Below are 144,179 nucleotides of genomic sequence, written 5' to 3' on the forward strand. Positions count from 1 at the left end.
CAGCAGTAGTAAAAAAGGTGTCAGGACAACAGAAAGCATTTTGTGTTCTATGTTCTGCACGGAGCAGGTCAGTAGTAACTGTTCAGTGTGACTTTCACACTAGGTATGGTGTTTATTGTCCTACAGCACAAAGCATTAGACGATGGCACGAACAATTCCAGGAAACAGGTTGTTGTACAAAGACAAATTGCCGAGCCATCCCCAAGTGTCTGACAGACGTTGAACCCACCCACCACAGTTTCACAAGGAGCCCACAGATATCCATTCGCCATGCAGCTCAACATACCCCCAATGTCTGTCTGACATGTTTTGCATTCACATTTACAGACGAAACCACACAAAATTCAGCTACTGCAAGCTCTTCATGAAGGTAACAAACAACAACATGGGGAGTTCTGTAATTTCGTTCTTGCTAAGATGGAGGATGACAGTTTTCTTCCACGCTTAATGTTTAGTGATGAGGCAACATTCCATTTAAATGGAGAGGTGAACCGTCAATGTGAGAATATGCGGTATGGAACAACCACTTGAAGTTGTACAACATGAGAGGGACTTTAAAAATTTAATGTGTTTTATGCAGTTTCACGAGAAAAGATGTATGGTCCATTTTTCTTTTTCGAGAACATTGTTACAGGAAGCACATATCCCGATATGCTTGAGAACTTTCTTTTTTCACAGTTGGAGACTGATTCGAATGACTTCATTTACCAACACTATGGGGCACCACTACACTGGCATCTGGAAATTTTTAAATCGAAGGGTTACTGAATGATGGATCTGTCACACTGAACCAAATGATTCAGTCTTACATTACTTGTGATTATTTATTGTGGGGGTGTATAAAAGACTCTGTTTATGAGCCTCCGTTACCAACAACAATGAATGAACTGAGATATCGCATAACAGCAGCTGTGAAAGCTGTAAATCAAGATATGCTCACTGAAGTGTAGGAACAATTTGTATACTGCATTGACATATGCCATCCATCTCAAGGGACATATTGAACACCTATGAAAAGGTATGAAAAAAACTTTTTGAGTTTCCTGTTCATCAAAAACCAACATTCATTGTATATGTTTAGCAGTTCAGAAATATAGACATGCCAAATCAAATTGGTCCTTTTGATACAGCCTGTATATTTACAACAAAGGATCTCACAATTATTTATCCATGAATGTGATTACATATTTTATATGCATTTGTTTTCATAAAATGTATACACCTATTTATTCACAATTATCTTCACTGCATTTCTCTTTATCTTGCATTTTTATATTTAATAGCAATTCTGTACTTTTGTTTATTGTGCATTCCTAGTTCAGATCATGGTCTTGAAACATGTAACTACTTCTCATATTTTATCCATCCTCAGCAACTGTATATATCGAAATTTAATTTCTTTGCCAGTGATTCCACCATATTAAAATGTAACCAGCTTGTTGGGCACTGGTAATTGGCACAGAGCCTTTGTTCTTGATGCTGAAGATTTGGGGTGTTTGCTCACTGCAGCTTTTCTTCACCTATAATAAAGTCTAGGATTTGCTGTGTTGTCAATCAGTCTCTGTCCTAGTTAATCAGCTTCTGCATGATGTAGCCAAAATGTATGAATCTGTTTTGTAACACTTTTATTGCATCACAAGATTGGCTCATGCACATTTCTTTGAAACCTGCCAGAAAACGGCACATCACAAAATCATAGTTACAGCTGCCCCTGACCAAATCTTTAACAAAATGGTGTGTTTTTGCCTGTTTGTGCCAGGGTTTCTAACAGTCTGAACATAGCTGTTGATATTTTTTGATGTAATTATTTTGTTGATTTCAATTAGAAATTGAACAGTTACTCAGAATAAATTACAGAATTTAGATGCATAAATCATTGCTAATATTCCAGAATAATAAACAAGTTGCCAAAATACAGAAAATATACTTTTAGAATAATACATACCTTACGTAACTCTTACATTACATAATGGATTTTATTACTGACATGTCTTTTTATTACACTGAACAGTAATAAGAAATAGGTTTTACTGCATGAATTTTATAAATTTGTGTTTCAATATTTATTATGTTCATTGAGCATACTTTTTGATAAAAACTAAACCTCATAACATTTTAATTACAAATAATGATAATTACATTCAAAGTATGCAAACAAACTTGAATTGACCTCACAGCACCATTACAGTATGTACTCATTACATTTATCAACTTTGCGTGTTAGTATCAGAAACTATAGACCACTCAAGTATCACACATTTCATTTGGAGATGACCTATACAGTTACATTACAGACTTACGACATCAAATTTTACTTTATGATACTGTGTTAATTTCCCACTTATATACATACTTGTATACAGTTCTATACTTTATAGCCTTTCCTTTAATCAGCTGGGTAATGTGCTGGAAGGAAGGTCATCTCATATTAATACCAACACATACAGTGTCATGGAGAAGGTGAGTAGAAATAGTGTCTAACTTGTATGCTGCTGAGCTGCCTCCCTCTGATAGCCCAGAGACGTTGAGGTGCCACCAGAAAGGAGATGGAAAGACTGCCGAAATGATAAGCAATGGGACAAGCTGTTCAGCTTAACCCTTCAACAAGGATTTTGGCACTTTTTTGGAAACTCTCCCCTCTGCTTAAGCAGCAGCCACCAGGTTCTCCATCTACATCTACATTTATACTCCGCAAGCCACCCAACGGTGTGTGGCGGAGGGCACTTTACGTGCCACTATCATTAGCTCCCTTTCCTGTTCCAGTCGCGTATGGTTCGTGGGGAGAACGACTGCCGGAAAGCCTCTGTGTGCACTCGAATCTCTCTAATTTTACATTCGTGATCTCCTCGGGAGGTATAAGTAGGGGAAAGCAATATATTCGATACCTCATCCAGAAACGCACCCTCTCGAAACCTGGACAGCAAGCTACACCGTGACGCAGAGCGCCTCTCTTGCAGGGTCTGCCAATTAAGTTTGCTAAACATCTCCGTAATGCTATCACGCTTACCAAATAATCGTGTGACGAAACGTGCTGCTCTTCTTTCGATCTTCTCTATCTCCTCTGTCAACCCGACCTGGTATGGATCCCACGCTGATGAGCAATACTCAAGTATAGGTCGAACGAGTGTTTTGTAAGCCACCTCCTTTGTTGATGGACTACATTTTCTAAGGACTCTCCCATGAATCTCAACCTGGCACCCATCTTACCAACAATTAATTTTATATGATCATTCAACTTCAAATCGTTCCGTACGCATACTCCCAGATATTTTACAGAAGTAAATGCTACCAGTGTTTGTTCCGCTATCATATAATCATACAATAAAGGATCCTTCTTTCCATGTATTCGCAATACAGTTTAGTAATGAACTTTAATTTTTCCCTTTCTTAGTGACACCCAACCACGTAAGTCACAAAGCCTGTTTCCAACCGACATGAACGTCAACTATTCGCATGTAGGAAATGGACTGCATAAAAATAAATCAAGCTTACTTAAAAAAAAAAAAGGCAAACATGCACATTGCTCTTCTTTTAGAAGCCATATGTGATTATGTTTGATTGTCTATGAGGGTGTATACTTAAGCTAGGGAATTGGCAGTAGCTCAAAAGCAACTATTGACAATCTCCTTGTAATGGATCATGGGGGCTGGGCCAGTCTAAACTGTAAAAATCGAAGGCGCTCGAACAGCACGAACCATTTTCCTTCACTACCAACTTTAACTCACTGCATTAGCAGACACCACCGAGTTTAGTATACCGTCTGCTTTTGCAAATGAAAGAGGGCATGACACAGGGGGTTAATGACACATGAAACAAAACTCAATTCAGCAAAGACTGGTGATAACTGTGTCAGTGTACACATGACTACATGCTGGGCTGAGGTTGGCAGCGACCCAAAACGAGTGAATTTCAAAAGTCTCAAGACAGTGTATGAGTTTCAACTCCACTGCTTAATGCCTCTTCTGTGTGGTGAGTAGCAACCTCTTCTGTGTGGTGAGTAGCAATCTATCATAGGTCATATTGTTATTACATCCTGACTTTCCCATTGTTTGATAATATTCTTCTCGGGCGTGCAGCCAGATCATAATGTCATCTTGACACAATGTTTCCACGGTCCAACTGGCCGCCATCTTCAGGTGACAGTGCTGGTACACACTGACTTCTCAGTGCAAGCAGCGGCCCCTATATAGGCTGCAGAAGGGCCACAACGCGTGCGCAAGAAGGTACCGTAACTGCGCTCTAACATAAGTAAACATAACGCTGCCAGTGGTGAAAACAGGAGAAATCAAGATATCGCTATCAAAAATTAAAAATTATTCCGAAGATCGAAACACAGACCATTGGTTTTTAATGTCTGATAACACCGGGTTCCAAGTCTTAATTAAAAGGTAACCCTTGACTCTATTAATAAGATTATCAGATAAACAAATCTCTATGGATTCTTTTAAAACACAGTCCAAATAGCAAGATGCAGGGGCAACCATTTGTGTCTTGTCATACAGCATTCTGTGTCCTTCGGTGAGACAGTGCTCCGCCACTGCAGATTTCTCAGGCTGAAGCAGCCGTGTGTGTCGCTGGTGCTCAACACATTAGTCCTGAATGGTCCGGATTGTCTGACCAATATAAGACTTCCCACAGTGGCAAGGGATCTTTTACACACCGGGCTTCCTCAAACCCAAGTCATCCTTAACAGAGCCAAGAAGTGCTCTAATCTTGGCTGACGGATGAAAAATACTTTTGATATGATATCTTTTTAGAATTCTTCCTATCTTTGAGAAAATGCTCCCAGCAAAAGGTAGAAAAGCCACTGATTTGCAGGTATCTTCTGGTGGTTCAGGCGAAGGTCCAAACTGGAAAGCACGACGGATCTTTTTTATGTGTATAGCCATTCTGCTTGAACACAACTTTAAGATGGTCCAATTCTTGTGTCAAGCTTTCTCCATGGGGGCTGGGCCAGTCTAAACTGTAAAAATCGAAATGGCATAAGCTCTTCTCATCAACGTCCACAGGACCCCCGTACAGCTAGAAGCATGCAGGTAACGGTCCATGTGCGTAGGCTTTCGATAAACACTGTGTCCCAGTGTCCCATCATCCTTTCTGTACACCAGAACATCCAGAAACGGAAGCTTTCCATCACTTTCCACCTCCATGGTAAACTTGATGCTAGGATGCAGGGAATTAAAATGATCTAGGTGGCGGTCAAGAGCTTTCTCCCATGAGGCCACACCATAAACATATCATCGACGTACCTCCAGAAACAGGTTGGTTTTAAAGACACCATCTTCAGCGACATTTCCTCAAAATCTTCCATAAAAAGATTGGCGACTATTGGGGACAATGGGCTACCTATAGCCACTCCGTCAGTGTGTTCAAAATATTTGTCATTGAATAAAAAGTATGTCGACGTCAGCACATGGCGACGAAGTTTGGTTGTTTCCTCATCCAGTGTCTCACCGATTAATTGCAAGGATTCTTCCAGAGGAACCCAGGTAAAAAGCGACACGACATCAAAACTCATAAGCAAATCCCAGAGACTAAGAGACAAGGACTTCAGTCTCTGAATAAACACCATAGAATTGGGAATGTGATGTTCACATTTACCGACGTGAGGGCCGAGAACAGATGCTAAATATTGGCTAGATTGTAGGTAGGAGCACCCAAATTACTCACATCAGCGTACTTCAGAATTTGCAAATGTGATGAACTGTGATCATTCCACCATCATGTTACAGTTACAAGCAATGGGGAAGGTTCAAGAATGAGGTATATAGATATTACATGATCTAAGGCAAAAATCACAAAAATCAGCGGGGGGCCATATGTGAATATCTGCTTGCTCATCATCAGCTGGCTGATGAACAACACCAAACATTTCTATCCTGTATCATTACTGGCCGTGAGAAATGGTGTCTTTATGCTAACATAAGGAAAAGAAAGGAATTGTTGAGCACAGACAAAGCAGTAACTCCCCATACAAAAACCTGTGCACATCCACAAAACATAATGTTAGGCATCTAGTGGAACAGTGACAGTGTGGTGTACTACGAATTGCTTCCCCGAGGTGTGTCCATCACTGTTGACATTTACTGTCAGCAATTGAGAGGTCTTCCAGACACAATTTGAGAACACTGACCAGAAGACAGTGTGAAATGATGCTACTCCATGGTAATGCTCATCTGCATTATGCTAGACTGACAAAAAACACTATACAGAAGTTAGGTTGGGAAATCATTCTGCACTCATCTTATTCACTTGATCTTGTGCCCTCAGGTTTACACCTTTTCCACACACTATCGAACAACCTTCAAGGAACTTCCTTTTCCCATGAAAATGCACTGAAAAATGGCTTGACAAGTTCTTCGCCTCAAAACCATGTGATTTCTATAGTAGCAGAATTGGAATGTTACTCCAATGTTGACAGACTTTAAGGAGGATATATTATTGCCGTGTATAACCTCTGTTGCGTGTATTTATTATGTTTATCAAATTTATGGAAAAATACTATGAACTTACGCTCCAAACTAGTGTAGCATTCCATTTAACTGTCCTTCCATTTTCCAAATGAATGGTCGTGACCACATCCAGCTCAACCTCAGAAACAAGTGATAATTTTCTTGGAAGTGTTTCATGAATGTAGAACTTTTGGTGGTTTCTGTTCACCTTGGGTTATGCAAACAATTGATTGCTGCTTGGTTTCCGGCACTAACAAATAAATCAGTTTCACCTCCTGTTACAATGTATACGCATTTTGTGTTTCCATGGTCAATTTTTTGAGCATTTATTTGAAATGTTAACATTTCAAGTACATACATACTAACTAGGACAATTTTTCATACTGAAGTCAGTGGCGGCTCTTAACGACACACTCGCAATTTAATCGCATATGGCTCCTTCGAGGACCGATGTTCACTAAAATTCTTTTGTTTCTAGAAACATATGCTTTCACCTACGTCAGTTTTCACTACTATGATACATCCTGTAGATAAATCATAAATCCAGCAGCTGCTGCAGAAATTTGTTCATAACATTGCATTCATAGTATTTTCTCCAACATCTGGGTATGGTACTACTGTAGTAAATTAAAACATTAACGTTAATTCTCAAAGTGAACCCTTCTATGGTAACATGAAAGCACTTTATTTACATCTATGTAAATGATACATCAGTCAGAGTCAATCTGTCCAATACAAGCGATACCAGCTTCAACATTAATTACTCACCACAAAACTGTCACAAACCTGTAATTACTGCTGTTCTGGTACCACAAAGACAACTCATATACAGTGTCAATATTTCAAAACACAATTACATTTTAAAACAACTCAGGTACATTGCAGTCACTAATATCATTAACCACTCTGTCTGCAGTACTAAGATTTACATCTCTGAAAAGGCATCCCAGGTATGTTGTCCAACTTGTAAGTTTCTTCAGTAATTCTTAGTTCTGGAAGGAAAACAAATTATGAGTTCATTTTCCATTTCTCAATTAAACAACAAGGGGTAGTCATAAAGTTTTAATTATCAACTTAAAAAATAAAGTTAAATAATTCATATTTTGTTTGTTTTTAGGTAGCCCTACACATCTCTAGTTGTGGCACACAATGAAAACATCTCACCACATTACCGTTTGAGTCAACACAAAATAATGAAATCCACTGATAAAAGAGAGTATTGTGTGGTAGGAGAACAACACTGCAACAAACTGTGCTGAATTCGTGGAAGTGTACAGCAACAATGCACCATGACAGGATACTTTGGAAAAAGGCAAAAATTTATCACAGATCAGTTTCCAACATCTCATCAGTGATTTGAACGTGATACAGTTTGCGATTCTCTTCATCCTACATTTGCTCACACTCGTTCAAAAAAGCTAACCGAAATAAAGTCGACAACAGATACGTTGGACCCAAGTCAGCCAACACAGATGATTTCTGAAGTATCTGTTGACTGAAGATACTCTCGCAAAAGGAGGCCAGGTAGCTTTTAACGGATGCTGAAAATTTGTTCACAGATTGCAAAGTTTCAGAACAAATAATAATGTTAACAAAAGTTTGCGCTTCTCATGTTTTTATATGAAGTACCAAGAAAACATGAAACCCATCCTTAATGACTGAAACTACATAAGACATTATTCTTGTATTCTCAAGACTGGAGGACCAAATTAAAATTTTAAAAAAATATTTGAAAAAATTACAATACTGTCACAATGCACTTGACTAATGTTGTTGAATAACCATGTCTAATGTGAAAACAGTCGCCTAGCAAAGTCAACGTCCTGGAGTGAGGGGTGTGACAATCTTCTTGTATGGATGATGGGATGCTGAGAGCAAGTCTCCAATTGAAGACTTAATAATGCATTCAGTGCCTAGCCCAGTCCATTCGCTCTGACAGCAGTATGTGGGCGAGCTTTATCTTGTTGGAAAACACCTGCTGGAATGCCGTTCATGCTTGGCAGCACAAGTTGAATCTCCAGATGTACAAATTTGCAGTCAATGGGCCTGCTATCATACAAAATTGCAGCCGAGACCATAACTCAAGATAGAGGTATAGTGTGTTTAGCACGCAGCAGACAGATTGGTTGGAGGCCCTCAACTGGCATCATCCTAACCAACACACAGCAATTACTGGCACTGAGACGGAACCGGCTTTCATCAGAAAACACAACAGACCTCCACCCTGCCCTCCAATGAGATTTTGATTGATCATTTATCCTCAAAAGTGGAGTGGTTTGAGGTCAACAGAATGCACACTACAGAGCATTTCATTTGCAGCTACCCTTAAAGTAATCAATTTGTAGCAGTTCTTTGACTCACTGTGGTGCCAACTGCAGCTCAAATTGTTCCTGCTGGTGCAATACAATGTGCCAGAGCCATACACTGAATACGACAGTCTTCCCTCTCGGTACTGCCACGCGGTCACCTGGAGCCCCGTCTCCTTGCGACTGCACACTCTCGTGACCACCGCTGTCAGTAATCGTGGACAGAGGCTACATTGCTGCCTAGTCTTTCTGCATTGTCACAGAAGGAACATCCGACTTCTAGTGGTCCTACTACACAACCTTATTCAGTGATGTGTTGATACTGGTATCTTTTTCACCTTAAAGGCATTTTTATCTAACATCAACTCACCACATCCAATCTCAAAGGTAATTAATGCTCATAAGTGTTAGAGCATGTATTTAAAGCAAACCTGATTCACATCCTCATAGTAGTGCTACTAGTGCCACTCTTATACAACTGTTATGTGGTACAACTCCTCATCACTGTTGTGATTTTTTTTCCCCCACCAGAGTATTTGCGGAACGTAATATGGTGGAAGGAAATGGTTCTGTGGGGCCAGTGGTGCTGCCCGCTGGCCTGTGCAGGTACCGTGACCATGGCCTGGCGGTGAATGCGATCTTCCACAGGACTTCACTTTCAAAATTCTGCTAGCAGAAGAAGAGCCATGCTGGCAGCAGTTGCGCTGGTAAGTGATTGTGCTGGCGTTCCTTAGCACCACTGCAACTTCTGTATCTGCCTGATCGCATTGGACAAGTAACAGATGTACCACCATGACCCCGACAAAAGTGAGCAGCGGGAGGATCTGGATTCGTCACCACCAAAAACGTGGATGACCTGACCATCGTCGACCAAAGTGATGCTGAATCTTTTTGGGACTGCCATATTGTGGTGTGGACAGCAAGTACACTCATAAGGGCTAAACTATCCCAGGAGAATACTACCGAAATCTCCTGACAAAGTTACAGATGGCTTCGAGATGGAGCACTGAGGGAAGCTGTCCGAGGGGATGTTTTTACCCGATGACAATGCCCCCAACCCATTCTGTACATGACACAAAACTGCACGCTGCTTCTCTGGGTCATCAAATTTTGCCTTCCTTCAATATTCTCCTGATATAGCATCCAGTGACTACATCCTCGATTCAAATGAAGAAACTACCACATGGCAGGCATTTCCAAAATGACAATAAGATGATTTTCGAATTGGAACAAAACTTGAACAGCCAAAATGCAAACTCCTCCAATCAATGTCTCCAGCAAGTCATCTATTGTTAGGAAATACTGGGTTGGTGCATAAGTTCACAGCATTTTCCCACAAGTTTAGTAAACATAACAGATATACAGGAAATAACAGAGACTTAATTCATCAGTAATATATTCTCCTTCACTACTTATAATAGTCTGCCAATGCTGGGTTAACTTTCTGATTCCACAGCTGTAGACATTACATGGTTCTGTGGTGAAGAATTCATAAAGCCAAGTTCAGAGCACATTTTCAGGTGGAAAAGAAGTTCCTCGAAGGTCGCTCGATAGAGGGCGGAAAGGGTGTAAATTTGAGGACACTCCTGTATAGAGCATTTTGTCAGTCTACCAGAATGCAGATGAGCATTATTGTGGAGTCGCATCAATTTAAGCAGTCTTCCTAATCACTGATGTCAGACTGTGTCTGCAAGACCTCTCAATTGCTGACAATAAGTGTCAACAGTGACGGATACACCTCAGGGAAGCAATTTGTAGAACCACACACCAACGCTGTTCCACTAGATGCATAGCATTATCTTTTGTGGATGTGCACAGGTTTTTGTACAGGGAGTCGCTGCTTTGTCTGCACTCAACCATTCTTTTCTTCTCCTTACGTTAGCACATACAAGGGGAGGCCGCCAATTGTGAAATTCAGATTCGATTCATACTGCGCATAATAAAAGCTCATGGCCAGAGGTATAATGTGGCAAAGCACCAAGATGCACTTCTCAGCCGTTGTCAAGAAAATCGACAGTTAAAAGAAACCATTGCGGTGAAATACTCTCTACGATTAACAGTTTTCCACAGCGTCGTGGCGCAGCGGTAAGCGCTCGGGTTTGTAATCCGAAGGTCGCCGGATCGAATCTCGCAGCATGCAACTTTTTTTTGTATTTATTTTTTGTAATTCAAATGTGTGTGTGTGTGTGTGTGTGTGTGTATATATATATATATATATATATATATATATATATATAGTTATAATAGAGGGAAACATTCCACGTAGTAAAAATTATTCTAAAAACAAAGATGACGTGACTTACCAAATGAAAGTGCTGGCAGGTCGACAGACACACAAACATACACACAAAATTCTAGCTTTCGCAACCAACGGTTGCCTCGTCAGGAAAGAGGGAAGGAGAGATGTCTGCTTGTGTCTGTATATGTGTGGATGGATATATGTGTGTGTGTGTGTGTGTGTGTGTGTGTGTGTATACCCGTCCTTTTTTCCCCCTAAGGTAAGTCTTTCCGCTCCCGGGATTGGAATGACTCCTTACCCTCTCCCTTAAAACCCAAACCCTTTCGTCTTTCCCTCTCCTTCCCTCTTTCCTGACGAGGCAACCGTTGGTTGCGAAAGCTAGAATTTTGTGTGTATGTTTCTGTTTGTTTGTGTGTCTGTCGACCTGCCAGCACTTTCATTTGGTAAGTCACATCATCTTTGTTTTTATATATATATATATATATATATGTGTGTGTGTGTGTGAATTACAAAAAACTAATAATAAAAAAAATTGCATGGTGCGAGATTCGATACGGCGACCTTCGGATTACGAACCCGAGCGCTTACCGCTGCGCCACGACGCTGTAGGAAACTACTAATCGTAGAGAGTATTTCACCGCAACGGTTTCTTTTAACTGTCGATTTTCTCGACAACGGCTGAGAAGTGCATCTTGGTGCTTTGCCACATTACACCTCTGGCCATGAGCTTTAATTATGCGCAGTATGAATCGAATCTGAATTTCGCAATTGGCGGCCTCCCCTTGATAGACACCATTTTTCAAGAGCAGTAATGATACAGGATAGGAATGGTTGGTGTTGTTCATGAGCCAGTTGATGATGAGCAAGCAAAGATGCACATATGGTCACCCGTGGGTTTTTGTCATTTTGGCTTAGAGCAAGTGGTAACCACACACCCAATTTTTGAGCCTTCTCCACTGTGTGCAATCGTCGACGATGGTGCTACGATCACCGTTCATCATATATGGCAGTTCTAGAGTACACTGATGTGGATCATTGAGGATTAATGTGTTTAAACGATTTTTGTCAAACCATAAAGGCCTTCCTGTATGTGGAGAGTCAACAATCTTATTTAAAACTAGAAAACCATTTTCTTGCCATGCTCTGTCTGATGACATTATCCCCTTACACACTGCAAATGATTCTGGCTGTCTCCACTGCTGTCACCCCTCTATTGAATTCAGACAGAAGAATATGTCAGAAATGCTTCAATTTCTCCACTTCGCAAGGCATTTTCTAGCACCTACAGCTCTACTAAATATCTTCAAATGACAAAGAAAACAATGTGTACACAAAAATAGCAACAGTGAACTACAAATAAAAAATGACCATCGAAAAATAAACCCGTAGCAAACAGTATACCAACTGGCAAAACAAAAATGCTATGAACTTATGCACAAACCTAATATGCAGAGAAGGACTAGCATTTGAGATGGTAATTAAAACTTTGTGACTACCCTTCATACTATAAATTTACAAAAATGGCTGTGTTTTGTACCAAACATGTCGTCCTTGATTTTACGGGCTTGAACGACTGATGCTCTCAGCTCCTTGGCCACGTCATGTGCAAGTTTGACTAACTGTAACAAATAAAAACACACACAGAAGGGCGTGAATTGGAAAAGTACAGCCTTTGATTACAAAACTAGTGTTGTATTGCAATAATTATGATTTTTTTAAACAATAGAATGACAGAATGTCAGTACAAATTGATGATAAAATTAGGAAAGTGATTAATGAACATAATACAGTGACAGCAGTTTTATAGTGAGTACTCATCCCAACAAAATATGAGGGTAATCCCAAAAGTAAGGTCTCCTATATTTTTTTTATAAGTACAAAGACCTGTTTATTTCTACAATGGTTTACATCAGTTTGCAGCTTGAACATTTAGCTATTTTTTGACATAATCACCATTTCTGTCGATGCATTTTTGTACACGCTGTGGCCGTTTTTGTATGCCCAAGTGTTGTGTACATAGTTCCGCGTAGTCAGCGTGTACACACCTTTCCCAATAGAGCGCGCCTCGCTAAGCGCAACAGCACAGGCGCAGCGCTCGTCCATCTCCGCACTACGAGATGGCGCTGTCTTAGACACGGACCAAATTCTGCTTCCGCCGATCCGCATATTAATACGTAACGCAGCCAATGAGATTGCTGCTAACGTAGAACCTTTTCTCCTTGCGGATCACACTCGCGCAGTGATACCTGAACACGCGAGGTATTATAACGAGTGTACAGGCCTCCGATTAGTCAGTCTGCATCAGTCTGTATTAGTCTGCATTTGTCTGTACCTCTATAGTCAAGTTTCAGTCTGCGCCTAATAAGTTTATCATATTCCTGTACATAGCCGTGAAGAGAAATGTATAGACACTTTGTCAAGTATCAGAGATATGTGAGAATAAGATTAACGTACCAAGACCAAGAATGGAGAGCTGCATCAAACCAGTCTCAGGACAACAACAACAACAACCAAGACCAAAGGACCCTCAGATTGTCAATTGTAAACAGCATCCAGAATCGAGTTACGTAATATCTATGATTTTTATTATTTTAATAAATGTGTGTGAAAATTAATCAAGTTCTGTTTAAAGTTGGTCACCGTCAATCTGCTACTCTAAGCGTGCAAGTGGCATTTCTATCGTCTGACCTAACGGCAGAAGATAAACATGCCACAATAAGACCACGAGACATATTGTTGACACTCACCTACTTCGTTAGAGTGACAATTCAAATAATCTGATGGTGTGTGTACCGAAGGTCTTACAGTACGCACACCACACCATGTCATACCAGCTCGCCGCCATGCTGTTCAGAAATTTATGAACCTCTTCTTTCACCTCATCGTTGGAGCTGAATCGCTTTCTGGCCAAATGTTCTTTTAACCTAGGGAACAGGTGATAGTCACTGGGTGCCAAGTCAGGACTATAGGGTGGGTGGGTGATTATGTTCCACTGAAACTGTTGCAGGAGAGCAACAGTTTGCTGAGCGATGTGTGGGTGAGCATTGTCATGGAGAACGTGTATGCCCTTGCTCAACATTCCTCTTCTCTGGTCCTGAATTGCCCGTTTGAGTATTTTCAGAGTTTCAGAGTACCTGTCAGCGTTACTTGTGGTCCCAGCAATTCAGCTTCAATGACGAGGTGAAAAAAGAGGTTCATAACTTTCTGAACAGCATGGTGGCGAGCTGGTATGACATGGCATACAAAAACTGTCACAGCGCCTACAAAAATGCATCGACAGAAATGGTGATTATGTTGAAAAATAGCTAAATATTCAAGTTGTAAACTGGTGTAAACCATTGTAGAAATAAACAGGTCTAAGTACTTATTAAAAACTAGGAGACCTTACTTTTGGGATTACCCTTGTAACTACTTTTGGTGACATATGTTCTAAATTGTATATAATTAGAAAAGGCAAATGACAGTCTTGTTCATGCTCAAATTGTCAGTAGAACTAAATCTCCAAAACTCAAACTGACATACTTTCAGATCTATTTTGTAGCATAATGTTAGTCAATTTCAGTGAGTATTGTAGAAACAATGCATGTGTTGTTGATCACATTGTGGGAAACAATGAAACTGTGTAAAATATACAAATTGTCAGGCACATTTTCACTTGTGTTTTGGTAGACATTTGCTATTTTGCTTTGGTAGAATTCAGATGGATTCAGCTGAACCACTCACCCTCTGCTTCACGCAAAGCCTAGCATCGATGCACATCAGCTTGTTTCCTATTAGAAGCACAATGGTTTTCACAGTGGAATTTTATGTCCTCATTTGACACAATGGTCCACAATTATTCTAGCATGACATTTGGTTTAATGACATGTATTAATGGGAACAGGAAACATGGAGAATAGCCAGTGCTCCATCAGTGACTGAGCAGTGCTGCTTTTATGGCAGAACATATAGCAGGCAGACAGACAGACATGTGGCTCACATGATGAGAAGTAAAGGGCAACCCAGGCAAGGAAGACTAGCAAACAAATATTTACAGATCTGACAGGTACTAGAACACACAGCAGCTGGCAGTTTCTTGTAATACCACAGCACAGTAAAATAATTTGTCATATTAAACTTTATGCCGATCTGTTGAAATGTCTCAGAAGTGGTACTGAACCAGGGAGTATTACACTTCTGGCCATTAAAATTGCTACACCAAGAAGAAATGCAGATGATAAACGGGCATTCATTGGCCAAATATATTATACTAGAACTGACATGTGATTACATTTTCACGCAATTTGGGTGAATAGATCCTGAGAAATCAGCACCCAGAACAACCAACTCTGGCCGTAATAACGGCCTTGATATGCTTGGACACTGAATCAAACAGAGCTTGGATGGTGTGTACAGGTACAGCTGCCCATGCAGCTTCAACACGATACCACAGTTCATCAAGAGTAGTGACTGGCGTATTCTGACGAGCCAGTTGCTCGGCCACCATTGTCCAGACGTTTTCAATTGGTGAGAGATCTGGAGAATGTGCTGGCCAGGGCAGCAGTCGAACATTTTCTGTATCCAGAAAGGTCTGTAGAGGACCTGCAACATGCGGTCGTGCACTATCCTGCTGAAATGTAGGGTTTCGCAGGGATTGAATGAAGGGTAGAGCCACGGGTCGTAACACATCTGAAATGTAATATCCACTGTTCAAATGCCGTCAGTGCGAACAAGAGGTGACAGAGACGTGTAACCAATGGCACCCCATACCATCACGCCGGGTGATATGCCAGTATGGCAATGGCGAATACACGCTTCCAATGTGCATTCACCGCAATGTCGCCAAACACAGATGTGACCATCATGATGCTGTAAACAGAACCTGGATTCATCCGAAAATATGACATTCTGCCATTTGTGCACCCAGGTTCGTCGTTGAGTACACCATCGCAGGCACTCCTGTCTGTGATGCAGCGCCAAGGGTAACTGCAGCCGCGGTCTCCGAGTTGATAGTCCATGCTGCTGTAAACGTCATTGAATTGTTCATGCAGATGGTGGTTTTCTTGCAAACGTCCCCATCTGTTGAATCTGGGATCGTGACGTGGCTGCTCGATCCGTTACAGTCATGCGGATAAGATGCCTGTCATCTCGACTGCTAGTGATACGAGGCCGTTGGGATCCAGCACGGCGTTACGTATTACCCTCCTGAACCCACCGATTCCATATTCTGCCAACAGTCATTGGATATCAACCAACACGAGCAGCAATGTCGTGATACGATAAACCGCAATCACGACAGGCTACAATCCAACCTTTATCAATGTCGGTAACGTGATGGTATGCATTTCTCTTCCTCACACAAAGCATCACAACAACATTTCACCATGCAACGCCGGTCAACTGCTGTTTGTGTATGAGAAATCGGTTGGAAACTTTCCTCATGTCAGCATGTTGTAGGTGTCACCACCGGTGCCAACCTTGTGTGAATGCTCTGAAAAGCTAATCATTTGCATATCACAGCATCTTCTTGCTGTCTGTAGCATGTCATCTTAGTGGTGTAGCAATTTTAATGGCCAGTAGTTTAGTATTTTGGCTCTACAAATGGTCATCAATCAGTCTTTACTGTTACTGACTGCACAGGATACCAACAGATCAGGTAACACATATTTAGCACATTTTCCTTGCCTGATGTGTCCCTTCTCACAGGCCACCCGTCACCACACCGTATGTCTGCTATCAATGCCCAAAAGTGCTGCCAATTTGCTGATGGGATACTGACCCTACCTCTGCCTTTCCAACAAGTGATACTTGCAAATGATACAACTATATAATAAATTTGTATACAGGGAGGGATGACACATGTCTTCAAGATGGGACAGCAATCACAGTAACTGGCCTGATATTAACATTCTGCGTATTGTTGGCCACGCTGGAGAAACATGTCACCTAGGAGTAGACATTGAACTACAACAATGATTGTACAGACTTTGAAAGACAAACAAACATTGTATTATAATTATTATTTGCATCTGGTAGTCACATTCACATTCTGAATTGTGAAGTTGTTGCTAATGTACTCAAAGAATTAAGCATTTGCTGTGGAAAGATCATTGTTCTCAATCTTAAGAATGTGTGACACACATATATGAGGGTTGGAACTTTAATAGTGGCAACTATTTATTTACAGCTTGTACGAAATAGATACGTGTTTCAAAGTTTGACTGACCTTCAACGTAGTCACCAGCATTGTGTATAACCCGTTGCCAGCGATGTAGAAGCCAAAGGATACTCTTAGCAGTGCCAACTGTGTTGACAGTTCGAGCGGAGCACTCTATTGCCCGACAAATTTGTAGCAGTTCTTAAGCAAATGCCGTGAAGTGTTTCTTTCAGTTAGAAATCAAGTTGAACTTACAAGGCCTTAAGTCAGGGCAGTGCAGTAGGTGGTATAGCACTTAGCAGCCCTATCAGTTAAACAAATCAGTAACAGCTTGCACTGTACATGCTTCAGCATTGTCCTGCAAAATGATGGTCAGGTCCTGCAGAAAGTGTCATCACTTCTGTCTCTATGCTGTTTATTTTTGGAACGCGGCCTACGAATAGCTTAGAGACAGAACTGATGACACTTTCTGCAGGACCTGACCATCATTTTGCAGGACAGTGCTCAAGCACGTACACTGCAAACTACGGTTTTATTAATTTTATATTTGTACTATGATTTTATTAATTTTGGTTCTTGACAATTTTATTACACTTTCTTATTACTTTTATTCCTTGAGAATTGCATTTTACATTGCCTGTCTTGCTTTTATTTTTTGCCCTGTACCAGACCTATCTTAATTACTGCTATGCATAAGCTGATGGTATTAGTGCTATTAGTAGCTGGTGGTATTTGGGATGAAACTTAGTTGGGCGACTATGTTGTTAGCTATTATTTCTTCGGTGGTCCCTCCTGCCCTCGCTATTAGATCCAGACGCGGCCACACAGGGGTCTCATAGTGGTTCGCGCAGCAGTCTTTTGAACGGTCTTGCTGGGCTTCCACAACACGTGCCGGACTGGGCACTTGTTTGACAGGCTACTTTTGGGGTTCACAAATAAGCATTCTATGGCTTATAGGTCTTTATTTTAATTCCTTAAGCATATACCACATGTCTAGTCATTCAAAGTGTGTGCATAGGTTACATTAGGCTGGTAATGTGTGCTTATTTGCTGTTACATTCAAGTTTCTTCGGTTAGGCTCCATTTACATGATGTGGTACTGATTTACTCAGAGAACCTTTTCATGCCTCACCCACACGGGATCTCGCATGCTATTTGATAAATGTGATGGATTTTTTACAGGACTAGTACAACTTTCTTGTATGCAATCAAGGAATAACCTGATGTTCACATTTTATTGGCACTTTTAATGTTAATTAATTTTATGAAGAATCCCTCTTATCTTTCTTGCTTTTTATTGCATCTGAAGATGGGATTTACATCTTGACACCTGGGTTGTTTGTATGATTTTATCCAAATAAAGGATTAGTCATGTACAACTGGAGTGGATTTATTCATCATGAAAAATTTTAACCACAGTTGTGGATGTCCTGCAAAGGGTGTATTAAATGAAGTTATTCTTTACTGTCAACAGTATTTCCACTGGGCCCTTGCCCCCATCACAACCACCTTTACACTATTCAATGGCTGTGGATCTCTGAGCCTGTCACCAAGCCATATTGTGACAGCAGAAGGAGCAACAATGCCTACAGTATCTCCATTGTGTGATGAATGCAATATTTTTGTTTTGTTTTGGTTGGCTACAAGGGTCATGGCAAGTCAGTGGGTTTAGCCAGGGGTTGAATTGCTCTTGTAAGTTCAGTAGGAGACAGGTGAACTCAAATCATATTTTGAGGGAGCTTAAATACAAGTGTTATTTTTCACTTGGTTAATGCGAGCAATACGGGTGTCAAGAGAAAGAGATGTGGCTCATTGCTGAATAGTATATATGCTGTTAATCAAAAGTAGTGATACAGCAGATTTTTGTTGTTTCAGTGTGTAGCAGTAATTATGAGAAGCCATTCAGATGTGATTAATTGAGTGATAGTTAGAAGTAATATGGTAGTGTTACAGTTGTGTTCTTATCTTTTTCATTGGTAAGGGTTGACGACCATCCACTGTTGGCAGTAACTACAGCAAAACCTCACTAATTCATCCTCTATGGGACTGGGACTGTCAGAGGAACTCTTATTGACCCATAACATCACAATACAGTACAGCGCAACTTTAATTTTCAACTGGAAATACTGTCTGAAATATTGTTCCATGTTAAAATAGTAACAAAACAAATATAAAATGCTGAGACACTAAAAAATCTTACACAAAAGTGTAAAGTAGAATAGTTCCTGTACTACAAAATATGTCTGTATCATACAGTAAGATATTGTTACTGTGGGTGAAAGTTTAACAACTGTGCATACCTTATTCCAGTACTGCATTGACACACAAATAATTTGCACTTGACTATTTAAAATATAAGAAATCACACTGTAAGAAATATTCTGCTCTTAAGCAGGATGAAAGAAGTCTGTAATCTTCTTTTGCTTACCAGATGACAACACTGATTTTGCTGCAATGTTCTATCATTTCCTAATCTGCAAAATGTCTACTGGGTTAAACGTAGAACTTTATTTGATGTACCGAAGGGCTATATCAAATGCATTTTAGCACCTGTATGCGATACTCGAGCTGCAGTTTCATTGAGTCCGTTGTCATCATCTTTCTCGTTCTCATCAGTTGCTACAGTTACAGCATCAACAGTCTGGTCATCAGTTATTTTGCTTCCACTGTGCAGTCAACGTTGGCTGTACTGGGCCATTCACTCACATCACTGGCCTCAATGTCCAATTGTACAAACAACATGGTATGTTTACATTTATTTGGTGCCATAATTTGGTTTTAGATACTTTAATATGAAAGAAGAACACTGTCATTAATTGATAAAACAAATGCTTAGACAATAACATTTATTGAGTTAAAAACAAGCTACTTCATACTAAAACTGATCGAACTATTGCACCCAGCAATGGCCAACATCGCAGACGATGAATCATCGACAAGTGCAGACTTGACTGCAGCAGCGGCCGGTCGACATAAACAGACACCAAACATGGAATGGTCAGACTAAGCAGGGAATTAGATTATACGAGGCCAGATTAGTGAGGTTCTACCGTATTGTATTTCGAGATAAATTTCTGCAGATGTCCAAACTGAGTTTCTTTCTCTTTTGGACATAGTTTTTATTCAGAATAAAGACTGGGAAGAGTGCTGAATGTGATGCAAAATTAATGACCTGTCTTGGAAGACAACTGCAATCTAGCTTTCCCTAGCCAATGAGGTCATGCACAGAAACAGCTGAAAAAATTACAGTAAACACATGTACACCCGTGAAGCTAATTTTGTTTACCTCTTGCACAGCTGACACATCTGTCACGTGTTTGTTTTTTCGGTACTCCTCATTGATTTTTGCGCGGGCAGCTGCAACCAAATAAAATGTAATTAATAAACTTTTCAGAAAAGATTAGTCAATATCAAAATTTAATATTTTAGTATAACTACTTTATATTGTGAAAACACAAAATGATGCAAAATTATGATAAAATGGAGACAACTGAGGCCCATTTGCCATATTAAGTTTGTGAGGGTGGGGTAATGGCAGGAGGGAACATTCATGTCGCACATCTGACACACAGTTTGGAAATAACGAAAAGAGTGATGCACATTTACAAACATTAATTTAGTGTTTCATTTTCTTATCTAACTCCCTCAGGTAATGCTGAGGGAAATTACATTAGGAAATGAGATGCTAAAAGTAGCAGATGAGTTTTGCTGTTTGGACAGCAAAATAAATGCTGATGGCGGAAGGAGAGAGATGCAGACTAGCAATGGCAAAAAAAAACTTTTCTGAAGTAGAGAAATTTGTTAACATCAACTATAAATTTTAGTGTTAGGAGGTATTTTCTGGAAGCATTTGTCTGGAATGTAGCCTTGGATAGTAAGAAGTTTTGAAATGTGGTGCGCTACAGAAGAATGCTGAAGATTATATGGGTAGAATGTGTAATTAATGATGTGGTACTGAACAGAATTGGGCAGAAAAGAAATTAGTGGCATATCTTGACTATAAGAAGGGATTGGTTGACAGGACATATTCCGAGACATCAAGTGATCACCAATTTTGTAGGGAGGGGGAGAGAGGTGAAAATTATAGAGGTAGACCACAAGATGAATACAGGAAGCAGGTTAAAAGGGATGTGTGTTGCAGTAATTATTCAGAGATGACGAGGCTTGCACAGGGTAGGGTAGCATGGAGAGCTATATCAAACAAGTCTTCAGAATGAAGGCACAACAACCACCACAATCACAACTGTTTTAGAGCAATAACAAAAAGAAAAAAAAAACAATTTTAATAAAATTAATAAACAATGAAATATTGTGCATGTCTTGACCGCACAGTGTTGTGGTGTGTCATAGGTGGTGTTTACCACAAAGGATTGTCATATATTCAATGATTCTTCCAAACCTTTTAGACCTTTTTTTTTTTCTCCTCCATTCTGTTTTATGTATTCTGGTGCAGTAATCGCAATAAAGAATAAAGTGAAATGTAAAGAAAACTGCTGTTCCTTCTTTATCATGCTCAAGATACTAACTAGACATAAATCTGTACAGTACTACTTTATGTCAAATGCAAATAAGAGTGTTTTTGACACCAAAGTAAACACTAAAGGCCAGCTGGATGGATATATACTCACAAGGGAACCTCCCCATCGCAACCCCCTCAGATTTAGTTATGAGTTGGCACAGTGGATAGGCCTTGAAAAACTGAACACAGATCAATCGAGAAAACAGGAAGAAGTTGTGTGGAACTATGAAAAAAATTAGTAAAATATACAAACTGAGTAGTCCATGTGCAAGATAAGCAACATCAAGGATAATGAGAGGTTAGGATCACCGTGGTCCCGTGGTTAGCGTGAGTAGCTGCGGAACGAGAGGTCCTTGGTTCAAGTCTTCCCTGGAGTGGAAAGTTTAATTTTTTATTTTCAGTTTATGTGACAAACTCTTATGTTTTCATTACTTTTTTGGGAGTGATTATCACATCCACAAGAAAACCTAAAACGGGCAAGGTAGAAGAATCTTTTTACCCATTTGCTAAGTATACAAGTTAGGTGGGTCGACAACATATTCCTGTCATGTGACGCACATGCCGTCACCAGTGTCGTATAGAATATATCAGACGTGTTTTCCCGTGGAGGAATCGGTTGACCTATGACCTTGCGATCAAATGTTTTCGGTTCCCAATGGAGAGGCACGTCCTTTCGTCTAGTAATCGCACGGTTTTGCGGTGCGGTCGCAAAACACAGACACTAAACTTATTATAGTGAACAGAGACGTCAATGAACGAATGGACAGATCATAACTTTGCGAAAATAAAGAAAGTAAAATTCTCAGTCAAGGGAAGACTTGAACGAACGACCTCTCATTCCGTAGCTACTCACGCTAACCATGGGACCACGGCGATCCTAACCTCTCATTCTCCTTGATGTTGCCTATCTTGCACATGGACTACTACGTTTGTATATTTTACTAATTTTTTTCACAGTTCCACACAACTTCTTCCTGTTTTCTCCATTGATCTGTGTTCAGTTCTTCAAGGCCTATCCACTGTGCCAACTTATAACTAAATCTGAGGGGGGTGCGATGGGGAGGTTCCCTTGTCAGACACAGAGTGGCAAAGACTGCAGACTCTCACAAAACAACAATTTCCAAAATCTTGCTCTTTAATAATTTTCAAGTTAAGAGCAGCAACTGATTTTTGAAACACCCATGCTACAAAATTTCTTGAAAACAGTGTCAATATTTTAGCAGTGATAGCAACAGCAACTCAGATATGTTACAAGTCACTAGTAGAAGAGTAGCCCCCTCCCCTCCCCAAAAAACGGTGACAATGGCATGTCACATTGCCAGTGTCACTAACCCATAAACAAGCCACACACTGGACAACCGCAGCACTTGGTCTGTGCTCTATGAAGTTCCAAGTCTATCATCAAACCACTATGTACACAACGACACTGCTTTGTTTTCAGATTGTTTGGTTTTCACTATTTGTATATTTCCTGCCTGCTTCTGATATGAACATGTAATCTGTAAACAAAGCCAATTTTGTCAAGAGCAGAACATTTAATGAAACCAATAATGAGAACAAGAAACTCCATCACAGGGTCAAAATCTGATAAACAGTACAGTGTGACTGATAGTAGCTCATGCAGTGGACTGTACCAGACTGAATCATGGCTCTGATGCTGTGAGCAGCTCAGTCTACATGACATGTAACACATGCTCCTGGTGATGACAATCAATATCAGTCACTGGCAGGGATATTAAAGTATACCTTCAGTGTGCAGTCAATGATGACTCGTGCTCTTTTGTATTGGGACTGGACAGAAAACATTAGTTTTTTAGGATACTGACTAGAAGTAAAATGTGCATTTAATGACTAAACCTACTCCACTGTAAGTGATCAATAGTGTCAAGAGTACAGGCAGATTCCATATTCCTAGATTTGCAGAGAGCACTTGACATGTTTCTCCAATGCAGATTGTTGACAAAGGTCCGAGCATAGGGTTTAGGTTCCCAGATACGTGCGTGGCTCAAAGACTTTTTAAGCAACAGAACTCGATATGTGATCCTCGATGGTGAGTGATTATCAGAGACAAAGGTATCATCAGGAGTGCCACCAGAAAAAAGTGTCATAGGATCACTTTTATTCTCTATATACATAAAGGACCTGTCGGGCAGGGTGAGCAGCAATTTATGGCTGTCTGCTGATGACACTGTGGTGTATGGGAAAGTGTCATTGTTGAGTGACTGAAAGAATACAGAAAACGACTTAGACACAATTTCCAGTTGGTGTGATGAATAGCAGCTTGTTCTAATTGTAAAAAATGTAAGTTAATGCAGATGAGTAGGAAAAATAGGCCAGTAACATTTGAATACAACTTCAGTAAGACGCAGCCTGATAAGGCCACCTTGATTGCATATCTAGACATAACATTGCAGAGTAATACGAACTGGGATGAGCATGTCAGGTTGGTAGTACTGTTTCATTTGGAGAATTTTGGGAAAGTGTAACCCATTCATAAAGGAGATGGCATATAGAATGCTAGTGTGACGCAGTCTTGAGTACTCTTCATGTGTTTGGGATCCCCACTAGGTCAGATTAAAGGATGACATTGAAGCAGTTCAGAGGTGGTCTGCCATGCACAAATTTAGAGAACCGGCATTTGAGATCAATTGCAGAATGATTCTACTGCCACCAATGTACTTTTCAATTAAGAACCATGCAGATAAGATGTAAGAAATTTGGGCTTCTACAGAGGCTTTTAGAAAGTATTTTCCCCTCACTCCATTTGCAAACAGAATAGGAAGAAAAATGACTAGTAGTGGTATAGGGTACCCTCTATCATGCACCATATGGTAGTTTGCAGAGTATTTATGTAGATGTGGATGTACTACAGAATTATAAATTTTGAACAAATAAGGTAGAGAGCACAAAATAACTGCCTCCCTTTTTTCTGATGTCATAATCTTCTTACAAATAAAGTCATAGTGTGAATACTTCTGACTTAATGTACTGAAACCATTATAATCTATATTCGTGGTGGCAGCGATGTACATGTTGAGACTGTCTACACAGACTGACTGATCAGAAAATTGATAACAATTAGTTTTACAATACTGACCACATAGAATTCAGTTTATATTCATCTGTATACTTCTACAGCCATATTCTGCACATGAAGAGTGACGGCTGAAACATATCTGTGTGTTCTGTAAGTAGTCATATTTTGCTTTTGTGGCCCCTACAGGAGTGAGTCACATGGGGTTGTAGTATATTCCTAGATTCCTCACTTAATACTGGCATTAGATATTTGTTAACAGGCTTTCACGAGGTAGTTCAGTTATTTCAACATCTTCCTGATACTCTTCTGTGTATGAAGGAAACCTGTGATCAATCTGTGCTGCCTTCCTTCGTATACGTTGAGTAACCCCTGTTAGTCATACATGGTACACATTCCACACATCCGAGCAATATTCTAGGATGCGCCACATGAATGTTTCGTAAGTAATCTCCTTCAGAGACTGCATTTCCTCAGTATTCTATGAATGTACCAAAGTCTGTCGCTGCCCCCCCCCCCCCCTATGAAACATGGACCTTGCCGCAGGTGGGGAGAGTCTTGCGTGCCTCATCAAAACAGACAGCCGTGCTGTAGGTGCCTATTGACAGACCAGACAAATGTGTGGTTCCTGAAGAGGGGCAGCAGTCTTTTTCAGTAATTGTAGGGGCAACAGCCTGGATGATTGACTGACCTGGCCTTGTAATATTAACCAAAATGGACTTCCTGTGCTGGTACTGCAAACGGCTGAAAGCAAGGGGAAGCTACAGCTGTATTTTTTTCCCAGGGACATGCAGCTTTACTGTATGGTTAAATGATGATGGTGTCCTCTTGGGTAAAATTTCCGGAGGTAAAATAGTCCCCTATTAGGATCTCAGGGCGGTGACTACTCGGGAGGACGTCATTATCAGGAGAAAGAAAACTGGCTTTCAACAGCTTGGAGTGTGGAATGTCAGATCCCTTAATCTAGCAGGTAGGTTAGAAAATTTAAAAAGGGAAATGGATAGGCTAAAGTTAGATATAGTGGGAATTAGTGAAGTTCAGTGGCAGGAGGAACAACAAGGGTAATAAGTACAAAATCAAAAAGGGGTAATGCACGAGTAGGTTTAATAACGAATAAAAAAACAGGAGTGCAGGTAAGTTACTGCAAACAGCATAGCGTATTATTGTAGCTAAGATAGATACAAAGTCCAGGCCTACCACAGTAGCACAAGTTTATATGCCAACCAGCTCCACAGATGACGAAGAGATTGAACAAATGTATGATGTGATACAAGAAACTATTCAGATGGTTAAGGGAGATGAAAATTTAATAGTCATAGGTTACTGGAATTCGATAGTAGGGAAAGGAAGAGAAGGAAAAGTAGTAGGTGAATAAGGACTGGAGGTAAGCAATGAAAGAGGAAGTCGCCTGCTAGACTTTTGAGCAAGGCGTAACTTATCATAGCTAACACTTGGTTTAAGAATCATGACAGAAAGTTGTATATGTGAAAGAGGCCTGGAAACACTGGAAGGTTTCAGATAGATTATATAATGGTAAGACAGAGATTTAGGAACCAGCTTTTAAATTGTAAGACATTTTCAGGGGCAGATGTGGACTCTGATGACAATTTGTTGCTTGTTGTTGTTGTTGTTGTTGTGGTCTTCAGTCCTGAGACTGGTTTGATGCAGCTCTCCATGCTACTCTATCCTGTGCAAGCTTCTTCATCTCCTAGTACCTACTGCAACCTACATCCTTCTGAATCTGCTTAGTGTATTCATCTCTTGGTCTCCCTCTACGATTTTTACCCTCCACGCTACCCTCCAATACTAAATTGGTGATCCCTTGATGCCTCAAAACATGTCCTACCAACCGATCCCTTCTTCTAGTCAAGTTGTGCCACAAACTTCTCTTCTCCCCAATCCTATTCAATACCTCCTCATTAGTTACGTGATCTACCCACCTTATCTTCAGCATTCTTCTGTAGCACCACATTTCGAAATTTTCTATTCTCTTCTTGTCCAAACTGGTTATCGTCCATGTTTCACTTCCATACATGGCTACACTGTATATTAAAACTGAAGAAACTGCAAAAATATACGAATTTAGGGAGACGGGACCTGGATAAACTGAAAGAACCAGAGGTTGCAGAGAGTTTCAGAGAGAGAGTAAGGGAACAATTGACAGGAATGGGGGAAAGAAATACAGTAGAAGGAGAATGGGTAGCTCTGAGAGATGAAATAATGAAGGCAACAGAGGATCAAGTAGGTACAAGGGCTAGTAGAAATCCTCAGGTAACAGAAGAGATATTGAATTTAATTGCTGAAAAGATAAAATATAAAATTGCAGTAAATGAAGCAGGCAACAAGGAATACGAATGTCTCAAAAATGAGATTGACAGGAACAGCAAAATGGCTAAGCAAGGATGACTAGAGAACAAATGCAAGGATGTAGAGGTGTACGTCACTAGAGGTATGATAGATACTGCCTACAGGAAAATTAAAGACTTTTTGGGGGGAAAAAAACCAAATTTATGAATACTAAGAGCTCAGATGGAAAACCAGTCTTCAGCAAAGAAGGGAAAGCAGAAAGGTGGAAGGAGTATATAGAGGGTCTATACAAGGGTGATGAACTTGAGGGCAATATTATGGAAATGGAAGAGGATGTAGATGACGATGAAATGGGAGATATGATACTGCATGAAGAATTTGACAGAGCACTGAAATACCTAAGTAAAAAAAAGGCCCAATGAGTACACAACATCCCATTAGAAATACTGATAGCCTTGGGGGAGAGAGCCATGACAAAACTCTACCATCTGGTGAGCAAGATGTACGAGACAGGTGAAATAACTTCAGATTTCATGAAGAATATAATAATTCCAATACCAAAGAAATCAGGTGTTGACAGGTGTGGAAATTACCGAACTATCAGTTTAATAAGTCATGGATGCAAAATACTAACTTGAATTCTTAACACAGGTGAATGGAAAAACTGATAGAAGGCAATCTCAGGGAAGATCAATTTGGATTTTGTAGAAATGTTGGAACACGCAAGGCAGTACTGACCCTATGACTTATCTTAGAAGATAGGCTGACAATGTTGTCTGGAATACTCTCTTTCAAATTATGAAGGTGGTGGGGGTAAAATACAGGGAGCGAAAGGCTATTTACAATTTGTACAGAAACCAAACTGTAGTTATAAGAGTCAAGGGGCATGAAAAGGAAGCAGTGGTTGAGAACGGAGTGAGATAGGATTGTAGCCTATCCCCGATGTTATTCAATCTCTATATTGAGCAAGCAGTAAAGGAAACAAAAGAAAAATTTGGAGTAGGAATTAAAATCCATGGAGAAGAAATAAAAACTTTGAGGTTTGCTGAAGACACTGTAATTCTGTCAGAGAAAGCAAAGGACTTGGAAGAGTTGCTGAATGGAATGGACAGTGTCTTGAAAGGAGGATATAAGATGAACATCAACAAAAGGAAAACAAGAATAATGGAATGTAGTCGAATTAAATAGGGTGATGCTGAGGGAATTAGATTAGGAAATGAGACGCTTAAAGTAGTAAAGGAGTTTTGCTATTTGGGGAGCAAAATAACAGATGATGGTTGAAGTAGAAAGGATATAAAATGTAGACTGGCTGTGGAAAGAAAGGTATTTCTGAAGAAGAGAAATTTGTTAACATCGGGTATATATTTAAGTGTCAGTAAGTCTTTTCTGAAAGCATTTGTATGGGGTGTAGCCACATATGGGAGAGAAACATGGAGAATAAATAGTTGAGACAATAAGAGAATAGAAGCTTTCGAAATGTGGTGCTACAGAAGAATGCTGAACACTAGATGGGTAGATCATGTAACTCATGAGGAGGTACTGAACAGAATTGGGGAGAAGAGGGATTTGTGGCACAACCTGGCTAAAAGAAGGGTTTGGTTGGTAGGACATGTTCTGAGGCATCAAGGGTCACCAATTTAGTATTAGAGGGATGAGTGGAGGGTAAAAATCATAGAGGGAGACCAAGAGATGAATACACTAAGTAGATCCATTAGGATGGAGGTCGCAGTAGTTACTTGGACATGAAGAAGCTTTCACAGGATAGAGTAGCATGGAGAGCTGCACCAAACCAGTCTCTGAACTGAAGACAACAACAACAACAACAACAACAACAGCAACCAAAGTCTGTCACTAAGTGATCATTTCTGTTCATATCCTCACAAACTGTTACGCCAAGGCATTTGTATAAGTTGACACACTGACATTATAAATAGAGGATAGCAAGATTTTGCTTTTTGAGGATAGCACAATTTCTATATTTCTCTCACAATTGTTTAAGCTATGAAAACTGTCTACTGAAACAATGAAATAGAAGAACTAAACCAAACAATGTAAACTCCAGGTAGGAATATCAACAATGTAGGAAAAGTTAGATTGCAACTTACCACAGAGCTAAAATGCTATGTTGTTGTAGACAGATGGAAGACTCTAACCTCTGACGGGAGGAGCCGCGTGTACTTTGACAAGGTGCCTTAGACCACGTGACTACCCCGCTTGGCTCAGCTGACACAAAGAACAAGACATGACAATAACGAATTACTTCTGATAATGCTGTTGGTTGGTTGTGTGGTTTGTCCATTGAGATTTCCCATCCACATACATTATGATCTTTCAAAATTGTTAGCTGTTTGTAATATAAGAATCTGAACTGGAAGTATCTTTTTTTTTTTCCTTTTAAGAAATTTCTGCCATTTGATTATTTATTGTTTATTTTTTCACACATTCATGATTTTGCCTTTATAGCCATTCTCAAGTGCATGTTGCACTACTTTGTTAATTTTGCTGTTTTTATGTCATCTTGGTTTTTCACATGGATGTAATTATGAATCACTGTGCTAGTCCGAAACTTGTTTAATCTACCATACTCTACTGATTTGATGACCTTTATCTTCTTCCCCACGTGAACATTTCTATAGGTATGGCTTAGCAAGCAGTTACGTAGTAAAATTTGATTAATGGAGTGTATTAGATATAATAAAAATTGTAGGGCTAACGAAGTGATTCATAATTACATTCACATGAAGACCAAGATAACTTCAAAAGTTGTAAGATGAGAAAAGGAGTTCAAAATGAGAATGGCTATAAAACTGAAATCGTGTCTGTGTGAAATAAATGAACAGTAATTTACACTCAAATGGGAGAAATGTCTTTCAAAACTTTCTACACGGCTGTGGTCCTCTGCAAAGGAAATTCTCATGTTACAGGTCCCTTAAAATGTTTAACCTCAGCAATTTTTGCAAAATGTTTAATATCAGACTTTGGGGATGAAAATGTCAGAAGTTTTCTGGTAACAAATGAATAAGCGGAATTTGGACGACTTCAGGCCAGTAAGGAATATTTCTGTCTATTTCCTATCTTAACAACTGGATAACACAACACACCATAGCATTTACTAGACACTGTGAATGTATTGTCAATTCCAGTGAAATGTCTGCCCTACGATAAAAAGGTGGAGCTTGTTTCTCCTAAACCTCTCACCCTCAACACAGCACCATATAACCTACCAGCTTCCAGCATCCTCAGCAAAAGATCACGTTATACTATCTCATCCATCTACGTACATCCCAAGCCACTGTATGGTGTATGGCAGACTGTAAGTTGTATCACTGCTGGTCATTTCCTTTCCTGCTGCACTTGCGAAGCCTTCTTCCTTCCAGGGACTCCCATTTGAGTCCACAGAGCATTTACATAACACCTGCTTGTTCATCAAACCTACTGGTAACAAATGTAGCAGGACACCTCTGAATTACTAGGAATGTCTTCATTTAATCTGACTTGGTGGGGATCCCAAACACTTGAGCAATATTGGAGAATGGGGTGTCCAGGTGTTCTAAATAGGACCTCCTTTATAGATGAGCTATGCTTTCCTAGGATTCTCCCAATAAACTGAAGTCAACCATTTACCTTCCCTACAATTTAATATTGGGTGCATTGTAATAAGGATGGGGGATTATCAGAGACTGGAATACAACCCATCTGCTTTGACCAGTGATGTTATCACCATGCTGAAAACCCCATTTCAAGCGTATCCAACATGGTATTAAAACATCTCTCTAATACCCACAAAAATATAAATACCACATGAACCAATGCCTGACAGAACCTAATAAAACAAGTGGGACAATTGCACGAAAAAGGATGTTTTGAGCATGGACAAACTAAAAATTCAATAATAAAAACACCACCACCATTCAGGATGCAACATTGGAGGGGAAAAAAAAAAGCAAAACACACACCAGGATATCATACCCCCCCGCCCCAGGCTACAAAAGCCCGTATCACAATCTCCAGTTCACCTATATAGCACACCTCTAGATCAGGATACCAACAAACCCTTCCCACAACTAGAAAAGCCGGTATCCTAATGTCAAGTTCACCAACATAGTTCAAGTCTACACCATGTTACAAATAAACCCTCTCCACAACTAAAAAAGCTAGTATCACACTATCCAAGTCATCTATATAGCTCAACTGTAGCACATTAAATGACTCAATAATGCACCTCCCAAACACAGTGCCACCACACAAGACACCGCACGCCGCCTCTTCATACAACGTGCCTTCCACAACCACACTACATTTCCATTCCAAAACAAGCACACCACAGAAATGATGTCACACAAAACACCGTGCCACAGCGCAACTACGTCACAGGTCAAAGGCAATAGGTGGTGCCCTACAGCCAAATATACCCAAGGACAGTATGTGGTGTCCACTCTAGAACTTCTTTAAGCAGATGAACATGCTGATAACAGTCTCAACAGTACATTTACTACTGTATGGAGTTCATTGTTAACAACTAATCACAGTTCAAAAACAATAGTAACAATTATAAATATAATACTAGAAGGGGAAATAACTTACAATATCAATTAATCGCCCTTGGTGTACCACAGAAAGAAGAGAGGTGTTCATTTATACAAATCTAGAACATGCAATTAATTAACTTTGTGCTATTATGAAACTGAGTCAAGCTTTTATGTAGATATTTGGTGATAGTGAAGCACTGACTGATATGGAAAATTTGATACAGCATTGGAATCCACCTGTTAAATGGCACTTATAATGTTGAGGGTGCATTTGAAGTTTATTGTAATGTGTGTATTCTTCAACATGATGATACGTGACACTGATTCATACGTTACAATTTTATGTCATTATCTTTAGTATTTCTCGACACTGAAAATATGTTACACAGGTTTCAAACAATTGAAAATCCAGGATGGAATGTAACAATACCAGAGAAGGAAAGTTGCTACTTACCATATAGCGGAGATGCTGAGTCGCTATAAGCACAACAAAAGGATTCACACAATTAAAGCTTTTGGCCATAAACGCCTTTGTCAGCAGTACACACACACACACACACACACACAAATGCAACTTGCACACATGTCTGCAGTCTCAGGGTGTGGTTTCAGCTCTCTGAGACTGCAGACGTGTGTGCAAGTTGCATTTGTGTGTGTGTGTGTGTGTGTGTGTGTGTGTGTGTGTGTGTGAGAGAGAGAGAGAGAGAGAGAGAGAGAGAGAGAGAGAATGCGTGTACGTGTGCCTACTGCTGACAAAGGCCTTAATGGTCAAAAGCTTTAATTGTGTGAATCTTTTTGTTGTGCCTATCACGACTCAGCAGACTCAGCATCTCCGCTGTATGGTGAGTAGCAACTTCTCTGGTATTATTGTCATCTACATTGACATCTATACTCTACAAACCACTGTGGAGTGCATAGTTGAGGGTATGTTCCGTTGTATAAGTTATTAGGAATTATTCCTGTTCCATTCACATACAGAGCACAGGAAGAATGAGTGTCTGAATGCCTCTGGGCATGCTGTAATTATACTCTCTCACCCTCACGATCCCTGCGTGAATGAGACACAGGGGATATCAGTATATTCCTTGAGTCATCATCTAAAGTTGTTTCTTGAAAATTTGTTAATATATTTTCTTGGGATAGTTTACATCTGTCTTCAAGAGTTCTCCAGTTCAATTCCTTCAGCATCTCTGTGATTCTCTCCCACAGGTCAAACAAACCTGTGACCACTCGAGCTGCCCTTCTCTGCATACATTCAACACCCTCTGTTATTCCTAGTTGTTATGGGTACCACACACTTGAGCAATATTTTTGAGCTGTCACCCAAGTGATTTCTAAGCAATCTCCTTTGCAGACTGATAGCGCTTCCCCCGTATTCTACCAATAAATTGAAGACTATCCATGACTGAGCCTATGTGATCACTCCATTTCAAATCCCTACAAAGTATTACACCCAGGTACTTGTACGAGTTGGCCAATTCGAACAATGACTCACTGATATTATGGTCATAGAATACATTTTTTTCATTTTGTAAATTGCACAATTTCACATTTCTGTACATTTAAAGCGAGTTGCCAGTCTTTACGTCACTCTCAAATCTTATTAAAATCTAACTGAATATTTACGCTGCTTCTTTCAGATGGTACTTCATTATAGGGCATAATCCATATCGCTTCAGGCAGCGGGCTTACCTTCATAGTCTCGGATGTTATTGAATTTAGCATATCTTAAAATTCAGGAGTAAGAAACATGTATTTTTTTTTGTTTTCCACAAAAAGATTCCTGCCCAGAGATACAGGCCTCCACAGATGACCTTTGAACAACATTCTGAAGATGCAGATTTTGGAAAAAAATTTAAAATGCTGTAACTCTGTAACAATTCTAGATATTTTGTTAGAGGGTTTTTTATTTTTTTTTTTTTGAAGAAAGATAATTTCTTTGTTGCAGTTATTTCTTTTGACTTTCATTGTTGCAGATATTTTTTACACTTTGTTGTAGTTTCTTGTCAGTTTCTTTGTCGTGGTTGTTCATTGCAGGTTTCTGTATTGTAGTTGTTCAGTGCTGATTTGTTTACTGAAGAGGCTTCTAAGAAATCTGAGACCATCCAGTGAGTTCTGTGTTCACATGAGGGATTTGCCACTTGTGAAGAGGACTGTTTGAAACGTCTTCTGACTGGGGCCACGGGACAGTGAAGTGTGCTGACTATCTGCATATCCATTAAAGAGTGATATAGAAGACAAACAAAGAAACAGACTTTGTTCAGGTTATGAATAAGTGTTCTCATTTGAAGACTCTGCTTCAAAGTGAAAATGTTTCCAGTGATGACTTTTTGTGCTCAATGTTTTGACAGAATAACAACAATGATAGTATCTGAACAAGGTGAACCCTCACATGGTGCAGATGATGCAGATTTTGCATCAATAGAGGAAGAATTAAATACCCTGAATCAGTCAACTACAGGTGTTAGTCCTGTTAAGAAACCAAGGTCAGTGGAGTCGAGTCATAAGCTCTATGCATCAAGAAAGCACAGAGAAATTACTAAAGCTATGGATGAGTACACTACAGCAAAACTGACCACACTCTTCAAAGAAGAAATTCCATCTTCACAATTAGGAATACAATACAGTATTTGGAGTGACCTGGATAAAATAGGAGCAGAAACTTGGCACACAAATGTGGGGTTTGTGGAGGTCTTCCAGTGCCATGATCAGCCCTGGGTAAACACTGCTGTAAGGCATGTTAACACTGAGCTGAACAGGATGCTCCAGACACTGGCAAAATCTCACACAAGTGTTGTTCCAGTTAATCCTATTGGTGGGTGGGGATACACTACACATGGCCTGCAACTGAATAGGAAGGGGAAAAATAAGTTAGCTTCTCTATTAGCAGAAACTTTAAGGGGGGGGGGGGGCACAGTCACACAAGGGGTGATCCCTGTGGTTAATGGGTCCAGGCAGACAGGTTTTTTTAAGTTAAAGCCAAAGTCCAGACAGACAGCAATCAATATAAATAGAATAAATGAAACTTCATGTACAGCAAATAGGGGCAACGTTAAGGGCAGTATCAACTTACTTCATCAAAATATCAGGCGAATAAAAAATAAAGTAGATGAGCTATTCGTGTGTTTAGATGATATCAAAAATAAGAATGAGATTGATATACTCTGTCTGAACACCACTAACTGTGGGGATCGACGGTGTCAGTATAAATGGGTATAATTTAGCATCTTACACTTGTAGGTCTAGGATGGATAAAAGAGGAGTTGCCATTTTCATAAAATTAATCTGTGGTGATTTCAATGTAAACTTTCTAAGTAGTTCTGATAGGAAAACTGAACTAGAAGTGTTAATACAACACAGAACTTAGAATCAGTGATCAAATTCCCTACACATATAGCTCAAGACAGTAGCACTCTAATAGACAATGTATTTGTACAGAAAGAGGATGTAAAAAATAAATAAATAAACAAAAAATTTAAAAAAATCACATGCTTCCTCTGTGGTAAACGGATTGTCAGACCATGATGCACAACTGATTAACTTACAAAACCTAACAGGGTGTACAGTTCAGAAACCATTAAGTAAAAGTGTGAGGTTGCTCAACCTGGTATCTATAGAGCACTTCAGAGAAAGTTTAAGTAATGTTAATTGGGTGATGTATATAATGAGCCAAATGCTAATGATAAAAGCAACATATTTCTTGATAAATTTATATCTCTTTTTGAACATAGTTTCCCAAAGAAAATTACTTTTCAAAAAAACCTTTGATTACTACAGGTATTAAAGTGTCTTCAGAAAGAACAAGAAAATTGTATGAGACACCAAGATCTAGTAAAGATCCAGAAGTAGTTTTACACTATAAAAATTATTGTAACACACTGAGAAAGTTGTAAGGAAATCAAGAAATATGTATGTTAGGGAAGAAATTAACAATTCTGGAAACGAAATCAAATCAATATGGATTGTTGGTAGAAGGGAAAGAGGAAAAGTAACCACTGGGGTAGGTAGTATTACTATTAAAGAGAATGAGACCATCCTAACCAACAGTACACAAGTAGCTAATGTATTTTACAACCATTTCTTAAGTGTAGGAGAAAAAAATTCGTGAGAATAGTTCAAAACAAAAAGCCAGGCAGTACACAGAAGAGTCAGTTTTGCAAAATTTTAGTCAGTTTAAGTTTCACCTAAAAACATCATGTAAAATAAGTAAAGTTATTAAATCTTTGAAAAATAAATGTTCTGGTGGAGTAGATGACATCTCTAATAAGATATTAAAACAATGTGGAGCAATACAGATGATGTTCTGAGTCACATAGGTAATGCATCAATAACTCAAGGTATTTTCCCAGACAGGTTAAAATATGCAATTTTCAGGCCTCTCCACAAAAAGGGGGACACCACAGATGTCAATGATTATCAGCCAGTATCCTCGCTTACAACATTTTCAAAAACTTTCAGAACGTAATGTACTCAAGAGTGGTTAGCCATCTCAACAGTAATGGGATACTTAGTAAATCACAGTTTGGATTTAAAAAATGCTGGTCCACTGAGACAGCAATTAACAATTTCACTGCCCACATAATAGAGTCTTTGAATAGTAAAATTTCACCAACAGGAATTTTCTGTGACTTGTCCAAGGCATTTGATTGTGTGAACCATGACATTATGTTACAAGTTACTACTCTGTGGTATAAATGGAATAAAAGTCATAACTATGGATCAGGAAACAAAAAGTTTCTTTATATGGGTCAAGTGATTTAAATAAGTTTTTCATCTGACTGGGGTGAAATTACATTAGGTGTTCCACAGGATTCAATCATGGGTCCCCCTTTGTTCTTGATATATGTGAACAACCTCCCCCTTCTTATCAGAAACAAGAAGCTGATACTGTTTGCTGATGATACAAGCATCATAATTAATCCAGTAAAAGAAACTAGAAATTGAAAATGATACAAGTAAGGTCTCTGGAAAAGTCTTTAATTGGTTTTCTGCAAATGGGCTTGCTTTAAACTTTGAAGAAATACAGTATGTCTAGTTTTCTGCTGCAAAAAGTACAGATCCTTCAATAAATATAACACTTCAACAGAAGTCAGTAGACAGGGTAGAGCGTACTAAGTTTTGGGGTGAATATATGGCTGAGAATCTTAATTGGAAAATTCATATTTTAGATCTTCTAAAGTGACTAGGTTCAGCAACTTTTGCAATCAGAATAATTGCCAATTTTGAGGATGTAGAAATTAGTAAGCTAACATACTTTGGGAAATACGGAACGTCCGATCCCGCCCGTCTGTTTTGACCCATGACGTCACACATATGGCGGAAACAAAAACAAACACACACACTTTCCACAAGAAGCCTAATGACACAACGGGACAAGCGCGGGAAATGGAGTGTTTTGGGTGGGGGGGGCAAACTAAATGTAAACAAATTTAGACGCCTTGCGTAGCTACAACGTGTAAGTGAAGACAGCCATGCATGAATACCCACCCACCTCCCCAGGGGTCGTAACCCCTGCAGCCCATAGAAGATAAAGATGCTTCAGTAGCTGATTAGTGTTTTTTGTCTTTAAAAAAAAAAAAAAAAAAAAAAAAATCTCACGGGGTAGAACGAACAGATCAGAAAGATAAATATAATAAACTAAAACAGAAATTGGAGGAAACAGATAATTAAAATAAGTAATAAGTGTTTTTAAATTAAAAAAAAAAAAATCTCACGAGATAGAACGAACAGATCAGAAAAGTAAATAAAATAAGATAAAACAGAACTGGAGACAGCCACACTCAAACCAAACTCCGCGCCGTCATGACGTCACACACGACAACACCCTTACGTCACGGGTCAAAGCCCACGCGTGGGATCGGACGCCTCTGTGGACCCCATACTTTGCATACTTTCACTCTCTGATGTTATACGGAACAATATTTTGGGGTAACTCGACACTTGGACAAAAAGTATTCACTGCTCAAAAGAAAGTGGTTAGAATAATGGTTGGAGTTCACAGTTGCATATCTTGTAGTCATCTTTACAACAGCCTCAAGTACATTTACTCACTAATACAATTTGTTCTCAACAACATGGGCCAGTTTAAAAACAACAGTGACATTCATGATTATAATACCAGAAAAAGAAAGAGTTACACTACCCTTTACTCAAACTATCTTTGCCACAGAAAGGGGTAAAATTTGTTGCTATACAAATTTTTGAAAAATTGCCAGATGAAATAAAATGTCTGACAGACAGAAGTAATAGCTTCAAAAATAAATTGAAATCGTATCTCCTTGACAACTCCTCCTATACCATAGGTGAAGTCTTCAATAGGAATAAATAAATCTATAAACATAGTATATGCATGTTGTGCAATTTAAGGGAATGAGGTAAATGATAGAAATATTAATCTTTAACACTGTACTGTAATATAAAAAATCTTGTTTCATGTGTGCATTTCTTGTGCACTTGACACATTCCACATCATAATGGCTACTGTATTGTGTGATTGATCAGTGGAACATGCAACCAACTAACTAACAAGAAAATGAACCAAAGCACTCTTGCCAGGAATTTTTCACAAATATCAATTCAGCTGTTGAATATTGTGTATCCGGCAGTGAAAAGGTGCAAGTTTTAACTATTATTCCATAGACATTATCAAAGAAAACAATTATGAACCACATACTTGAGGCTGTTGTAAGGATTTCCAATCTTTTAAAAAGATGACTACAAGATGAGCAACTATGAACTCCAACCATTATCAAAGTGCATGGTAGACAAATCAAGAAATGTGAGGTCTGTAAAAGGAGTCTTTGGAAGATCAGATCCCTATTATGGTCATCCTGTAGAAGTAGCTGAAGTTGAAATAGTGTAGTCATTTTATCTGGAAGATAAGTAGGACTGTTCTCGCCAAAGTGTCAACAAAAAAAGGCACTAAAACTGTAACAGTTGAAGGCGAAAAAGTTCTGAAAGTGAAGAGGTACATGTTGTTGTTGTTGTTGTGGTCTTCAGTCCTGAGACTGGTTTGATGCAGCTCTCCATACTACTCTATCCTGTGCAAGCTTCTTCATCTCCCAGTACCTACTGCAACCTACATCCTTCTGAATCTGCTTAGTGTATTCTTCTCTTGGTCTCCCTCTACGATTTTTACCCTCCACGCTGCCCTCCAACACTAAACTGGTGATCCCTTGATGCCTCAAAACATGTCCTACCAACCGATCCCTTCTTCTGGTCAAGTTGTGCCACAAACTTCTCTTCTCCCCAATCCTATTCAATACTTCCTCATTAGTTATGTTATCTACCCATCATGACTCGCAGTATTAAAGAAACTTTTGCAATTTATAAGAACAACTATACAACTTCTCATATTGGAAGATCAAAATTTTATGCACTACAACCTAAGTGGGTAGTTCCATACCCACCTAGAGATGTCTGTTTACGTGTGTACTGTGCAAATTTTGAACTTTGTGTGGTAACTTGGAAGAACGTACTGGAGCACATGACATATGACACCTTGGTTGGGCATGTGAAGTCATTAGTAGTCTGTGACATAAAGTGAGAGACTTGTTTGTTTCAAGAATGTGGAGACTGCCCTGGTAAGGGAGGACTGTCTTTACAGACACTTGGCCTGGAAGCTGTAGCAGATAACTCTGCAGAAATTACATATGCGACATGGGAGGAAAATAAACTAATTAAGAAAACTGTTGCCTTTGACAGTTTCATTAATGAACTTGGTAAATGATCAGTGAAAGCAGTAACACATCAGCATCTGAAGAAATTGCAACACCACATTGCAGAAGTGAAATGATGTGTACAGGCTGAAGAACTATGTTTAATGCTTCACTGTGATTTTGCTGAGAAATGGTCTGTAATACTCCCACAAGAAGTTCAAGGGTATCATTGGAGTAATGACCACAAGTGTTGGAGTTATAAGTGATGACACAGGACATGACTCAGCACATGCTTTGCTCACAATGTGCAAAATTCTTCAACTGCAAACAGGGGCAGAGAAGATCATCATTATTTGTGATGGTGCTCCTAGTCATTTTAAAAATTGTTACCAGAGAAGTTTATTGTAATATTTGTATTTTTCAACAGAATGATACACGACACTGATTTAGGTCTATATATATTTTATGTTCCATCCTGGATTTTCCATTGTTGTATATATATATATATGTTACAATTTTATATCATTATCTTCAGTATTTCTTAACAATGAAAATGTATTACACTGATTTGTAATAGTTTACCTGTAGTATGGTTGTCTTCTGTAAATTGGGCTTATAATGGTCTACAGGCAACAATATTGACTAACATTTGGTTGAAAGTTATATTGAACACCAATCTCTGCACAAGTAGCTATGTTCTGCAGTTTACAGATTCACAGAACAGTGTAACATACATGCAGTACTGAGTCTCCTACAAAACTATTATTTATTGCACACTGGCACAATTTTACCAGTAATTATAATATTCAAATTATCTTACCATTAAGGGCAACCTCATCACCTTGGAAAACACGTTTTCTGGCCTGGTGAAGTGTTTTGAAAGATTTTAAAACCTAAAAGTGAAGGAAAGCACATTATCTAACTATATTCCTGCTACATAAATGATTAAACACTGATCTACAACAAAAATGAAAGGAACTAGTCACTATAATATGAACTATCTACCCTGACAAGGTGGAAACAAATAACACAGAAGCCTTGAATACAGTTACATTGGAGGCATACAAAGACAGCAGAATTAAGTGGCCCAATTTTAAAAGTCAGTAATTTGAAGTGATTTTATTCCCATCTCATTGGCACTTTAGATCTCTATACATCACAGGTATTATTCCCGTAAATCCATTCACTTAATTCTTTTACATGAAACCATACTTAAAGAATTGAGTGGGTGGTTAATTTTACATGTTGGACTCAATCTGGCTGCTATTTTAGTCAGTTCACCATTGATATGGAGATTTGAAGTAACTGTTAACATGTGCTTGGCAGCTCTTTGCACTTCTATGACCTGGACCTCGTGTTAGTGAGTTTTAGAATTTGGCAAAACAATCAGTAACTAACTGCTGATGAAAGATATGGATCACAAGATCAGGAATAGGAGTGGTACGGATACTGTTTAAATTTCTCAAGAATGTCAATGACAAATTTGTATCTTGATTGCTGTCACAGTGCTTGACATAATTATATTCGTGTAATTTCCTTGTAGGGGGCTAAGTTCATATCACTCAATTAAAACGATGTTACATCGTGTTGTCACGGTTGTATTTTCTAGTTTTTCGTAAATAACAACACCGGTTTTAGTTTGTTATGTTGCATGCGGTTCTTAAAAACCTCAACATGACAACAGATTATTCACATTCTTTTGATTTAAATGTGTAATGTAACAGTGCTACTCTGAGCATAACAACGAATGAAGAGCTGTGTGAGACGCATTAGCTGACTTACTACACGCTAGCGTTCAAGCTTACTCCAAACTACTAGAAACTTCTAAATGATTTTATATGCAAATTACTCTACTTTTCCTGATCTATTTACCTCAGTCCTCAGATTTGGCATTTTTAGTTAATGTCTAAAACAATCATTACGAAACCTCGTTTAAATCAACATCGTCTGCTAGAGGCTCGCCCCACCATGAACGACCTGACGTACTGACAATAAAGCAGAGATAACATAAAATAATCCGCCGAAGTCGTGTGTGCTGTGTAGTCTTCTAATGAGTAAATACAAGAACTTTCTTTAATTGAGTGATACACAAGGTTATTTGTGCCTGATTTCGAAAGGAAATCACATTTTGTTTTCAAGAAGCGAAATTCCTGTTTTTAGAAATGAGCCAACAGGTTATAGTAGAAGGAGCGGTTGACGTAGGCAACAGGTAGGAAATAATTTATTTACGAAAGTTTATGGTGTACTGTCTACAAGATTTATGTCCACGCGAGCTGAGTTTCGAAAATTACTAACTTTCGAAAGATACGTACAATTTGAGCGGCGGCTTTCCATGTATATTACCATATGCAGAAATCGCATAATGTTGTAAATTTCTGTTACACTTTAAAGTGCACTATATTTTCTGTTACACAGAATGGATTACGACTACCTGATAAAATTCCTCGCCCTTGGTGATTCTGGTGTGGGGAAAACTAGTTTCCTGTATCAATATACCGACGGGGTTTTCAATTCAAAGTTCATCTCAACGGTCGGTATTGACTTTAGGGAGAAACGACTGGTGAGTTTAATGTGAATGCTTTGCATCTGTGGTATAGTATCTGTTCTGCAAGACAGAAAACTATATTTTTGTTTCATTGAGCTGTTCCTAGAGTGCATATGACTGTGTGCAATACCTGTGACATTTTGAGAAATCTTTGCAAAACAAGTTACTTCGTCCTCTGGTACTATTCTTTATTTATTTCCTCACAATACCTTCCTTTAACTGCCAGGGTCAGCTGGATTACATATTGGAGGAAAGGAAATGTATACGCCTGCCAGTAGAAAATTTCGCACACAGATGTTGTTGTTCTATTCATTTATAGGTACTACCGTGAAGAAGTATCTTGAGGGATGTGGACTGAGATTATTAATACATTAACAAAGATAATCATCTGTTAGAAAGTACAGTAATAATTAAACTACTACACAGTAAACAATATGTGCTTAGGCCTGCTAAAGCTAACATTAGTATAAAATACTGACAGAAAGAACAACCTCCACTTTGAAAACTACTTTTGTAGTTATATTAAAAATGGTACTTGACTGTCTTACTTTTAACTTGATGTTTCCCATGACTATGTTGATATTTAGGCCTAGCATAGAACCTTCAGAATAGAGGAATGTTTGCAATGAACATTTCTACTTGTCAGGAATGTAATAGGAATCGTCTGTCCCAATTGCATGCTTATGTCAGTTGCAGCTGATTCTTAAAACTTCATCATAGGCTTTCATCTGATAATTTGCATCTCATCTTCAGTTTTCTGCCAATTCAGTTTCTCCATCATCATGACACTTTCCCATGGGTCAGCCAAACCTGTAAATACTGATACTTCCATTCTTTTTGTACGTTTAATATCTCTTGAGCAATGTTCAAGGCTGGGTCACATGAGCTTTTTGTAAGCAGCCTACTTTACTAATGGCATTTTCGCATGACATCCTACTTATGAACCAAGGTCTAGGATATTCTTATTTACAACAGAGTCTATGTGACCATTTAGTTTCATATTCCAACGAATTGTTATAGCCAGGTAATTGTATGAGTTGACCGATTCTGGCTGTGATTCGAATATAATGTAGTCATAGTGTGTTTTTTTTTTCTTTTTTCTTCAAGTGCACACTTTTATGTTTCTGAATATTTAAAGCAAGTAGCCAGTCTTAGCACCACTATGAAATTTTTTCAGGATCTGACTGAATATTTGTGCAGCTTTTTTCCACCAGTACTTTACCAAGACAAGTGTACATTATCTTTGAAAACCCTGAGGTTACTCTTAATATTCTCTGTCAGATGGTTAATACACACAATGTACAGCAAGGGTACCAACGCATTTCTGTGGAGTGCACATAAATTTACTTAATTACTCACCGTCCAAGATAACATGCTACGTCCTCCTTAGCATGGAATTCTCAGTCCAGTCACAAATTTTATTTGATGTCCCATATAATTGAAATTTTGTTAATAATTGTTATTGTGGTACAAAGTCAAATGTTTTTCTTTTTTTCCCAAATACTTTGGTGTGTATCGAAAGCATAGGCTAAAAGGAAATGAAGGTGGTGTAGTTGTTGCAGTAGACAAGAAACTGAAATCCAATAAGACAGAAATTGAAGCTGCATGCGTGATTGTTTGGACAAGCCTCAGTATCAGGGGTGGGCATAAAAAGACATTTGGATCCTTGTGTTGCCCTCATACTCACTTCCAAATGTAATTGAAAATTTCAGAGAAAATCTCATTTTCCTCGTGTGCATGTTTCCTAATCATAGTGTGAACATTGATGGAGACTTGTAACTAACCAACATTCAAGTTTTGTTAGTGGTGGATGCGATAAGACATCCTGTGGAACATTACTAAATGCCTTCTCTGAAAACTACCTAGAACAGATAGTTAAGAACCCCACTTGTGATGGAAATATATTGGATCTAATGGCAATAAATAAACCTCTATGACGATGTGATTCTTCAATTTCTCCAGGTGTATTGCACGATGAAATAAATCTCGGGTGAACAGCCTGGCGTGAGTGTACAAAGGACACAATATTTTGGCAATCGACCTTGTTGCTGTCATTAGGTGTGCTGATGTACTGCCAAGGGACGGCAGGCATGAGGTATATATCAGATTCCCCCTCTCCCCTCCCTCGGGTGCTCCCTCCACCGTCCGTGCCGCGGGCATGTTCTTGGCCGTCCACTAAGGTAAAGCACCACATTGACTCAGCAGCAATCCGAAAAATCAAGAAACGTGCCAGCTTAGCTTTGGTACGAGAGAGAGTTCGCTATACTCGGTGGTATCTGGACACCAACAATAAAGAACTCTTCCAGCTACATCTACAACTTGCCAACTGCTTCAATTCCTGCACCTAGGATTGGGCTGACACTGTCACATGGGCCACAGTGGACTGTGCCCAAAAGAAGTTCACCCAGCGACAGACATCCAAGTTTAACTGTATATCGGAGAAACGGCCCTCTGAAGATAAGGGGAAGACCATTATCAATCTCACGAACATAGAACTGGATAATGACGCGATCTCGGTTCTCAAGAAAGGATTGAACTTTGCTCCGACACCTAAAGATGTACCCATCATCAGTGCAGTTGAACAGACAGTGGCTCGACTCTCACCTGAGGCAGCAGAAGAGGTGCGTCATGAAACCTGCAGGGCAATGATTAGAACTAGACCTATGAAACAGAATATTTCCAAAAAAGAGAGGGCAGCCATCCGGAAGCTAAGAGAAGATCCAGACATAGTGGTCTTAATGGCAGACAAGGGTAATGCTGCAGTAATCTTGTCCCACCAGGATTACACCATAAAGATGCAGGACCTGCTAGGTGACACCGCGTACCACGAGATTGACACCAATCCTACCAAGAGGGTTGAAAGGAAAACTTTGACTCTTCTCAAAGATTCCAGCCACAAGGAAGTTATGACCCAGGCCCCCTGTTCCTCTGAGGCTGTACGGCTTACCGAAAGTCCACAAGGAACACATCCCATGATGTCCTATTGTCAGATATATTGGTGCCCTGATGTATCCTCTCGCCAAGTACCTCAAGGAGCTGCTCAGCCCTCACATGGGGACATGCCCACACGACATCCATAGCTCTTCGGATTTCTTGGGAAACATCAACCACCCCACGATTAAGGAATCTGACATACTTGTGAGCTTCGACGTGGTTTCCTTGTTTACTAGGGTTCTGTTACCTGAATCCCTGGAACTCATCGGCTAGAAATTTGATGAGAAAATCACTGATCTGTTCAGACGTGTTCCAACGTCAACATATTTTCTATTTGATGGTGACTACAACGAGCAGACCAAAGGTGTTGCTGTGGGGAGTCCTCTCTCCCGTCGTCGCTAACCTGTACATGGAACATTTCAAGGAAGAAGCCATGGAGTCAGCGCATCTAAAATGTACCTGTTTCTTCAGATATGTGGATGACATGTTTGTTATTTGGACACATGGAAGAGACAAGCTGATGGAATTTCTCACGTATCTCAACTCAAGACATGAGAATATCAAGTTCACCATGGAGGTAGAATCAGATGGGATGCTTCCTTTCTTGGATGTTCTCGTCAAAAGTCGAGATGACGGCAGGTTGGGGCACAGCATGTGTACAAAGAAAACTCACACCGACTTATACCTACGTGCGGATAGCTGCCACCATCCTGCTCAGAAGAATGGCGTGCTGAAAACTCTTGTACACAGAGCTCACACCCTCTCTGAGGAGGACAGTCTCCAACAAGAATTGGCCCATCTGAAGTCCATGTCTCTGAGGAACGGTCATAAGGAAAGGCAAATTCGGAATGCTCTACGCCTGACATTCGCAACACAACCGGCGGAAACAAATGAAGAACCTGAGGAAAACACGGCCATGGCATTCATTCCGTTTTCTGGGGCCTTATCGGGAGAAGTTGGGTGCATTTTACGAAAAACCGTCTTCAGCACACCTGATGATGGCAACAAGGTCGATTGCTGAAATATTGTGTCCTTTGTACACTCACACCAGGCTGTTCACCCAGATTTATTTCATCTCTTTGAGGATGTCCACATTGAAACTGGTATTAGTGACCATGACATGGTTATGACAGCAATGATTATCAAAGTACAAAGGGAAACTAGAACAAGTAGAAAATTTATATGATCAGTAAAGTAAATAAAAAGGCACAGCATCATATCTGAATGAGAAACTTGAAACTTTCAGCACACGGCAGTTGCATGTAGAGGAACTGTATATGCCTCAAGTTTCAAATAACAGTTGACCTTGCACTACATAGATATTTACCTTTAGAACAGTTCCTAATGGGAGGGAGCCTCCACAGCATACAGATACTGTAAAGAAACATCTAAAGAAACAGACTACAGCATAATAGGTGTAAAACAAAGCTTAGGACTGTAAATAGAGAGATGCTGAATGAAACGTGTTTGGATCTCAAGAGGACAATGCTTGAGGCCTTCAGTGACTACCACAGCAGAATACTCGTATTGTCAATTGATCTTTCACAAAATCCAAAGAAATTCTGGCTGTAAGTAAAGGCTGTCAGTGGCACCAAAATTAGTGTCCAGTCACTCACGAATGAGACAGGAAATGAAATTGAGGATAGCAAAGCAAAAGCTGAAATGACTAACTGCCTGTTGGTTTTAGTCTCGGGTTCTTCGGCCAATGTTCGTCTCATGATTTTTCTGATGCTTCGCCAGTATGAGTGACTGGCATTGTCAAAGCTTCACCTTCCATTGCTGGTGGTAGACTAGAGCTCATGGCTGCAGACCTTACGTACCTGGTATGCCAATGTCCAAGGGCTTCTCTGCGGTCATTTCCAGTGTGGTTCTCCTCTTGCTACCTGCGATAGTCGTTCGCTGCAGCACGGGAAGCCAGGATCTGTTTACCTTGAGGCTTTCTTCTTTCTTGTTGAAGCTATTCTTGTGTTTGTGTATTTCTATAGCTTCTCTGTGTCTGTGATAGCTCTTCTCTACATCCAGGACTTCCATGTCAGTAAGTTTTACTATGTGGTCGGTCTCGCACAGCATGTACTCTGCCACAGCTGATTTCTCCACCTGCCCCAACCTACAATGTCTCTTATGTTCTGTGATCCTGGTATTGATTGATCATCCTGTCATTCCAACGCAAACTTTTCTGCATGTGCAAGGTATGTGGTATATGCCTGACACTGCAGGTGGGGTCCCTCTTCTCTTTTGCTGATCTGAGACACTCTTTTATCTCTGTTGTCAGATTGTAAACAGTCTGTACACTGTGTTTGCGCAATATACAGCCGATTCTGTCTGTCACACTGGAAATGTATGGCAGAAAGGCCATACCCAACATTCCTTTTTCTAATGTGCCACTTTGCCGAATGTTTGACTCTGTTATCCTTCTAATATAACTTCTGTAGTATCCATTGCTCCTTAGAACATTTTCCAGGTGATTCATTTTGCATGTGAGGTGTTACAGCTCTCATTTTCGTCTTGCTTGCATTATGAATATATTAATCGTGCCTCTTTTCTGGATCTGGGCAACGTCCTTGCCGCAGTGGATACAACGGTTCCCGTCAGATCACCGGAGTTAAGTGCTGTCGGGCACGGTCGGCACTTGGATGGGTTACCATCTGGGCCGCCATGCACTGTTGCCATTTTTCGGGGTTCACTCAGCCTCGTGATGCCAATTGAGGAGCTACTCGACCGAATAGTAGCGGCTTCGGTCAAAGAAAACCATCGTAACAACCAGGAGAACAGGATGCTGACCATAGGCCCCTCCTATCCGCATCCTCAGCTGAGGATGAGACAGTGGTTGGATGGTCCCGATGGGCCACTTGTGGCCTGAAGACAGAGTGCTTTTCTGGATCGGTTGGTGATTTGACATCTTGGCTGTATGGATTACCAAAGATCCGTAAGAATCATGCTCCTGCCTCATTGTTGTATAAACTGGCAAAATACTTGACCTCTCTGCCCCAGCCGCACGTGGGCAGTAGTGACACGTGCTGAAGAAACTAAAACTTGCACCAAACAACACCTGGTCAGCTTTGATGTTGTTTCTTTGTTTACAAAAGTACCACTCAGTGATGCTCAGAAACACACCGGTTCCATTTTCCTGCAATACATCACCCACATCTTTCATGCACGTCTCATCACTACATATTTCTCGTGGGATGGCAACTTCTACGAATAGCTGGAAGTCATCACCATGGGTAGTCCTCTTAGTCCAGCGATAGCCAACTTCTTCTTGGAACATATCGAACCTTCATTGTGTGTAGCCATGGTGAGGAACAGCTCGGTGACTCCCTAAGACACATGAACAACCTCCATGCCAACGTAAAATTTGCCAGGGAAGTAGAAAAGAACAAAAACTACCATTTCTAGATGTGCGGTCACAGGGGATGATGAAAACCTGGGACACAGCATCTATCAAAAACCAACACACGTTGGCTGATATCTGCAAAAACTTTGAAATGACCACCTGAGCCAGAAAAGAGGAATGATTGATATATCCGTGATGCGAGCAAGACAAATATGTGGGCCACAGCACCTCAGACATGAATTGCAACACCAGGAAAGTGTTGTGAGAAGCAATGCATACTCCACAAGTTATATTAGAAGAATAACAGAGTCGAACACTCGGCAAAGTGATACATCAGAAAAAGGAATGTCAGGTACGGCCGAACTGCCATTCATTCCCAGTGTGATGAACAGACTCAACCATATAATGCGCAAACACAGTGTGAAGACTATTTACAATGAAGATCAAAGAGTGTCTCAGATTGGCAAAGGAGAAAAGGGACCCACTTGCAATGTTGGTAATATACCACATAACATGCACACGCAGAAAAGTTTATGTTGGAATGACTGGGATCATAGTTGCAGGTTGGGGCAGGTGGAGAAATTGGCTGTGGCAGAGCATGCACTGTACAAGACTGACCACATAGTAAAATTTGCTAACACGGAAGTTCTGGCTGTAGAGAAGAGCTATCACAGTCACTTGTTCAGAGAAACTATAGAAATACATAAACACGAGAATAGGTTCAACAAGAAAGAAGAAAGCCTCAAGGTAAACAGATCCTGGCTTCTCATGCTGGAACGAACGACTATTGCAGGTAGCAAGAGGAGAACCACACTGGAAATGACTGCGGAGAAGCCCTTGGACGTTGGCGCAGCAGGTACATGTAGCCTGTGGCTACGAGCTCCAGTCCATCACCAACAATAGCAGCAAAGCTTTGACAATGCCAGCAACTTACACTGGTGAAACATCAGAAAAATCATCAGACAAATGTCACCTGAAGAACCCGAGACAGAAGCCAACAGGCAGTTTGTCAACAAGTGGCCACAAACGCCGTAACAATTTTGTAAAAACTGAAATGCCTAACTCCGTTTTCAGATGTTTCTTTATGAAGGAAAATTGCCACACTGTAATTCTCGTACCACTTTAAAGGTGTTTGAAATAAGTGTTAGTGTCAGTGGTGTTGAGAAATGTTCCAGGGCCCAGTGGAATCGCCATTGGATTCTGTACTGAAGTTGCAGCTGAGTTAGTCACTCTTCTAACTATAATTTGTCGTGGGTTTCTCAAACAGAAAACCATGCGCAGTAGCTGGAAGAAAGTGCAAGTCACCCATTTACAAGAAGTGATCCATAAAATTTCCATGCAGTATCCTTGAGACTGATTTGTTGTAAAATCTTAGAATGTATTCTGAGCTCAAACATATGCCAACCCACATGAATTCTGAAAACTTTGATGATGTAAAAAGCAACTCGCACTTTTCTCACACGACATAATGAATGCTTTGGATCAAGGCAAGCAGGTAGGTGCAGTATTTTTTGATTTTTGAAAAGCATTTTACTCATTGCCACACGTATGCTTGTTGTCAAAAGTGTGTACATATGGGTTATCAGGTGAAATGTATGACTGGATTAATGACTTTTTGGGGGTCGACAGAAGCGTGCGATCCCACGCGTCGGCTTTAACCCGTGACGTAAGGGTGTTGTCGTGTGTGACGTCAACGGCGCGGAGTTTGGTTTGAGTGTGGCTGTCTCCAGTTCTGTTTTATCTTATTTTATTTACTTTTCTGATCTGTTCGTTCTATCTTGTGAGATTTTTTTTTTTTTTAATTTAAAAACACTTATTACTTATTTTAATTATCTGTTTCCTCCAATTTCTGTTTTAGTTTATTATATTTATCTTTCTGATCTGTTCGTTCTATCCCGTGAGATTTTTTTAAAAAAAGACAAAAAACACTAATCAGCTACTGAAGCATCTTTATCTTCTATGGGTTGCAGGGGTTACGACCCCTGGGGAGGTGGGTAGGTATTCATGCATGGCTGTCTTCACTTACACGTTGTAGCTACGCAAGGCGTCTAAATTTGTTTATATTTAGTTTGCCCCCCACCCAAAACACCCCATTTCCCGCGCTTGTCCCATTAGTGTCATTAGGCTTCTTGTGGAAAGTGTGTGTGTTTGTTTTTGTTTCCGCCATATTTGTGACGTCATGGGTCAAAGCAGACGGGCGGGATCTGACGCTTCCGTATTTCGCTTTTTGGTAGAGGTGATCAGCATGTTGTCTTGGAGAGTCATCATCAGATGTAGAAGTAACTTCGGATGTGTCCCAGGGAAGTGTATTGGGATTCTTACTGGTCATGTTGTAAATTAATGACCTTCCAGATGATATTAATAGTAACGTCAGACTTTTGTAGATGATGCAGTTACCTATAATGAAGTTCCGTCAAAAAGAAGCTGCGTGAACATTCAGTCAGATATTGATAAGACTTCAACATGGTGCAAAGATTGGCAGCTTGCATTAAATGTTCAGGAATGTAAAATTGTATTCACAAACTGAAAAAACCTAGTATCTTATGATCATAATATCAATTAGTCATGTTTCGAATTGACCGTCTCATACAAATACTTGGGTGTAATACTTTATGGAGATGTGAAATGGAATGATCATACAGGCTCAGTTGTAGGTAAAGTGAGTAGTAGACTTCGGTTTATTGGTAGAATACTGCGGAAATGCAGTCAGCCTTGCAGATTGCTTACAGATCACTAGTGTGACCCTGTCTAGGATATTGCTCAATTTTATGGGATTGCTACCAAATAGGACAGGAGATACTGAACGTATACAGAGAGGGGCAGCACCAATAGTCACAGGTTTGTTTGAACTGCGGGAGAGTGCAACAGAGGTGCTGAAGAAACTGAACTGGCAGACTCAAACTATCATGATCGAGTCTAGCAACAAAATTTGAAGAACCGGCTTTGAATGCTGAGTAGGAAAATGCTGCAGCCTCTATGTATCATTCTTATTATGATCACGAGGACAAGATTAGGTCAATTCAAGCGCACACTGGGACATTTAAACAATCATTCCTTCCATGAATGGAACAGGAAGAAACGCTAATAACTTGTACAATGGGACATACCCTCTGCCATGCACTTCATAGTGATTTGCAGAGTAAAGGTGTAGTTGTAGAAGTCAAGAAATACTGTAGCCATCTGCATACTTTCATGATTTCATGTAAGAAAATCGCAAGTTGTTTTTTGTAGCACCAACATTTTTTTGGAATCCATGTAATTGGCATGAAGTTGGTCATAGTGTTCAAGATACCTCATTAGACTCTACAGCAGGTGTGTGAACAAGGATAATAGATGGTAGTTTTGTGGATTGCTTCTGGTACCCTTCTTGTAGATGGATGCGATGTGTGCTTTCTTCCAACTACTGGACAGTTCAAGCAATCTGCAGTATATTATCATTTAAAAAAGGACTAACTCGACCACAAATTCTGCATAGAATCTAATATGGATTCCACCAGACCATGGAACTTTGCTGCTAAGTGTTTGTAATTTCAACTGATTCTCAGTGCCACTGATAATAATATCTATTTTACTCATCTTCCCAAAGATGTGTGAATTAAACTGGGGCCAAATCTCTGGCTCTTTCTTTGTAAAGGAACATTTAAAATGCAATTCAGCATCTCTGTTTTTGCTTTGCTACCCTCAGTTACAGTTCTTGTGTCGTCCACTGAGCAATGAGATATTAACTTTGATGCCATGGACAGTCTTTGCGAATGATCAGTTTCTTTGGGTGTTGTGTGAGAGTTTTCAATAAGATTCTGCTAAAATATTCATTGAAGGCTTCATGCATTGCCTTCTTGATATTCAAACGTGTTTCATTCAGAATCTCTGTAGCTATAGCCATATTATGCTTTGCTCTACACCTGTTATGCAGTAGCTTCTGTTTCTTTAAAAGCTTTTTTTGCAGTGACTACCAGAAGAATGCCCCACCTCCTCCCGTAACGACCTGTTTTCCTATGTACATATCTGAACAGTGTACGAAAGACTACTCTTTTAAACTTAAACCAGATTTCCTCTACATGCTCCAGTCTGCAGCTCAGTGTTTCAAGTTTGTCATTGAGAAATGACACTGCTGCCTCTGTGTAGTTTGCTGATCATATAAATCTCTCTACCTGTTTTAGTTGGCCCCTGTAGTGTGGGAATCATTGTTGCCACAGCTGCCTCATTGTCACTGATAGGCTACGACATGGACATCCTCAAAAATGTCTGGTCTATTCGTCATCATTACACCTAATATATTTCCATCGTGATTGGACTTTCTGACACTTGTGCCAAATAGTTTTCAGGGAAAACATGTATTATTTCATGCCCACCATTTACACAAGTGTAATTTTCTCAATTGATTGTTGGATGATTAAAGTCTCCTCTGATAATCACCAGGTCATTGAGGAAGTTGCGTACTAGATTTTCTCTGTTTTCAGTTATATTTGGAAGTGAGTTCGGTGGTGGATAGAAGGATCCGGTTATAAGTTTATGCCTGCCCTTGATACTCAGGTTTGCCCAGTCAGTTTCACATCCAGTTTCAGTTTTTATCTTAATGGATTTGAATTCCTTGCCTACTGTGACAAATACACCAGCTCCATTTACCATTAAATTACGTTTTCATTACACACGTAGATTTAAATCAAAAATCACACTGCTTTCGGTTTCAGATTTTAACACACCTTCTGTACCAAGTATTTTGTGAGCTTCAGTACTTTTGAGGATCACATCAATCTCTGGCACTTTGCTGTGATTGCTTCAGCAGTTAAGCAGTAGGATTTTAGTAGTGATCTCTGTGGGGGACATTTCTTTGGATCTTATACTCACACTTCTGGATTTCCTATAGCTATTGTTTTCGTTAGTGGATGAAGAGCCGCCTAATATAAAAAGCCTTTATGTACACCTGTTACACAATCTACTACCTGGGTAGCAGTCTCTGATGTGTACACATGACCTATTCAGGACTACTTTAAAATTTTCAACCTTATGGTGCAAGCCTAGGAAGTCACAGCCTACCTTGTCGCAGAACCTTTGCAGACTCAGTTTTTAGCTCTCTGCTTGGCTCAGAACCAGAAGACCCTGTCAGTCGGAAGACGGTGCTGCAGATTGTGAGCTATGTTGCAACTCTGTGAGCAAGACTGGTCTTTTGGACCTTCTCTGCCATTCACTGGAATGATACAGCTAAGACCTCGGAACCCAGGTGACAGATATCATTTGTCCCATTGTGTGCCACGATCTGGAGTTGGTTATACCTTGTTTCCTCTGTGGCTACTAGGTCGCCATCTTCGACATATTTGAGGCCTCATGTATACACTCTGTGTGCACCCATCTTTGGTGTGCAATTCCCTAAGGCAATGGTTCCCAACCTGGGGGTAATCCCCACCTGAGGAGTAAAATGAAATTTTCTGAGTGGTAAAATGAAATTTTCTGAGTGGTAAAATGAAATTTTCTGAGTGGTAAAATGAAATTTTCTGAGTGGTAAAAACAAAAGGATTCAATTGTGTTTTGGCCACAAAACCAAATTATTTTTAATGGATAATTAATTTTGCCCCTTCTTCTTGAGACTCTGATGAGGATAGTGATAGTAATAATAAGCTATAAAAGGCAGTGTACCAACTGACTGATTCACTGGCTCATGATCGCCCAGCCCAAACCAAAAAAGGATGGGAACTTGAAATTTGCAGAAGGCGTTGATCTTCTACTGTAGGTGTTGTTTAAAAGGGATTTTTTGCTATTTCATCCCTATGGGGGTGAAGTACAGGATGAAGTTTTTTTTCAAAATTACACTATTGAGGCAATCTTGAAGCTACACCTATGAAAATTGGCATTTGGTTTCTCAGTTAGAGATAAATAAACATGTGTTTCAGTAATTTTTGAAAATTTAACCCCTATGGGGATTAAGTAAAGAGTGAAATTTCTTTTTGAAAATATGTCATTGTTAAAGAACTACTGAAGTATTTTTAAATCTACAACTATGAATGCTGTTTTGTGACTTATCAGTTACAAAAAAAAAAAAAAAAAAGAAAGAAAAAAAAATGTGGTTTCACTATTTTTGGAAATTCAGTCCCAGTGGGGGTGAAAATTTTTGTGAATATATTTAATTATTCATATGAATGTAATAGAGGGAAACATTCCACGTGGGAAAAATATATCTAAAAACAAAGATGATGTGACTTACCAAACGAAAGTGCTGGCAGGTCGATAGACACACAAACAAACACACAAAATTCAAGCTTTCGCAACCAACGGTTGCTTCGTCAGGAAAGAGGGAAAGAGAGGGAAAGATGAAAGGATGTGGGTTTTAAAAGGACAGTTATCACTCACACACACACACACACACACACACACACACACACACACACCCATCCGCACATACACAGACACAAGCAGACATTTGTAAAGGCAATGAGTTGGGGCAGATATGTCTTTGACTGACATATCTGCCCGAACTCTTTGCCTTTACAAATGTCTGCTTGTGTCTGTGTATGTGCGGATGGATGTGTGTGTGTGTGTGTGTGTGTGTGTGTGTGTGCGCGAGTGATACCTGTCCTTTTTTCCCCCAAGGTAAGTCTTTCCGCTCCCGGGACTGGAATGACTCCTTACCCTCTCCCTTAAAACCCACATCCTTTCATCTTTCCCTCTCCTTCCCTCTTTCCTGACGAAGCAACCATTGGTTGCGAAAGCTTGAATTTTGTGTGTATGTTTGTGTTTGTTTGTGTGTCTATCGACCTGCTAGCACTTTCGTTTGGTAAGTCACATCATCTTTGTTTTTAGATATATTTAATTATGCAAGTATTTTTGAAGGTAAAACTATGAAAATTTGTATTTGGCTTCTCTGTTAGAAATAAAAAGGTATGTATGTCACTGTTTTTGTAAATTCAGCCGCTAAGGGTTGAACTGTCTTATGAAAATATTTCATTTGAAAACATTTTTAAACTGAAGTCTTTGAAAATTGGTATTTGGCTTCTCGGTTAGAAGTGGAAAAATCCATGAAAAATTTGTGTTTGTCTGTTCTTGGAAATTCATCCCCTAAAGTAGTGAAATAGGGCCAGACTGATTCAGTGATCCATCATCACCCAACCCATACTGTTAAGGATAGAAACTTAAAATTTGGAGACAGTGTGGAGCTTACATGGTGGGCATTGTTTATGAAGGGAATGTTTGAAATTACACTCCTAAGGGGTTGAAATGGAGATGAAAGGCTTTTTGAAAGTATAAGGCTAATAAGTCAATTTTGAAGCTAAAACTAAAATTTGGTTTCTCGGTCGACTTGTATTCTGTACTAAATTGTCTGTCCAGTAATTTTGGGCACAGATCTGGCTCATTTCATATCTTTCCACAGACTTAACTAAACTGGGTTCCAGCAGCCTCTCTTTTATTAAATTGCAGCAATTAAAACTATATTTAATTATTGTTGTTTGCTGGGGCTTTACAGGTTACAGTTAAAACTTTACATTCGTGATTAACTGAATAGTGAAGAAAGATTCTTCTGGTGTGACCTTTCAGATACAACAGTAATTGCTGTTGAAGTATGCTGTCTAGCTTGCCAAAATATGGGATTCTACTTTAGTAACAATGTTGACAGTGATTACAAAGTTTACGTAAACTAGTCAAACCAACAGATTCTACTTTAAATGCGAACATTTTTAGGTTAGGCTTTACCGTGACTGTTACTGACATTAAATGAAACAATAAGTTCACTGTTACCAGTCACCGTTTTATTTATTTCCACGACGCGTTTCGAAGGTTTAAACCTCCATCATCGGGTGGATTTACATTAGTAAGTATTACATTTGTGTGTGTGTTGTGTTACGATTTTTGGAGGAACTTGTGGCACTGCCTTCAGTGATCACAGGTTCCTTTTGCTGTCGTAACACATCACATGTATACTGCCACATTTGTAAACAAATATATATTTGTTTACAAATGTGGCAGTATACATGTGATGTGTTACGACAGCAAAAGGAACCTGTGATCACTGAAGGCAGTGCCACAAGTTCCTCCAAAAATCGTAACACAACACACACACAAATGTAATACTTACTAATGTAAATCCACCCGATGATGGAGGTTTAAACCTTCGAAACGCGTCGTGGAAATAAATAAAACGGTGACTGGTAACAGTGAACTTATTGTTTCATTTAACAACAGATTCTAATTAACTAAAATATCTGGGGAAAGAGTGCTGGTCAAGATCTTACATCATACTGAAGCCCTGCCCCCCCCCTCCCCCCCTTATTTTCTAACATATTTTCATCATCAACCATATAGATACTTCACTTATTTATATGCATATTTTTGATCTACTTTATCAGAAAGTTAGTAATGGGACATGTGTTAACATATTGAGCAGTGGTTACAAAGTTTGAAATTACTGTTATTTGCAGTTAGCACACGCGCGTGTGCGCGCACACACACACACGCACACACACACACACACACACACATATTCTAATTAACCAAATGAATGTAACAGATAATAAAGTTAAGTCAGCTAAGCCCTGAGTTAGTATTCGAGATCTCTTTAGACTATTGTTCACAAATGAAAACTCGTAATTCTGGTTAAAAGAATCAACAATGTGTGTTCCTACCAATGGATGTACATGACATTAGTTAGTACTGTGACATCAAGTTGTAAATTCGCTAATAACAGTTATACAAGTTTTTGATAATTATCATCCAGTGGTTACAATTAAATTGTGATACAAAGACGATTACATATCTCTTGTTTTCATGGGAAAATAAGTGAATTTATACAAGTAAACAATGCTGATTACATTTTTGTTAATTACTCTGAAACTTCATTATCCCAAGCTTTCCTACCTTGTTTCCTGTTTCAAGTATGAGTACATTATTTTTTGGTATTTACAGTATCTCATTGCAGAATACAGCAGCCCAAATAAACACTTTGTTTACATTGTTAATCTGGTTTGGTTTTATGAAATACAGTAACTGTGATGTAATTAGTTGGTGTTGTGATAGCCAACAGCATAGCAGGCTGACAGTACGATAAACAGAGTTGTTACAGGTTTCAAACATTATGATTACAGTATTTGATACCTGTTTTGTTATTCTATTGTTTGCAAACGAAAAGACCTAATTTTGATTAAATTAATTGACAGTATGTGTTCCTGTCAGTGGATGGATGGATGTAATGTTAGTGAGTACTTTGACATGAAGTTGTTGAAAATTATGTTACAGAGCTCAAAAGGTAATGTAACAGTTAATCATGCAATTTAAGTTAGCCTTGAAATTGTATGAAAAATGAGCTGCCACGGTTCAGACTGCATTTTTATATTCAGAATAAATGCCCCCCCCCCCTCTCTCTCTCTCTCTCTCTCTCTCTCTCTCTCTCTCTGTGTGTGTGTGTGTGTGTGTGTGTGTGTGTGTGTGTGTCCAACCATCCTTGGTAGCAGTAAGTACAGAATGCATTGCATTAGCTGTTACTTAGAAATTAATAATTTGTATGTGAATTGTGTTCTGCATTTCATCTTATCCTCTGTCCACAGGTCTACAGATCGCAAGGAAGAAGCCAGAGGATACACCTGCAGCTGTGGGACACAGCAGGACAAGAGAGGTTGCTGTTGCTTACAATAGTCATTGTTCTGCCGACAGAGGCACTTAGTGTCTAAATAATGGAAACTTTGAACAGGGCAAAATAGATGTCAGTCTTGTACATCAACAAAGCTGGTGTAGCAGTGTAAAATGTATCAGGAGAGGCAACTGAGTTCCCTCACACAAAATAACACAGAAAATGGCATTAAAAACAACTCGCTGCCCCAGTCTGCAACAACTCTTTCCTGAGTCCCTCTGGTACATAAAAGTGAAAGAGCGCGGCCCCTGCGGGCTTTTGTGGCCAGTATGTACATTGTACATTATCAGCGATTTTGTTCTATGGGCATTACACTGTGGTCCGAGGTATATTTCTATACCTAATGCCTCATCTTATAATACTGGGGACATCATCATAAGAGTCTATAAAGATCTGGGTAGCAGTTTCAAACTGAAACAAGTTCACCAGGCCTAGCTCTTTACACGTATCCATCCAACAGTTGGTTCATGATGTCTCTGGACCACTTCCTAAGCTCTCCGGATTGTGCTGACATGTGTTCACATTATTTAGTGCTGAGGCCCACAGCTTGTCAAATATCAGTCCTCCTCCTTCTTGCTTAAACTACTATTCTATTTTTGAATTGCTATGGCCTCTGTATATCCTAACATAGTAATGATTAGAACTTGATAAAACTGTAGTATTGATGAATGACAATTGTTCATGTTTTCCATGAGCCAAGAGTTGATGCTTCTATTTGTAGTTCCAGTATACATTTGACCTCATGTACAAAAGATTTTATACACATTGATTCATATTAACATTTAAAAACCCCCGAAGTGATGTTGCTGAGACAAGTAATTTGATATAAGATACGTGAGGTCGCAAATGTCGGGAAATACACCAAAATTGGATGACAGATATTAAACATTTGATGTCACCAGATGAGAGGCCAATTGGTCTGTCGTACCTGATCATCTCATCTCAGACTTTAGCACGTCAGGCTCAGAGCTCGAGTCTTGTGCCTGGAACAATAGTTTTCGCACTACATCACACAGTTCTGTGTTTTCATAGAGGTAAGATTTATTATTTTATTTCCTGGCCTCGTAGTCTCCACCAGTTAATTGCAAAGCAGAGTGCAATAAAAACTACTGTATTGCATCACAAGTAAATATGTGTAAGCTTCCAAATTGCATTGCTACCAGTAAACGAGCTGTGTTTTCTTTACTAAATAAAGTCTGTAAACAAAAAAAGGAGGGACAGAAGGAAAGAAATACAAAATAAGGACACTTTTTTGCATCGGCCGGGGTGGCTGAGCGGTTCTAGGCACTACAGTCTGGAACCGCGCGACAGCTACGGTCGCCGGTTCGAATCCTGCTGCAGGCATGGATGTGTGTGATGTCCTTAGGTTTAAATAGTTCTAAGTTCTAGGGGACTGATGACCTCAGAAGTTAAGTCCCATGGTGCTAAGAGCCATTTGAACCATTTTTGAAGGACACTTTTGATTGGCTACAGCGAGGACAATATTTTGTAACCGGTACATTTACAACATATTGCATTTACAAAATATGTTCAAAAACAGTGTAGCCTAACAGTGTGATGTGTAAAATTGCCCCCTACTGGCGAGGATAGAATTGACAAGCCCTTTGCACATGAGGTGAGGTATGTCACCTGGTGAAATCACATATTCAACATTTGTCATCCGATTTTGGAATTATTTATCTCAGCATCATCTTCATTGCTTCAGGAATTTTTAAACATCAATAAGAATCATCATGTATACTCCTACTTCTTAATTGTTTAACCATTGCATCAGTACTGTCTCGTCTTAGTACTCTGTTGATTTGATCTGTGACTTCTTGCAAGTGGGAGAAGAACTTCCCCTTTAGGGGGTTCTTTTTTTTTTTTTTTTTTTTTTACTAGAAGCTGAGCTCTTTAATAACATAGTACCATATTTATCTCTTTGTCATAGCAGCCATTTCTTCCAAAAGTAATTCTTAGGTATTTGTGGGTCTTAGTGCCGAATAAAGCAAACATTGCCATCTATGCCACACTATGAGCTCCACAACCCAATTCTGTGAGACTTCTTAGTCTCAGGAAATGCTCTGTTCTTTTCACAATGTGGCCATTGAGTCTGTCTAAAATTCACACTGCTGTCTGAATGTTTATAGCCTCTGATGATGTCTTCATTATTAGTGGAAAAGAGTTAGGCACAGAAAAGTGCATTGGACTACAGCCGAGTGCCCATACCGTGAAAATTGCCAAAGAGCACTGCCATTGCCAAAAAAACAATATTCTTGCTGCTGAAAATGTTGCAGTTCTTGTCTCGAGCATTAAACTGCTTGACGTTCGTAGCTACAGCAAAGAAGGCCAAATTGGTGTGAATTCAGCTGAATCACGAAGCTTAATGTGAGTCCAAGCACTATTAAGTGTAACAATGACGTAGACGGGTTCCACTTTCAGCTGGGAACAGACAAAATGGAGTCTACTCAATGACCCTTTTTCGTGGCAGAAGACTAAATTTTTAGTCACATGTTGCATACAGTTTCCACCCGAGTAGCCACTGCTGCCCAGTGATGCATGTGTTTGTGGATACTCTGTCAGTAAACTGTCCATTAAATTTCTCAGTATTCTGAAATACACACTTAATCTTGAAGCAGTCCCATAGCACCACATTTAAATCAATTTCTCATGGAAATAAACTTGGTCCTGACTACACTGTTGTTGGTGCTGCTGTTGTGTTCTGCAGTCCAAAGACTGGTTTGATGCAGCTCTCCGTTCTACTCCGTTCTCTGCAAGCCTCTTTGTCTCTGAATACCGCATCAATTTGAACCTGCTTAATGTGTCTTTCTACAATTTTTAGTGCCCACACTTCCCTCCAATACAAAATTGATGATTTCTTAATGTCTCAGGATGTGTCCTGCCAGCTAATGCCTTCTTATAGTTAAGTTGTGCCATACATTTATTTTTTCTCCAGTTCTATTCAGTTTCCTAGTTTGTTGTTTGGTCCACCCCTCCAGTCTTCAGCATTTTTCTGTAGCACCACATTCAAAATATTTTATTCTCACCTGCGCTGCCTATCATCGGTGTTTCACCCCAGACTAATACTTCCAAAGAAGACTTCCTCACATTTAAATTGATATTTGATGTTAAAAAAAATTTCTCTTTTTCAGAAACACTTTTTATTCTACTGCCAGTCTGCATTTTTCTGTATATCCTCCCTACTTGTGTTGCCCAAGTAGCAAACATTATATATCAGTTTTATAGTCTCATTTCCTAATGTTCTAAGTTCAGCTGCTCTTGGGCAAGTGGATTTAATTGGAGACTGCACAATCAATCATGTGACAGCAGCCACATGTTCCATCTGGCATCTTCTTATGTACGGTTTGTGTCCTGTCTTTGACACTGCCTGAAAGAAATTACGCAGGGTCCCTTCACACTTATTATCTCTGTCACAGTTGCCCTGCCTGTGGACATTTCCCTCCCCTCCCCCCCCCTCTTCATCCCCACCACACACACACACACACACACACACACAGAGAGAGAGAGAGAGAGAGAGAGAGAGAGAGAGAGAGAGATGTATGCCCTGAGTCTCTACTGAACCACCTTCAGTATTGGAAGTGAGTTTCCATTATTTAGGCTGCCCATAATGCCTTTATGCATTATTGCATGTAGCTTTTGTACAAGCTTACTGCATCTTGCATTTAGTCATCTCTAAACTTTGTTACTGTTGCTGCTGCTGTTCCTACTACTGCTACTACTACTACTACTACTACTACTAATAGTAATAATAATAATAATAATAATAATAATAATTGATGATGATGATGATGATGTGTACTTGACGATTGAGTGGGTAAGTGTTGAGCTACAAATTCAGAGATCTGGGGTTCAATCTGCTGTGTAGCAGCAGTATGTATGAAACCACGAAGTTTTTGAGCAGCTTATCAGCTGAGGTCAGTTCAGAAGAAATAAATATAATAGTGATAATGAAATTACATTCCATAAAACTCTGATGTCTGCAAAGTTTATAACTAAGAAACTTGACTGACTCACAAGATAATACAATTAGCACAAAATGTAGAAATTTTACTTGCTTCTGACCCCCCACACCTCTTCCCATTATAAAGTGGCCTCCACTTGAAAACAGACATAAGTGGGGCAATATAAAAGTAATGGAAATTTTTCTTTTTCTTTAAAGAATCTTTACTTATTCACCAAAATCAAATCTGTCCCATACAGAGCAATGCCCCTCAGATATAATACACATGTGCCAGTGCTTTTTCCAACCTTGGAAACACTTCTGGAATTCACTTTCCATTATGGTGTTCAGCTATTTCAGCAATTCTGTTTTTATCTCATCATTGGTGGCAAAATGACGTCCTTTCGTGGTTGTTTTCAGCCTCGGGAATAGAAAGAAGTCGCTGGGGGCCATATCTGGTGAATATGGCGGCTGAGGCAACATAAAACTTTTATTTTTGCCAAAAAATCCACGTTGAAATGTCAGCAGGAGCATTATCCTGATGCAATTTCCCTGAGTGTTTTTGCCACAATTCTGGTCATTTTCTTCAGATTGCTTCACACAAACAGCACAAAACTTTCAGGTAGTATTCCATATTGACAGTACAACCATAAGGTAGGAACTAATAATGCACTGTTCCATTGCAGTGGAAGAAAACAGTGTAAACAGCCTCCACATGTAATCAAACTTGCAAATTTTTTCTATCTTGGCTCTTCAAGCAGTTTCCTTTGGCCTTGGTTTCAGTGTCTTACTCATATGTTCATGTTTTGTCACCTGTTATTACCTTCTTTAGAAGTTCTGGATTGTTGTCAGCTTCATTTAACAATTCCTGAGTGATGCCTGTGTGGATAATTTTTGCTCAACATTAACAGTTTTGGAACAAACTTTGCTGGTACACGTTTCATGTCCAAAACATCAGAAAAAATTCTTTGCATGAGCCAAAGAAACTGCCGACATTATCAGCAACTTCTTTGATGATGATGTAATGGTTTTCCAGAACCATTTTCTTTACTTCTTCCACATTGTCATCAGTAATTGATGTGCTAGGGCATCCAGGGCAGTCGTCATCTTAAGCATCTTTGCAACCCTCTTTGAAACATTTATAAATTTGCTCACAGTATATGTGCCAAAAGCCACACTTAACATTTCAAATGCAGCAAAATTTAATGCATTTTCTTTGATCCAGCTTTTATGAAAGTAAAAATTCATGAACACTCGAAAACATGTTTAATCTTTTTGACTGTCAACAATAAACTAAATATTCAAAACAGCTGAAAATGCAAATGTACATCAGGAACATGTGTACCGACAAGATTAAAAAAGTTTGAAAATTGGATGTTTTAAAACCTGTGAAATTAAAAAATTCCTAATGTGTCCTCCTCTTTGGAATAAAGTATCAGTAGCATGTTAGGTCAGACCAGGAATAGCTTAGTTTGCAGGCAGCTCACCTCTGTTAAGTTTTTCCCCCCTGCAACAGAACTCGTGCAGTACTGTTACGGCCTCACCACAGCCACACCAGCCAATGTCAGGGGATAACTGTCAGTCATCATGGGGCCCTACCTACTCCTTACGTGTAAACATCATGTGATGTAAACTATTAAAACTTTGATTCTCATTTCGTTATATGTGTCAGACCTTTAGTTGCATTAGTGAGATTTTTTTAAGTACCTGGAGCAAATTTGTTTAACTCGGTCTTTACCACTTCTGCAATATCAATTTCAGGTTGCATTTTTGGAAGCAAAGCTGATGTTCTGACAACTCACTGATCGTTGCACTACACTGAGAAGATTTAATGTACTTTCACATATGTATCTTGATCCAAAATATGATTTTATTTCATGAATGAAGTTGGTGAGTTTGGGGACCAATCTTGTAGCATGAATTCAAAAATTGCACTACTTTTTCCAGTCAGGGTAGTAAGAACAGATAATTCTTTACATTGCACACATATTCTTCAAGCTCGCTTCTGACACTTCCGAGACTAATTTTCAACACACTATTAAAGAAAAAGAAAGGGGGGGCATCATGCAGTTCTAGGGATTTCAAATCTTTGAAATTACAGTGAAACTCTCAGAGATTACATCATAACAAAAGTTAGTATTGAAAATTTTATTTCATATTAGCTCAGAAAATGTCAAACGTTTTCCTTGTTTCATTGCAGTGTAAGCAACACAAGTTTAGACTTTAATCCATTAACATCTACAAACATATCAGAAATTTTTTGTTCCTTTCTTTGCAAACGAAAATTCAAATTATTTAAATTATTTGTGAAATCTATTAGAAATGCTGATTCTGATTTAAAAAAAAAAATGAATCATTCAGTTCATTTTTAAATTTCACTGTATCTGAATTTACATCTTTATCCAAAAACTCCACCCCCATGAACCATGGACCTTGCCGTTGGTGGGGAGGCTTGCGTGCCTCATCGATACAGATAGCCGTACCGTAGGTACAACCACAACGGAGGGGTATCTGTTGAGAGGCCAGACAAACGTGTGGTTCCTGAAGAGGGGCAGCAGCCTTTTCAGTAGTTGCAAGGGCAACAGTCTGGATGATTGACTGATCTGGCCTTGTAACAATAACCAAAACGGCCTTGCTGTGCTGGTACTGCGAACGGCTGAAAGCAAGGGGAAACTACGGCCGTAATTTTTCCCGAGGGCATGCAGCTTTACTGTATGATTAAATGATGATGGCGTCCTCTTGGGTAAAATATTCCGGAGGTAAAATAGTCCCCCATTCGGATCTCCGGGCGGGGACTACTCAAGAGGATGTCGTTATCAGGAGAAAGAAAATTGGCGTTCTACGGATCGGAGCGTGGAATGTCAGGTCCCTTAATCGGGCAGGTAGGTTAGAAAATTTGAAAAGGGAAATGGATAGGTTAAAGTTAGATATAGTGGGAATTAGTGAAGTTCGGTGGCAGGAGGAACAAGACTTCTGGTCAGGTGACTACAGGGTTATAAACACAAAGTCAAATAGGGGTAACGCAGGAGTAGGGTTAATAATGAATAGGAAAATAGGAATGCGGGTAAGCTACTACAAACAGCATAGTGAACGCATTATTGTGGCCAAGATAGATACGAAGCCCACAGCTACTACAGTAGTACAAGTTTATATGCCAACTAGCTCTGCAGATGACGAAGAAATTGAAGAAATGTATGATGAAATAAAAGAAATTATTCAGATTGTGAAGGGAGACGAAAATTTAATAGTTATGGGTGACTGGAATTCGAGTGTAGGAAAAGGGAGAGAAGGAAATGTAGTAGGTGAATATGGATTGGGGCTAAGAAATGAAAGAGGAAGCCGCCTTGTAGAATTTTGCACAGAGCACAATTTAATCATAGCTAACACTTGGTTTAAGAATCATGATAGAAGGTTGTATACATGGAAGAACCCTGGAGATACTAAAAGGTATCAGATTGATTATATAATGGTAAGACAGAGATTTAGGAACCAGGTTTTAAATTGTAAGACATTTCCAGGGGCAGATGTGGACTCTGACCACAATCTATTGGTTATGACCTGTAGATTAAAACTGAAGAAACTGCAAAAAGGTGGGAATTTAAGGAGATGGGACCTGGATAAACTGAAAGAACCAGAGGTTGTACAGAGTTTCAGGGAGAGCATAAGGGAACAATTGACAGGAATGGGGGAAATAAATACAGTAGAAGAAGAATGGGTAGCTTTGAGGGATGAAGTAGTGAAGGCAGCAGAGGATCAAGTAGGTAAAAAGACGAGGGCTAGTAGAAATCCTTGGGTAACAGAAGAAATATTGAATTTAATTGATGAAAGGAGAAAATATAAAAATGCAGTAAATGAAGCAGGCAAAAAGGAATACAAACGTCTCAAAAATGAGATCGACAGGAAGTGCAAAATGGCTAAGCAGGGATGGCTAGAGGACAAATGTAAGGATGTAGAGGCTTATCTTACTAGGGGTAAGATAGATACTGCCTACAGGAAAATTAAAGAGACCTTTGGAGAGAAGAGAACCACCTGTATGAATATCAAGAGCTCAGATGGCAACCCAGTTTTAAGCAAAGAAGGGAAGGCAGAAAGGTGGAAGGAGTATATAGAGGGTCTATACAAGGGCGATGTACTTGAGGACAATATTTTGGAAATGGAAGAGGCTGTAGACGAAGACGAAATGGGAGATAAGATACTGTGTGAAGAGTTTGACAGAGCACTGAAAGACCTGAGTCGAAACAAGGCCCCGGGACAACATTCCATTAGAACTACTGATGACCTTGGGAGAGCCAGTCCTGACAAAACTCTACCATCTGGTGAGCAAGATGTATGAAACAGGCGAAATACCCTCAGACTTCAAGAAGAATATAATAATTCCAATCCCAAAGAAAGCAGGTGTTGACAGATGTGAGAATTACCGAACAATCAGTTTAATAAGCCACAGCTGCAAAATACTAACACGAATTCTTTACAGACGAATGGAAAAACTAGTAGAAGCCGACCTCGGGGAAGATCAGTTTGGATTCCGTAGAAATACTGGGACACGTGAGGCAATACTGACCTTACGACTTATCTTAGAAGAAAGATTAAGGAAAGGCAAACCTACGTTTCTAGCATTTGTAGACTTAGAGAAAGCTTTTGACAATGTTGACTGGAATACTCTCTTTCAAATTCTAAAGGTGGCAGGGGTAAAATACAGGGAGCGAAAGGCTATTTACAATTTGTACAGAAACCAGATGGCAGTTATAAGAGTCGAGGGACATGAAAGGGAAGCAGTGGTTGGGAAGGGAGTAAGACAGGGTTGTAGCCTCTCCCCGATGTTATTCAATCTGTATATTGAGCAAGCAGTAAAGGAAACAAAAGAAAAATTCGGAGTAGGTATTAAAATCCATGGAGAAGAAATAAAAACTTTGAGGTTCGCCGATGACATTGTAATTCTGTCAGAGACAGCAAAGGACTTGGAAGAGCAGTTGAACGGAATGGATGGTGTCTTGAAGGGAGGATATAAGATGAACATCAACAAAAGCAAAACGAGGATAATGGAATGTAGTCGAATTAAGTCGGGTGATGCTGAGGGTATTAGATTAGGAAATGAGACACTTAAAGTAGTAAAGGAGTTTTGCTATTTGGGGAGCAAAATAACTGATGATGGTCGAAGTAGAGAGGATATAAAATGTAGACTGGCAATGGCAAGGAAAGCGTTTCTGAAGAAGAGAAATTTGTTAACATCGAGTATAGATTTAAGTGTCAGGAAGTCTTTTCTGAAAGTATTTGTATGGAGTGTAGCCATGTATGGAAGTGAAACATGGACGATAAATAGTTTGGACAAGAAGAGAATAGAAGCTTTCGAAATGTGGTGCTACAGAAGAATGCTGAAGATTAGATGGGTAGATCACATAACTAATGAGGAGGTACTGAACAGGATTGGGGAGAAGAGGAGTTTGTGGCACAACTTGACCAGAAGAAGGGATCGGTTGGTAGGACATGTTCTGAGGCATCAAGGGATCACCAATTTAGTATTGGAGGGCAGCATGGAGGGTAAAAATCGTAGGGGGAGACCAAGAGATGCATACACTAAGCAGATTCAGAAGGATGTAGGTTGCAGTAGGTACTGGGAGATGAAGAAGCTTGCACAGGATAGAGTAGCATGGAGAGCTGCATCAAACCAGTCTCAGGACTGAAGACCACAACAACAACAACATCCAAAAACTTAAAAAAGTTCTTTTCTAAATGAAAAAAAAAAGACCAGCCTAAATATTTTGTTGCCAGTGAATTTCAGGATGAAGAAATGTATCTCCATATTCTGCATAAATATTTTTCTGAAAACTGTTTAAATTTTTGATGGAATAGTGAGATTTGACTTGCTTCTTTCTTGTGTTATAATATATTCATAATTTTCATTACATGTTTCATTGCTGATAGCATTCTGACACTTTTCCATTTAGTGCTTCCTGATGAATAGTTCTTTGAAAAGTTGAACACTTTTTTTCTGCTGGTTCTTAATTGAGCAGGGAAGATATTTTTGATATCAATTGTAACTCGTGTGCTATCAGCACAAATTGCAGAGTGCTTTTGAAAATCACCATTTTTCTCAGTACACTGTTTAATGTCATTGAACATTTACAAACCTGTTGCTCCGAGCAACAGAATTAAAGTGAGTAAATCTTTGTAGCAGTGCAGACAAACAAGTGAACAATAGGCTGTGGCAGGGTTGTAACAGCACTGCAGGTGTCAAGTTGGATGTGGAAGCACTCGCTGGAGGAGAATGGCTCGTGAGCCACACTTCACCAGGCCTGGGTTAGACTCTCAAAACACTAAAATACTCATCTATTTGTAGGGAAAATAAATAGAATGATCACATAGGCTCAGTTGTAGGTAAAGCAGGCACCAGTCTTAGTTTAATTGGTGGAGTAGTAGGGAAAATGCAACATTCTGCAAAGGAAACTGGTTATTGGACACCTGTACAACGCACCCTAGATAGAATATTACTCAAATACGTGGTACCTGTACCAGGTAGGACTAACAGGGTGTGGGGGTATTGAGTGTATACAAAGAAGGGCTGTGCGAACGGTCTCAGGTTTGTTTGATCCACCGATGAGCATTACAGATATGCTGAAGGAACTGAACCAGCAGACACTTGAAGGTAGAAGCAAAATATCCCAAGAAAGCCTACTTACAAAGTTCCGAGAACCCTCTTATGTGATGAATGTAGGAATATGAGCTGTAATCAAATAATGCAGAATCCAGGATGGAATAACAACAATATTGTGAAAAGGGTAGATTGCTGCTTACCATATAGGGGAATTTTTTTAAATTTTGTGTGACTTATAATCTGATTTTCAAACTTTTAAAGAAATTGGTTCTGGAAAATGGCTGAATCAACATCAGAGAGATAGCTGATGACATTGCTGAGAAATTTCTGAATAAAGTCAACAAGTCAGAACCTCTAAAGAAGGTTATAACATGGTTATATGGATATGACATTTAAACCAAGGCCCAATCATCCCAATGGAAACTGCCTGAAGAGCCAAGATCGAAAAAAATTAAAGTTCAATCACATGTGAAGGTTCTCCTGAATGTTTCTTTGATTGCAATGGAAAAGTGTACTATGAGTTCCTGCCTTATGGTCGCGTGGTCAGTAAAGAATATTACTAGGAAGTTATGCGCCATTTGTGTGAAGCAATCTGAAGAAAACAACCAGAACTGTGGCAGAAATACTTGTGGAAATTGCATCACGATAATGCTTCTGCTCACATCTCAATGTATGTTCATGATTTTTGACAAAAAACCAAACCATTATGTTTCCTCATCTACCGTATTCACCGGACATGACCCCACACAACCTCTTTCTATTTCCAAGGCCGAAGAGAACCATGAAAGGCTGTCATTTTGCCACCATTGGTGAGATAAAAGCAGAATTGCTGAAGGAGCTTAATATCACAATAAAAAGTAAGTTCCAGAAGTGCTTCCAAGATTGGAAGTGGCACAAGTGAGGTGGAGTATTCTGAAGGGGACAAAGTTGATGTTGATGAATAAACAGAGATTCTTTAAAGATAAACAAAAACTTCCATTACTTTTTGATCATACCTTATATACCACAGTCCCTAGTGTTGCTCCCATGAGGATCGTGAAAACAAGATTAGATTAATAACAGTGCACAAAGAGGCATTTGAACAATCATTCTTCTCACACTCTATACATGAATGAAATGGGAAGAAGCTATAATAAATGGTACAGTGGGTAGTACCCTCTGCCATGCACAACAGTGGTTTGCAGAGTATGAATGTAGACATAAATATATGATGATAATGACGGGAATTTCCATAAATAATAATTGTGACACAGTATTTAAAGTTTGTAAGTATTTTTACCTCATTATTATGTAGGGATTGCCACCTTTATTTGTGCATATACACAAATGTTCCATACAGTAACCAATCTCCAAGTTTAGCACTCCAATCATTTGCAACTTACTAGTAGGGAACATATTTTGTGTTCATACATAATGACCTTTCTAGACTGAGAAGCTCATCTGCAGAAACCAGCTCGGTTTTAGGAAACAGCGGTCATGTGAGACACAGCTGGCCCTCTTTGTGCATGATATACAAGCTCTAGATACCGGCTCCCAGGTTGATGCCATATTTCTCGACTTTCGAAAGGCGTTCATCTCAGTTCCGCACTGTCGCTTGCTACAAAAAGTGCGCGTTTACGGTCTATCCAATGACATATGCGGTTGGATAGAAAGTTTTCTAACAGACAGGGAGCAGTATGTTGTCCTGAACGAGGTGACTTCAACAGAAACAAGAGTAACTGCAGGAGTGCCCCAAGGCAGCATAATAGGTCCTCTGCTTTTGACAATTTACATAAACGATCCGGTTGATGGTATTCACAGCAGCCTTAGACTGTTTGCCGATGATGCTGTAGTCTACAGGAAAGCAGTGTCACACGAAAGTTGTGAACAAATCAATGAGTATTTGCAGAAAATAAATGCGTGGTGTAATGATTGGCAATTATATCTCAATATTAGTAAGTGTAACCTACTACATATAACAAGGCGAAAGTCCCCATTAATGTATGAGTACAAAATAAATGATCAGTCTTTGGAAGCGGTAACGTCAGTCAAGTATGTGGGTGTGACTGTTCGAAATGATCTCAAATGGTATGATCAGATAACACAAGTAACGGGTAAGGCAAACTCTAGATTACGGTTTATTGGTAGAATTCTGAAGCGATGCAGTCCTTCAACAAAGGAAATATCTTACAATACGTTAGTTCGTCCAGTCTTAGAGTATTGTTTGTCTGCATGGGACCCTTATCAGTTGCGTCTGACTCAAGAGATTGAGAAGGTCCAAAGAAGAGCGGCAAGATTCGTGACTGGTACATTCAGCCATCGCGAGAGCGTTACAAATCTCATAGGAAGTTTGAAGTGGGACACACTTGCAGATAGACGACGCGCTAAACAGAAGGGGCTGCTCACTAAATTCCGAAATCCAATCTTCACCGAGGATGTAGAGCATATATTATTACCACCAACTTTCAAATCTCGTAATGATCATCATTCAAAGATAAGGGAAATAAGAGCTCGTATTGAGGCGTTCAGGCAGTCGTTTTTCCCTTGCGCGATCTGCGAGTGGAAAAGGGGGGGGGGGGGGGAATATGACTTTGGCGCGTGAATTGTGCCCTCTACCACACACTGCTTGGTGGCTAGTGGAGTATATATGTAGATGTAGGGAGAGCATGACAATAGAGAGAAGTGATTGGCTTTTTTAAAAGAACTGTTGATTCATACAATGTGGGCTTTCATGGCCAGCGTTGTTTTCAGTTGAAACTTCTGGGCTGAGAGGCCGTGGTCGATGTATAAAATTTCCACCTGATGTTTTGTCTCCCATCTGTGGGAGACATCTTCTGATGTCGTCCGGCTACTGGCGAAACATCAGGTGGAAATTTTATACATCGACCACGGCCTCTCAGCCCGGAAGTTTCAACTGAAGAGAACTGTTGAGACTTGGGAGGTACATGTGATATAGTTACCCACCTATATGTCTCTGCTCTGCTCTGCTGCTTCAGTAGTCCTATCACACTTCCCTGGTGCAATGCTGACGATACTCATGTGTCTGCTGAACATTTGCTGTTGTGGACAACATACTGGGTGAAGTCTGGTGAAGAAGAGGGTGTACCAACTCTGATATGCTGTGCTGTATTCACTCCCCCCCCCCCCCCCACCTCTCCCCACTCCATTCGCTGTTGGGCCTTAGTACGCAGAAGGAGTAACCATGTGTGTGTGAGTTGCATGAAGTTCTGTTTCTTTTTTTTTTTTCTGCTTCTTAGGAAGGAGTTTGTCGAAGAGCTGAAAAATTTGTAGCATTCTTTTTCATTGTCCTTATCTGCAACTCAGTGCATCCTCTATGTTATGAATAGCAATCTGTTCTTTCCGTATTGTTGTTATCGGATTCTGATTTTTCTGTTGTTTTTCTTATTTTATAATTTGTGTATGTAGGCACCCATTAAGTGTTTCCTTTTTATGATTATATTTAAATGCGCTTCTGTCACAACATTCAGTCACACTGACATTTAATGCACTTGTAATATCTACCATCATCATCATCATCGTCGTCATCACCATCACCCATCTGAGTGCTGCTGCTCTGTAAAGACCTCCATCAGATGGCTCTGGATTTTGTTAATAATTCAATTTATGTCAAGGTTGAATGATAAATCACTTTACCAGTAACACTGTGCTGCGTAAACGTTACTGATCCTGTAACTATATAGATTTAAATCATGGATTCCAAGTGAATTGTCAAACTTTGTCAATGTTATGCTATAGCAGCAGCATTTAGTTATGAGAACCTTTGCATGATTGATTGATAAGGCATGTTAGTGCAGCATTATAAAATTCCCATCTAATTTAAAAAGGAACTGATATTTCGTACTGACAGAAAATTTGTCATACTGTGTTATGAACCACAGGATTTTTTTCTGGAAAAATCGCTGTACTGTTTAAATTTTAGAAATTGGTCATTGCAGTGAATGTGTCAAATTTAGGGAATTGTGTTTGTGCCACGTCATTCATAGTTTGCCTCTGCTTATTTGCCTGCTAATCATTTAACAGCTTTGTTATAGAGGCATATTTAATCTGTAACTCAGGTGATAGTTTGCTTGAAAGACAAGGTTGTGTGATCATTTTGCAACTCACATCGGGTTATTTCAGTCACTTCTGTGAGAATATACAAGTGTTCTGATATCAGCCAGAGAGAGCCCTTCAATCTCGATTGGTAATTAATTCTTAATGTTGACACTGCCATTCACAGCAACAAATGTGACTCCTGGAACTGGAACTGACCAATTGAGATTTGAAGATGGTGTTTAATGTCTGAAACTAGTTGTAATCATTTATATCTTCCCACTGCTGTGATTGAAATAAATAGCTGGTTATAACTCTCTCAAAGGAAATATGTTTGCACTTATACAGAGTGATTATGTGGTGATGATACAAATTTTCAGGGATGGTTGAGAAGGGTAAATATATCAATTCAAGATAAGAGAACCTGGTCTGAAAATGGCTGTATCAAAAGTTATAAGCATAAATCTTTCTAATACCTCTGATAGTGGAATACATTTACTGGTATTGTTTTTGCTAGCACTGTAGAGTACACAAATTTCAGAGGTGGTAATATGGACTGAAACAGGAAAAAAATGTGTAGTAAAAATGGGCTCCAAAAAGCATGCCTTAAGAGCTGTGATCACTTTGATAACATGAAAAACATCTCTTTCATTGCAAATTTTTTGATTTCCATAGTTTCAGAGGAGGCAGTATCTATCAGAACAAAAAGAAATGTCGAGCAAATATGGGCTATAAACTGTATAGCTTTAGAGCTGTTGGCACTTGTTCAGGAGAAGAGATGTATTTTGTAATGGATCTGGGAGATGTTATTTTTTTTTACTGTATTTGTCGATACCAAATTGTAAATTTTTTTTTTATACTTTTTGTCAAAATTTATTGTAATTTGCCTTATTATATGTTAATTTACTTATGTTTTTGAGAGTGAAAGCATATTGATTACTATTAGTAAATGTATCGAAGAATAGCAAAGAGACTGATTACAAGTGGAAGCTTGTGTGTTGTGTAAAATATCTTTGACACTGGAGTCGTCTTTGACTATAGTCAGTCGGCAGCTAACTCTTGGTGTGTGTTGACGGAAGAACAATGTGAAGGTCGCCGTCATAAATAATTTTGAATTATGTTACTATTTTTTTTGTATTAACCATAAAAAAAGAAACTACATTTGAAGAAATGGTATTTGAAACACCAAAATGAGGCAAACACGTTGAACCACGTCTTTTCTGCAGCCGACAAAGATGCATTGTGGAATCATACTTAGACAACTGAAGCCAAGACTAATATCGCCTTGCAAACATCTAACGGAAAAGGTACTGTCACGAAATATGGCAAATTTAAGTAAATAAAAAATAGTGACCATATTTTCAACTTGTGTCTCAGCCGGGATACAATATTTCAATTTCACGGTATTGAAGATGGACAAGTGCTCATATCTCTTAAAATATGCATTTTAGAGCTGATGTTTACCAGACAGTATTTCCATGTTTTGGTCCATACTACTACCCTACAATCTTAGCAACAATGGTACAGGCACACATATTTGACTGTTAGAGGTATCGGAACAATTTTTGCTTACAACTTTAGACTCAGTCATTTCCGGACCAGTGTCCCTTACCTCAGATTAATACAGTTACCCTTCTCCATCATCCCTAAAAGTTGTAACACCATCACGGAATCACACCCATAACATTACGCGTTGATAAACGCTGTGTAATACTTGTGCAACTTTCACAAGTCCAGTAAGCTCACTCGACAAAAAATTAGTCGCCGCCACCTCCCTGAGGTTCGTTAACAGTTGTGACTTGCGGGCAGAGATCAACTGGGTTCAGACTGGAGACTTTGGTGATCACTGTGGATGCACATTATTCGTACAGTGTTTATGTGTCACAGTGGATAATATTTTGGACTTTCAGTTGGGAGGATGACAGTTCAAATGTTTGTCCTACCATCCAGGTTTAGTTTTTCTATGTTTTGCTCAAATCACTCTAGACAAATGCAAAAATAGTTCTTCTGAAAAGGACACTGCCAATTTCCTTTCCCCATCCAATTTCATGATCTCATTGTCGACGGGACACTAAAACCTAATCTTTCTTCCTTCTTTACCTTGGATTGCTTGTGACAGGCTAGAGGTGTGTGTGCTCGTAGTTCCACTGCTAATAACAAGTTCGCAACAGTTTGTATTGACAGGTCTGGGCTGACAAGCCCTCTTATCTGTGTTGTGGTAGCTGTGCGATCTGCTACTGCTGTCCTTACAATATGAAGATCGTAGTGGTCGTCTGTGCTGTGTGGAAGTCCAGAACCTCATCTACAGGTGTGATAATCTTCGTGTGATCACTGATATCAGCATCATAGCATAACTGATACAACATGTTCAATTTCTGTAGCAATTCTCTCAACATGTTCAATTTCTGTAGCAATTCTCTGAAAGGGCTGTACTGCCACACATAAGGCCACAATTTGACCCCTTTCAAACTCGCTCAGTTGGCTGTAGCAAGCATAAATGCATCTCCATGGAATTGTTGCCTGGTTGCTTCACATGTTTGCACCACACTGAGCTTTTTGGCTGTGAGCATTCCCTGTTCAAGGATAGAAGCAGATGGTGCGCTATAGCTATGCTGCTACACTATCTGTTGGCAGACAACATCGAAACCATTATCAGTACATTTACTGTGCCCTTGGTGGCATATGCCATCATTGGATCAAAATTAATGTTGTCTTTCGAGATATACTAGTTTTTTTTCCGTTGTATACAGAAAATTTACAGTGCTAGAAAAATGCAACTAACTGCAGGAAGACCTGCAGAGGATTAACTCTTGGTGTTGGGTTGACATTTGACTCTCAACATCAACAAATGTAATGTATTGCAATAAATAGTCAGGATGACATGTTATTGTATGATTACACAATGGTAGAACAATCATTGGAAGCAGTCATTTCCATAAAATATCTAGGAGTATGCATATGGAGTGGTTTAAAGAGGAATGACAATGTAAAATTAATTACATGCAAAGTGAGTGCCAGACAGATTCATTGCAAGAATCCTCATGAACTGTAGTCCACGCACAAAGGAGGTAACTTATGAAACTCTCCTTCAACCAATATTTCAGTATTGCTCATCATTCCGCGGTATGTACCATATATGAGGGATAGAGGAAATAGGTAAGATCCAAAGGAGAGTAGCACCTTTTATTATAGGTTCATTTAGAAAGCATGAGAGCATTACAGACGTACTCAGCCAACTCCAGTGTCAATGCTGCAAGAGAGGCATTCTGCACCATAGTGTTAAAGATGGGAGAATGACATTTGGTAGAAGAGTCACCCAATATATTGCTTTCTCTTAGCTATATCACATGTAAAGACCATAAACATAAAATTAAGAGAAATTGGTGTTCACATGAAGGCTTACCTTCAATCATTCTTCCCAAAAAATGATCACGACTGGAACAGGAAAGGGGGAAGGTGACAGCGGTTCACAAATACGCTGTGCCAAACACCATAAAGCAAGGGCACCCATGCCTGGGGGCAAGGGGAGAAAGGCGGCAGCCACACGACCCCATCCTCCATCCACCAACCCTCCAACTCTCAGGCAAAGGAAAAAATTTGGAACTTTTTTCTGACTACTTACAAATCGCTATTAATCTTCCACAATATTAGAAATAGTTCATACCTACACATTGAGCTTCCCCTGTGAACTATCGTATGGGCGCCATTGCCATAAGGTGGCTTGTGGAGTTGAAGATGTGGGCCTTCTGTGCTTTCTCTGAATCATTTAGGCAAAAATATCAACAATGTAGGAAAAGACAGATTGCTACTTAGCTTAAAGAAGACACGTCAAGTCGTGGACAGGCACAATTAAAAGATACCGACATAAAGCTTTCAGTCACAGCCTTCATCAGTAAAAGAGACACTTACACAATTCACGCATGCAGGCAAGCACACCTCACACATGCACGACTGCCAGCGTCTCGGGCCGGAATGCCAGGCAAAAGTTGGTCAGTTCCTTTGAAAGTGATGCAGTGAATATCCTTTTCCGTCATATTTCCGGGCATATGCTTCACTTCGAATGTTCTCATTCTCAGCATACTGTGAAACCTCAGTCTCCATTTGTTTTTCTTTCTACACCATATGCAGGAACCTCAAGTTAGGCGGCTAATCCTTTGTCCGGTGAGCTTACGTACGCTTGCAGAACTCATCTACTGGCCCTTACAGCTGTATGCCCTAGTTGGAATTAAATAACCCACTAGTTATAGTTTAGTTCTAACTACTGTGTTATCTTTTTTCTGATCTGCATAGATTTCGTAGCTTAACAACTGCATTCTACCGAGATGCCATGGGATTCCTGCTCCTGTTTGACCTGACTAACGAACAGTCATTCCTCGAAATACGGAACTGGCTCGATCAGTTGAGGGTATGACAACATGTCTCAGCAATTGGTGTTTGCTTCTTGTAAACAGTCAGTGTTTTCTGTTTGTTGTTGTTGTTTTTGCTTAAATATTTGGTGGTATATGGAAACCCCAGACATTGGCTTTCTGTGTTGGTATGGAGTAATGCCTGTGTGTTGATTGATCAGTAAAATAAATTACAACTTAAGGAAGTGTCCGTCACTTTTTTTTTGTCAGTAAAGAAAAGAAGAGAGAGGAACTGAAGTAGATTGGTGAGTCAAATGGAAGTTGTAAATATTATTTGAGGTGCCAAGAAGCGTAATGAGGTAAGTGAGAACAGGAAGCGCAAAATTTATCTATTGGCATTCACTGTGGCTGCTTCAAATGTCACATGAAAGATGGTTTCCACTTCAGCTCTACATTTATTATTGACACCAAAGGCTGAGACCCACTGAATATATGCTGCATTGAAGAGTTACTTGTTCAACAATGTCCGTGTTCGTGGACTCTTTCTAGAGTGTGAACCAGAGTTCTACAGATAAAATTTCAGAGATAGTTTAGGAATATTTTCTGAGTAATGTGGTTATAACATGGTCTCATTAAAGAGTAATTGCATTTCATTTGTCTTTTTACTGCTATTTTTCTGTAAAATCTATCGCACTGAAAATATCTGCGTAGTAGTGAAAATGTCGACAGTAAGTGTGGTTTGTCTTGTTTGCAGATAGACTTGTTCTGTTCACAAACAGTACTTGCTGTTTTCAGCAGTAATGCCCATCAAGCTTGCATTGAATTCTGCTCAGTTTATATCAGGTTGGTTTTTGCTGCAGTGTTAGTTGGTGATGAGTAGTTGTACATAGCAGTGTTGAGAGCTTTACTGATGGAAAGTGAAAGTTGAGTGTGACAGTGAAGTTATGTGGTCACATATAAAAGATGTTAGGTGAAACCAAGTTTATTGTTGGATGTTTTTACCGGGCACCTGATTTCGCTGTGTACTGTGTGTACTGTCAGTAGCACATAAATACCCATATCATGCAATACTATTTGGAGACAGTTTTAACATACTGAGTTTATACTAGGATGTCCATGGATTCATTGCAGGGGAGAGGTCAGACAGACAGTCATGCGAATTAATTTTGAACACTTCTTCTGAAAACTGCCTTCAACAGTTAGCTCGGCAGCCCATACCCTATGGAAATATCTTAGACCTTGCAACTACAAATATGCCAAACCTTATCGATAATGTCACTATAGAAATGGGGATTAGTGATCATGATGTTGTTATAGCAACTGTGATTACAAAAGTCAGTAAATCAGTCAAGAAGGCTAGGAGAGAGTTTCTGCTAGATAGAGCAGATAAGCAGTTGTTAGCATCTCACTTAGACAGTGAAGTGGCATCACTTAGTTCCAGTAAGAGAGATGTAGAGGAATTATGGGCAAGGTTTAAGCAGACTGTAAATTGTAGTCTAGAGAGTTATACAGCTAGTAAGTGGATAACGGATGGAAAAGATCCACCATGGTTTAATAACAAAATTCGGAAGATGCTGAGGAAGCAGAGGCTGTTGCACTCTTGGTTTAAAAGACAATGCGCAGATGATGACATGCAAAGGTTAGCAGAGATTTGTGCCTCTGTGAAAAGATCTGTGCATGAAGCATATAAGAAGTACCACCATCACACCATAACAAAAGATGTTGCAGAGAACCCGAGAAGATTTTGGTCCTATGTAATAAAATGGCTAATTGGGTCTAAGGCTTCCATTCAGTCCCTTGTTGACCAGTCTCTTGTGACAGTTGAAGATAGCGAAATGAGAGCCAAAGCTTTAAATTTCATGTTCAAGAAATTGTTAACACAGGAGAATTGTCCAAACATGCCATCATTTGACCATCGGATAGATTCCCGTATGGATGACATAGTAATAAACATACCTGGCTTAGAGAAACTTCTGAAAGATTTGAAAGCAAATAAATCACCAGGTCCAAATGGAATCCCAGTTAAGTTTTACACTGTGGCATTGGTCCCTTACCTAGCCTACATTTATCATGGATCTCTTGCCCAGCACGAAGTCCCAAGTGACTGGAAAATAGCAAAGGTGCCTCCAGTATATAAGAAGAGTAAAAGAACAGACCTGCAAAATTACAAACCACTATACCTAACTTTGGTTTGTTGCAGAATCCTTGAACACATTCTCAGTTGGAATATATTAAACTTTCTTGAGACTGATAAGCTTATGTCCACAAATCAGCATGGTTTTAGAAAGCATCACTCATTCAAAACTCAGCTTGCCCTTTTCTGATGTACTGTGAATTACGGATGGGACAACAGGCAGATTCCATATTTCTAGATTTCCAGAAAGCACTTGAGACAGCACCCCATTACAGGCTGTTAATGAAGGTACGAGCATATGTAATAAGTTCACAGGTATGTGAGTTGCTTGAAGACTTTTTAAGCAATAGGACCCAGTATGTGGTCCTCAACAGTGGCTGTTCATTGGAGACAAGGGTATTGTCAGGAGTGCCCCAGGGAAGTGATATATATTTTTTTTCCATGATTGTTTGTTGATGATACTGTGCTGTGCAGTAAGGTGTCGAAGTTGAGCGACAGTAGGAAGATGCAAGATAACTTGGAGAAAATTTCTAGTTGGTGTAATGACTGGCAGTTAGCTCTTCTAAATGTGGAAAATTTAAGTTAATGCGGATGAGTAGTAAGAACAAACCTTTAATGTTCGTATACTAGTGTCCTGCTTAACACAGTCAAGTCGTTTAAATATGTAGGTGTAACGTTACAAAGCGATAAGAAATGGAACAACCATGTGAGAAAAGTGGTAGGGAAAGCCAGTGGTCGACTTCATTTTATTGAGAGAATTTTAGGAAAGGGAGGTTCATCTGTAAAGGAGACTGCATATAGGATGCTAGTGTGAGCTCTTCTTAAGTACTGCTTGATTGTTTAAGATCCGTATCATGTTGGATTGAAGAAAGGCATCGAAGTACTTCAAAGGTGGTCTGCTTTGTTCGTTACTGGTAGGTTCGAACAACACATAAGTGTTACTGAGTTGCTTTGGGTACTCAAATAGTAACCACTTGAGGGAAGGTGATGTTGTGTTTGACAAAAACATCACTGAGAAAATTTACAGACCTAGCACTTGAATCTGACTGCCTCATGATTCTACTGCCATCAAAATACATTGCGCATAAGGAACACGAAGATAAGATACAACAAATTGAGACTCATACAGACACATATGGATAGTCGTTTTTCCCTCACGATATTTGCAAGTGGAACAGGAAAGGAAATGACCAGTAGTGGTATAGGGTACCCTCTGCCACGCATTGTACAGTGGCTTGAGGAGTATCTATGTATATGTAGAAGAGTTGGATTATTGGCACCACATGTACAGTTACACTGACATTCCATGAAATAGAAATTCCATAAAAAATATAGCATTGCTAGCGCCAAAGCTGTCAAAAATAACTTTACAAGCTCACAGAAATAAACAATGTGATCAAATCATAACAAAAAGATGCTTGAAGATGTCATATGGATCACACCAGCTGAGACATAAGCATAAGGTACCATGTGTAGTTGTAAACTGACATAGGTGTAAGGAACAATATTATACCTATTAAACTATCTTCACAGGTACACTTGATAACAGCAAAATGATGAAACGAGCTCACCATGTAACTTGTATCACTACGAGTAAATAGATAAATACTGCAGCAAAAAATATGTTGCTCTTTGACCTCATGCAAGCTGCGGGTCCATTGAAAAGGAAATTGTTGAATTCTAAGTGAGGTAACAAATGGAAAAAAATACATTATTACTCTGTAATGAGGTCAAGAGACCACAGGTCACTTATGCCAAAATAATCAGAAACTCAGAAACTATTCGTGAACAACTTCAGAATTTTATTTGCAAAATTTGAGTTCATTTTTATAAGGTCTCTCACTTACCTGCTTCAGCTTCTGTATTCTCACATATTGCACTATATACAGAAATCCTTTGTTCTCACAAACATTAGTGGGAGCAAAACTTGTTGTATCCGTGAATCACCTACTCTTCCCATTCAGGGTCTGTCAAAAACCTTACTTGACTTTCTCAAACAATAGGAAGTCTGGGATGACAGTATTATGAAAAGGATAGTTGCTAATCACCATGTAGTTTAGATGCTGAGTCGCAGATAGGCACAACAGAAAGACTGTCAAACAAAGCTTTGGGCCAAGCAAGTCTTCATCAGAATAGAAAATGCCCCTGCACGCACGCAAACGCGCGCGCGCTCTCACTCACACACACACACACACAAAAATGCAACTCATACACACATGACCGCAGTCTTTGGCTGCCAAGGCCAGGACCGCTCCCACTCTTTCTTCCAATACCGAATTAACACTTTTTTTATGCCTCAGGATGTGTGGTATTAACTGGTCCATCCTTTTGACCGTCATGTGCCATAAATTTCTACTTTCCCCAGGTTGATTCAATACCTCCTCATTAGTTACCATCGTCTAATCTTCAACATTTTTCTGTAACACTGGATTTCAAAAGTTTCTCTTCTCTTCTCGTTCACATTTTACTTAACAAGGCTACATTCCAGACAGATATCATTAGAAAAAACTTCCTAACTGTTGTTATTAGATGTTAAAAAATTACACTTAAGTCTATTTTTGATATTAACAAATTTATCTTCTTTATAAATGCCTTACTTACTACTGTATTGCTGGTTTGCATTTTATACCCTCTCTATTTCTGCCCAAAAACAGCAAAACTCACCTACTACTTTAATGTCTCATTTTCTAATCTTAATTTCTTCAGCATTGCAGGGTTTAATTTGACTACATTCCATTGTCCTGGTTGATATTCATCTTATAATATCCTTTGAATACATAGTCCATTCAATTCAAATGCATTTGCAAGTTCTTTGCCACCTGTCACAGAATTTCACTGTCATCAGCAAACCACAATTTTTTTATGCCTTCTTTCTGAACTTTACTTTCCTGTCCAAATTTGTTCATGGTTTCCTTCACAGCTTTCTCAATGCACAGATTGAATAACAACAGAGATGGGCTACAGTCATGTCTTGCACCCTTCTGAACCACTGCTTCCCTTTCATGTCCTTCAAATCTTATAACTGTCGTCTTATTTCTGTACAGATTGTAAATAATCTTTTGCTCCCTACTATTATTAAAATTTCAAAGAATTTGTCCACATCAACACTGTGAAAAGCTTCCTCAATTTTTCCTTTATGCTGTAAATAATTGCTGTTAATATTTTGCAACCTGAATTAGTAAAATGATGCTTTACCACTATTCATGCATACTAGCACTTTTCTTCTTTGACACTGAAAGTATTACTTTCTTCCTGAAGTCTGAGAATATTTCGCGAGTCTTGTGCCGGGTGTCTCTCCTAAGAGTGGTCAAACCCATATTCTCTCATGTTTCTGCAGATATTAACAATTTTATTTTTGCAGTGTATAGCTGCAGTCAGCCCAAACAAATACTGCTCATCATGTCTTTCACACAATGCCCAACATTGACTGAACGTGTCAATTAGTTTCTTGTTACAAAGTGGAATTTTATGTGCCCATTCAATAGGTTGGCCCTACATTCATCCAGTACGATTTTCATTTTATTGATGTGCATTAACAGGGACAGTAAAACACACAGAATAACCAGGGCTCCAGTAGCAATAGCACTGCCCTAGTCCGTGCCAACTGCTGCTACCAGGCAGCAAAGCTGTTTAGTTGTTGGTGGAGTACTGGTTATTCTTTTTTTTTACTGTCCCTATTAACACAAACCGATGAAACTAGTATTGCACTACACTAACTTGGGACCTCTATATCAATGGGCACGTAAACTTCATCTTTAAAAATCATTTTCTTTGAGCAGGAAACAAGCTGACACTTTCCAACAACATTGGGCATCACACAAGAGGTCTAATAAGCATATTCGTTTGGGCTGACTCATGGTACGCGTCGCAACAACAAAATTGCAAACATCTACAACAGTATGGGATTGTGGGTCTGTCTTCTTGCGAAACACTTTTGTTTTTGTTTATTTTATTCTCTTTTCCAAACTAATTTCTTCTTGTAAATAGTCTTCAGGGTTTGCTGCCAGATCACATTGTGCAAATTCACACTATATTTCTGCAGAGCAACTTTCAATCATCTTCAGGTGGTTCAACCTTGCTGGTGGCTAGGTACGACTGACGGTATACACGTCAATGCCCCGTTTCTGGAACATTCCAGATTTCCACACTCCTAAACATCCCTAGGTTCACTGTTTCTGATGTGATAGTGAAGTGGAAACATGAAGGCACACGTACAGCACAGAAGCGTACAGGCTAACCTCATATGTTGACTGACAGAGACCGCCGACAGTTGAAGAGAGCCCTAAGGTGTAATAGGCAGATATCTATCCAGACCAACATGCAGGAATTCCAAATTGCATCAGTATCCACTGCAAGTTCTATGACTGTTAAGCGGGAGGTGAGAAAACTTGGATTTCGTGGTCGAGCAGCTGCTCATAAGCCACACATCATGCGGTAAATGCCAAATGATGCCTTTCTTGGTGTAAGGACGATTGAACAGTGGAAAAGTGTTGTGCGGAATGATGAATCACAGTACACATTGTGGTGATCCAATGGCAGGATGTGGGTATGGCGAATGCCCGGTGAACGTCATCTGCCAGTTTGTGTAGGGCCAACAGTAAAAATTGGAGGCAGTGGTGTAATGGTGTGGTCATGTTTTTCATGGAAGGGGCTTGCACCCCTTGCTGTTTCGCGTGGCACTATCACAGCACTATCGTGGTCTTGCGGTAGCGTTCTCGCTTCCCGTGCTTGGGGTCCCGGGTTTGATTTCCAGTGGGTTCAGGGATTTTTCCTACTTCGAGATCACTGGGTGTTCTTCTGTCATCATCATCATCATCATCCATCCCCATTACCGTCAGAGGAAGGCAATGGCAAATCACCTCCGCTAGGACCTTGTCAAGTACAGTGGTGCGGGTCTCCTGCATCGTTCCATATGCTCCTCGGAGTATGGGACCTCATCATCATCACAGCACAGGCCTACATTGATGTTTTAAGCACCTTCTTGCTTTGCACTGTTGAAGAGCAGTTCGGGGATGGCGATTGCATCTTTCAACACAATTAAGCACCTGTTCATAATGCACAGCCTGTGGCAGAGTGGTTACACGACAATAACATTCCTGTAATGGACAGGCCTGCACAGAGTCCTGACCTGTGTCCTATAGAACACCTTTGGGATGTTTTGGAACTGCAAGAGTGGAAGCTGTTATTAAGGCTAAGGGTGGGCCAACACCACTGAATTCCAGCATTAGCGATGGAGAGCGCCACGAACTTGTAAGTCATTTTCAGCCAGGTGTACTTTTGATCACATAGTGTACTTTCATCAGCTTCTAGTGGTCTTATTTATTAGACATATGTGGTACAAAGCTATATCACTTTTCAATGTAGCTTCTGTCATACTATACGTCACCAGTGCTTATGAAGTGCCTGAATTTCACTAGGGAAAAAAATTCAGTTAAGAGTTTGCACCACATCAAACAGGCTCAACTTGCTGAACAGTCAGTTTGTGGCGCCATCACATTTCTGTCTAAGGTTGCGAGTCATGCTGTGTTGTGAAGCTTGTAGTGGGGAAGAGTTGTCACTATTTCCTTTGTTTGACACTGAAGCTCACAGCTTATTTAATTTCAATCCTCCTCCTTTTATGTTAAAGGTTTTTTTTTTTTTTAATTTCTCTGGCCTACCTGTGCAGCCTAGCATACTAGTGATTGGATCTCAATGAAACTGTAGTATTTTAGAAATGAATTTAGTGGTCCCCTGGTCCCAGTGCACAATCTGCTACTGCTGATGTATCCTTGTTGCCCAGACGACAACCCCTATTATTTCTATGAGACAGGTTTTAACCGTTAGACTGTGCTCTATGAACTGAGCTAGAGTTGCCTGTCTGTGTTGTGCTATAAGGAAACATCAAGTGGCGAAAGTGATGTTGAAGAATTGTCAACTGCTGACAGTGGTCCTGCAGAATGTGGGCTGTTAATTGTCATGGAGATAGGAATAAATTTGCATTTTGTAGAATCTCCAAATACACTTGATATTTTCACATTCCTTTTTTCACCTGGCTGAAAAACAATGATTGTTAATGAGATGAACAAATATGCTGAACAGTTTGAAAGTTCACATGCAGATACACTGAAACAACAATCCTGTGTGTGCAAATGGGTACCAGTTGACAACTGGGATTTGTTCAAAGTGTTAGTCCTACAAGGCATCACTCCAAAACCTGGTTTGTCAATGTAGTAATCAAGGAAAGGAATTCTAGAAACGCAGATTTTTATAAAAATAATGGGTCTGCATTTTCTCCTCCAATAAAATCCTTCACGAGAGTATCAAAATAAATCAGATGTAATAAGCTTATTTTCATGGTCACATTGCCGCTGCACAAAGCTCTAAATTGTTGGCAATTTACAATTGCAGCAATCACTCGATTTTAAGGAAGTCCTCCAAAACTTGTCAGATTATGCCATGCTGCATGAAGATGCCCCAAGATGTGGGAGTAATTACACACATGGCAACAGACAGTGGCACAAGAAATAGCCCATTGAAGAGGTTGATACTTGTTTTTGTATTTCTTGTGTACATTTGACTGTGTATGGGAGGAGTTTTATGCACTGCTACTGGCAGTACAGAAAAGGAGGAGGAATGAAATTAGACAAGCTGTGGGTCTTAGTTCTAAGTAAAGCAAACAGTGCAAACTGTTCCCCACTACAAGCTCCATAACACACGTCGAAACGATTCTGCAATTTTGAGCACCTGTCTGACAATTTCACAAACCAGTTGCTGCACGGCTATGGACATACGATTTGGCTTGCTAAGGTTACTTTGAGATTGTAACCACTTTCTGAGTCATTAAAGCCTCTGACATTGTCTCTAGCATTGGAAGATGGAACATTAGGCAGAGAAAGTTTCCTTGGACCAGAATCTAATTGGCATAAAACAGAAATCACTAAGGAGTTCAGGCTTCATCCAGCTCACTGTAGCATGTCGTGGACATACTGACAAACCCGAATGGGCAAACACTTGAAGACATACACAGTCTATCTCACAAAAGTCTTTTCGAGAACTGATGAGGAGTCCAGGACTGTATTAAAACATCCCTCTGTATTGCTCTTGTGTGGACGACAAAGAAGAGATTAGACTAATTACAGCACACACAGAGGCATTTATAGAGTCATGTTTCCCACAAGCTGTATACAAATGGAATGAAAAGAAATCTTTAATATGTGATACAATCAGGAGTACCCTCTACTGTTCACTTCAAGTGGCTAGTAGAGTATGTATGTAGACGTAGAATTACGATTTTCATTTGAATGATCTTCACATATTGATTTTAGAATCATCTTTTCACTTTCTCCTGTCTGGCAGAAAGTAGTAATAGACAGACAGGCAGACAACAGTACTGTAAAAAAGTCTCAGAAGTTTGGAAAATAAAATACACTGCAAGAATTAGACAAGTGTAGGAACAGCTATGCTTATTTGCCTTCATATTGTAGAGACCTCATTGTGTTACATGAAGTCAATGAAAATTTGTGAGTTTTTATTTTACTTCCAGTGTTTCAGTTTCTTAACATATAATGTATATGTCTGCATTTAATTAAAGACCCTTATCGTCTTGCAGTTCATTAGCCCCAAACATTTGTCTGCTAACAAACAGCTACATGATGTGTGTTTAAATGCTCTCTCCTGTCAGTTACTCTGAACTATTGCTGCTTGATTATCCACAGACATTAAAAACATACAGGAAAATTAATTTCAGTCAACACTTGTGACTGTGACTACAGCAGTTTGGCTGACAAGTCTTTTTTTCAGTACTCAATCAATCATTCGTTGCCTGTGGATATGACTAATTGCCACAGATCCTTCCTTAATTATGTTACTTTTCCCCTCACTATTGATCATTGTTGTGGTCATCAGTTTGGAAACTAGTTTGATGGAGTTCCCATCGCTAATGCATCCTGTGCAATCCTCTTCATGTCTGCATAACTACTGCAGCATACATCCATGCGACCACACTTGCTGTAGTCAAGCTGTGGTCTCCCTCTAGAATTATTTCTCCCCACACTTCCCATTGTTACCAAATTCATGATTCTTTGCTTTTACAGGATGTGTACTATCAACCAGTCCATTCTTTTAGTCAATCTGTGCCATAAATTTCTTCTTTTCTGCAGTTCAGTTCAGTTCCTTCTCTGTAGTTATCTGATTTATTCATCTAATTCTTGGCATTCCCCTGTAACAGCAAATTTCAAAAGCCTGTGTTCTTGCTTGTCTCAGTTGTTTATCATCCACAATTCACTTCCATATGAGGTTACACTGTAGTCTTGATACCTTCAGGAAAGAATGGTAACACAGTTTGCTATAATTGGATGGATTAAAAAAATCTACTAACCAAGCGGTGTCAGGAGGAAAGACATATAAAAGCTAAAAATATGTGCAAGCTTTTGGAGCCATTGGCTGCTTGTTCTGGCAGAAGGGTTGGAGAGGAAGAAAATGGGATTTACGAAAAGGACTGGTGAGGTTTACGAAATGGGGAGAGTTCAGAAAAGTCACCGAGGTCAGGGGAGACTTACCACACAGGATGTGAACAAAAGACTGATTGTTGGGGACTGTATTGAATGAGATTTGAAATGTGAGAGCTTAAAGGTGGAAGATAGGGTGAAGATAAGCATGACAGAGATTACTGACAAAACATCGTGCAAAAGTTAATAAGAGTAGAAAGCTAAGTGTGGTAGAGAAAGCATGACAGAGATTACTGACAAAACATCGTGCAAAAGTTAATAAGAGTAGAAAGCTAAGTGTGGTAGAGATGGGGGAGGAAGTAGACAGGTTAGAAAATAAAAGATAGTGTAGAAAACTAAAAGGGAATGAAGAAAGGATTAGTTACTGGGAAGGAACACAAGATTGAGGAAACTAAACAAAATACACTGAAGCGCCAAAGAAACTGGTATAGGCATGCATATTCAAATACAGAGATACGTAAACAGGCAGAATACGGTGCTGCAGTCGGCAACGCCTATATAATACTAGTGTGTGGCACAGTTGTTAAATGTGTTACCACTGCCACAATGGCAGGTTATCAAAATTTAAGTGAGTGTGAACGTGGTGTTATAATCGGCGCATGAGTGATGGGTCACAGTTTCTCCGAGATAGCGATGAAGTGGGGATTTTCTCATACGACGATTTCACAAGTATACTGTAGATATCAGGAATCCAGTAAAACATCAAATTTCCAACATTGCTGTGGCCGGAAAAAGATCCTGCAAGAATGGGACCAACGACAACTGAAGAGAATAGTTCAATGTGACAGAAGTGTAACCCTTCCACAAATTCCTGCAGATTTCACTGCTGGGCCATCAACAAGTGTCAGCATGTGAACCATTCAATGAAACATCATCAATATGGGCTTTTGGAGCTGAAGGCCCTCTCGTGTGCCCTTGATGACTGCGTGACACAAAGCTTTGCACCTCGCCTGGGCCTGTCAATACCAACATTGGACTGTTGATGACTGCAAACATGTTGCCAGGTCGGACGAATCTAATCTCAAATTGTATCGAGCGGATGGACATGTATGGGTATGGAGACAACCTCATGAATCCGTGGGCCCTGCATGTCAGCACATGACTTTTCAAGCTGGTGCAGGCTCTGTAATGTGGGGCATGTGCAGTTGGAATGATATGGGACCCCTGATACGTCTAGATACTACTCTGACAGGCGACGCATACATAAGCATCCTGTCTGATGACTTGCATCTATTCATGTCCATTGTGCATCCCAATGGACTTAGGCAATTCCAGCAGGACAATGTGACACCCTACACGTTCAGAATTGCTACAGAGTGGCTCCAGGAACACTCTTCTGAGTTTAAACACTTCCGCTGGCAGCCAAACTCCCCAGACATGAACATTATTGAGCATATCTGGGTGCCTTGCAATGTGCTGTTCAGAAGAGATTTCCACCCCCTCGTACTGTTAGGGATTTATGGACAGCCCTACAGGATTCATTGTGTCAATTTCCTCCAGCACTACTTCAGACATTAGTCGAGTCATGTCACGTCATGTTGCGGCACTTCTGCGTGCTCACCGGGGCCCTACACAATATTGGGCAGGTGTATCAGGTATCAGTTTCTTTGGTTCTTCAGTGTAATTAACATAAATTAAGTCCAGGTGGGTGGTGAGAACCAAGAACATGTTTTAACATTAGTTCCCACCTGGCGAGTTCTGAGAAACTGCTATTTGGGGGAGAATCCAGATGGCGTGTTTGATGAAACAGGTACCAAGGTTACAACTTTCATGTTGTAGGGCATGTTGTGCAACAAGAGATTGTGTGTTGCCAGTGTTTATCCCCTGTGTATGCCCATTCATCTTAACTGATAACTTGTTGGTAGTCACACCAGTGTACAAGGCTGAACAAATATGCATAACAGCTGTCACACTACATGCGTCGTTCGATGAGTGGCCTTCCATTTAATGGGATATATTTTGCCAGTTATAGGTGGTGGTAAGAGGGTGCAAAGGGTAAGTCTTATAGCAGGGGCGATCACAGAGGTATGAGCCATAAGGCATGGAAATGAGTGCAGAAAGAGCATAGGGTCTGATAAGGATATTGTGGAGATTGGTAGGGTGACGAAAGTCTATTGTAGGTGTGCTGGGCAAAATGTCAGACAGAATGAACCTCATTTCAAGGCATGATTTTAGGAAGACACAGCCTTGTAAAAGTAGCTGATTAATACATTCAAGACCAGGATAATACTGAGTGAAAAGTAGTGTACTCCTGGGTTGCTTGGAGGGATTAGCCGTACCGGGATTGGATGTGGTGGCCTGGGAAGTTTGCCTTTGAACTTGGATGGCGGGGTAATTATGTCCAGTGAAGGCTGAAGTAGGATGGCAGTGTACTGCTGTACAAAGTCTTCATCAGAACAAATATGTTTGCCTCAAATGCCAAGGCTGTGTGGGAGGGAATGTTTGATATGGAAAGGATGGCAACTGTCAAAATGAAATACTGTTGTTTGTTAGTAGGTTTACTGTAAACAGAAATGTGTTGCTGACACTCAGTGAGGATGAGGTCAACATCAATGCAAGTGGCATGGGATATGGAATAGAACCATGTGAAATTTAATTGGGAGAATGTATTTAGAGATTCCAAGAATTTTAACAGGCCAGTTTTACCATGAGTCCATATGGCAAGGATATTATCAACGTATCTAAATTGGACACCCGTCTTCTGCCTTTAACCTCTCTGGTTTTCAAATCCCTTCTGGTGCAGTCCCCAACAATCAATCTCATCATTCCCATCCTGTCCAGTTAATTTCACCTGACCCAGGGTCGTGGACAACTTTTCCAAACTGTCCTCATTTCCTAAACTCACCAGTCCTTTTTCTTCATCTCACTTCCTTCCCCTCCAGCTCTTCTGCCAGGAGGAGGAGCCACTGGCTCTTAAGCTTGCACAGTTTATTAAATTTTATATGTGTTTTCTCCTGCCACTGCTTTATGAGTAAATTTTTTTGTCTATCCAATTATATTTTCAAAAATTGATTATTTTTGTTGATATAACACAATTTGCTGTAGGAGTAGGAAGGGGGTTACTAAATAGTTCAAATTATTCCCCGCTATTTGCTGTACAGTGACCTGTGGAGTATATTTGTAGCTGTTAGTGGTAAAAGCAATTTTGAAGATGGTCACTTTGTTTGCGGAAGTAACATGAAAGTGTAGAAAATTTTTAAAATATGAGAATGAGAGTGAGAAGTAGTAAATTGTTTCCTACTTTGTTTGTGAGCCTCACACTGACTTTTTGCATTTATATATCTCAGTTAGACATATTGCTATCTTTTCTTTTTTGCCACAGGTCACCTCTACAAGCTGTGCTCTACTTTGTGTGATGCTTCCCACCTACCCTGTTCTATGTTTTGATGAATGTTGTTATGTCAAGCCTTTTCCACACTACTTGGTTTCTGCATGCAGCTCTGCACGTTCAGATGGCTGATTTAAGCAACTTCCATTACCTGCACATTGGTTATAATTCGTTTCAGGTAAGCAGTTGAGTATACATCTTTCTTTTACCAAAATATGTTGTGTAGGTGTCGCCAGAAGAAAAAATTTTCTATCATTGTCAATTATTATTGGTTGCTCTGTCTTATGCTTACTACAGTTAAATAGTGTTTTTCACCAGATGTGTTTCACTTTTATTTAGGAAGCATCTTCTGTGGTAGTTCTGGAAGTGTGGGTAGTTAATACAGGGTGTCTCACTCAAACCTCCCTGATTTCAAAGACCCAGGAAAAAAACCATAGTAGATGTGACAATGAAAAATGCACCACATTGTAGAGCATCTCAAAGAATTTATTTATTTATCATCAGTACACCTCTACATGTGAACCATTTGTAGCATGAAGAATATCAAGTCTATATTCAATTTCTTGCCAAGTTCTTTGTAACATTTCCTCTGTTATTGTTGCAATCGCATCAGTGATACGATGATGCAATGTAGGAATATCGTCCACTTTGGTCGCATACACGCGGCCAATCACAAATCCCCACATAAAGAAATCATGCAGCATAATGTCGGGCGAACGTGGTGGCCAGGCAATGGGTCTTGCGTGTCCGATCCAATGATTGGTAAATTTTCCTACCCAGGAACTTGCGAACAGCCGTTGACGAATGCGGCAGAGCTCTATCTTGTTGAAATATGATGTTGGGTTTCAAGTCTTGTATCTGAGGGTACACAAACTGCTCCAACATGTCCAGATACGCTGACCCATTCACTGTTTGTTCCGCAAAGAAGAACGGTCCAACAATCCTGTTGTGCATTAGCCCACACCAGATGTTTAGTTTAGAGCAATCACAAACATGTTTAATGACAACGTTCGGATTTTGTGAACCCCAAATCCAAACATTATGCCTATTAACCGCTCCTGATAGATGAAAGGTTGCCTCATCTGGGAATAAACATCTTTCAAGGAAGCTGGCATCCATATCAATACGCTGCTGCATATCCGCAGCAAATTGTTGTCGGCGTGGTTTGTCATTTGGCATCAGATGTTGCAGAATTTTCACTTTGTAAGCACACATATGAAGATGCTGGTGAACTACACGATGCAATGTTGATCGAGGTACATCAAGTTCCCTAGATGCTTCACAAATTGACTTACATGGGCTTCTGAGAAGCGTTCGTCTGATGTCCTCCACTGTCTATTCTGAAACTCCATAACATGCACTGTCAGAATGTTTCAGAACATTTCCTGTTGCAAGAAACTTCCTATACCATTCCTTAATTGTTTTCACATCAGGTGGATCACATTCATACACATGACGATAATTTCTTTGCACATTAATCGGCGATTTTGTTTCTGCAAACCACACTACTGCTTGCATGCGTTGCTGTGGAGTCACCATTTTCATTCCCTGCGACCATGCTGCACTCTGGCGATGATACTTGGCACTTCTGACACAGGAATATAAATTCTTTGAGTTGCCCTACAATGTGGTGCATTTTTCATTGTCGTTTCTGCTGTGGTTTTTCTCTCCTGCGTCCTTGAAATCAGGGAGTTTTAGGTGGGATACCCTGTACGTATCTACATTTGGTGTCCTTTATAAATAAAAGCATCAGCTGAGAAATACTCTTTAATTATAGAAGGTCTAAGATGGAAAAATAAATAATAATTGATTATGACAGCTGCTGAGAGAGATGGGCTTGAAAACAAATAGATTATATTATTATGTTCTTTTATTTTACATATTAATGATGATGTTTACACCCATTGAGTGTCCACACACATTCTCATGCATGTGATGCTTTTTGTTCTGTCTCTGCTCTGAAAGGGAAAATGCATGAAATCTAAATGCTTCTGTTTATGGGCTGAATGTTGCATGAGTTCAAGGAGAGGTCGGTATATAGTGTGCAATTAGCTGTATGTAATATTTTACTGCTTATACATTAAGATTAACATATGGGAGGGAAACCAAAAGGTAACCAGATTTCCTTTCCTGTGGACCAAGTCACAGTACTGTCAGTTTCACCTTTGAGATGCCTCTCCTTAACACAAGTCTGAGTCAGTCGATCGACCATCATTGTCAACCAACTGTCATCTGTGCGGAAATGTGAGCGCGGTCTGAGACTTGTTTCCGTGAACATTGTTTCGTGCAGGAAAGGAATTATGGTTCTTTACGGTCTTCCTCTTACATGAGAGTGGAAGCAAATTTTTGATTTAAGTAGTACAAGTGTGTAGTATTTAATTTGAATTTTCCACATTTTTCTCAGCATGTAATTTCCTAATTCATTGTTTCTACCAAGACTAAATTAAAAGAAAGTATCATTACAGACATAAGTTTCTGATAGCCTTATTTATTTATTGCTCTTTGTATGCAACACGTACGCCAGGTTGTGATTACAGTGCTTGCTGTTTCTGACAATTTTGGTCTGTATTACTCTTTTTATAGTCTGTCAACATCTATGTAACAGCATTTGAAAGTTGTTATTAATGCTGAAAAGTTATTTATATTATGTGTTCCAGAAACAAGTAAACAGAGAAAACAGTGGAATGAACTCAGTAAAACTATTCTGTAAGGTCAGAGATTTCCACGTACCTGTCTGACTATGTTTTGTGTGACGTCGGGCTAAGCTGAAGAAAGTAAATGAGTTGCAACAGTGTTTCAACAACACAGATCAGTTTTTTGTCGGTGCGGCATTGGAGGTAACTGAGTGACTTGTGACTGTTGCAATTCTAGGAGCTCACAAATGGGAGCAGAGATTGTTAGAGAGATTCCACAGAACTTACATATGTGCACTATTAGTGGCGTTGTTATGAGAATGGTGATGTGTGTATAAAACCTGGAAAGCAGGAAGTCCTTGGGAAAATTGAATTTACTAAAACTGAGAAATTTCAGGGAATCTGGAAACGCTCGATAAAATGTAAGAGACTCTAGGGAGAGTTGAAATGTTTGTTAATGAAAAGAAATGTTCTGCATCATTTTGTAACAGATCACTTTCAGGTTCTGTTTCAGAAAAATCTATTGTGAAGGAATTAAAATTCTGGGAGAAGAAATAAATGATGAGTTATTTTTATAAATAACTTTTCTGCTACCAGTCATGATTTTCTTATACTTATATTTTACCCATTGCATTTTGGGAAATGATTCCCATTTTGAAGTACATTTTTCTCTGTGTACTGTGCCATTTTTTCATAATGTTATTGATACGTGAGGTTCTGCCTTGTTTTGTTGGCTTTACTGCAGTACAATATGAAGAAAAAATGCTGCATTTGGAGGTTGGCACGTGATTCCTCATCCAGATTCGAGACAAAAGTTTATCTATGAAAATCATATCAGGTACATTTTGAAAACACATGTATGAAAACGAGAAGCTGGCAACACTGTCACATTATGCAACACATTGGAATGTACAAAGGAATGTGTATCACCCCGCATTACCATACGAGCTGTCATAACTTGCTGAATAGACTGCTGGTAGATCAGATCCACCATGGAGCTATGATTCGAATCCTCATCATGTTAATTTTTTATATTTTTAGATGTCTGTTCCTTAGTTTTTGTCATTTATAAGCAGGACATCATTTTGTCACATGACAGTAGCCTATCACATGAAAATGGGGTCCATTAAATTGCATGCGTGTGTGTACTAACCATGCAGTGCACAACCATAGGTGGTCCTGTCAAGTTGATGTGGGGTGGTTGCCTGATGGAATAAGCATACTGGATGCATCTGACTGGAGCAACACCTTCGGGTAACCAGTAATCTTTGTTCACAAGTAATGGACAGAGTGTAACAATATTATAAAAAGGGTTGCTACCCATCACATAGCGGAGATGCTGAGTCGCAGACAGGCACAACAAAAAGACTGTAAGAAAGTGAAGGTCTTGTTGGTTGAAGCTATCCACAATTCAGCATCTCTGCTATGTGGTGAGTAGCAACTATTGTTTTCATAATATTGTTACAGGCCATCCTGAATTTGCCATTGTTTGATTTTGAGTGATGGACAGAAGTTGTCCAAGGACTAAACATACTCCACAGACAGACAGTGTGATTCATGAAACCATTCACTAGTCTCCTCGGTGAAGTACCCATGATGTTGCGAAGCAGTTCCAAATATCTCAAAGGCGGTCTGTTTAAATGTTGCTCAATTAAAAACTGCCCAACACCAGCGGCCAGAATACCACATTTGACGAGTACAATTTTGTGAATGGCTTTTGCACCAAGTGGAAGATAATGAACATTTTAGAAATAATATGACAACTTCACTTGTGAAGTTAGTTTCAACTTCCACAACAGACAATTTTGCTCAGAGCACAACCCTGCGTGTCATCTGTGAATGTGACTTTCAGGTATGCTATGGCATAAACCTGTGGGCTGGAGTCGTGCAAGGAGACCTTCTGGGACCTTACCTATTACCAGACAAGTTGAAAGTGCCACTGCACTATATGTTTCTTTGCAATACTTTGCCTGACACATTAGAAAGTGTTCCACTTTGTGTTCCATGACCGCTATGGTTTCAGTATAATGGCACACCTCCACACTTTGGAATGAATGTTTGTAACTTTTTTAGTGAAGTATTTCCGGAGAAAAGGGATGGTCATTATGGTCCAGTGTTATGGTTTCCACATTTCCCAGATCTTAATCCAGTAGATTTTTATTTATGGTCACTTTTAAAAGAACAAGTTTAAAGTACTTCACACACAGATGTACACGACCTAATAGCTCGCGTGCAGGCTGCTTCAGCAATGGTGGATGCAGATGTTCAGCAAAGTATGATCCAGTGAGTGAAGTGTTTGCAAATGCAAGGGGGTCATTTTGAACATCTTCTCTAAAGTGAACATTGCTCATATCTTTGTACGTACAGGCTCTGTGAAGATAAGCCTGGATGTCAAAAGTACAGAATGAAATTACTGCACATAGCATGTAGTACAATCTATTGTAGCCTACCTGTTATGTTTTTTGCATCTCATTGGATACAGACAATGTTGCTGTATCCACTATTATTCTCTATTGGCTTTATTTATGTCGTGGGCAAAAGAAAGTGGTTGTTTACATCTGTAAGAAGTTAATTTATGTCTTAAATGTTTAAATAAAGGTAACAGTGACAGAAAGAAATACACAAGGTACTGCATTTTGGAAGTGGAAGTTGGATACAGTTTGATGCTGTAACTGAAAATAGTGTTTGGCTTGAATGCGACTTGAAAATTGCCGAGCCTGCATATCAGTCCCCCAAGGCATTGCCTCGTCTTGCTGAGGTAATGGTGCAGCTCCAGTACAGTGCAGAGTTGTTGCTACCTGTTCTTGGCCATGCTGCACACAGTATAGAGTTACCAGAGTCTCTGTTTTGAAACTGCATTTCTATTAAACCTATTAGTGGGACTAGGGTTTGCTAGATTCACTTTTGTGTCGAATTGGGATGAGGAATCGTTAGCTGACTGCCAAGTTGGCATTTTTCTTCTCCCTGTACATCAAAATTGCAGTGAAGTCAGTATAACAAAGCAGGTAGTCACACATGGAAAAACATTGCAAAAAATGGTGTAGTACACATAGAAAAACACAGTTGCAAATTAGAATCATTTCCCAAATGCTTCATGTAAAATATAAATTAAAGAAAAATGTGACTGGTGGCAGAAAAGTTATTTATAAACAGACCCATCACAAACCATTTCTACACTACTGGCCATTAAAATTGCTGCACCAAGAAGAAATGCAGATGATAAACTGGTATTCATTGGACAATTTGGGTGCATAGATCCTGAGAAATCCGTACCCAGAACAACCACCTCTGGCCATAATAACGGCCTTGATACGCCTGGGCCTTGAGTCAATCAGAGCTCGGGTGGCGTGTACAGGTACAGCTACCCAAACAGCTTCAACACGATACCACAGTTCATCAAGAGTAGTGACTGGCGTATTGTGACAAGCCAGTTGCTCGGCCACCATTGACCAGATGTTTTCAATTGGTGAGAGATCTGGAGAATGTGCTGGCCAGGGCAGCAGTCGAACATTTTCAGTATCCAGAAAGGCCCGTACAGGACCTGCAACATATGGTCGGGCATTATCCTTCTGAAATGTAGGGTTTTGTAGGGATTGAATGAAGGATAGAGCCACGGGTTGTAACACATCTGAAATGTAACGTTCCATGTTCAAAGTGCTGTCAGTGCGAACAAGAGGTGACCGAGACATGTAACCGATGGCACCCCATACCATCACGCCAGGTGATACGCCAATATGGCGATGACGAATACATGCTTCCAATGTGCGTTCACCCCGATGTCGGCAAACACGGATGCAACCATCATGATGCTGTAAACAGAACTGGATTCATCCGAAAAAATCAGGTTTTGCCATTTGTGCACCCAGGTTCGTCGTTGAGTACACCGTCGCAGGCGCTCTTGTCTGTGATGCAGCATCAAGGGTAACCGCAGCCACGGTCTCCGAGCTGATAGTCCATGCTGCTGCAAACGTCGTCGAACTGTTCGTGCAGATGGTTGTTGTCTTGCAAACGTACCCATCTGTTGACTCAGGGATCGAGACGTGGCTGCACGATCCGTTACAGCCGTGCGGATAAGATGACTGTCATCTCGACTGCTAGTGATATGAGGCTGTTGGGATCCAGCATAGCGTTCCGTATTACCCTCCTGAACCCACCGATTCCGTATTCTGCTAACAGTCATTGGATCTCGACAAACGCGAGCAGCAATGTCGCGATACGATAAACCGCAATCCGACCTTTATCAAAGTCGGAAATGTGATGGTACACATTTCTCCTCCTTACACGAGGCATCACAACAATGTTTCACAAGGAATCGCCGGCCAACTGCTGTTTGTGTATGAGAAATTGGTTGGAAACTTTCCTCATGTCAACAGGTTCTACGTGTCGCCACTGGTGCCAACGTGTGAATGCTCTGAAAAGCTAATCATTTGCATCTCACAGCATCTTCTTCCTGTCAGTTATTTTTCGCGTCTGTAGCATGACTTATTCGTGGTGTAGCAATTTTAATGGCCAGTAATGTAATTAATCAAATCAGAAGACATAAATATTTTGAGGTTTGCTGACAGCATTGTAATTCCATCAGAGACAGCAGTTGACTTCGGAGAGCAGTTGAATGGTGTGGATGGTGCCTCAAAACAAGGGTAATGGATGTAGTCAATTAAATCAGGCGGCATTGACAAAATGAGGCACTGAAAGCAGTAGATGAGTTTTGGTATTTCTGTAGCAAAATAATTGAAGGTGGTCAAACTAGAGAGGATATAAGAAGCAGACTGGCAATAGCAAGAAAAACATTTCGTAAAAAGAGATATTTATTAACATCAAATATAATTTTGTTTCATTTCCTAAAGGTGTATGTCTGGAGAGTAACCTAGTTGCAAACTGGAACGTGGATGATAAACAGTTTGAACAGGAAAGTTGTTGAAGCGTTTGAAATGTGTGAAGATTATATGGGCAGATGGTGCAGCACACCAACAGATACTGAATCAAATTGGGCGGAAAAGTGTTTTATGGCACAACTAGTTTAAAAGCAAAGGTCACTTGGTAGGCCATTTCTTGTGGTGTCAAGAATCATAGAGTTGCTAGCCTAGAAAGTGTGAGGTTAAAAATTTTAGAGGGTGACCAGTGTTTGAATACAGTTAGCAGGTTCAAATTTATGTAGGCTGCAATAGTTATGCATAGATGAAGAGGCTTGCATAAGATGGACTAGCATTGGTAGCTTCATCAAATCAGGCATAAGGTTTAAGACAACAATAACAATGATTAAGGAAATTACAAAGCCATCCAAAAAGGGACAGCGATTTAAGCAGGGCTTGGGTTGTAGTACTCACTTCATCAAATCCTCAGCAGCCATATCATCTATCAGCACCAAAAAACACTACAAGATGTGCTTTTGGAGGTATAACAGCACGAGCACAGGAAAACAAATGTGCATCAGAGGTGCGTTATGGAATGAGAGCTAAGTTTTGCCCACACTGGCAACACCTCATGGTCTCATCGGAGTTAGGCAGTGAATACATGCAAGGTCACTGCTGGGTACATCTGAAGAAGACAGCCATGTCAGTCATTAAAGTATTGTCCACAGAATGGGATCAATAACTCTGACACAAATCCTAAAATATGCTATTGTCATTTGCATTGAGAAAACTTTATAAACCATATCACTGGGAGGGAGTTTTAGCATATGCACACAGCATAGTTACAAGGGACTGCGCACCTCCTCTTCTAGGGTACCACCAGAGATCAACCAGCTAACTCCTAATGCGATAGTTTGACTGAACGTGCTTAACTGTAACAACGGAAACTCCAGGTAAGAATATGAACAATCTAGGAAAAAAATAGGTTGCTACTTACCATAAAGAAGACACTTTACGTTGCTTACAGGGACAATAAAAGACACCTACACAGAGCTTTTGGCCACAGCCTCCATTGGCTAAAGAGAAACAGAAAAACACACATCATTCATACACACAAGCAAGCACACCTCATGCACACATGACCGCCATCTCTGGCAGCTCGGAGCAGAATGCCATTCTGGCTTGAGCTGGTGGTCATGGTTGCATGAGGTATGCTTGCTTGTGTGTATGAATGGTGTTTCTCTGTTTCTCTTTTGCTGATGAAGGATGTGGCTGAAAGCTCTTTGTAGGTGTCTTTTAACTGTCCCTGTAAGCAACTTAGTGTCTTCTTTGTGGTAAGTAACAGTCTTATCTTTTCATTATTCATTGTATTTTCATTTGTGCAATCATCATATTTCTTAGAAGTTCACATCGTTTGCTCAACTAAAGGTAAATAAGGACAGAAAGTATACATAGTTAAATACCTGTTCAGATTTTGCAACTGATCACTTCTGCCACGTAATGTGTGGAGATGGTGGAGGTTGAGAAATATTTTAATCATGTGAGCTGTCTTGAATACCTTGTCACCATTATAACTAAGAAATAATAATTGTAGTAATAATGCAAGGAATAAAGATAGCCGCTAACAGCACGGTTGTGGCACTGAGCGGTGGATGCTGCATGTTGTACCAGGGCAGATCTATAATATTTGCAAACAAGCTATTCCTTAATTTTTACAGAATATTAATGCATGAAATTTTCTTTAATTTTTCAGCATCTTTTCACATTAAATCTTCTGAGGGTCTTAAAAAAGTATGTTGCTAGAGTATTACCTAACAGCAGAACTGTAATAGAAGCATAATATTATCAAAATAAAGCTTGCGCATTTTGGTTTTGTGCTTCGGTGCCAGCAGTTTTATTGTGCGGATTTTCAGACACATGCCTACTGCGAGGACCCTGATGTTGTGTTGTGTGGGAACAAGTGCGACATGGAAGACAGGAGAGTGATATCAGAACAGAAGGCGAAAGAAATGGCTGAAAGATATGGGTAAGAAACCTACACCAAATCCTGTAGATTTAATAATAGTTTCGGGTGATTGCAACCATGGTATTACAAAACATCCTGTCATCAGTACATCTTCTGTGGTTACAACCAGTTCCTTGTTTCCACTCCCTTCTCCTGCTTATTAATTTTCTGTTTATTAGTTAACTCCGTTAACGCACAGAAGCAGATATATTGAGGTTGTAGAGTAATGTGAGATTCTCTGGAATAACATGTTCCACTATTATCCTCCTAGGGTGACAAAAGATGATCATGATCATAGGAAAATAGGGTGACAAAAGATGATCATGACCATAGGAAAAGTAATTTAGGTAGTAAGTAGATAGCAGACATGCAGCTGTGTGCGCTTAGTGTTGATATGTGCACAGATGGTGAACGAAATGTGGACACAGGACATCGGCAAAGTGCAATGGCAATTGACCTTCTCTGCCTGTTGTGAAGGGTCACTTACACTTTGGCATTATGGGTTGGTAGTGTTTTGGATAGCAGAGAGAAAAAGGAGCTGCCTAAAATATAAATGGCCCAGAAAACAATTGAAAATGTTTTAAGTCTGAAATGAGATGTGATCAAAAAGTTACAGGAATTTAAAAAAAAATGTTTACCTTGTTGGTACACATGTTCTTGATGTACATTTGCATTTTCGGCTGTTTTGAATATTTAATTTACCGTTGACAGTCAAAACAGTTATACATGTTTTGTACTGCTCAGCAAACGTTTACTTTCAAAAAAAGGTGGATCTAAGAATTGCATTAAATTTTGCTTTAAAAATGGAATAAAGTGCAGCACAGCATTCAAAATATTGACTGTGCTTTTTGCCAAACCTGTTATGAGTAAGACAATAGTTTGAGTGGTATAAACATCTCAAAGAGGGTCAAGAATATGATAAAGATAACGACCCTAGCACATCAGTTACAGACAGTAGTGTGGAAGAAGTAAAGAAAATGGTCCTGGAAAATCTCCAGATCAACATCAGAGAGGTTGCTGATGATGTTGGCAAATCCTTTGGTTCATGCCAAGCAATTTTTTCAGATGTTTTGAGCATGAAACATGTTGCAGCAAAATTTGTTCCAAAATTGTTGAATTTCGACCATAAACGATATTGTGTAGACATTGCTTAGGAATTGCTGAATGAAGTCAACAAGGCTCCAGAACTCTAAAAAATGTTGTTACAGGTGACAAAATGTGTGTATATGGGTAGGGCGTAGAAACCAAGTCAAATTCATCCCAGTGGGAAAGCCTGAAGAGCCAAGACTGAAAACAATTCCAACAAGTTCAATCATGTGTGAAGGTTCCTCTGACTCTTTCTTCAATTACAATGGGATCATTTGTGCGAAGTAATCCAAAGAAAATGACCAAAATTGTGGCAAAACCATTCATGGAAATTGTATCATGGTAATGCTCCCACTTACACCTCAATGCTTGTACATGACTTTTTGGAGGGGGGGGGGGGGGGGGGAACAACAACAACACTAACTTTTATGTTGCCCCAGCCACGAAACTTGCAGGACATGACCCCTGCAGCATCTTTCTATTTCAGAGGCTGAAGAGAATCATGAAAGGATGCCGTTTTGCCACCATTGGTGAGGTAAATCAGAATTGCTGAAGGAACTGAACATCATAACGAAAAATATGCTCCAGGAGTGCTTCCAAGATTGGAAAAAGTGCTGGTGCAAGTGTGTTATCTTTGAGGGGGAAGACTTTTAAGGTGACAAAGTTGATGTTGATGAACAAATGAAGATTCTTGAAGGAAAACAAAAATTACCGTTACTTTTTGATCATAGCTGGTATATAACTTGAACTAATATAATCTTGGAGGTGATGGCATAAGATTCACTCAGTATATGACGCTCAAGTTATTGTGAGATCTGATCACCCAACTGTGTAATGGTTTTACTAGAGCAACTAAATACAGAAGAGTGCTTTTGAAAGCACTTGCATCATCTCGTAGTCAGTTGAAGCAGTTATCAGCTCTCTTACAGCCCTCGACACTCTGCAGACGGTGAAGAAGCCCATACAGTATAATTTGTAAAACTGAGTGGCAAGTGTGCAGCTGCAAGAAAATACAACAAGGTGAGCGAAGATGAAAGTAAGGTCAAAGCTGAGCATGAGAACCATCATGGTGAAAGATCAATGGAGAGTTGAGCACTTATTTACAGCTCACTGTTTCAAGGTGTGTTTCATGGAGCACAGGAAAAAATGATATTTATTACTTTGTGAATTATTTATTAACAAGTTTTTGTAACTGTATACATTAAAGAGGCAGCAATTGTGGCATCAAGGCATTATTGACAGTAAGGAAGACATCAACCAAGAAGTAATTGTGTTCACACTTCCAGTCTCTCTTTCTGTTGTTTAGGGCCATTCCAATTTGAATTCTTTATCTTTTGTAGCTCCTTCCTTGTCTTCCAGTATTCCTTCATTGTTTCATTATGTTTCTTTTCTTTCTGCCTTGAAGAACTTTAGTTTTTAAAAATTTTCTCTTTGCATCACTTCTTCTCCTTTAATGTTGTTTCTTTACAAGTCTCTATTGAATCCAAGTGATTTTTGACTTTTTTCCTTAAAGATATGTGAGGATCAGTTTAGTTACTTGTTTATCATCCATTTGGTAATAATAGTAGAAATCTCATCACCCTCATCGTTTCTGTTATTTTTAGGATTCCATACCTCAGTCGTTACAAACGAAATCCGTATAGGATCAGTCAGCCAGAGTGGCCGTGCGGTTCTAGGCGCTACAGTCTGGAACCGAGCGACCGCTACGGTCTCAGGTTCGAATCCTGCCTCATGCATGGCTGTGTGTGATGTCCTTAGGTTAGTTAGGTTTAATTAGTTCTAAGTTCTAGGTGACTGATGACCTTAGAAGTTAAGTCGCATAGTGCTCAGAGACATTTGAACCATATAGGATCACTTTGTTGTCCACCGTCTGTCTACTTGACTTTCTAAACCATTTTTCTCAGGAATGGGTAGATGCATCAAGTTGAAATTTGTCACATATTAAGGGCTATGGTCTCTTGGTGCAGTAAAAAATTGAGGCTTCTAAGTCAGTGCAGTGAAAAGATAAGTCTATTTATGTCATATGTTTTGTTACTCACAAACTTATTCATTAAAACTTTATAGGCCACTTCCCCTTGACATAGAATCTTGAAATTTGACAAGAAGAAACATTTCACAGTATAAGTAAAGGAAAAAATGGAAAAATTGTTAATATGTAATTATACTACACAAGAAAAGTATCCGTTTGTCATTTTTTATCCAATAAATTAAAACATTCTCGAAAGTATTGGAATCCTTGGGATCGATATTTTGCTAGAATAGTGTCAGTAAGAGACAATAACTGTTGACTTACCAGTTTCCAGAATGTGTGAACTGTATATATACTTAGTTAAGATTGTATGGTACCCTTGGTGTGAGAGTCCTACTCACATCTGGCCAATTTTTATTTTTTCTATGTTGTGACAGGAACGGGGGAAAGAAATACAGTAGAAGAAGAATGGGTAACTCTGAGGGATGAAGTAGTGAAGGCAGCAGAGGATCAAGTAGGTAACAAGACGAGGGCTAGTAGAAAACCTTGGTTAACAGAAGAGATACTGAATTTAATTGATGAAAGGAGAAAGGACAAAAATGCAGTAAGTGAAGCAGGCAAAAAGGAATACAAACATCTCAAAAATGAGATCGACAGGAAGTGCAAAATGGCTAAGCAGGGATGGCTAGAGGAGAAATGTAAGGATGTAGAGGCTTATCTCACGAGGGGTAAGATATATACTGCCTACAGGAAAATTAAAGAGACCTTTGGAGAGAAGAGAACCACTTGCATGAATATCAAGAGCTCAGATGGAAACCCAGTTCTAAGCAAACAAGGGAAAGCAGAAAGGTGGAAGGAGTATATAGAGGGTCTATACAGGGCGATGTTCTTGAGGACAATATTATGAAAATGGAAGAGGATGTAGATGAAGATGAAATGCGAGATATGATACTGTGTGAAGAGTTTGACAGAGCACAGAAAGACGTAAGTCGAAACAAGGCCCCAGGAGTAGACAGCATTTCATTAGAACTACTGACGGCCTTGGGAGAGCCAGCACTGACAAAACTCTACCATCTGGTGAGCAAGATGTATGAGACAGGCGAAATTCCCTCATACTTCAAGAAGAATATAATTCCAATCCCAAAGAAAGCAGGTGTTGACAGATGTGAAAATTACCAAACTATCAGTTTAATAAGTCACAGCTGCAAAATACTAACACGAATTCTTTACAGACGAATGGAAAAACAGGTAGAAGCCGACCTCGGGGAAGATCAGTTTGGATTCCGTAGAAATGTTGGAACACGTGAGGCAATACTGACCCTACGACTTATCTTAGAAGAAAGATTAAGGAAAGGTAAAACCTACGTTTCTAGCATTTGTAGACTTAGAGAACACTTTTGACAATGTTGACTGGAATACTCTCTTTCAAATTCTGAAGGTGGCAGGGGTAAAATGCAGGGAGCGAAAGGCTATTTACAATTTGTACAGATAGCAGATGGCAGTTATAAGATTCGAGTGACATGAAAGGAAAGCAGTGGTTGGGAAGGGAGTGAGACAGGGTTGTAGCCTCTTCCCGATGCTATTCAATCTGTATATTGAGCAAGCAGTAAAGGAAACAAAAGAAAAGTTCGGAGTAGGTATTAAAATCCATGGAGAAAAAATAAAAACTTTGAGGTTCGCCAATGACATTGTAATTCTGTCAGGGACAGCAAAGGACTTGGAAGAGCAGTTGAACGGAATGGACAGTGTCTTGAAAGAAGGGTATAAGATGAACATCAACAAAAGCAAAAACAATGATAATGGAATGTAGTCAAATTAAGTCGGGTGATGCTGAGGTAATTAGATTAGGAAATGAGACACTTAAAGTAGTAAATGAGTTTTGCTATTTGGGGAGCAAAATAACTGATGATGGTCGAAGTAGAGAGGATATAAAATGTGGACTGGCAGTGGCAAGGAAAGCATTTCCGAAGAAGAGAAATTTGTTAACATCGAGTATAGATTTAAGCGTCAGAAAGCCGTTTCTGAAAGTATTTGTATGGTGTGTAGCCATGTATGGAAGTGAAACATGGACAATAAATAGTTTAGACAAGAAGAGAATAGAAGCCTTCGAAATGTATTGCTACAGAAGAATGCTGAAGATTAGATGGGTAGATCACATAACTAATGAGGAGGTATTGGATAGAATTGGGGAGAAGAGGAGTTTGTGGCACAACTTGACTAGAAGGTATCGGTGGGTAGGACATGTTCTGAGGCATCAAGGGATCACCAGTTTAGTACTGGAGGACAGCGTGGAGGGTACAAATCGTAGAGGGAGACCAAGAGATGAATACACTAAGCAGATTCAGAAGGATGTAGGTTGCAGTAGGTACTGGGAGATGAAGCAGCTTGCACAGGATAGAGTAGCATGGAGAGCTGCATCAAACCAGTCTCAGGACTGAAGATCACAAAAACAACAACATGTTCTGATAAATTTTATATTTATTACTTCATTTCCAAAATCTGATGTTTATATGGAGTCTAATATTTTCCTTATAGTTCTCCTTTAAAATGCTTCTCATTTTTCAAGCCCTTCAAATTTTTCAGGCTTTTGAAAAACTGAAAGTGTGTAAGTTATTAGATTTTGCTTCTAAGCTTTTACTGACAGTTGGGCATTCTGGTTTCACCGCTGAGGGTGTTTCTTTTAAAAAAAAGGTTCCTAGGTGAACATTTTGTATTGTAGGTATTCTAAATTATTCTGTGAGTTCTTTGCATCTTGGACATCCTTTCCTTTATACCAGATCTTTATAAACATTTCTCCTGGATTGTTTCCCAAGAATATTTAACTTTCTTTACCTTGTACTATAGTTTCAGTTGCTTATCTTACAAAATTTTGGTGGATATTTTATATTTGTCGTAGTTTGGTTTCTCTGCAGAGATTCGTAAGCCTGTCGAGATTGCTGTCTCTTTTGGAGGACTGATTTGATGTTGCAGAAAGTTCCACAATTTATTGCAACACATTAATTCTTGACATCTTGAGGTGTATGGTATGCTGCTGGATATTGGCATCGTTCTTGAATGATATTTCGACAGCGTGACTCGTCTTCAGTCCAAACTTATGCTATGTGTAGATTGTCTACATTTTGTAGTACAAGGAGAAATAAAATAAACAGAGAGAAATGGTTTACATTAATTTTCATTTTTTGCTTGTTCTCTGTCAGTCATTTATGGTAGCACTGTTTCACTCATCATCACTGGTATCATTATCTGGGAGAATAGTTTCATCTAAAAAGAGGGAGGCAAGAAAAGAGGCGATTTATTTCTGTATATGAGCTGCAATGAAATTTATAATTTTCATTGTCACAAGTATTTGGCCATTTCTTCCAAATATATTGTTATTTCTGATGTTAAGGTCAAGGTGGGACCTGAGAACACGGTTTTTTTTTTTTAAACGTAGCAGATTCTGAATGAACATCACTGAGAGAATGCAACAACGTCCTTCTGTCCCTCACTTCTGAACATATTGTCTGCCCACTGCTCTCTCATTGGTTGTGGAGAACCAGCTGGGACACATTCTTCCCTTTTGTGCCCATCATACCTCACAACGAGTATTGACAGCATTGGTGCTCGATACACGTTAAGTACGCCAATGGCCCGTATCTTGAATCTTACAGTCTCCTCCAGAAATGAATATTATTGTCTTTCTTTCAATTTTAAAGTCAATTCAATACTGATTACAAATGGTTTCATGCAAAATGCAGATTAAACACAGTAGATCTTTATAAAAAGTCAATGAACGTAGTGTACTTCCTCATAATTGTCTGCACAATAAAATTTGCTAGCCGCTCACTACTCCCTTCCCCACGTTTGTCCTAGTTCCCAGCTGAGTTGGTGTCACTGGTCCCCCTACAACCCTTCCCAATTCTTCAAAATAAACATGTTCAAATGGCTCTAAGCACAATGGGACTTAACATTTGAGGTCATCAGTCCCCTAGACTTAGAACTACTTAAACATAACTTAACCTAAGGACATCAAACACATCCATGCCCGAGGCAGGATTTGAACCTGCGACTGTAGCAGCAGCACGGTTCCAGATTGAAGCGCCTAGAACCACTCAGCCACAGAGGCCAGCAATAAACATGTATGTGGCCTCAATCGCTGAAGCTTCATCTGTAAATGCAAGAAGATCTGTGCATTAATCTGTTACAGGAGGTAGAAATGTTGAACTCAGCAGCAATAATTTAATCTGTGAATGTAATACGACCCTGTAGCTTTTGAATGAAGAATTTATGAAAAAAAAGCCTTGTCTTACAATTAGGTAAATATTGTGTAATTGGATCTTTAACAAAACTGAATGATTGAAAGTAAGGATACTATTAAAAGCAATATTATGAAAAGGGTAGATTGCTATTTACCACATAAAGGTGGTGTTGAGTCACAGACAGGATAATGAAAAGACTACTAAACATTTAAGCTTTCAGCTAAAAGGTCTCCTTTGGAAATAGAAATCATGCTTGTGTGAATGTGTATCTGTTATCTATTTCCAAAGAAGGCCTTTACATTTTGAGTTTTGATGTGATTATGTCAGGTGCTCAGATTATATACATGTTTTTACAAAATGAAACTCTTTGTCATCTGAACTTCACAACTTGACCAAAAGAATGTATTTAAATTATGAGACAGAATTGTTGAACGGTATTTATCTTCAAGCGTCAAAATATGTAGTACTCACAGTAGACACAGGTAGAAGTAAAAGAAACACAGAATCCTAACTTTTGGAATTAGTAGTTCCTTCCTCAGGGAGTAGAGAGGGGTAGGTTCAGGAGGGATAAAAGGAAGAGCAGTTCACATAAATCACAAGTGGGTCCCTCTCATACTTTATTAGCTTTCTTGATTGTATTTTCCTTGGCTAGACGATGCATAAATTGTATCATCATTCATTTGGAAGTGACAGAACCATATGCATTTGCAAATCTCACAAATTCTCTCTTTGTCCCTTCAAATATGAGTGAACAAAATGTCATCTCATGTCAGAAATATTTCAAACAAATTAGCCAATATCTCACAAAGACAAAAAGTAAAAGACCAGTGTGCTATGGAATAAAATCCTATGGCCCTAAAACTGTTGCATTGTTCTTCCATGTGTGCCATATTTTCTCTACTGAGGTGCCCTGTCTACCAAAACACAGCTTCCACTCGAAAAACACTTCTAACAACCACTGAAGCTCAGTCATGTGCTCAACCTTAGACAGTCTGGTTATTCTCAAGTGTGAGAAGCATACAGAAACCTGAAACTTCCTGACAGATTAGGGCTTAATTCCAGAACCCCAGGCATAAGTCAAACACGTAGGTCTAGGTAACATAGATTTCTGTTATACTATAATAATATTAGCTCTGAGGTACTCCGTATGCAAAATTGAGTTGTAACTTTACAGTGCAGCTTAATGTTCCATAGAATGTAGGCAACTAGCTGTGGAGTTTGGACTCGATGTGAATTCTGTGACAACAAGTACCCTCTTATTTTCTTTTAGTTAGATATCTACAATCATCTGCACAGTTCATATCTTTTACATTAAGTTGTAATAGGATGCACAAAACACTAACAGGCCTGTGGTTCATTCAGTTATCATTGCACTACCGGATAACATTGACTACACAAATTGTAAGCTACAGGTTTTCCATAATTAAACTTCCAGTTTCAGAATACTGCAGAATGAGAAGCACTGTTCAAAATTATGTCAAATTTGAACAGTGTATTATTGATAGAGGGGGGGAGGGGCTGGTGAATGTTGTTTGTGTGTGCGTTGGGGGGTGGGGGTGGGGGTGAATTTTACCAATAGATGGTGCTGTAAGCATCTTAGTGTGAATGTGGTTGGCTAAAAAAGACAGATGAATTGCAATACGATTGCTATAGTTTTGGTGTACACTCACCGCCCCTATTGATCAATATGCATGACTGCACAAGTTCAGCAGTCCCCAGTTGTGACACTGTTAGTTAGGTAAACACATCCACCATGGCAAGGTCATAGCACATCGGATGGGAAAAATTGGCTTTTAATTGTCCTGTGCTAAAAACTACACAAAAACCAAAATGACTTAGGCAGAATGAAATTTTCACTCTGCAGTGGAGTGTGCGCTGATATCAAACTTTCTGGAAGATTAAAACCGTTTGGCAGACCGAGACTTGAACTCGGAACCTTTGCTATCATGGTCATGTGCTCTACCAACTGGGCTACCCAAGCGCGACTCATGACCTATCCTCACAGCTTTAATTCCACCAGTACTTTGTCTCCTCCCCTGCAAACTTCACAGAAGCTCTGCTGCAGACCTTGCAGAACTAGCACTCTTGGAAGAAAGAATGTTGTGAAGACATGGCTTAGCCACAGCTTTTGGGATGAACATTTTCACCCTTCAGCAGAGTGTGCGCTGATATGAAACTTCCTGGACTGGATCTCAAACTCAGGACCTTTGCCTTTTGGGGACAAGTGCTCTATAGAGCTACCCAAGCAAAACTCATGACCTGTCCTCACGGCTTTAATTCTGCCTGTACCTCATCTCCTACCTTCCAGACTTTAAAGAAGCTCTCCTGTAGACCTTGCAGAACTAGCACTCCTGGAAGAAAGGACATCACAGAGACATGGGTTTGCCACAGCCTGGGGGTTGTTCCCAGAACAAAATTTTCACTCTACAGTGGAGTGTGATATGCTAGTGTTAGTTCTGCGAGGACTGCAGGAGAGCTTCTGTGAAGTTTAGAAGATAGGAAACAAGGTACTGTCGAAATTAAAGCTGAGAGGGTGGGTCATGAGTCATGCTTGTGTAGCTCAATTGATAGAGCACTTGCCCGCAAAAGGCAAAGGTCGCAAGTTCGAGTCTCAGTCTGGCATACGTTTTCACCTGCCAGGAAGTTTCAAAATGACATGAGTTTCTAATTGTCATGAGACTGGTGCAAGATTTGTTCAATGTCCTGTCTAGTGTTTCCTGCCATCAGTTGAAATTGTGGAACAATGTTCTACAAAAGATCGGAGTGTCTTGAGGGTCACATTCAGAATGCATTTTGCAATGCTTGTGTTCAATTCAGGTGTGTTCATAATTGGAGAACTGAACACAAGATCCATCAGGTGCCCCCACAGTGAGAAGTCACATTGATTAATATCAGGTGATCTGGACAACCAGGCTGTAGGGAAATGATGGCTGAAGATTCTAGCATTTTCAGAATGCCTCTGCAGCAGCTGTTTTGCCGGCTGTGCAGTGGCCATCCCATAAAAATAATCCTAGCCACACTTCTGCACTGTTGAAGGGTTGGAATGTCATTAGTGTGCAAACGACACTCAAACTTTTCCAAGTGATGGTACAGGTAACAGGACCTGCAGGACCCATCTCCTTAAAAAAAATATGGCCCTGTGATAAACAGTGCCATCAGCCCACCACATAGTAACCTTTCCGGAATGAAGTGGTATTGGTTGATCTGAGTGCTGATTTTCTGATGCCCATATTCAGCAATTCTGTGTTTTGACATGTCCTTAGAGATAGAAATGGGCTTCATATGTCAACAGAAAGTCCGTGGCCATTCATTGTCCACTTCTATGGTAGCAAGACATTCCAGAGCCAACATTGGTCTTGCTGACAGGTCAGTAGAAAGCAACTCCCTAATATGGATGATTTTGAGTGGATAGCATTGGCGGATTTCTCGCAGAATTTTATGCACCATGCCCGCAGGCATGTCCAGTGGTCGGACCATTTTCTGTGCACTGCATATTTACAGAACACTGCTCACCCCCTGGTGCAGTGCTGTGGCCACAGCTTCAGCAGACATCAGATTAACTGCCCCCCACCCTTTCACTGCCACATTTCATTTATGAAGAACCTGTCTTTTCAAATTCTATAATCATTTTCTCCAGACACTTTGCGGACATTGCGCCAGTGCCTTTTTTCATACTCTTGAGCATCCAGAACTTCCGCAGGGCTACTGACGCACAGTCACCATTCTTGTAAAAGAGCTTTACCAGCAGCACTTGATCCTTCATGGAGATAGTCATGTTGGGCATCTCAGATGCAATCTGAGGAGCCCGTTCTGGACGTCTGCTGGTGTGTGTATTATGATGATTATTGCGCCATCTATTGGTCAGATTTTGTTAAATGTTTTCTTTGTTTCATGACATTTCCCCCTTCATCAATAGTATGCTGTTCAAATCTGACACCATTCCGAGTAGTTGTTCTCTTTCTACAACATTTTGAAATGAACTATAACTATGGGAACTGTGTGTGTGACAATTGTATATCATTTTATTATTGTGATTTTGATTGTTAGCTGCATAATTAACTGACCTAGTGCCCATCACAGTGTCTAGATAGTGTGCTGTGAAGTTTGTGCAGCAAATAAATAAATAGTACATGGTGGCCCACTGCCACAGGTGTTCAATCCAAATCGCACTTGCCCACAGGCTGGACTACCTGGAGACGAGTGCAGCGACGGGCCACAATGTGGCGCGGGCGGTCGAGCTGCTGGTGGAACGCGTGATGCGCCGCATGGAGACGGCTGTGGACCGCGCGATGCTGCCGGGCCGGAGGGGCCGCCCCCGCCAGGAAGGAGACCCGAGTGGCCCCGGGGGCGGAGCCGGCGTGGCCTCAGGGGGCGGTGGGGGTGGAGGCTGCTCCTGCTGATCACTGGCCTCGGTGAGTGGCACAATCCTGTTTTCTCTGTCCAGTCAATTAACGGTGTAGTTTTGGATCAGTTGAAAGAAAACAGCCCTCGGTCACTATTTTTAACGAATTAACCGGGTTGTAACACTGCTAGGAGTGTTTTCCTCAGTCAAGAGTCCGTTTGCAACCTGTAACCACATAAGTAACGAGCAGCCCTTAGTGGCTCGCCATCACAATTTTTTATCTTAAATATCTTTGTGACTAATGCCCTTTTGGCATATTTATTATTTTATAAATGACATATAAGTACTGCCAGTCTTTCACGATGAGTCTGTACTTATACTCTGTATCATACGTTTTTAGTCATAATTCTGTGACCATGTTATAGACCATTCCTTGATTTAAATTCTGAGGAAGACACTCCTAGCAGTGTAGAAACCTGGTTAATTCGTTAAAAATAGTGACCGAAGGCTGTTTTCTTTCAATTGTAACTATTCACAGTCTCTGAACGTGCAGCCATGTACAAAATTTTGTACTTTTGGATGTTTGATGAGTTGTGGATTCCTGTTTCTCAGAACATTTAACACATCAACTAACATGAGGGCGCCAGCGAACACGGCAAACTGTCACAAGTCACTTGTTGTGCCAGCCAGTGGCCCTATGCTCTAAATGATTTAGTACACTGTATCTTCAGATGCTGTTTTTCGAATGCAATTCCAGTCATGTACAGCTCGGCAATGAAATGTGTACCGTGGATGAACGCAGCCTGTAAATGTGATCTCAGTTGGCGATGTATTATTGGTTTATCCCCACCTTGCGGTTGTGGCTACTTACACTTCTCTATGCTGTATATTTCTCGTATTTCTTGATTGAGTTGATGGGGGTGAACAGGAAATTGGATAGGTATCTCGTTCAAAGTTCTCAAGGAGCTCAACTTCGCTGTCTGACATCAGGAAATACAAAAGGCTACTGCCTTACAGTTACACAGGCAAAAGATAAGATGAATAGAAAAGTGTGAAAGAAGTGTCAGGAGAATTACTTGCAAATTTCAAAACTCATCAAAGGTTTGAAGCTTTGGAACTGGTGAAGAAGGCAGTCACATTCTGTGAAACCTGGAACAAATGGCTCCACAGAACTTTTTATTCCAAGATGCACTGATTGCCATGTGCCTCAATCCTCTATTCTAATCAATTATTCAATAAATTGTATACTGTATGCCTGATCATTTCCTTTATTTTTGTCTGTTGTTCACAAATTGTTTTTTATTTCTAATTCTTGCTGCAAGGTAACTGACCTACAGCATTTGGTATCATCATGACTCACCGAACTCACATGTTATACATTGAGATGTGATGTACCTGCAGGCGTCCTAGAGAAGCATCTTTTTTTTATTTTTTATTTCAAACTTTTGAGCTGTAACAGGCACAAACAAGGATTGAGGAAAAAACTTTATTTTATTTAAGCAATTTCTAAGTTTTTGTGTATTTTTGTCAGCTGCCCTGGCAATATGGCCACATGCAGGTGCATGGCGTCTTGTGTAAGGATCTGCAGTATCTGCCAGTGACCTTGTAGCAATCAAAATGTTAAGTTACGGTGCTTATCTTGGAGGTAACTGAATAACCGTCGGTACCTGCTGCTGGCTAGCTACCTTTTTTTAACATGGCTAGGGGGCGTTCTGGCCAAGAGAAGCCTACTAGTACCCAACAGATGCCTTAATATAAGGATGAAATGTCTGAGAATGCACAGGTGGAGCAGATGAAACACGTTTTCAAATCGATAGTACTCGACAACGAGTGGGAGTATTGAGCTTGAGCAACCATGGCAGACAGCTCAGACAATACAGTTTCAGTCACTATGGAGCATTAGAGCATAGAGCATCTTGTGTTCACATTTGAGCAGTTTTTTAGAAACAGTGACTCTGTGGTCACCATTAAAAGCCTTTTCCATCGAAAGTTCAATGTCGGACCAAGATGCAGTCCCAGATCCAAACACTATACTCCACTGGGTTGCAGCATTTAGGAATACTGGATCTGTGCTGAAAAGGTAACCACCTTCTGGATGAACCATTCTGATTTAACTCCAGAAAGTGTAGACAGAGTGAGAACAGCAGGTCTTGCTATTCCGAAACGATCCACTAGGCAACAGGCTGTATCGCTGGCTGTCGTATCATTTGCTTCATCGCATCTTATGTGCTGTTCTCAAATTTCACACGTAAAAAATAATGATTCACCAGTGAAATAGATTTTGTGCTGTACAGAGAATTTTGTGGCATGATGGACGCTATTCTTAGGGAAGGTGCAGATGTCCCTATTGAATTCCCATATGTCTAGCTCCAACTGCCATTCTGTATTCAAAGTCTGTTAATTCCCATCGTGCAGCTAAAATTACATTGGAAACCTTTTCACATGAATTACCCGAGTACAAATGACAGCTCCACTGGTGCACTGCCCTTTTATATGAGAATTGGCCAGAAAGTAATGCACCACATTTTTTTTCTTCAGTAATTCTTTATTGAACATAACGAGAATTATGCACACGAAAGTATGGTGTTTTATCTACACATCCCATTTTTCCGCATAATCTCCTTTTCTATGAGCTTCCTACAGCACGAAACAAGGACATGTACGAGGTGCGGCTAGAAAAAAACCGGACTGATGCTGGAAAAAACATTTATTTACAATTTCATGTTATCTCCTTCAATGTACTCTCCTCCTCGGTCTCTACACCGCTCCATACGAATTTTCCACTGTTCATAGCAATGCTGCAGATCATTTTCGGTAAGTCCATACATTACTTCCGTCGCTTTTTCTTTTACTGCTTCAACAGTCTCAAATCTAGTTCCTTTCAAAGCTGACTTGACTTTAGGGAAAAGAAAAAAGTAACAGGGGGCCAAATCAGGTGAGTAGGGTGGATGATCTAAGATGGGAATGTTGTGTTTTGCCAAAAACGTCTTCACTGACAACGCACTGTGAGCTGGGGCATTGTCTCGGTGAAGGATCCATGACTTTTTTCTCCAGAAATCGTTCCGTTTTCTCCGTACTCGCTCACGTAGGGTAGCCAGGACGCTAATGTAGTAATTCTGATTCACTGTTTGTCCCTCTGGTACCCAATCAATGTGCACAATCCCTTCGATGTCAAAAAAAACAATCATCATTGCCTTGAATTTCGATTTTGACATTCGTGCTTTTTTTTGTCGTGGAGAACCAGGAGTTTTCCAATGCATCGATTGGCGTTTAGTTTCGGGATCGTAAGTAAAAAACCACGATTCATCGCAAGTAATAACATTTTGTAAGAAGGTGGGATCACTTTCAATGTTTTCCAGGATGTCAGAACAAATCATTCTTCGGTGTTCCTTCTGTTCAATTGTGAGACACTTTGGAACCATTTTTGAACACACTTTGTTCATGTTGAAACTTTCATGAAGAATCTGCCTAACACTTTCCTTGTCAACTCCTGTTAACTCAGACACTGCTCTGATTGTTAAACGGCGATCTTGTCGAACAAGTTTACCGATTTTTTCAATGTTTGCATCAGTTTTTGCTGACAATGGTCTGCCAGTGCGAGTGTCATCACTGATGTCTTCGCGGCCACCCTTAAATCGTTTAAACCACTCAAACACTTGTGTTCGTGATAAACAATCATCGCCGTACACTTGTTGTAACATTACAAACGTTTCACTTGCAGATTTTCCTAGTTTGAAACAAAATTTGATGTTAACACGCTGTTCTTTCTGTACACTCAACATTTTCCGATGCACGGACAAAACGTCAACTACTTAAAACAGACGCCACGGGCAGACTGAGTGCAGGAGGCAGATGAAACTCGAGCAGTAGGCGGAGCGAGAGTCACGTGACAGGCCACGCGACTTTCAGCCTTATTGCATTCGTTTTATTGTTTCACCAGTACTAGTCCGGTTTTTTTCTAGCCACACCTCGTATGCCCTCTCAGTACGAGTCCCTGCTCTGATGATGGAGCCAGTGTTTCACTATGTGAATCACCTCCAGATGCAGCACCAACTTCCGAGTTGTAATGCATCTGTCCTCGCGAATGACAACATCAGCTCGCTGCAACAAGTCAGGTGTGACAGCCGTGGACGTTCTCCTCGACTGCTGCAAATTGTGGAGCTCCGCCGAACCGCCTTCTGATGACCTCACCCTCTGTGCCCAGTGACTAACTGTACTTCTGTCGACAACAGATGCTCCGAAAACTTTGCAGAAGAGTTTGTGAATATTCGCACAGTTTCTTTCTCTGCACTGAGAAATTCAATGATGGCACATTGATTGTAACGTACATCACTTACAGACACCATTTTGAAACTGTCCTGCAGCAACGTTATCTGTCAGAAGTGACGGAAACTTGGCGCCCACACTCAAGAGATTTCAAATAATACATTTGTAACATTTTGCATTCACAGCATTGTTTCCGGCTGAGGAAAAAAATGCAGTGCATTACTTTCTGGGCAACCCTTGTATCTTGTGTAGGTGATGCTACCACCAGCTGTATATTTGTATATTAGTATCCCTTGACTTTTGTCACCTCACTGTAGGGGCCATTGTAGCAACAGTAACTGATCTAACAATTGTGACAAACACTTATTGTCTTATATAGGTGTTGCCAACCGCAGTGCCGTATTCTGCCTGTTTACATATCTCTGTATTTGAATATGCATGCCTATACCAGTTTCTTTGGCGCTTAAGTGCAATAAAAAAAAATTACACGACGGTCTGTACGTTGTCTTAAGCAGTGTGGGTATAGACTTAGTTCTTTTGTTTGGGATTGATTGCAACACAATTTTAATCTTTGTTTCTTAATTCATTTCCAGGAATTGTACCTTCATTTGGTGGGAACGTGACCAAACATACACCAACGCAGTAATCCAATCTCGAGACAGAATATCAGGCTTAAAATATATATTGAACTACATTAAAGTTAGTTATTTTCTGTCTTAAAGCCATCGATTTATGTTGTTACTTTTGTATTTCACTTTTTTAATTTTTTCAGTAATTTTAATATTATAGTGAAAATACAGTCATTTGTAAATTTGTCGTCATATGTTAGCACAAATAATAATGTTGGAAACTGTTGGAGAAGAAACAATTAGTCTTCCAATTAAGATGGTACAGTAGCAGTAACTTCTGGTAATGGAAGAGGAAGCGTGGGTCTCGGATGTGAATCCAGGAGATTGGCACTATTACAGATCATAAGTTTGTACCGTAAACATTTAGTGGTAAATCACAAATTGTCGGTACTGGTGTGAGACATTTCATTGCAAGAATCTCGATTTAGGATCATGTTTAAATTATTATTAAGTATTTTGTGTTTTTGAGGTGGTTTACTCCAGAATTGGGCACCATTATGTAAAATCCTTTGCAGTTATGAATGTCATTAATTCATGATTCTTTAGTTGGTTGTATTGCAATTTTTTTTAGCTGTGGTTCACTGAATGTTTGTACTAATGATGGTTCTCTCCTGGGGCGCTAGAGCTCTCTCTCAAGCCTGCGGGCGGCTGATTCAGGGGGTTGTTGGAAGAAAGTGCCAATCACAAAAGTGTTTCATGCTGCTGTTAAGTGTGTGCTTAAATTCAGCAGTGAAAACTTAAATACAATAAGGCAAAACTAATTGTGTAGTAGACAGCTTTTTCTAACTGTACATATGGATAAGCTAATTACCGAAATGTGGTGCTTTTGTAACATGAGAAATAGTGCGATCAGATTAATCCGTACTAAGCTGAAGGTTAGCGAGGCTTAGCATTTTCTTCCATTGACCCCCTCAGTATGTATCATCCTCTATAGATGATGGGCTATAAGGCTTTAATATTCTCAATTCAGTGTTTGTCACATCGACCGACTGCTTCACATCTGCTATAAAAAAAAAAGACATCTGCAGTTTTTATTCATATTTTATAGAATGTGTTGTCACTTTTATTTTTTGAAAAACTTGTGTTGGCCTAATTGGGTAATATGTTAGCTTCCCAGATTCTTTCAAATACAGAAATATAATTCTGCCGGGAGAAGTAAGCTGAAACATTAAACCATTTTGTGCTGTGCGGTGAGGCATTCGTATTATGAATCTCCTAACTTGACTTTGGAACATTCATGAATTATCTTCTCAGGCTTGAAGACATAATATGAGTTAGCTACATTTTGAATAAACGATGTACAGAGCAGAATAACTGTGTACATCATAAAAATACAAAACAATTGTCAAAGTATTAATTACTCTTACAGTAGGCTTATAAAGTGATGATGGCACTAAATTGTAACCTTGGAGGGAGGGGGATGGCATATAATTTTGCAAGCTTTGTGAAATCTCTCTCTCTCTCTCTCTCTCTCTCTCTCTCTCTCTCTCTCTCTCTCTCTCTCTCTCTCTGGATATCACAAAGATGCAGTGATCAGTAGAAAAATCAATTACTTTTTTGTGATTTTATTAGTGACTGAAATTTCTTGAATCTCATTTTATAGTATTGTATTTCTTTTTAGTTGACTATCTATCATTTGTGATAATCAGTGTAAATGTTTATTTGAAATCCTTAAATATGGCATTTGGACACACAATGAAATGTGTGTATGGAGGTCACAGCAATAAGTTGTAGTTCCAATTTGTGGGTGGTTTAACCGTTATCTTTAGGGAGGCAATTGATACATAAGCCTAGTTCCCCTTTTGATCTTCTTACTTTCCCACAAAGATAGTTATCTGGTTGCATCATTCTAACCAGTGAAAATATTTAAGAAAGAAATTTCATTATACCGCAGAATGCAACGTCAGGAGTGTTGCGCATCAGAGATGGATGTTCATTCTCCTTTGTGCCTCACTGTGTCAGCGTATAGAGTGCTTTAGAAGTTACGTCTTTAGAATAAATCACATGTCGATATTCCACTTATAATGTTATGTGGCCAACTGAGTCACTGTATATGTAGGACTTTGAAATTGCCTCCAAATTAAAACTCAATATACATTTAGCTGGTGCTCGCATATATGCGTATGCAGTAACTAACTGTCATATAGTGTGTGTTCAGACTTGCTGTCTCAGTATTATGTATGTATTTGTATAAGTATTGATGTGTATGGCCATGTCAAATCTAAATGCATCGCAGTTGTTATATACTGAAATGCTTGTGTGTTCGTACTGTGTGTCTTTGACAGAAAATGTTATGACTGGTTGTTACTTATAAACTGAGCTAGTATATTTTCATTCACATCATTACTATAAGTGAATTCCTCAAACAGTTATCAGTATTTTGTACCGATATGTACCTAAAAAGGGGTGGAGATATAAATATTTAACGAATATGTATAATTTTGAAATCTTGTTGCTTAGATAAGTCAGATACAATTGTTGAATGTTATGTAGAAAGGGAGATAGTGAAGTGTCTGCATATTAAATTGGGTTTGGCAGAAGTGGTATCACAAAAGTCATCAAAAGCACACATTTTCTGTTTTAATACCTCGTGATGTTTGCCCCAACCACCAGATGCAAGTAACAATGAATTCCAACTGGCACTATATTATGCACTTTCTGAAACTTCACCCTACATTCAACCTTGCAGTCAATTGGAGAAAAAAAATCAGAGCCACTCCTTTGAACTGCTTCATGATCGATGTTGGCAGTTCCAGGGATTGTCATCTGTCTTGTACTATAGATTTACATTGGATTCCTCACTTTTTTTGGTAGGCAGTCTGTTGTTTTTGAGCCAAGGGAGGAAAAATTGTTTCTCAGTGACCCACACTGAAAGATCAAGCTCCTTGTACTTGTGGACGTAGTGGCACAAAATGAATATTGAGCACAGTGAATATAGTTATCAAGAGAGTGTGAAAAACTGTCAGTGGAGCAGGTCGGGTTGGCGCCATACTAATGACTGTCAGGACTAAAGGGGCATATTGTCAGCAAAATGAGTGTTTTAGCAGAAAAGAGCTGAGGTATGAAGGAAGGTGGGGGTTGTTTGTTATCCTGAGCAGGTCCCCTTTAGATCATATTTGTTGTAAAAATGTTTACTTATTCATTTATTTATTTTCCTGTCCCAGTTGAATACATACTCGGTTTCGAATGAGTCCTTTCATTTTTTAACAGGTGTCTACACGAAAAATTACATCATTAGTGAAAAATATAAACACAAAATGTTAAAATATATAAAAGTTCTCGACATTCTATAGTATATCTAGAGATCACAGAAGTCCATCGCAACGGCTGTGACATACCTGCATTTTTATTGTAATTTTAAAATAATTCCAGTGTAATATGTAAAAGTTTTGTTCTGCTCCTACAGTCGATATTCTTGGCACGAGTGACTTCCGTGCCACTTAGCAGATATGGTCAAATGTACTTGCTAGGCGCCAATGAGTGTTTGTGTGCACTGTCATCTTGCCACAGCACCGGTGTGTGTCTGCATATTTCAGTTAATAACTGACAGTGTGTGCCTCTCAATCTCTTCTGTTTTATAAAATATTTAAAATTTTCCCATTCTTCATAAAAATTGGTTGTAACATTGCACATTTTGTTAAAATTTAAAACTGTATTCGTAACACTGTTATACTGACAGCATCCACAACTCCACTGCAATTGCAAACTTTACAACTTTAATTAAAAAGCTCTTAAATCATTCAAAATCTCATAAAACATGTTGTAAATTGTGTTAGAATATTAAAATGGTTTGAAAATGAATTGACTCATTCAAAACCAGTCACTAATAAGGAATATGTATGCAACTGCAACAAGAAACTAAATAAATAATAAAATATAGTTGCTGATCCTTTGATGTGGTGTTGGAGTTACACAGATGTATAAAATATTGCTCTGAGATATTTGAGAACAGTATGCAGTTATCTGCTTCTGCCACCCAATGCTTGTTGCCATATATATAATAAATGGAATTTCTTAAACTATATAGTAAATTTACATAATTTATTGTGTGAGTTACGAGGGCAGTTCAATAAGTAATGCAACACATTTTTTTCTGAAACAGGGGTTGTTTTATTCAGCATTGAAATACACCAGGTTATTCCCCAATCTTTTAGCTACACAACACTATTTTTCAACGTAATCTCCATTCAATGCTACGGCCTTACGCCATCTTGAAATGAGGGCCTGTATGCCTGCACGGTACCATTCCACTGGTCGATGTCGGAGCCAACGTCGTACTGCATCAATAACTTCTTCATCATCCGCGTAGTGCGTCCCACAGATTGCGTTCTTCATTGGGCCAAACATATGGAAATCCGATGGTTTGACCATGGGGAAGGACATCGAACAGAATAACCCCTTCAGCGTCCCAGAAGACTGTAACCATGACTTTACCGGCTGAGGGTATGGCTTTAAACTTTTTCTTGGTAGGGGAGTGGGTGTGGCGCCACTCCATTGATTGCCGTTTTGTTTCAGGTTCGAAGTGATGAATCCATGTTTCATCGCCTGTAACAATCTTTGACAAGAAATTGTCACCCTCAACCACATGACGAGCAAGCAATTCCGCACAGATGGTTCTCCTTTGCTCTTTATGGTGTTCGGTTAGACAACGAGGGACCCAGCGGGAACAAACCTTTGAATATCCCAACTGGTGAACAATTGTGACAGCACTACCAACAGAGATGTCAAGTTGAGCACTGAGTTGTTTGATGGTGATCCGTCGATCATCTCGAACGAGTGTGTTCGCACGCTCCGCCAATGCAGGAGTCACAGCTGTGCACGGCCGGCCCGCACGCGGGAGATCAGACAGTCTTGCTTGACCTTGCGGCGATGATGACACACGCTTTGCCCAACAACTTACCGTGCTTTTGTCCACTGCCAGATCACTGTAGACATTCTGCAAGCGCCTATGAATATCTGAGATGCCCTGGTTTTCCGCCAAAAGAAACTCGATCACTGCCCGTTGTTTGCAACGCACATCCGTTACAGACGCCATTTTAACAGCTCCGTACAGCGCTGCCACCTGTCGGAAGTCAATGAAACTATACGAGACGAAGCGGGAATGTTTGAAAATATTCCACAAGAAATTTCCGGTTTTTTCAACCAAAATTGGCTGAGAAAAAAAATGTGTTGCATTACTTATTGAACTGCCCTCGTATGAAAAGCAGTGCTAGCATAAGCAGAAAATACTTTGTTCGCAGCTCACCTCACAAGTATGCACTTCTGTACATGACCTCTTATGGTACTTTATGCCCCACAGACTGTTTATGTATGTATAAAGTAACAAAATTGTTGTTAATGCCAGTGTTAAAAGTGTTTTGCTGAATATTCCTCTCTTACCCCCTCTGCCCACCCTCATATCCCAACTTATGTCAGACCTAGCTGAGTGCCACAGTAGTGAAACACTGAAATAGCAATCAGGATTCTTCTTTGGTAGCACTTTAGATAGATATTGGCTGGACATCCTTCGCTGCCATCTGTCCTCTGCCTCTACCTTAGTTTAACGCTATCTTTGTCCATTTTTAATTTCATCTGGCATTCTGAGACTTCTTCAGCTCGTCCTCCCTGCAATCTTTCATTCAATCACTCTCTGTTGCAAGCAGTTTCTTTCCAATATGTCTCAGCTGAGATGTTTTCCTCATTCTTATCATATCCTCTAGATTTTTTCCCTCTACTATTCGAACAAGTAAGTCTTCATTCCTAATTCCATCAGTCCATTTTACTTTTAGCATTTTTATTCATGTCATCATTTTAAAACTATGTATGAATTTTTCCTATTTTTGTCCATCCCTGATTTGCTGTCATATAATGCTATTCCCCAGATGGAATACTTAACACGTACCTATTTTATTTATTGGAGTTTCTTTTTACTGTCAACAATTTTTCCCCTCTTTCAAAAGCCCGTTTACTCTTAGATAGTCTGCTTCTTATTTCCTCCACACATCTTCCATTTTCTTTCACCAAACTGCCAAAAACTGTTCAAGATTTTACTTGTTCCATGGTCTGGCCTACATTTATCCTCATTCTCTGCTATTTTCCCACTTTTACTATCATCTCCATCATAAATCGCAGTTCTTCTGAGTTAGCCAACACTGCTTATCATCTGCACACTTATTTGCCTTTATCCTTTCACTCCCTACTGTTGTGCTTCTTGCTTTCTCCAATGCTTTATCTGTTAGTACAGCAACTGAAGTCCCCATCTGGCCATCCAGAATTTTGTTGTTTGTGATTTCCTGAAACCACTCAATGAGACAAATGCTGATGCAGTTCTCTCTGCAAGCAGTTGATTGGCTTCCTTCCCCAACCAAGGATGTACTCCATCTTTACTAACTCACTGTCAACACATGTTAAACCCCAGTCTTACTTTCTTTTTATATCACTTAAAATTACAGGGAGATAGCATGGCTAGCCAGTAATTAATCTCAGGAGACAAAATTCATATTATTGATGGTAGAAACATTCAAAATAGAAAATACTAATACTAGCTTTGAGAAGGTCCATGTTTCTTCTTCAGGGAGAAAGAAAGGTGATTTGGGAAGGTATGTTCTCTCAGCCTAAGGTCTGAGAATACCCACATCATATGTGCAATTAGTGATTTCTTTCTGAATCTGGCTTCCCTTTCTTTCTCCCATATCAGTATATTGTTGAATGAACCATCAAACAAATATTTATTACCATAACTCTCATTTAGCATTATCATTGATTTCATGTCCTTAAATAATGTCATTCTTTCTGCTGATATTTATTTTAGTAATTAACAATAATGGCTTTTGCCAGTGATCCATTTATTACTGCAGAACAAACAGAAAGTCTTTCCTATTTTCTGATCAAAATTATTGCTGATGAGATAATTCATTTGGTGAACATTCATTTCTTTTTCTGTCCCCACCATTTGTGTGAATGTATGTCCTGTGCAAGGAATTATTTAGGGAAACATTAAATTAGTAGTCAGTAAATTAGTAACTAAAGAGACATGTTCTATCATTATCCTGTGCATTGCTACCTACAAACCTCATCTTCATGAATAAAGTTACATTCCAATTTTGTACCCATTGATAATTCTAAAATGTGTGGTAATGCTCAATGTGTGTGGCAGCTGTCCTGTTTATATTGTAAGGACCAGAAGACATGCTTGTGAGATTTCTTTTAAAAGTAAGTCAAGGGTGTCATTAATATAACTCTTTGATGTTGCACTGATAACTTTCTCGCCAATGCAAGTTTGTGTGGTCACAAGTTATAAATTTTTTATTTGCATTGATGGGAAATCGTGGATGGAATATAATGTGTAAGAGGATGGTTAATTACTAGCCAGTAGAGTAGAATTATAGCCAGTTTTTTGTCAGAGCTCACACAAACACAGTGATGAAAGCAAAGTAATATCCATTTTTTCTAAGTGTGGCTGACTGTCACTCAGTACCTCTTCTGTTTGGGGAGTAGTAATCAATCCTCATACACATATCAAATTTTTCATTTAGAATAAGTGATTGGAATACAAACTGAAATTGAAATGCTTGTTGCTGTAGAGGCATTTTTGTTAGAAAGTTTTTCATTCATAAAAATATGATGTCACTGAAGGCAATTTCTATGTAAGTACAGCACACAACCCATTTAATGTGATTATAAAATATGTTTTGTAGTGACATCAGAGGGAATATTGCCTCATGAAAGGATTAGTGTTAAGAGACTTTCATCCATGAAGTCTGAATTAAACACCCATGCTTGGCATAAACCTGAATGCTTCACTTTCATGAACCAGGTAGGTGTCGCCGCCCCCCCCCCCCCCCCCCCCCAACAGATCTTTGAAAAGACTGCAATTCAGTTGCATGTTCTAGGGTTGTATCAAAATAAAGTTTAAATTGAAGTGCCTGTTAAGACATTACACTTTCTGTTTCCAGTCAGCATAAATGAGTAGTAATCATTATATTACATGCTGTGTGTGAGCATACTTCTCTTAATGGATCTCAACTTATGTTCATGTTCCCAAATTTGTATGACAGTTTTGAGATGCGCACACAGAACCAATAACTCTGCATATACAAATAAATGGCTCCTATGTATTTTATAAAGTAATTTTATATATATATAACCTGAAGTTTTGTATTGCAAACCATATTTGTAAGATACATGCATTGGAGAACTGGTGCATTTACTGCAGCAATCATAAATGTACATTAATAAAAATATTGTTGGAAATTTTGGGTGCATTCCTTTCTTCTTCAGTTCCTAACATCACTGTCCTTTAGAAATTCTTATTAATGATCTTTTTAGTTGGTCCCTGCTGAAATGAAAGGGAAAAAAAAAACAGAATGCATCAAACCTGCCTATCAACAGGCTTTTCAATCCAATAATTTTAAGATAAAGCTTTCTACGTAACAGAAATATAATTTTGTTCATACAAAATAAAAGTGAGAAATATGAGAGAAGTTCAGTAATTAAGGTAACAAGAGCTCTCAGGACTGTATGATTATGGTGTGCAAATTAAACTCCACAGCTAGATAGAATAAGCAAAGCTTTCAAATGCCGCTGGCATATGGAAGTAACTGTGCCATTGTGCTTTGAAATAAAGTTTTGAGGTTGCTACCTTCCCCTTACCTACTTTTATTTTATTTTGTGGTGATCAGATGTGGGTGGAAGATGATTAACAGAGAGAACATGCTTTGTTGCAAAATAAATTTGACTGTGTAGCTTAACATGAAAACATGTCTGTTTGCTTTATGAAAATTGAAGTTCTTAGAATTTTAGATGGGAAAATGTTTCTTTGAAAGGATAATAGCTCAGATTATTTTACTTGGTTTATTGATTTTATGAAAAAAATGGCTACACCCAACCATGTTCATAGTTACATGTATTCCACTTTCATAATGAAGGTTGCCATTGCACTGTTGGTTTTCCAAATTAATCTTTAACATTATAACTTTTTATAGCTGTTCAAATAATAATAATAATAATATGTTTCACCAATGGACGCTACTGATTGAGAATACTGATACTGTTCTTTTCTAATGATTTCTTATGTGATTACATGCATCTTCCATGAATAAACTGGATTATTACTCACTATAGAATAGAAGCTTTCGAAATGTGGTGCTACAGAAGAATGCTGAAGATTAGATGGGTAGATCACATAACTAATGAGGAGGTACTGAATAGGATTGGGGAGAAGAGGAGTTTGTGGCACAACTTGACCAGAAGAAGGGATCGGTTGGTAGGACATGTTCTGAGGCATCAAGGGATCACCAATTTAGTATTGGAGGGCAGCGTGGTGGGTAAAAATCGTAGGGGGAGACCAAGAGATGCATACACTAAGCAGATTCAGAAGGATGTAGGTTGCAGTAGATACTGGGAGATGAAGAAGCTTGCACAGGATAGAGTAGCATGGAGAGCTGCATCAAACCAGTCTCAGGACTGAAGACCACAACAACAACACCAACACCTTACTAAGCAATGTAATACTTCCAAACTCATAATTCATCACTTTAGCAAACTGTTCAAATGATTTCGGTATAATGCAACTACACATGGCCGTTCTGCCCCAAACCCAAACAATAATATGCTACTGGTATTCTGGCACAGGACCGGTACAACTCAGGAATTGTCAAATGTGACAACAAGACTGTGCCCGTATTGAAAAATGGCGCGCTCAGTTCTGAAAGATCCAGAGAACCGACAGTGCGGAAGGGGTGCGAGCTACTATGTCATGTCACTAACAATAATAGCACCCCTTACAATGTGGAAGTGTTGACAAATATGTAGCCTTCAACTGAATTGAGGACTGTAATAAGTTTTTGCATTGAAAGAAAACTTCCCCTGCTGCAATTCTTCACAAGCAAGCAAAAGCGTAAGGGGCAAGTGAAATGTCACAGAAACAAGTATGGTTTTGGTGTGAGTAATTTGATAGAAACAGAATGAATGAGTGATACAGTGGGGATCAGGGTGGATGACAGGGAATATGCTATGCTGCAGGGTCAATTTCAGCCTATTGTCAATTCTTACAAGGCAGATTGTATACCCCCCCTGCGGGTTCGGGGGTTAGAATAGGCCCGCGGTATTCCTGCCTGTCGTATGAGGTGACTAAAAGGAGTCTCAAACTTTTCGGCCTTATGTGATGGTCCCCTGTTGGGTTTGACCTCCATCTCTCAAAATTTTCCGAAGAGCGAGCCGATTGGGGAAGGGCGCCTTACTTGGTGCATTGTGTCCATCTTGCGATCAGACCTTTCGCCAGCTTATTCGCCGTTGAATTGCAGTCGTGCCCGCTCTCCATCTCTTGGGCATGACTACGTTCCTTCGTGCTGATTACACCTTTCACTGTGCAGTGCCTCTTTCTGCAATGACGGCGACCATGGACCACATGTTACCTAACATCCAGCACGGTAGCCAATCCGTTGTGGTGGGGCTGCCATGTACCCTGTTGGTTGTAGCCCCCTGACAACACAGGGATCGCTCTACTGATGCCTGTGCCGTTAACTCCCCACGTATGCCAAGGAGTAGATGCCCATCTCCCTGGGGCATCGGGACTCCCGGCAATGGCCATCCTGCCAGGTGGCCTTTGCTGTGGCTGGGTGACACCCGTGGGGAGAGCCCTTGGTCGGAGTAGGTGGCATCAGGACGGATGAGCCGCAATGAAGCGTGGTACATCGTCTCTCGCTGGTGGCCAGCCGCCAGCAGTCTCTAAGCGTTCTCGGGCTCAATTTAACGCTCAGAAGTACGATCCGAAAACATTCCCCTCCCTGGCCACACCATGGGAGGAACGTAAGTCTCAGGATGGCAGTAGCAGTTATTCGCCCCGATTCTTAGTTTGTACGAGAGCTGGTGTGGAGTCTTTTCTCTCCACAAAGCCTCAGTTCTTCGTCGAGCATTTAGAGGACAAGTTCGGGGAGGAGGAGGGCTTGTCCAAAATGCGCTCTGGATCGGTCCTGATACAAACTGCATTCTCTGCCCAGTCACGACGGTTACTTGCTTGTGACAAGTTGGGGGATGTTGCTGTTACGATCTCACCCCATAAGAGTTTAAATATGGTCCAGGGAGTTATTTACCATAAAGACCTTCTTTTGCAGTCTGATGACGAGCTGCGCGCCAACTTAGAGCGCCGAGGTGTACATTTCGTCCAGCGCGTTCATCGGGGTCCGAAGGAAAATCAGATTGCTACCGGTGCCTTCATCTTGGCCTTCGAGGGTGATACGTTACCGGAAAAGGTCAAGGTGATGGTCTACCAAAGTGACGTCAAGCCCTATATCCCTCCCCCGATGCGGTGCTTCAAGTGCTGGAAGTTCGGCCATATGTCTTCCCGCTGCACTTCCAGCCTCACATGTCGAGATTGCGGACGCCCATCTCATCCCAATACTCCATGTGCCCCGCCTCCCATCTGTGTCAACTGTGGGGAGCACCATTCACCTTGCTCGCCAGACTGCAGAATCTTCCAGAAAGAGCGCAAAATCATGGAATATAAGACCCTGGACCGACTGACCTATACTGAGGCCAAAAGGAAATATGACCGATTACATCCTGTGAGAACGATATCTTCCTACGCCGCTGCTGCAACACCTTTGGTCGCCCCATCAGTTTCGCGACTTCCGGCTGGATCGATGAGTGGTAAAACTCCTCCTGCCCCCTTGCCAGTGGGGGGCCTCTACCCACCGGGTTGCTCCTGCGCCACCTACCTCAGGAGCAACACCATCCCTCCCATCAGGGACGTCCGTCCCTGCTTCTAAGCCGGAGAAGTGCCAACTTCTTTGGCTTCTCACGCTCGCAAGGGGTCCCTTGCGTCCCTCCCTTCCCAGGTTTCCACCAGCGTGAAGGGTGACGACCGACAGTTGCATAAGTGCCCACAATCTGCTGGTCGTAGGGCTTCACAATCCTCCTCAGTCCCGGAGACTGAATCAGTGAAGCCCTCCCAGCCAGTTAAACCCAAGGAGCAGCGTGAGAAATCCAAGAAGAAGAGCTCTAAGCCCAAGGAACTCGCAGTGGCAGCCACCTCACCGCAACCTTCCAGCTTTGCGTCTGAGGACGAGGTGGAGATTCTGGCGTCCGCTGAGGACCTCGATCTCGCCAGTCCCTCAGACACCACGTATAGCACTAGCACCGGTGCTCAATTGGAGGCAGCAGGTGACCCAGCGGCGTAATCTGCCTTCCAACTCCCATCACGCCTCTCTCAGACATGGACAATACCATCCTCCAGTGGAACTGCAGCGGTTTCTTCCACCATCTAGCTGAGCTCCGAGAACTTCCCAGCCTTCGCCCTTTCTTCTGCATTGCTATTCAGGAAACTTGGTTTCCAGCAATGCGAACCCCCGCCCTCCGTGGCTATCGGGGTTATTATAAGAACCGGGCAGCTTATGAAAGGGTGTCTGGTGGCGTCTGCATCTATGTCTTTAACTCTCTTCACAGCGAGTCTGTACCTCTACAAACAGCTTTAGAGGCTGTTGCTGTTCGGGTGTGGATGCCACAGGCCGTTACCGTCTGCATCTTTACCTTCCACCGGATGGTGCTGTCAAGCAGCATGTCCTGGCTGCTCTGATAGCCCAATTGCCGCCACCTTTCTTGTTACTGCGCGACTTCAACGCCCATAATCCTCTGTGGGGTGGGTCAGTGGCGACAGGTCGAGGCGCCACCATTGAGCATTTATTAGCACAGCTCGATCTTTCGCTTTTAAATGATGGTTCCTCCACACACTTTAGCGTGGTGCATGGCACATACTCTGCCATCGACCTTTCGATCTGCAGCCCTAGCCTCTACCGTCTGTCCAATGGAGAGAGCATGACGACCTGTGTGGTAGTGACCACTTTCCGATCTTTCTGTCACTACCACAGCGTCAGTCTTCTCTGCGCCCTTGCAGGTGGGCTATGAATAAGGCTGACTGGGACTTGTTCTCCTCCACTGCCACTATTGAGCCTCTCTCTACTGATTACATTGATGCGGTGGTTCAATCGGTCACCACCGGCATCATTACTGCCGCCGAATCTGCCATTCCCCGTTCTTCTGGGTCCCCTCGGCGGCGGACTTTCCCTTGGTGGTCGCCTGAGATCGCTGCAGCGATTAAAGATCGCCGGCGGGCGCTCCAGCGTCACAAGCGACATCCCTGCATTGAACACCTCATCACCTTCAAACGGCTGCGTGCGCGGGCCCGCCGCCTTATCCGCCAAAGCAAGCAGGTGTGCTGGGAGCGGTATGTGTCCACCATTGGCCTCCATGTCTCTCCATCGCAGGTCTGGGCCAAGATCCGACGTTTCTATGGCTATTGGACCCCTGTCAGTGTCCCTGCGCTCTCACTGAATGGAGCAGTTTGTACAGGCTCCGACGAAATTGCCAACAGCTTGGCAGAGCATTTTGCTCTTAGTTCTGCTTCTTCCAATTATGCACTGGCCTTCCGCTCCATTAAAGAGCGGATGGAACGTCGGAGCCTTTCTTTTCGCACCCACCATTCTGAATCGTACAATGCTCCATTCAGTGAGTGGGAATTTCACAGTGCCCTTGCCGCTTGCCCTGATACCGCTCCTGGGCCAGATCACATCTACTGTCAGTTGCTGAAACACCTTTCAGTGGACTGCAAGCGACGCCTCCTCGACATTTACAACCGTCTCTGGGTCGAGGGTGAGTTTCCGTCGCAATGGCGGGAAAGCATTGTCATCCCCGTTTTGAAACCAGGCAAGAGCTCTTTGGAGGTGGACAGCTACCGCCCCATTAGCCTCACCAACGTTCTTTGCAAGCTTCTCGAACAGATGGTGAGCCGGCGCTTGAATTAGGCCTTCTGGCTCCGTCTCAGGGTGGGTTCTGTAAAGGCCGCTCCGCCACCAACAATCTGGTGAGTCTGGAGTCGGCCATCCATACTGCCTTTGCCCGCCGTCAGCACCTGGTCGCTGTCTTCTTCGACATGCGGAAGGCGTACGATACGGCATGGCGTCATCACATCCTTTCTACGCTACATGGATGGGGTCTTCAGGGCCCATGCCGATCTTTATCCGAAATTTTCTGTCGTATCGTACCTTCCGCGTGCAAGTCGCGGCCTCTCATAGTTCCTCCCGAGTCCAGGAGAACGGGATACCACAGGGATCTGTCCTCAGTGTCTGCCTGTTTTTAATCGCAATAAACGGGCTTGCTGCAGCGGTGGGAAATTCTGTCTCCGCTTCCCTGTATGCTGACGACTTCTGCCTTTACTACAGCTCTACTGGCATTGCAGCTGTTGAATGTCAGCTACAGGGCGCTATCCGCAAGGCGCAGTCTTGGACTGTAGGGCAAGGTTTTTAGTTTTTGGCTGCCAAGACCCGCGTTATGCATTTCTGCCGGCGCCGAATGGTCCATCCTGAGCCGCGGCTTTATCTTGTCGACGAACTGCCTTCTGTGGTGGAGACCCACAGGTTTTTGGGTGTAGTTTTTGATGCCCGGCTGACTTGGCTGCCTCATATTCAGCAGCTTAAACAGGCGTGTTGGCGGCATCTAAATGCTCTGAGATGCTTGAGCCACACCCGCTGGGGCGCCGACCGACCTACCCTGTTACGTCTCTACCAGGCTTTAATCCAGTCCCGTCTGGATTATGGGAGCCTGGCTTATGGCTCAGCATCCCCATCTGCGTTGCGGGTGCTGGACCCCATCCTCCACAGCGGGATACGACTGGCCACTGGTGCCTTCCTGACCAGCCCTGTGGACAGCGTACTTGTGGAAGCTTGTGTCCCTCCACTGCGAATGAGGTGCCAAACTTTACTGGCCGCCTATGCTGCCCATGTTTTTAGCTTTCCCGGGCATCCAAACTGTCGTCTCCTGTTCCCGCAATCGGTCGTCCATCTGCCAGAACGTCGGCCCCAGTCAGATTGTACGATCGCGGCCTGTGTCAAAGAGCTTCTCTCCAGGCTTAGGGTTTTCACTGTTCCACGTCCTTTTCGGGCACCTCTGCGTACACCCCCATGGTGTGTTCCTCGCCCTTGCCTTCGGCTCGACTTGGCTCAGGGCCCGAAGGACTCAGTCCCTCCAGAGGCCTTCCGCCGCCGCTTTTATTCCATCCTGGCCATGTATCAGGGCTCTGGCATTGTTTACACCGACGGTTCGATTGTTGCTGGTCGGGTCGGTTATGCGCTAACTCTAGGGGACCATTCTGAACAACGTTCATTGCCAGCTGGCTGCAGTGTTTACACTGCTGAGCTGGTCGCCATCTTTCATACCCTAGAGTATATGCGCTCCTGCTCAAGTGAGTCCTCCGTTATCTGTAGCGATTCCCTGAGCGGTTTACGAGCTCTCGACCAGTGTTTCCCTCGTTCTCGTTTGGTGATGGCTATCCAGGAGTCCCTGCATACTCTTGCCCGTTGCGGCCGCTCTGTGGTCTTTGTGTGGATCCCCGGTCATGTCGGTATCCCGGGCAATGAACATGTTGACCGCCTGGCGAAAGAGGCCACCAGTAAACCATCTCTGGAGATTGGCCTCCCGGAGACTGATTTGCGGGCAGTCTTACGCCGTGAAGTTGTATCACTTTGGTTCACTGAATGGCGCAATCTGCCCACGCCAAACAAACTCCATCCAATCAAGGCAACGATGACTGTGTGGTGGTCGTCCATGCGGGTCTCCCGCCAGGAGTCTGTTGTCCTCTGCCGGCTGCGCATTGGGCACACTCGGCTGACGCACGGCCACTTATTGCACCGTGAGGACCCACCTCTATGTCGCTGCGCCTCCGTTTTATCTGTGGTCCACATTTTATTGGAGTGTCGTCTTTTAGCTGTGCTCAGGCAGACGTTTGCACTGCCTGACACACTCCCTGCCCTTTTAACAGATCACCCCGCTATGGCTGGCTTAGTTCTGCGTTTTATTCGGGCAGGGTTTTTTAACATTTAATCTGAGTGTTTGTGTTTTATTTTATTGTTTTGTGTTGATTCTGGCCTTTGGCCTACTATTTTAATTTGAGTTTTTAATGTGTTTCTCGGTGGTTGGCTTTTCCTTTTTTCTTTCTATGGTCGGCCAACCACCGTCACACTCTGTGTGATTTTAGTTCATCTTGTCTGGTCTTTGTCTCAGTTTCTCTTGTTCTGTGTCATCTGTGATCTATTCTGTTAATCGTTTTTATTCTCTGTGGGTGTTTTTAGTATTTGGAAAAAGGGACCGATGACCGTAGCAGTCTGGTCCCTTTAATCCCACAAACCAACCAACCATTGTATTCAAACTCAACATCTCCATGGATAGTGTAGAGGAAATTGTGCATAACACATTGGACTGCTGAACGATGTGTCCCCACTGGTTTCCACAGCAATTATCAGATGAGATTAAAGCTGAGTGAATGGGGTTGTCTCTCCAGCACTTAATGCTGTATGGGGCAGAGGGTGTTCCATTCCTGAATCCTAACAAATTGTGGGCACACTGTGTAATGCCTGAGACAAAGAAAGTGTTGGTGTCATGGAGGCGTCCCTGATATGCCCTCGCCATCCCATGTAAAATGTTTAAAGCAGTGGTAACCGTGAAGAACATTTTGGCCACAGTCTTTTGTGGCATTCAGGGTGTGCTGGTGGTCCTTTTCCTCCCCTGTGCAGAGACTGTGAATGGCGCCAGTTACTGCACCATGCTGAAGGGTTGCAGAGATGATTCAGAGAACACACCCAGAATTACTTTGGAAAGGTGTTATGTTGTACATCTAACCCTGATGAACAGAGAAGGGCAGCACAAATGGTCACAGGTTTGTGAAGATAGATGCAAAGTATACTATGAAAAAATAAACTTTTAAAGTTTCTCGAACAAACTTTAGGTGAACAGGGTATACACAGGGTGAGTCAAAAAGGACTTTACAACTTAGAAATGATATACAAATAACACAGAATCAGTAGATATGTCATTTTGTAGCAAACAAACTCAAGCTTGATTCACGTAATGTATTAGTACCCAGTTCTGCCACCAAGAGCACCAGCACAGTGCACAGTTAAAATGGCTACTGTCACTGATAGTGTGTATCTGGATATACTTGAAAACTTTTTAATTCCACATATCACTGAAGGTGTCTGAGATGGGGTGGTTTACTACCAGCAAGGCAGTGCAGCATGTTATTTCCCCACGCAATCCAATGTTTCCTCGATAATTGCTTCCCAGGTCAGTGGGTTGGCCACAAAGGGCCAATCGCATGGCCATCTAGCTCCCAAGACTTGACACCACTGGATTTTGTTCTCTGGGGTTCTATTAACAACCGCGTATATGTTCCACCCATACAAAACGATTTAGCTGACCCTAAAAATCAAATCCATGCTGCCTTTGCACAAGTTATGCCCAATTTGCTGCAACAGGTGTGGAAAGAAATTGATTACCATTGAGATGTTTGCCCATCACAAATCGTAGTCACAACAAACCAAAATGATGCTTGATACTTTTATGTGAAACTTGGGGTTGTCTGGTACAAAATGACACATCTGCTGATTCTGTAAGTTATCTCAATAAATTTCTATAAGTCCTTTTTGATTCACCCTGTACTACCAGTCCCTACATATCTCTCCCAGAAATCTCACGAAGACATGATTTGACCAGTTAAACCATGCACAGAGGCATTTGAGCGAGCATTTTTCTGCTCTGCATACGAGAATGGAGCAGGAAGTACCCCATGCCACACACTTCACAGTGGTTTGTGGAGTACAGATGTATGGCCCCAGTTGTGTGATATTTGGTCTGGCGTTTTTGACAGATTGTATTAGAACATCCTCTGTACATTTCAGATCATGCATCAAGTGATTTTTTTGTGTCTGTGAATCATTAAAGAAGCCCCTAGACATAGATCATGATTTATTTTGTGCCAGTTTTGACAGGATGCTTTACCTATGGAGGAAATTCTTAAACAACTATGGTAACAATGTGGAAAAGTGTCTGTGTAACCTTGTGATCACCTTGATTTCATGTATGAACTTTTCCTACCAGAGGACTTGTTATCGTACTTTCTGTACCACCCTCAAATTTTCCTGGTGTGTCATTTCAGAGATACTGTAATCTGTCTGAATGAAGACTTTTCATCATTGGGCTCTATGCATCTGTGATTGGCCAAAATTGTCACTCTTCAATAAATTATGTAACAACAATGTGTGACAAACATTAATAGAAACAAAGTCTGATTGAATATACTTCAGTAACAACAATATAAAAAAGTGTTGTAAACTACATGAGCCCAACACCACAGAAAGGGAAGTTTAGAAATTCATGTCTGATCTCACCAAAGGAAATGCAGTGGGTGGTGATAAAATACCATGCGAGGTGCCGAATGTTTTAGGCAGTGGTGCAATACAGAAACTAGCAGAACTACTGGGATACCTTCTAATATCGTGTTAGGCCTTCTTTTGCCCAGGTAGTGCAGCAGCTCGACATGGTGTGGGCTCAACAAGTCGTCGGAGGTCCCTTGCAGAAATATAGAGCCATTCTGTCTCTATAGCCATCCAAAACTGTGAAAGTGTTCCCAATACAGGATTTTGTGCACGAACTGACCCCTCGATTATGTCTCATAAATGTTCAATGGGATTCATGTTGGGTGATCTGGGTGGCCAAATCATTAATCAATCACTAATGATTGTGGCCTAGTGATGTGGCACATTGCCGTCCATATTGAAGTAGAGCCTAGGGATGTAGAATGCAGCACATTAATCATCAACACTTCAAAAGTACAACAAATAATAGTATGACCTAGGGAAATTACAGCAAGCAGCGTTTGATGTGTAGTGCCCGCGAAAGGCAAAGGTCCCGAGTTCGAGTCTCGGTCCGGCACACAGTTTTAATCTGCCAGGAAGTTTCATATCAGCACACACTCCGCTGTAAAGCGAAAATTTCATTCTAGGATAATTGAAGTTTATAAGTGGTGTACATGAAAAAATGTCCTGGGAAATAACACTACATGTTTTCTCTGAGACCTACTTGGAACAATTAGTTGGTAATCCCATCGCATTATGGAAATATATTGGATCTAATGGCAGCAAATGGACATGATCTCTTTGAGGATGTTCACATTGAAACAATCATACTGTGCATGTATGGTGGAGTGCTCATTCAACATATGAAGAGGCTATTGAGACAGCAAGGTGCCACCAACTGCAAATTGTGGCTCACGTTGGAATATATGATGCCTGTCGTCTGGGCTCCAAGGTCATACTTACCGTATTTACTCGAATCTAAGCCGCACTTTTTTTTCGGTTTTTGTAATCCAAAAAACCGCATGCGGCTTAGAATCGAGTGCAAAGTACATGGAAGTTCTGAAAAATGTTGGTAGGTGCCGCCACAACTAACTTCTGCCGTCGAATATATGTAGTGCTACACAGGCATGCTCTGCAGGCACAAAGATAAATATTGGCGCCAAAACCTCTGCGTCAGAAAAAAAATTAAAAAAAAAACGGTGGAAGACGAGCTTTTTTCTCCGCCCCGAGTTTCGACCACTGCATTTTCATACATTATCCAGCGAAGTAAATACAAATTCCATATTGTTCATCATCGAATGTAGCAGTATTTCAATGTACTACGAAAATCCGACTGGCAAGACTGTTTGGGATGTTTGTCAATATGGCCAACTCTACGTTCTGAATTTTTTCCTACCTGTGAGAAGAGATGGTTGCTAATAGGAACTTTTATGAATTGTGAATCACATGCAGTATTCTCTTCACCATAACAATAATACGAATATAAACATTTTGCCATGTATTCTTTCGTGTTTGCTGCTCTCATTTAAATCCTGTCTGCCTAATAAACTAGAGTGAGACAACACCAAACGCGGAAGAATATACATATCATGTCATGTTTATATTCGTATTATTCTTATGCCTAATAGTGGTACAGTCCAGATATGAAGCACGGCAATTTAATAGATTTTTAAATCTAAGATGACTCTAATTTCTGTGCAGAATGTAATGTACTACAGAGGCGTCTGCAAAGATTTTCAAATGAAGAAAAATTTTCGCTAAACTCTCGTTCAGAACATCTTCTATCATACGCAGTCTATTATTTGGTTCTTGTTGATCAATATCAAAGACAGCAGCAGTGTAAGTAACAACAAATAGCAGTCTTGTTGATCAATATCAAAGACAGCAGCAGTGTAAGTAACAACAAATAGCAGTCTCTTGCCATTGTTTCGCTTATGAGACAATTCCTCTCTTTTTTTTTTTTTTTTTTTTAATAGTAAGCGGCGGTAGCGCGCACAGTAGCAAGCCATGCTGCGAGCGGCAACAGGCCGTAAACACACTTTATCAGAATGCGACAAACAATGCATGACACAGTACAATAATGCATTTTCATCTTAAAGTGACGTAAACACCTATAACAAAGAGAACTGCACTTGTCAGATCAAAGAAAAATAAGCAATCAATTCAAACCAGACAAATCACGTGAAAAAGGAAGGGTACCCGTATCAATACGGACGGAGCGCCTGACGCATAGCAATAGCTACCTGGTAAAGCTTAACTGCTAAGCTTACGACTCGAACCGAACTACTGTAGCTGTATCGTGATTCATTCGACCTAAAATGTGTCTCATATTACAATGGACCAACTTTGTTTCGTTTTGGAGGTGCGGCCTAAAACTTTTCTCTCCCCTTGAATTTCGAGTCTCAAATTTCAGGTGCGGCTTAGATTCGGGAAAATTTTTTTTCCTTGATTTCGAGTCTCATTTTTCAGGTGCGGCTTAGATTCGAGTGCGGCTTACATTTGAGTAAATACGGTAGGTCATTTCAGCAAAACTCACAACTGACAGCATTGCCCCCTGAACTGATAATGACTGTATGGTTCTGAGTCAAGTGGAATGCTTGAACAAGAGTCTTAAAAGGTTCTGTGACAATTTAGGATGTTGGTTCCTAGACTTGGAAAATATGGTGGAGAACTGTAGGATTCCCCTAAATGGAGTGTGCGTGCACTACACATCAAATGCTGCTATCCAAGTAGGTGGCCATGTGTGGGTTGCACAAAAGCTGTTTTTATTTTTTTTATTTGGTGATTCTCCATCAAGTCCAGATAACAACAGCTGTAGGAGTTCTGGAAGATCCCAAGAAATGCCTCCAGAGGTGGGAGTATTAAAAGCCTAGTGGTTAACCACCAGAGCATTCACAACAAAGTGCCACAGTTTGAAGTGCGGTGCAGCTCACTTAATACTGGCTATGGAAAGGTGACTAAAACCCAACATTAGTGGGAGTGAAATTTTTTGGGTATATGTGGGAGAGTATTGAGACATTAAGCTAATGGGGAATGGAGGTGGTGCATTTGTTGCAGTAGACAAGAAACTCAAATCCACTGTGATAGAAACTGAAGTTGCACATGCGAATGGGCAAGTTTTAGTATCAAAGGTGGGCATAAGCTGGTAATTGGTTTTTATCAATCATGAAATTGGTATAACCAAATACTTAAAGGAAACCTCAGTTCACTAATACAATTGTTCCCCAATCATACTGTCATTATTGGAGGAGACTTGAAAATATTGAGTAGACTGCTGCTCGTATAGTGGTGTAGAGCTTCGCTGTGGCTTTGTTGCAGTCAATGTGTTAATCAACTAGGATAATTGAGAATTCCTTGCAGATTAAAACTGTGTGCCAGACCGAGACTCGAACTTGGAACCTTTGCCTTTCGCGAGCAAGTGCTCTACCAACTGAGTTACCCAAGCACGACTCACGCCCCGTCCTCACAGCTTTAATTCCGCCAGTACCTCGTCTCCTACCTTCCAAACTTTCGCAGGAGAACTTCTGTGAGTCGTGCTTGAGTAGCTCAGTTGGTAGAGCACTTACCCACGAAAGGCAAAGGTCCCAAGTTCGAGTCTCAGTCCGGCACACAGTTTTAATCTGCCAGGAAGTTTCATATCAGCGCACACTCTGCTGTAAAGTGAAAATTTCATTCTAGGATAATTGAAGTTTATAAGTGCTGTACATGATAAAATGTCCTGGGGAATAACACTACATGTTTTCTCTGAGACCTACTTGGAACAATTAGATGGTAATCACATCACATTATGGAAATATATTGGATCTAACGGCAGCAAATAGACATGATCTCTTTGAGGATGTTTACATTGAAACTGGTATCAGTGACCATAAGACAATTGGTTAGGTTTGTGCATGAGTTCTTAGTGTTTTTGTTTTGCATGTTGGTCTTCCGTTTGATATAGATTTATTTATTGCGGTTAAATGTTGCTATTTGAGTTTACATTTTGTCATTTGGAGATAGTGAGTGGAGCTTGGGGCGCTATAAAATGGAGTACAAAGTGGAGAAATCGGATTGTTTACAACATATTATTCTATTTGAGTTCAGTAGAAGGGTGATAGCAACAGAGGCAGCCAGAAACATTTGCGGCATGTATCGAGATAATGCCACTGGACAGAGCACAGCAAGAAAATGGTTTTCTTGTGTTAAGGAGGATCATTTTGACATTAGCAACTCCCCACGTTCAGGAAAACCTTCCAGGGTGTGGTGAAGAAGATTGTTTAAACACACTAATCTACAATGATCCACATCAGTGTACTTAAGAACTGCAAATTTGATGAACTGTGACCACTCTATCATTATGCGAAATTTGCATGCAATTGGGGAAGTTTCAAAATTTTGGTGTATGGATACCACATCCCATAAGCCAAAATCACAAAAATCAGTGAGAGCCATATGTGCATTTTCGCTTGCCTGTCATCAGTCAGCTCGTGAACAACACTGACCATTCCTATCCTGTATCCTTACTAGTAATAAGAAATGGTGTCTTTATATTAACATAAGGAAAAGAAAGGAATGGCTGAACCCAAGTAAAGCAGCAAGTCCCTGTAAACATCCTCCATGCAGCCACAAAATGTAATGTTATGCATCTGGTGGGACTGCAGTGGTGCGGTATACTGTAAATTGTTTTGCTGAGGTGTAGCCATCACTGCTGACATTTATTGTCAACAACTGAGATGTCCTGCAGATGCAGTCCAAGAATAATGACCAGGAAGACTGTTGGAAGTGATGCTACTCAAATAATACCTGCCCACATTCAGCTACACTGGCAAAAAACACTATACATGAGTTGGATTGGGAAATCAGTTTGCACCCACCTTATTCACCTGGTCTTGCACCCTCATATTTTTACCTTTTCCACTCTCTGTCGAACAACCTTCAAGGAACTTCCTTTCCGGATGAAAATTCACTCCAAACAGGGCTCAACGAGTTTTTAGCCTCGAAGTCATGTGATTTCTACAGTTGTGAAATCGAAAAGTTAACCCAGTGTTGGCAGACTGTTGTAAATAGTATCGGAGAATATATTACTGATGAATAAAGTCTCCGTTATGAGTATCTGTTATATTTATTAAACTTGTGGAGGAACACTGCGAACTTGTGCATCAGCACAATAGCAACAATGATTACTGAGGTACAAAGGGCAACTAATACTTGTAGAAATATTTACACATTCAGTAATGCAGATGAAGAGGCGCTCATGTCGTATCTCAAAGAAGAATTCAATACATTTAGCTCTGGACAGGAGCATGTGGAGGAACTGTGCCTCAAGTTCAAGATAATAGTTGATCATGCGGGATAGATACACACATAGCAGAACAATTCATGATGGTTGAGGCCCTTCATGGCACACAGTCACTTTAAAGAAACTTCTAAAGAAATAAGTGTAAAAGAAAGCATAGTGCTATAGATAGAGGAATTCTGAATGAAGGGGTAATGCATGGAGTGTTCAATGATTTCCATAGCAGAATCTTACTGAAAAATGTCTCACAAAGCCCAAAGAAAATCTCATCATATGTAAAGCCTGTCAGTGACACCAAAGTTACTGTCTGGACACTCTTGGTTGACAGAAGAACTGAAATGGATGGCAGCAAAGCAAATTCAGAAAAGCTGAACTCTGTTTTTAAATGTTGCCATGAATATCCCAGTTTATTTTGGGCGAGGCGGGGATGGGCATAGGCAAGCAATTTCATTTGCACGCAGAAGTTTGGAAGTGTTAAGGCCCCAGATTTATGATGTACAGGTGGGATGTCTATCATGCAGATTCTATGACAAATGCCATTGCTGATGGCTGAAACCCACAAAGGGGGACAGGCAGTGGGCGGCGATAGGGGGGCTGTTGCATCGATGGTTCACTGACCTTGCCGGGCTGGAATGGCATGAACAGGGCATCGGCAGCAGACAATGATGGAGGGTGTGGCGTAGCAGCCACGTGATATGAGGAATCCTGCGAAGCAAGAACATCATGAGTGCCCTATAGATTCATCCGCAATGGCATGGAAATGGTAGCAGGTGGAGGAAAGCCTGACACAGGAGCAATGTAGTGCGAAGACTCAGTAGATGCAAGTGTTGGTTCACCTTGTGGCTCTGTAGACAGGCTGCCAATCATACTCTGTGCGTGTGACAATTCAGAAGAGGTGCCGACAATGCTGGCACATAACACCTCGTTGTGTGTGCAGAGCTTGTCCATATGTAGGCACATGGCTGGCAAATCAGAGAGCTGTGCAGCAATGTGCTCAAACAGAGAAGCACATGTGGAGAGTGTAGCCAAGGAGGTGCAGAATGGAGTCGTGCTGAACTTATTTGAGAACAGAATGGTAGAACCAGACATGTGGCGGAGCGTGGCAGCTTGCAGGTCTGGTGAAAGTTCGTAGTGTTGTAGGTATCCCAACCCAATCACAGGTTCATCCACATCAGCGATGTGGAAAGTCCAAGGCAAGGTTGCGACTGGTGATAGGCGAAGCGACATCTTGAGACATCTTGATGGAGCCAAGGACTGCGATAGGAGAATGATTTGCAGTGATCAAAGCGAGGTTAACAGGTGAAGGCATGCTGCCAACATGCTTGGCCAGGATAACACTGACGTCAGCGCCGGTGTCGACAAGAAAGTGCCCGATGACAAGTCAGTTACATAGAGGCATCGCACTGCAGGAATGAATGGTGCGGCGTCAGATGGTGGACACTGTGAAGGATTGTGGCCTGACGTGGTGCCTAAGCATGCCTACCGGTCTCGGTTGGGAGAGGTGCAAGGCACATGGCATTCGCGGGCAGTGTCCCTGTAAGTAGCGTGGAACCAGCACAGTGCAGCTGACTGCGTCAGGGCTGGAAGCCGATTGGGTTGCTGCTCGGGTGAGGTCAGTGGCTGTCAGGAAGCCACAGGCAGTACCTCCTGTAGGCCGCTAGGTGGCAGCTCCTGACAGGCAACTGAGGTGCTGAGGTGAGTGCACTGGTCTGTACCAACATAGTGCAGAACCGAAGGTGCAGGCATGCCAACTGTGACGGGGAAGTGTGGTGTCTGGCAGTGCTTGAGCATCAATTAAAGTACAAACGCGCTGCCAAAGCTGCAAAGGTGTGCAGTCGTCAAGGTGCTCGTCATAAATAATCTGGTGGATAGCCTCCGCTGGTGGGTGGAAAGGCATCTGATGAGCAATGTTTTCGCCATTAAGTTCTTGGGCGATGCAGGCGTTGAGAGGGGTAGATCACTGATGAGATCTGGATGACCGTGGAGGTGGCTCACCAGGCAGACGAAACGTGTGTTGTCGTCCGAAATCTGTTGGATATCCAGTGGCTGATCCACCAATGCAACCCAAGTCTTAGGGTTGTACTTTTGCAAAGCAGGCAGCTTAGGAAACCTGCTGGGTAACACATGTTGATACAGCACTGGCAGGCAAATATCTGTGTGTGAGGGGTAGGAAGCCCCCAACACCAGCAGTGCAGTAGCGATGGATGGCACGTCACCCAAGGTCTGCATGGGCGGAGGGGGAGGGGGGGCATGGGGGGGGGGGTGCGGGGGCAGCGGCAAGTAGCATACAATGTGGAGTGAGCCAGTGCAACTGATGGCATGATGTGTCCGAACTGCAGGCCCAATGGCGAACCGCGGCGTGGGTATAACGGCCAGTGCCATTGCAACAGCGGGCAGAAGGTGGTCGCAGTACAGCCATGGGGAGGCTGATCCGGTAACCGGCGCAGGTGGAACGACCAGTGCCATTACAAAAGCGGACAGAAGGCGATCGTGCTGTGGCCATGGAGTGACAGTTGCGGAAACTGGCATCGCCAAGATGGCATGCATGCCGGGTGGGGGAGGGGGTGGGGAGTGTGTTATGATGTCAGGCATATAAAAATGTGCGACCCCGTGCACGTGAAAGTTCGAATTACTGTCCTCAAACCCCATCGGTACATCAGACCAATCTGAAGGAGACTGCGTAGCTTAGGGGTGAACCACAACGTCCTACACTCGATTATTGTGATTCTTGAGTTTCTCCCGGCGTATTTGATAATCAAAATATCCACGGGTGTGCTGCCGGTCTACAGTGTGCAACGGGCACAATATTTCGGCGATCGTACATGTCGCCATCATCAGGTGAACTGACGGACTGAGCTCCTGTGAACGTGCCGGCACGGAGATCCGTACACTATGGCTGGTCAGGGGGAACTGGGTTCGGTCGCGGCTGCAGCCGATTTAAATACCCTCCGCCCGTGGTGCGCTCACTCCGCCGTCCGCGCCATGGTCGCGCGGTGGAACAGATTGCGACGGCGTCTGAGATGACGTCGGTGTGCCCGTTGGACACTGTAGACTGGCAGTACACCCGTGGATATTTTGATTATCAAGTACGCCGGGAGAAAGTCAAGAATCACATCATACACCTTTACGGAGAGGAGATGTACCGCAGCATGAAGAAATTTGAAAAGTTGCGCCACCGTAGATGTCGTTTGCTAAGTACTCTTGCCTTTCTAAAGAGATGTCGTTCCGAGAATGTTGTTCCAAATTTTGATAAGGTTATGCATCACATCGATTCTGCAGCAGCTAAGAGAATTAAGAAACGAGCCAGCCTCGCATTGGTACGTGAGAAAGTGCAATTCACCCGCCGGAGCCTTGACTTTATGCCACAGGAATTACTCAAACTACATTTGCAACTGGCTAGTAATTTCACTTCTTTTTCCTGGGATTGGATTGATGGTGTCACCTCGGTTGCAGCTGATTCCGCCCATAAGAAGGCAACGGGATGTCAAACAGCTAAGTTCTCACGTCTCCTTGACAAACCATCTCTGCATGTCCCGGGCAAGACTGTCATCAATTTGAGTGGCATGGTGTTGAGTGATGATGCGGTCTCGGTTTTGCAGAAAGGTCTCAACTTCGCTCCCACCCCCAAGTTCACTCCAGTCGCAGAAATTGTTAGTGCTGTTGAACAGGTTGCAGCTCGACTTCCGCCTGAATCAGCTGAGGAAATACGTCGTGAAACTTGTCGTGCGTTGACGAAATCCAAGCCGATGAAGTCAAATATCACTAGTAAAGAGAGGGCGGCCATTCCTGATCAGAGGGAGCGCTCTGAAATTGTTGTCTTACCGGCTGACAAAGGCAATGCTACAGTTGTAGTCTCCCATAAGGACTACACTGATAAGATGCAGAGCCTGCTAAATGACGATTCCTACCAGAAGACCAGCGTTGACCCTACAAAGAAGGTGGACAACAAGACGAGGTCGCTTCTCAAGGACGCAGATTTACCGGAGGGTGACGCTAAGAAATTGTTACCCCAAGGTCCGGTACCGCCTAGACTATATGGACTTCCGAAGGTTCACAAAGTGGGGGTACCATTACGCCCCATTGTCAGCAACATCAGGGCACCTACATATTTGTTGGCCAAATACCTGACAGGAATGTTAAGTCCTTATGTGGGTAAATGCCCTCATCACATCCGTAATTCCTTGGATTTTGTTAAACGCCTTGATAGCTTCACGTTGGGTGAGTCAGATATCATGGTGAGTTTTGACGTCGTTTC

The 144,179-nt window shown here is 40.6% G+C and overlaps 2 protein-coding genes across 2 annotated transcripts; one reads left to right on the forward strand and one right to left on the reverse strand.

The window, feature by feature from the left end:
• Window positions 1-7,113: 7,113 nt before the first annotated feature.
• On the reverse strand, window positions 7,114-41,167 carry LOC126215113 (complex III assembly factor LYRM7). Its single transcript, XM_049941767.1, has 5 exons — window positions 41,053-41,167; window positions 40,001-40,073; window positions 20,420-20,490; window positions 12,535-12,616; window positions 7,114-7,444 (listed from the first exon to the last, which is right to left on the reverse strand). The coding sequence occupies exons 1-5, from the start codon at window positions 41,071-41,073 to the stop codon at window positions 7,371-7,373; spliced, it is 321 nt and encodes a 106-aa protein (XP_049797724.1). The 5' UTR covers window positions 41,074-41,167; the 3' UTR covers window positions 7,114-7,370.
• Window positions 41,168-41,203: 36 nt separating this feature from the next.
• Window positions 41,204-117,896, forward strand: LOC126215112 (ras-related protein Rab-27A). Its single transcript, XM_049941766.1, has 7 exons — window positions 41,204-41,389; window positions 41,596-41,740; window positions 57,524-57,591; window positions 76,461-76,575; window positions 99,864-99,976; window positions 111,429-111,660; window positions 116,450-117,896. Exons 1-6 carry the CDS (start codon window positions 41,343-41,345, stop codon window positions 111,646-111,648), a joined length of 708 nt encoding a protein of 235 aa, XP_049797723.1. The 5' UTR covers window positions 41,204-41,342; the 3' UTR covers window positions 111,649-111,660; window positions 116,450-117,896.
• Window positions 117,897-144,179: the final 26,283 nt, after the last annotated feature.

This window comes from Schistocerca nitens, chromosome 12 (assembly GCF_023898315.1).
Source record: "Schistocerca nitens isolate TAMUIC-IGC-003100 chromosome 12, iqSchNite1.1, whole genome shotgun sequence".
In the NCBI taxonomy this organism is placed as follows: domain Eukaryota; kingdom Metazoa; phylum Arthropoda; class Insecta; order Orthoptera; family Acrididae; genus Schistocerca; species Schistocerca nitens.

Bases quoted from the DNA above. Each gene is read 5' to 3' on its own strand.
- LOC126215113 (XM_049941767.1), bottom strand. From the start codon at position 41,073: ATGCCAAATCTGAGGACTGAG. The intron at 40,074-41,052 runs GTAAATAGATCA...CTTCACTTTTAG, and splicing joins TGCCAAATCTGAGGACTGAG to GTTTTAAAATCTTTCAAAAC. The intron at 12,617-20,419 runs GTAAACAAAATT...TATTTGTTACAG, and splicing joins ATGTGTCAGCTGTGCAAGAG to TTAGTCAAACTTGCACATGA.
- LOC126215112 (XM_049941766.1), top strand. From the start codon at position 41,343: ATGAGCCAACAGGTTATAGTAGAAGGAGCGGTTGACGTAGGCAACAG. The intron at 41,741-57,523 runs GTGAGTTTAATG...CTCTGTCCACAG, and splicing joins ACTTTAGGGAGAAACGACTG to GTCTACAGATCGCAAGGAAG. The intron at 99,977-111,428 runs GTAAGAAACCTA...ACTTGCCCACAG, and splicing joins GAAATGGCTGAAAGATATGG to GCTGGACTACCTGGAGACGA.